Source organism: Crotalus tigris, unplaced genomic scaffold (assembly GCF_016545835.1).
Source record: "Crotalus tigris isolate CLP2741 ecotype Arizona unplaced genomic scaffold, ASM1654583v1 scf7180000023830.6690815, whole genome shotgun sequence".
Taxonomy (NCBI): Eukaryota; Metazoa; Chordata; class Lepidosauria; order Squamata; family Viperidae; genus Crotalus; species Crotalus tigris.
Window position 1 is genome coordinate 1382355 of NW_024100214.1, and position 144179 is coordinate 1526533.

Genomic DNA, 144179 nt, shown 5'->3' on the forward strand with positions numbered 1-144179 from the left:
GGGTTCTGTCTTAGCTGTTTTGGTAGGAGATGCAGCCAAGTGATTTAGTTTATTTAGTCCATCAAGGGTGTGTGTGTGTGTGCGTGTGTATGCATGTGTGGGGAAATGCATACATTAAAGCAACGCCTTTGTCAAACACAATGTAAACTGATCTGCAAGACAAGGAATCTGAAAAGATTCCTTCCATTTGGGAGCCTCAAAAAGAATTTTCAGCCAACCTTCCAAAGGAACCGCAGTTCATCTCAAGTCTGAATCATTTTTAGTCCTCGACTTACGACCACAATTGAGCCCAGAATTATATTGCCAGGGGACAAATTTCTTAAGTGAGTTTGGCCCCATTTTACGTTTTTTTTTTTCTGGCCATGTTTGTTACATGAATCACTGCTGTTGTTAAATTAGCAAGGTGGTTGTTAAACAAATCTGGCTTCCCTGTTGACTTTGCTTGTCAGAACATCGCAAAAGACGATCCCATGACCCCGGGACGCTGCAACCGTCATAGCATACGAAGGTACCAATTGTCAAGCATACGAAGGTAACACCACGGGGATGCGGCAACGGTTGTAAAGTGTGAAAAGGGGTCAAAAGTCTCTTTTTTTTCCCCAGTGCCGTTGTAACTTCGAACGGTCACTAAATGAACTGTTGCAAGTCGAGGACTACCTGTACTGTGCTACTGAAACTTCTCAGTTGGCCACGCGAGGAACAGGAAGCCTGGGCGAAGTTTCCCCAGAGCGCGGAGCGTGCGTGGAGCGGCGGACAATGCGCCCCTTGAGTCATCCGCCGGGTTTTCCTGGGCTACCTCCGCCACATCTGTCCTGCCCGGCGATGAGGCGGAGGGAACGCCTTTTTCCTCCCGTCGGCCTGTAGAGGCAGCCGCTTCCCCCGAGCCGAGGGCGGTGCCAAGTTAGAAGCCAACTGACTTTTTTCGGCACTCGAAGTCGTCCGAATCTCCCCGGTGTGCCTTCTCCTCCCTTTTATACGCCCATCTCCGTTTCCAAAAGGTGGCTGGGGAGGTTCCGGGAAAGGCGGAAGAAAGAACTTGGCGAGCGGGCATCCGAGCCAAAGAAGGGCAGGCTTCCCACGCCGGTAAGTTTTGCCCCCCCCCCTCCCGAAGATCGAGTATTCGGGTATTCGGTTCCGAAACGGGACGCGCCCGGAGTGAAATGGTCGGTAACCTTTGCTGTAGTGTAGGCGAAATCGGGTCTCTTCCAGGGTTGCAACGGCGGGGGATTAAAATGCAGCGCGGTTTGTCTCTTGCCATTGGGTTATGTGTGTGTGTGTGTGTGTGAGGGGGGGGGGATTTGTGCGCTATGCCAGGCTGGGGCTCTGTGCATTGGAAAGTTTTTCAAAGACAGGGTTTTTTTTTATATAACAAAACAAAACAGAAAAACACAATCATCTTGCTTGGGGCTCGCCTGCCATACAAGCGACAGCCCCAAGGATTTAGAGTAGTTTTATTTTATTTTTTTCCCTTGTAGCCTGTTGCTACATTTTAAGGAGGAACTTTAAAACACCAGAAACACCGCAGACATGAAAGCGCCCCTGCTGCTTTCAGCTCCTAGGAGAAATTATTTTAGCCGTTCTAAAGTAACTCGGAATTATCCACCGTTCCCGTTACAAACTGTAGCCCGTCTTATTCTGCTCTTTGAGTGAGAGGGTTGTTGATTTTTAAGATAGCGATCTCTGCTGATGTGTACAGGAAGCGTTGTGGTTGCTTTAAATAAAGGAGCCGAAGTACGAGATCCTGTTTTAGTCAAAGGTGAGGAGAGGTTTGTAATCCCTGTTTATGCTGTTTTGGAAGCCGTGCAAATCCTGGTTTACTGTGAATAAGGCATACAATATAGCTGCACCTGTTGGTTTCCTCTCGCAGAGGGTGATTAATATACCAAAAGCCATCCTGGTTTGTTGTATCTTTTATGAGCCAGGATCATAACTATTATGATGTGCATAGAGTTTGCAGATGCACTTTTGAACGCTGTTCTAGCACAGTGCCTGAATGAGTGAATGCATTGCCCACAAGAAAACTGAAAGAAGGCACAAGTGTTTGCCTTAAAGCTGCATATGGTGATTGACATATCTACGGTATATGCAAATATAAAAGTTACCATAATTTAATAGAAAATACAATATATTGGCATAACAGGGAAGAGAGTAGTTAAGTAACCAATGAGCAATTTCAATCTATTGATTTAGTCCTTTGGACTTTTTTTCAGCGGCTGTCGTTGAAAGTGTGTCCACCTTAGAAAAGAATAAGTCTTTCTCCTAAATAAACTAGCACAGCGTGACATAGCTACTGTACATCAGTTTATGTTTCAGTGCTTCAAAATGAAATCGATTATATTGTTGAAAGAAATCTTCATCAGGGTCCAGTCCAAGCTGGGACTAAACAAAATGGAGACTGCTTTAGAAAGAAGGTTGCAGTTTATTGAAGAGGAGAGCTAGACAGAAAGATGGCTCTGAGAAAGCTGACTACACGTTGCTGGGAGTGGTGGGTTTTTATACCTCCTTGAGCTTTTGTTTGGAGTTCTTCCTGTTTGAGGCTTTGTATTTCCTGTGTCATGTACTTTGACTTGAGTCTGAGTGTGCCCTTTTTGTATTGGTGGGTTAATATTATGTTTCCTGTCCTTAGAATTTGGGTGGGGGTATGTAGATTTTAGGGGACTTTGTCTTCCTAATTTCTTCAGTTTCTAGCTGGAAGGCTCAAACCTTTCTGAAAGGATTACTGAATTTACATTTCTAAACGGTGAATGCTCCAACACTGGAGGTTTTTAAGAAGAGACTGGACAGCCATTTGTCCGAAATGGTATAGGATTACCTGCCTGAGCAGGGGGTTGGACTTGATGACCTCCAAGGTCCCTTCCAACTTTATTATTATTATTATTATTATTATTATTATTATTATTATTATTATTATTATTATTATTATTATTATTATTAATCATCGCACAGTCAGCCAGATGTTCAGACTGGATTTGGCATTTTGTCTACCTATCGAGTCCTTACCCAGGACCTGGGATAGGCAAATGTGGATGTTTGATGGTATTACAGATATCGTCGCAGGATGGAAGCAGTTCCTAATAAGGCCGCCTTTTGCAATTGACTAATAGCGAATTTGTCAATGCCAATGGTGTTCAAGTGGTGCTCCAGTTGTTTTGGGATTGCACCCAAGGAGCCTATTACTATTGGTACTACCCTTGCTTGCTTTTGCCACAGTCTTTCTATTATTATTATTACTATTATTATTATTATTATTATTATTATTATTATTATTATTATTACTATTATTAAAAGCTGGTCTCTGCTGAGTTTTCTGCTTGGGAGAGAGAGGCTGGGGCTGGTTTCTGTCTTCTTTTAAGATTTTCTCCATTATTCCTTTGGGGAAATATATTCTGCCTTTTTAATATTCCCCCAAATATTTCTTTCTCTGGATTCTTCCCACATTATATTACTACTAACCTATTAACTGGTGAATTTCAGAAAAAAAACTATATTTGGGCACTTTCAGTTAATATAGAGGTTCCCACTCTAAGTTGCCATTTGTTTTAATAAAGTCTGTTCAACGAGCTGTAGCGGCAGGCTCAGCCACCAGCTATGATGACTGCCCTCAGTCAACTGCTTTCTGGCTTAGTTCAGAGGGGGAAACCCAAGGCTCCACTCATCTTGTATCTCCTCAGAGTTATTACAGTGTGTTAGTTTTAGTACTGTAGAAGGAGAAAATCTCTTAAAGACTTGACAAGATTAATCCTAAAACAATTAAACTAGGACAAAAAATGTCCTGGCTCTACCATTTTGAACTGAAAAGCAATCTAGAACCTTAAGGGGCATGACGGGGTGGGGGTGGGGAGCAAGGATGTCGGAAAAGTCAAAATGGCTGCTATGACTGTACAATACAACCTCATCTTTGATTAAATCTCCATATATTTAAGCAACTTGTGATCTGATACTCATCTCTAATAATTCTGGTGATTGCTCATGTATCCTGCTTTCGTTATCATCATTTCTACTTTCAAGTTGCCCAAATAGATTTTATAGCATCATAAAGGAAGTTAATGTTGTGATTTATATATCAAAATGTTTTAGATTGCAAACCATTATTGAGGTTGCTGGATCTGGCCATTGTGCACATACCTTTTAGTGACTTTGGTTTTTTTCTTACGAGAAGCTTGGAAGTCAGTTCTGCAGGGATAGTTGGGTGAATGAAACAGCGCAGTCACCCTTTTTTAAGCATGTGGTTCTGTATGTGAAAGACAAGCTAGCATTGTTTCAACAATTTCAACCGCTGCATTTTTTTCATCTTTGCCCCTCTTTGTGTGCATGAAGTTGGAATTAACTCCATTGAACAGACCACTAAATCCCGATTTTCTTGCAAATGAATTTGGGGCAGTAAATGGCTAGCCATATTTCATTTTAATGAAACTCTTCTATTGATTTTGCTGTGATTCAAGCTTGAATGGAGATTGTTCTGAATTTCAGGATATTGACCCGTCTTTAAAAAAATTCCACTACATGAGCCATTGACCACAAATGAGGTTATCAAAACTGTTCTCCACTTGAACCTTGAACTTTGAAATATCACAAAACCCCTTCCCCTTTATTTTTTTTGCTATTACGCAAATGTTTTGGGATCAGTTGGTGCTCTTGAAGAAAGACTTCAAGTAAAAGCCTAAATAAATTCCTGTGCAGTCTCGTGCCTGTCTACTCGTCTTTTTTGTCTCTTTTATATGTTTCTCTATTATTGTTTTTATATTATTCTTTGAGGAGAATCATTTTCAGTTCAAGATTGTCTTCTTTTGGGGTTAATACGAGTATCTGATGTATTGAAGTTACGGTCTCTCATGCATTCATCTGTCAAGATCAAAGCTTTGGATCGAAAGACAAAAAAAAAGTTAATCCAGAGTTTGCATGGGTCTGTGCTCAGCCCCTTCAAGCAGCCACATTTTATTCCCCTGGGTGTGTGCACCTGACATGTGATCCTGGGAAAAGCCATGCTTGGTCTGAAGTATCCTTAATAAGACCATGTGCTTCCGTGCAAGCTCCCAATTCCATCTTGCCCTTCAAAACTGAAACAGTGCATAGTCCTAGAAAATATCTCACGCTGGACTCAACATGATATTAATCTTTTATTTCATACTATGTCTCAGTGCTTCCTTGCTTCCAAATTTCTGTTTCTCCTGGAGAATTGCTCCCTTGAGCAGCTGTTGAGTGATACCATGTGACAGAGAGGAGGGATTCAACAATTAACTTTCCCAACTTTGAGTCACATGAGAGAGTTCTAGTTTATTAAGGCAAACTGCATTTAATAGAATGTGGCCTTCCCCTCAACTATTTCTTTTTGCAAAGTTTGGGATATGAATTCTGTGACCTTGTTGTTACCAGGGGGTGGAGGGTTACAGGTATTTTTTTTATAGCTTTTATATGGGGCTTTTTTCTTTGTTAGTCTCCTGGAGTCACCGAGAGTGAGATGGGTGGCCATATAAATTTTCTTAAATAAATATAGGATGGATTTTTCAAAGTTGCATTTTGCTTGTTCACGTTGATTCAGTTGCAACTCACAAGAAATTCAGTGCAATATATTTAGGGCTTCTATTGATTTTTTTATTTATTAGATATTTATTATTTTATTTATATCCTGCCTTATACAAATTACTCAAGGTGGTGAACATATTCAGCACATCTTCCTCTTATTTTCCCCATAACAACAACCCTGTAAGGTGGGTTGGACTCAGACAGAGTGACTGGTCCAAGATTACCCAGCTGGTAGTGAAACTGGACTGGAACTCATAATCTCTTTGGCCCAAAGTCACCCAGCTGGCTTTCATACCTAAACAGGATTAAAACTCATGGTCCCCTGGTTTCTAGCCTTGTGCCTTCACCACTGGATCAAACTGGTTCAGTTTCTTATTCCCAAATAAATGTGTTCAGTGCTCCAGATTACAAAGATTACAATTTGAGTCTAATCTGTACCACGAAATCTGTAGGTAGCCATTCTCTTTTCACCTCATCACCTCCATTTGAGCATAACACCTCGCAATACTGTGATAAGAATTGCCATTGCATAATGAGATGAGGATATTTAGCGCTATACAAATGTAGGATGGGATAGAAAAAAACAGATTGGAAGTCAGGAATGCTGCTACCTTCATATTTTTCACCCAAATATAGTGAGATTGATAACTCATAGCGCAGATAACAGATATTGGGAATTCAGAAATGATTCCAGAAAAACAAAGATCTTCTCATCTAAATCATCAGGTATGGTTAGACCAGGGGTCTTCAAACTTGGCCTCAACTCCCAGAATTCCTCAGCCAGGCATGCTGGCTGAGGAATTCTGGGAGTTGAAGTCCACAAGTCATAAAAGGGCCAAGTTTGAAGACCCCTGGGTTTGACCAATGACTTCTATTGCTTCATCTCACTTCTGCTGCACCTGGTCAGTGATGGCTCTTGGACCTATACTTCTTTTCAAGGCTATGGTCAGAGAAGAATGATCCATGTAGCCACATGAAACTGAGACATGTCAAGATATAGTAGAGAAGGACAAAAAAGGCAGGAACATATTGTACAGGCTAATGATCATCCAAGCCAGGTCTGTCTCTCTTCCTGGGCTAGTTGCCATAGCAAAGGATAAAAAGCAGCTGATAGGGATTAGGGATGGGAATAAAACCCTGTGATTGTGATCTCTGAAAAACTTGATTTGAACTTAAGTGGAAAATGCAACAGTTTTGAGAAAAATGTACCTAACTACACCACATCTTTTTATCTGTTTGTGCAGTGAACGTGAGTTCTTCTTAGCAACAGTTATGTTACTATGGCTGCTATTTAAGGATTGAACACAATTCTATTTAAATAGCAAAGATAAGGCATTACTGCTTATTAAAAGTTTATCATGTTTCATTATTATTTCCATGTTGTGTAAGCAAGAAATCATGGCTGTTAGGTAGTTTTATGAGACAAATACAATTTCCCTCCCAATATATTTATTATGGAATGTTGCATGATGGCAGTGTCTCCTTTTGCTTGTAAAATAGGCCTCTCACAACCTGTTCTGCCTTTTTGGAAAATAAAGTGTGTGTGTGTGTGTGTGTGTGTTATAAATAAAAATAGTACAACCACCTAGTTCTGTATTATACAGATGTGTGACTAAATGATTTAGACAGAGCAATCTCACAAGAGATAAACACAAATCAAATGCTATTTTAAAACAAAGGTTAATGTAAATATAAAATATTTTTTAAAAAAATAACTTTAGATGTTACAACATAAATTTTCAAAGATAACAATGGGTGGATTTCAGAGCAATTCAGATCACAGTGAAACAGCTGGTTAAAGAAACTGCAATGCTCCAGACAAACCACAGGATGGTGCTGGACTGCTACAAACAGAACAATTCCAGCTAGTATCTCAAACAAGAGGCTGCAGAAAAAGTTCCAGATTATATTACAATTTATAAGAGAGGTTTGCAGAATGGTTTGTGTTTTTTTCTTAATTTACCTTCTAAGCTCTGAAGTAAAAAAAAAGTTGAGATTACACAATGTTGTACCTGGTATAGAGAAATAAAAGATGCCTGCAGAAAAAAGAAATCTACAATTCCTGATGAGAAGGATTATCTATTTTGTCAAATCAGTAACTTTTCCCCTGCTATGTTTTTAAGGAGATAATGTTTGTTTGGATAAGATAATGCTGGGTTGGTCCAAATTTGGAAAAGTGGGCTTAGCTCTCCCCCCCCCCTCTTTTTTTCTGAGACAGTAACTTCAGTGACAGCTTTAGGAAAAGGGGCAAAAGTATTGAAAAAGTCTGGAATTCTGATGCCATCTGCCAGACTTCACATAATCTTGACATAAATGAGTTTAAAAGGATCCCCCCCCTTCCTCCAGTTCTTAATTATTCTATTTTTATAATTGTGAGTTAGAATTGAAAGACCTGACCTTTATTTGCTTCCAATAATCCTTCTCTCCCATAAGGTTGTCAAGGTCAAATTCAGGCCCTGTAATTCCCAGAAACTAGGAAATCTCCTGTTGATCAAATGATTGTCTCCCAGCTAAGCTGTTCCTTTGAAACTCATTTCTTCCCATTTAAGTGAATGGCAAAGGCATTTCAGGGAGCTGATTAAAAACCAGTGACAATGATAAAATGCAATAGCAAGTCATTGACAATAAAATATAGCTACGCTAGTGGTCAGTGCCTATATTATTTAGGAGGGTGTGAACTCACAAGGATATAATGGCAAATATAATGGAAGTGTGGCTATCTCAATCCAGCCAAGACTGAGTATAATATTCCTCTTTGTCAATGAAGCCACATGTACAGTAGTGGCCAAAATTGTGGAAACCTTTTGGGAAAAGTGTACAGTAGAAATGCCACCTTTGGTTAAGTTTCCACCAATTTTTCTTCTAATTTCTTTATAACTGTAGCCTTGTTCACTTAATACGGTAATACTATTTTACATTGCTTTCTGGGCAACCAGAAACTCTTTGCACCATTACTTTAATTTTATTATGTTTTACAAGCTCACTAAATGAAAGAACACAAAAAAACCCAACCAACTTGATAGCAATCACATAACACACTGACCAATGTCCTCCTCTCAGCTTCAATACAGGACATCAATCACTGAATCCTACTGTGGTCTGATTGGCTCATTGCCAAAACAAGATGACACCTGATTGGCTCTCTAAACACTCATGCTCATTGGCTACAATTGGATGAAGGAAAGCTACCTGATATCAACTTAAGCAAGTTGTGCTTCCTTTTTCTGGTTATTTGGCTGTAACTTTTCATAGAATACAGTACAGATAATTGAACAAACTTTGTTACATTACATTCTTGATTAAATTATCTTTCCACTGATATATAATTTTATGGTACTACTCCCAAAAAAAGTGGTGTTATTAGCCATCAAACCTCAAAAATACACTTTTCCCAAAAGGTTTCCACAATTTTGGCCACTACTGTACCTCTGATGCAAGCTTTGAATCCAAGGTGGGCTCCTAAACTGTTCAGAGGAAGGTCAGAAACAAAAGATGAGGCCATTTCTTTAATCCTTAAACCTGGAGCCCCCTCTTCATAAAATATCTGGTCTTTGTGAATCTGTTTCAGTTTATTGCTTTCACCCAATGTACATCATTGCCTTCAGGCATCCATGTGGCACTTGCACAACGTCTCCTGTTATGACATTAATTGTATGAAAGCAATTAATGTGCCAGTTTGAGGAACAGTCCCAACTTCAGCAAATATCTCTTCTTTGAATCTGTTAGTGCTTCTCAAGATAATGTCCACCTGTGGACCAATGAGAGCTTATTTTGAGAAGCAAGAAGTAGTTACAGGAAAGAGAGGCTTATCAAGAGATAAACAGTTCATTTCTTTTTACACTTTCCTGTTTCAAGGTTACTAATAGCTGCTGCTGTTTCACATGAATCTGTGTAATAATTTGATCCATACAAGTTACTTTCAAGTCTGCTTTGGTTCTCAGAGTGCTTAGAGTCATTTAGAAATGTCATGTTCATGGCAGATGGGCTCTTTTAATATAAATACTATTAATAAAATTAAATGGTAGGTAGGATTATGTTTTGTTTTAATTGCATTTTCCTTTTGATTGTAAATATATTCTGGTATATATTGATTTTACTTTATTTTGTGTAAGGTTAAGTGATTTTTATTTGTGCCTCCTGTGCCTTTGAGTCAGTAAGGCCTGGACAAGTCCCTGCAGTTTTTTTAGCAATATTTCAGAAGTGCTTTGCCATATCCTGCTTCCAAGGGCTGAAAAAAGAGAGATACTGGCCCCAAATCACTGGCTGGCTTTGTACCTAAGGCAGGACTAGAACTTGCAGTCTCCTGGTTTCTATAACGACGCCTTAACCACTGCACCAAACTGGCTCTTGCTATTTGATAAATGCTGTTTAGTATTGATTTTTTTATTATTATTGTAGTTAGGGATACATTATAAATAAACACTATGTTTGTTTGTCATGCTAGTTAATTTTACATTTCAGATACCAACAAAAAGGGGAGAGTCCACATTTTATATAAGAAAAAGGAACCCAACTTTTCCATGGTTAGAAGCAAGACCTGAAATTTGCAGAAGACGGGGGGGGGGCAGGTCTATGGAGATTCTCAGTCATCCAGGTCAGGGTTTTCCCAAAGGTGTTTTTTCAAGAGGCAACTGGACTTTCTTGTTTTTCTTTGAAGACCTTTCGCTTCTCATCCAAGAAGCTTCTTCAGCTTTGGCTGGATGGTGGGGAATGGAAGGATTTATACTCCTTGCAGACAGCTGGTCAACGACCTCGTGAAAAAAGCACCTTGGGACAAAATGGGGGCATGTTTTTGAAATGGATAGATTTTATAACTTTCCTTTTGTTTTTCTAGCTAACTGAGAAAGTCTTAGGGGAGGGGTTTGTGTGTGTGTGTGTGTGTGTGTGTGTGTGTGTGTGTGCAAAACAAGATACCTAGAAGAGGGAAGTAATATTGACTACTCTCTTGCCATATCTTGCTGAGCAATCTGGTTTTTAGAGATTGTCTCCGTGCAGGGCTCACTTATCGTTTCCCAGTCAGGCCAAGGAAAACTGCTTTAAAGCCACAGGCTGATGCAGAAACACAGAGGCAAGAGGAAAAGGGGCAATTCCTCTCTCTTTAAGAACTTCTTGAATGTCCTCAACTTACAACAGTTCATTTAGTGACTCTTCGAAGTTACAGTAGCAGAAATGTGACATGACCTTTTTTTCATACTTACGACCATTGCAGCAGCCCCAGGGTCACATGATCAAAATTCACTTGGCAATTGACTCATATTTATGACGGTTGCAGCGTCCTGGGGTCAGGAGGACAGCTTTTGCGACCCGCTGACAGGCAAAGTCAACGGGGAAGCTAGACTCATTTAACAATCATGTTACTAATTTAACAACTGCAGTGACTCATGTAACAGCTGTGGCAAGAAAGGTTATAAAATGGGGCAAAATTCACTTAACAATGTTCAACAATGTTGATATCAAGTCAAGCAGTGTTAGACATGGAAACACGGCCAAATGGCATTTAGTAAGATTAAGAGTGTGCATGCTGTAAATATTCTAAATCTTCTTCTGATTAGTAAATGAAATCAATATCTGTACCTGTTGAATCTTTAATAAAGGATTAAGGCGTCTCTGCTTCATCTGAACTACAACAATGAGAGATCTCAGTATATTTTAATATTTGGGCAGAAAGAAAGAAATGGAGAAATCATCTCTTAGAGGCTGAGGCCCAGCTGCTCAGAACATTAAATGACATCATGAGCAACTTGGATTCTGACCTTAAGCATATTGGGAACCAGTGCAGTTTTTGTAGTGGGCATTATCTAAGTTCCTGCTATAAGAAACTACTAGCCAATAATCTAGATGGGAAGTTCCAGAATTGTCAACTATAGCAACCAAATGGTTCTTCAGCTAGAATCGTTGTAGCTGGTGGAGTAAATCAAAGCTATCTCAAATTGCTTCCAGCCACTAAGACTAAATGAGTATCTAGTGACAAGGGTTGAATGGAGAACTCTCAGCCTATATACAGATTCCTTTAGTCTCATTTTGGATTTGTTTCATCAACTGCATACCAGTCTACCGATGCTCCAGTGAATTAGGACACAACCTCCATTAATTGGATCTCATGTGACTAACATCTTGGCAGTATTCTAGCATCTACATTGCTATGGTTGGCTTTTATGGTAAAAAGAAAAAGGGATTAGCATTATCAATGATGCTGAATTCAGGATAGAAGTCCCAGCTTTGTTTTATGGTTAGTGTTTAAGGCTTTGGACCAATAACAGAGAAACTCAGATGTCTACCTTCAGATACGGAAGTTCACTGGGCAACTTTGGGCCTTCTCAAACCAACCTATCTCAAAAAATTGTTGTGGGAATAAATAGGAAGAAACACCTTGTACAGCTGTTTGAAAATAATAATAATAATAATAGTGAGGCACTACCTTGACGTGGTTGTGGGGCTTGTGTACTCTGAGGAAGATGAGAGCTATGCCAGAGGTTCAACCATACTGGACAGGTCTCATCAGAGGAGTCAGACAAAGAGTGTCTCTCCCATAAAAAATATGGTGAGACGTAAATTTCAGAATGCCATACCGGCTCGGACGTCGCCCGGGTTAACAAGGTCCGCACTAGATATTGGAGTTCCTGGATATCTGGTGAAAAATGGGTTACAGGACTCAGGACTGTTGGCTGAGCAACCAGGGCCAGCAGCTGCAGAACTACTGGAAGAAAAGGTGTTTACCCGTCGCAGATACACAGTGATGGAAAACAAAGAAATAATGATCTGTTACTACAGATCAAGTCCAACAAGACGAGGATATCTAAAACGAATGCACCAGTTCTGGAAAGAACAACATCCAGAATCAGAAATAACAGAACAGAGACTAGCAGATCAACGCCGATTTATAACACGAAATAAAGTATTTACAGAAACAGAATTAGACGAACTGCAAAGGTTTACCCAGGGCAAAGAAATCAAAGCCTTACAAGAAGTAATTCAGAATGTAGAGGCAAACCAGGGGGAGTTGGCAGTGAAAGAATCCAGTAGAGATATACAACTGTTCTCATTTGGAAACCAGGCACCTCTTCCTCAGGAAGAACAAAACCCTCTAACTAAAGAAATAAAAGAATTGAAACAAAGAATAACTGAGCATCTAGAACAGCACAAAAACAACAGAATAAGGCTGCCTGCATTGAAGCTTGTTCCAAAGAAACAGCTAGCACAAGCATTAAAAGATGCAAATACTGCAATAGCAAGTATAAGCACCAATTCACTGCAAGAAACAAACCAATTAATGTACAGCACAGCTGCAGTTATAACAGAATACCTGGGATGTAAAATCAACAAAAAAGAAAAACAAACAAACAGTGCACCACAAAAATGGAAGGTTAGACTAGAAAATAAGATCAGCAAGTTAAGATCACATGCAAGCAAGCTAGAACAGATGAAAGAAAAGAAGCTGAAGAACAAGAAGACCAAAGAATACCTAATCAAGAAATACCACTTAGAAACAAGGAAGATCAAGGAAGCACTGGAAATAATAAAGCAACAAATAACAGCTATAGCCAGGAAAATCAGTAGATATGAAGCTCGAATTGCAAACTATAGGCAGAACCTCCAATTTCAATCCAATCAGAAACGTTTCTACCAATCCATCAATGGAGAAACTGCAAGGAATCAGTCAGTACCTGACAAGGAAGAAACAGTGCAGTTCTGGAAGCAGATATGGGATAACCCAAAGAAATACAACAAGGATGCGGCTTGGTTAAAAGAGGTGGATGCAAATAAAACAGAAGTTGAAATGAAAGAACTAGTAATAACAACAAAAATGGTAGAAAAAAGAGCAAAGAAAATCAAAAATTGGTCAGCACCAGGTGAAGATGAACTGCATGGGTTTTGGTTGAAACATCTAACTGTTATACACCCACTCATTGCCAAGCAGTTCAACAATATACTACAAGGAGGAGAAATTGAAAAGTGGCTAACAACTGGGAAAACCTACCTAATAATGAAAAATCCAGCAAAAGGGGCAACACCAGGTAACTACAGGCCAATTACCTGCTTACCAACAACTTTCAAATTACTAACTGGTGTGGTAGCTGATGCAGTACAACAGCATCTAGTTGAAAACAATCTCTTTCCACCTGAGCAGAAAGGAAACCGCCCCAATAGCAGAGGAACAAAAGATCAACTCCTAATAGACAAAATGATCTTGGAAAACTGCAAGAGAAGGAAGACCAACCTGAATGTGGCATGGATTGACTACAAAAAGGCATTTGACTCTCTGCCACATGATTGGATAATAAAGTGCCTAGAAATAACAGGAGTCAGTAGAAACATCAGAAAATTTGTGCAAAGATCGATGGCACAATGGAAGACACAGTTGCAGATCAATGGTGAGAGGCTGGGAGAGGTTAATATCAAGAGAGGAATATTTCAAGGAGATTCATTATCACCATTACTATTTGTTATTGCACTGTTTCCTCTGTCAACAATACTGAATAACTCAGGACATGGCTATCAAACATCAAAAACATCTGCCAGACTATCCCACCTCCTTTACATGGATGATCTGAAGCTGTATGGAAAAACATCATCTGAAATAGAATCGCTGCTCAACACTGTCCGTATATATAGCCAAGATATTGTAATGGAGTTTGGCTTGGACAAATGTGCCACACTTACTATCAAACAAGGAAAAATAATGAAAACTGAAGGAATCAAGATGCCCCACGAAAATAACATTAAGAGTCTGGATGAGGAAGAGTACTACAAATACTTGGGTATCCTTCAAGCTGACAACATCAAGCACACTGAAGTCAAGAAAAAGATTAGAGGTGAATACATCAAGAGAGTGAAGAAGATCTTAAAATCCAAACTCAATGGAGGAAATACCATAAAGGCAATCAACACCTGGGCAATCCCAGTCATTAGGTACACAGCTGGAATAGTGGACTGGACTCAAGCAGAACTAAAAGCAATGGATAGGCAGACCAGAAAAATAATGACAATGAATCATGCCCTTCATCCACGCAGTGACATTGATAGACTTTATCTACCAAGGCAAATAGGTGGGCGTGGAATGCTACAAGTACATCAGATGGTTGAAGAAGAAAAAATGGCTTTGGAAGAATATCTGAAGAACAATGATGAAGATGCACTGAAATTAGTATATCAGGAAGGCTTACTAACTACTGGAGAGACCAAACTGGCCTACAAGAAAGACCAAATGAAGAACAGAATAGAGGCATGGGAAGACAAAGCACTACATGGCCAATACATGAAAAAAATAGCTGGGAAAGCAGATAATAATAAAACCTGGCAATGGCTAAGAGCAGGAAAATTGAAGAAAGAGACCGAGGGACTAATTCTGGCTGCACAAGACCAAGCCTTAAGGACAAATGCATACAAAGTCAAAATTGAGAAGACAGCAACAGACAGTAAGTGCCGCCTATGCAAAGAAGCTGAAGAAACAGTGGACCACTTGGTAAGCTGTTGCAAGAAGATTGCACAGACTGATTACAAGCAGCGGCATGACAAAGTAGCAACAATGGTGCATTGGAAGATCTGCAAAAAATATCATTTGCCTGTAAGCAAAAACTGGTGGGATCATAAAATAGAGAAAGTCATAGAAAATGATAAAATTAAACTGCTCTGGGACTTCAGAATTCAAACAGACAAGCACCTGCAACATAACACCCCAGACTTAACAATTGTCGATAAGAAAGACAAAAAAGTCTGGATAGTGGACGTGGCAGTGCCTGGAGACAGCAGAATAGAAGAGAAAGAACTGGAGAAGATAACAAAATACAAAGACCTACAAATAGAAATAGAAAGACTGTGGCAAAAGCAAGCAAGGGTAGTACCAATAGTCATAGGCTCCTTGGGTGCAATCCCAAAACAACTGGAGCACCACTTGAACACCATTGGCATTGACAAATTTGCTATTAGTCAATTGCAAAAGGCGGCCTTATTAGGAACTGCTTCCATCCTGCGACGATACCTGTAATACCATCAAACATCCACATCTGCCTATCCCAGGTCCTGGGTAAGGACTCGATAGGTAGACAAAATGCCAAATCCAGTCTGAACATCTGGCTGACTGTGCGATGATTCATAATAATAATAATACAAATGTTGAATTCTGCCATGATTTATATATCAGATAACCTTTATTATTGACTGGAAGGGCATTGGTAATGTCCTGTAAATTCTATCTGCTGTTCTAGGGTCTTTTAATTGGGAAATGGAAGCTGTATGTTCTGGCATGGTCATCTACTTCAATCTTTATGTTTGCTTGAAGAAATAGAAAGTTATAGTTGTGTGCTATTGTATACCAATCCCACTCTAATTTCAATTCTTAAAAAATTAAAAGGAAGGAGATTAAAATTTGTATACAAGAAATGAATGAATGATAATGGCATTCTGATAACTGAAAGCCAACTAAGCTTTTGAACTGATCGTGTTCTACTTATTCTTTGTAACTTCTGTGATCAGCGAGTTTCTGGATTATAAGCAGATAACCCATATCTGCTTTTTGTATTTCTAAGGGCCATAATTGGCATAATCTGTTAACCACTTGCCCAATTAATTCAATAAATCTGAATTCACTTCGGATGAATTAAAGATGATCTGGTCAATGGTCTAAACGTGTTCTGTGGGAAAGACTTTTGTCAGAAAGATGAATTTTTAAAGATGGGGTTGTCAGGAGAGAGATGAGGGCCCCAGTGAGCCTTGGAACTGCAGTTCTTTCTATTGGCAGAGTGGAAATGTTTTATTTATTTATTAAATGTATATGCTGCTCATCTGATTCTGGATGGCACAGAATGTTGCTCCTGTTTTGGGACTCCTATTTCTTAAAAAGAAATGATGAATTAGCTATGAGGGGACCAGAAAATCTCTTTAGTATCCATTGTAAGTTGGGAATACGGATGCCAAACTGCCAGCATCTACATTAGTGCTTATATTTGTATAATAGGCGGACCTGAAGCAAACAGCAAGAAATAACATTGGAGGAAATGGGCTAATCAAGGAAGTTAAGGGAGGAAGAGAGATAAAAAGCTTCAGCAGTTGCCAGGAAAGGGTTTAAGGAAACAAATATTTTATTCCTTTAGAAAGCCTTGTTTAATGTCACTGTGTAAGCCATAGTCTTCCATTTGGGATGAAACATCAGTCTAGAACAAACATGTCAAACACAAGGGGGCCAGCCCGCAAAGTGGTTTCATGTGGCTCGCGAAGCCATCCTGGAAACAGTGAGGTAACGGCCCCCACTGCCTTGGCCCTGGTCCAGGCCAGCCGGGAGCCAATGTACAATTTTGTGGTGGCCATCTTGGCACTTGCCCCGGTGGACCATGCCTTGGCACTTGCCCTGGTCCCACCCCTTTCTGCCAGAGACCCACAGATCTGTCCTACTCCTGCCCATGCCCCCATAGGCACCCTTGACACGAATGATGTAGAATTGGCCACGCCCACTCAGTAGGCCACACGCACTCCATCCACACCCACCCAGTAGGCTGAACCCACTCTGGCCACACACCCCTGCCCCCCCCCAGGGCAACCACAATGCTCATGCGGCCCTCAGTGAAATTGAGTTGACACCCTGGTTTAGAAGTACTTTTCATAGAATCATTTTAAAAATATATAAACTAACATCTCAATGCAGAAAGCAAAACAAAAACACAGTCCTTTTTTTTAAAAAAAGAATGACATTTCTTGCTTGTGAGAAAAACGCCACTAAACATATAGAGAATGAGACATTTCTTGGTAGCTTAGAGCAGGGGGTCTCCAAACTTGAGAATTTGAAGCTGGCTGGGGAATTCTGGGAGTTGAAGTCCATCAATTTTAGTGTTGTCAAGTTTGGAGACCCCTGGCTTAGAGGAAGAACGGTCTGGAGAATAGAGGTATTTCATCAGGTATAGCTTATCACAAACTCCTCTTACGTAGAGTAGAGTTTACTAGCAGATACATGTGAAAAGAGGGCTGATTGTCAGTTGTGTAGTTACAGCTGCATCTTGGATTTTGATCCCCCCCTGCAGAAACTTTTGCTAGTCATTCTATTCAAATGGCAATAATTTAATAATGGGAACAAGCTATTTCTAAGAGTTCCCTATTGACAATTTAGTATTTATTTTCACTACAGTGTTACAAATGAGTTGAGATAACATAGCCATCCTAACTTTGAGGTCTCAAGGTATCAGGCTAGGGAAGGCTGAGACGATACAAGTAATCCCCAACTTATGATCACAGTTGGGACTAGAATTGCTGAGCAAAAGGGTGGTGAAGTGAGTCTTTTACCATAATTGTTAAGTGAATCACCTCAGTTGTTAAGTGAATCCAGCTTCTTCCCATTGACTTTTTTTGTCAAAAGCCAGCTGGGAAGGTCGCAAAATGGTGATCATTTGACCTCAGTATGCTGCAATGGTTGTTAATACATTCTGGATGCCAAGGGCCCAAATTGAGATCATGTGGACTGTGGGGAACGCTGTGATAGTTGTAAGTGTTGAGGACCAATCATAAATCACCTTTTTTTCAGTGCCATTGTAACTCGTAGCCCCTTGGCTATAGAAAGGCCCAGAAGAGAAAAGTGATTTAAATTAAGAACAAGACTGTGCATATTTCTCTTGTGACAGAAATGTTTGAATTATCCAGAATGTGAAAGTAAATATGATTGATTTTTTTTTTTTTTTTTTTTTTTTTTTTTTTTTGAGCACTGAATGTCCACGTACCCTGTCTTCATCCTGATAGAGCAGCCATGATCCAGGGTGCTCTGCAGGGCAGGGGACTTAATTTTCTCTGATTATTCTTTTAGTTTCATTTTTCATAGCTGTTTTAAAAACCCATAAATGTCATGCCATGGCATGAAGTGAAAACCGCTCAATGTCATGAATGAAGGAGGGTTTCAAAAGCGGATGGCAGATGCTTCTGGCAGTTATTCAATATTTTGTATCTTGCATGGGTAGCAAGATAAAATTATTTTGTTGAGGGATACTGAGTGCTCTTTGACCTTGGTTGTTTTCTTGCAGACATTTCATTGCCTAAACCAGGGTGGGCAACCCAAAACACTCAAAGAGCCACTTGGACCTGTTTCCCACCGAAAACAAAACACCGGGAGCCGCAAAACCCTTTTGATATCTAAAATGAAGATAACACTGCATATATCCTTTTTTACCTTTATTATAGTGTGTGTGTGTGTGTATACATACACACACAGGTAAAAAAGGATATATGCAGTGTTATCTTCATTTTAGATGTCAAAAGCGTCTTTCTGTCTCTCTCTCTCTCCCTTCCTCTCTATCTGCCCTTGGTCTGCCAGTCCTCCTCCCCCACTCTCTTTCTCTCTCTCTCTCTCTCTCTTTCTCTCTCTCTCTTTCTCTCCCCTCCCCTCTCCCTCTCTCATATCTGCTGCTCATCTGGCAAGCTGGCTTCAAGCTGTTCTCCAACAAGCTCAGGGGTAGGCAACCTCGGCTCTTTTATGACTCATGGACTTCAACTCCCAGCTTGGGCTAGCTAGCTCTCTCCTGCCCTTCCTGCTTCCTGCAGAGACACAGCAAAGGGAGGAGCTCTGCCCAATAAGCTTTTCAGCTCCTTGGAGAACACTCTGAGTGCACTCTCTTTCACACACACACACACACACACACAGAGAGAGAGAGAGAGAGAGAGAGAGAGAGAGAGAGAGAGAAGCAGGGAAGCGCAATTGCCTGTCTCTGTCTCTGTCTCTCTCTGCAAATGGCAGAGGAGGCTGGGAGCCACAGGGGAAGGCTCAAAGAGCCGCATGCAGCTCCGGAGCAGCAGGTTGCCGACCTGTGGCCTAAACTGTGTGCTATGATGATATTACCTAGTTTGGATAATGAAACATCCACAAGAAAACAACCGAGGTCAGAGAGCACCCAGGACAAATGTCTAAAAGAAAGCAACTAGAATCAGAGAGCACCCAGGGCTACTCATTGCAACCCTGAACTACAAATATCCTCTTTCAATTATTTTATTGTCTGTAAGTTACGGCCAAGTGTTCCTCACAGAAGCTTGAATCAAGAATTATTCATCTTGCTTCTGAGCAAGATGGAAAATGGAGAAACTCGAGGGAATAGACCAGGCCTTTTGTAGTCTGATTAAAACCTACTAGAAACTTGGCAATGAACAAGTACTTTGTTAAAAATGATTGCTAAATTGCAGTGAGAGGGAGGAGGAATTCAAGTCCAGTTTCCATTTGACCATTCAAAGTTACAATGGCACTGAAGAAAGTGACTTATGACCATTTTCACGCTGGCAGCATCCCCATGATCACGTGATCAAAATTCAAATCTTAGCAGCTGACTCATATTTAGGATGGTTGCAGTATGCCAGGGTCATGTGGTGACCTTTTGCCACCTTTTCATAAACCAGGTCAAAGGGGAAGCCAGATTCGCTTTACAACCGTGTTACTAACCTAAGAACTGCAGTGATTCACTTAACAACGGTGGCAAGGAAGAGGGAAGAGTCTTTTTGAATGTTGGAGAAGACTTCTGAAATAATTTGGTCAGCCAAGGAAACAAATCAATGGATCATCAAATAAATCACCACAGAGTTCCCACTCAAGGCACAAATGACCAGGCTCAAATTATCTTATTTTGGACACATTATGCAAAGACCTAGCTCTCTGGAGAAGACTGTAATGCTGGGAAAAGTGGGAAGAAAGAGAAGATGAGGAAAACCAGCAGCCAGGTGGATGGACTCAGTTACAGTGGTGATGGGAAGATTGGAAGACTTGAAAGACCAGATGAGAGAGATTGGAGTTGAAAACCATGGCATATAATTAATCAGTTTCTAAATGTTTAAACTAAGGAGAGATAGCTCAGAAGATTAGAATGATGATCTTAGAACTAGTTTGTATTGCTGGATATTCCTATATAAGCATCGTGAGAGATCACCTCAGTAGAATTTTAAAAAGTGATTTAAAAGTTTTTTATATCATTTTTTTTTTAAAAAAGAAAACTTTTGTTTAACATTTGATTCTGTATTTCAACCAAAACCATAGAGGAAAAAAAAAACACTAATATGTTTATCAACTCTGTGCAGTCACATTTGATTCCCAGAAGGTGTTTTTGAGTGGCCAGGGATTGGAACATGGCACATGATTGCAGCTCTTTAAAGCAGCCCCGTTTTCCCCAGCATCTCACCACAATTTTAAAAGGTGATCAGCAGGTGTTATGTTTGCACTCCCAGATATACCGAAGCATTTATTTTGAATTATGTCCAAACTGCTGCACTGCTATATAATTTATAAATATATTATGCTCACAGAGATGATTCCTAAATCAATTGAGATTATCACTTCCACTAACGTGAATATCCCTGATGAAACAAACATTACAGTTGCTACGTTGGCGTTTTGAGGTCTGAAATCCATGTTTTCAGTGTCCAGTTTAGGATACTGGAGAACAATAGAGATTTCTCATAGGCAACTCTCATAGGTTTGAATTTTGGATTCACAGAATTTTGACAGCTCAAGGGTGTGGTAAAAAATATAGAACTGCAGTGAATCTGATAGCTGATTTTATTCGTGGAAAGTAGCCAATATGGATGTCCAACTGAGTCTGCTTATGGAAGAGAGACTGAGCTTTCCTTTTTGGCACAAACAAGAAATAAGTGGGGAAGAAATGCTTGTTTGTCAATGCACAGAGTTTCTATTGTTCATATGGCAGATCCCATGCTTGCCCGCATTACCTCTGGGATGGGCCAAAAGGGAGCAAGAAAGCAGAACATATTCTTCAATGTTTCCTTTCTCTTTGAAGTCACAAGACAGGCAAACTAATAGACAGAATAGCAGCATGCTGGGAAAAGGTTGGGACAGGGTGGGTGAGGGACAGAAATATAGGGATCTGTCTGTTTCTCACAGAAATGCTATCTAAGTCTAGCCATATCTATGAAATGCAGAGGTGTCTGCATTTTGACTACCTTCTGCTAAATGTAATTATCGTTATTTACAGATAATCCTCAATATGTTGGAGCCTGCCCATTTCGGTTGCATGTCGTGACAGTTATAAAATAGGTTGGTCATGAGACTGACTGTTTTGCATCAGTTGTTAAGCAAACCAAGGGGTTCGCTGTGGGCGTGGCTTTGCTAAACACCAGAAGTGCTGGCAAAACCATTATAAAATATGGTCACATGATTGTGGGATGTTGGAAATGGCTGTGTTGTTGAGTGCCTGAAGTTTGGTCATGTGACTACAGAGGGATCCTGGCCATCGGGTCATAACTACCCCTTTTCGGATCAGTTGTAACATCAAACGGTTGCTAAATGAATTGTCATAAGTTGAGAACTAGCCCGATGCAAAGTTTGAAATTTGGAATGAATCTGCCCAATTCCCAGGGGACGATAGAGAAATTAATGTGAAAGGTATCAACTGAGATCTTCATTCCATACCTTGACTTCACCATAAGCAAGGAGTTTTACAAGGGGTCCCGTTGAATCTTCCAGTTTGTTTTCCAACTGCACCTTCTTTCTACTAAACAATTATGAAGGAAAGAAAGACGAAGTTACTGCAGAATGCTGTAAGATTAGCAAAGCTCAGGATTGCTAATTTCAAAAACATCTTTACACTTCTAACACAAATTAATTTTTGAGTGCAAAATATGTAACATAACATTTAAAATACCTTCGGCGGAATAAACTTGTCATTCTATTTATCAGGCAGCTGGCAAATGCTACTTCAAAGTAGAGCAAGTGTGAACAGAACTTTTTGTGTAATCACCAGTGTGATTATGATTTCATAAACTTGCTTTTATGGAACGTGTTGGAGAAAAAAAGGGAGTATTTCATTGTTTGTTACCTAATCTTCAAGCTAAATTTAATTCTTTATCTGCTTTTTTCTTTTTAGTAGAACCAGCAAAACAAACGAGGTTCCAGATGCAACAATAACAGAAATATTCAAAATGCATTTACTGAATTACCAGGTAGTCTTTGACTTATAACCATAATTGAGCCTGGAATTATGGTCATGAGTTATGCGGTCATTAAATAATCCGCCATGAGACCGTGCCTGATTTTACTACCTTGTTTTGTGGCATGCCACATGTTAAGTGAATGCCATGGTCATTAAGTAAATGCTATGGTCGTTAAATGAATCCATTTGATCAACTGGGTGCTTTATGCTGGCAACTAGAAAGCGACCACAAACCTGCTGAAAATTACAGTCTTTGGGCGATGGGATGTGGCAGACAGCGTAAATACAAACTGATTGCCAAATATCCAAAATGCAGTCATGTGTGTGTGTGGGCAGGCAACTGTCAGAACCAGATCATAAATACCTTTTGGGGGGTCTTTTGTAACTTTGAATGATTGCTAAGTGACCGGTCATTAAGTGAGGACTACCTGTATAATTCCAAAACAAACACTAAGCCGTGAAATAACAAAGAAACGATGGTTCCCACCAGCAGCAATTGGAAAGTGGTCAATAAGTCTTTATGACTTTGTAATTTCAGACTGAAAGAAGTTAGTCGATTAAAGCTAACAGGGCCTGAAGGCCAATGGTGTGAATTATTAGCTGAGACTCATCAGGCACGATGATGAAGTCTGACTCAGCTGCATGAAGAAGTAAGATAATAAAATCTCCAGTAATTGACTTGGAGGTTCAAAGCAAGTTAAATTTAATTTCTATCTTCATTCAGGGAGACTGCAGAGTTCTGGACACAGTTAGTCTAAGGTCAGTTTTAAAATGTGTCTAAGCGTGCTAGTAGGGAACTGGAGTTGCTCTTCCAATCCATCTGGAAATGTCAGGTTGAGAAAGTTGGTCTAGAAGCCCTTTAGATCCTATATGATATTCAGATGCAATTGCAGTGCCCATTCCATTATTGTCCATTGTCATCCAAGAAAAAGCTCAGTTCTGAAGATGCTTCTTGGATGAGAAGCGAAACGTCTTCAAAGAAAAACAAGAAAGTCCAGTTGCCTCCTGAAAAAGCATCTTTGGGATAACTATGACCTGGATGACTGAGAATCTTCATAGACATCCTGGTGTAATACTTTATGGCAGGGTGGTGTTTTTGTGGGTGTGTGTTTGTATGCTCCATTGACTTTAGTTGAGTGACTCCAAGTTCTGTTATTGTGGGAGAAGGAGGAAAAAAATCCTGGTTAACGCATTCTTGTTTAATGGAAAAAGAATAGGGGAAATGATAGTTTTCTGTAATAATTGGCAGCCTTCCGTCTTCTCTTCATAGAGTCATAAAATTGAAAGGGATGTCAGAGGGCAATTAGTTCAACAGCCTGTTCAGTGCAGGATCTGCTAGAACATCTGATAGAGATAACATCCAACCACTGTTTGAAGATTTCTTTTGATGGAGAAGTTTCCACTTCATATTGGTGGTCTGTTCTGCAAATTCCTCCTCCTGATGTCTAAATTGAATTTCCTTCTTGTAGTTTTAACCCATTGATTCTAATCATGCCTTCTAGGATGAGAGAGACTAAGTCCATTCCTTTTTCTATCTGACAACCCTTTGGATATTTGAAGATGGTTACCTTATCCTATTTTTAAAACTGGGAACTTCAGTTGAATAGATAACTTTCTCCATAGCTTAAACCGCCAGCAGTGGAATTGTTAGCATGTTTCTGCCTGATGTTTGTATCATGATCTTAAAAAGAGGATTCCTTGAATAAACTTTTCTTTTGATCAGTAGTTAGGCAGTGAGACTTTCTCCTAAAATCTGCATGTAGTGAGTACCTATTATTTCCCCAAGTATGTGTGTGTAAGTAGGATAGTTTTAGTGAGCAAGTGTTGGGATAGGAAATGACAACAAGAACTGGATCCAAAATGGTAGCCATTTCTTTTTCATAAGAGAAGAAGGAAAACTCGTTTGAATTTAGAATTAAAGTAGCTTTATACACAACCTTTTTCCCCTGGGGAAATTTACATGGTACTCTCTTGCTCATATCTGACCTAGAACCATCAGAAACCTTTGACATTTCACAGACGTATGTAACTGGGGTGGGGCAGGTATCAGAACTTCAAAAGCAGGTTGTAGGTCCCATTTTTAAAGTCCATCATTACTTCGAACAGTCACTAAGTGACGGTTGTAAATTGAGGACTACTTGTATTCTTAATTGACTTTAAGGGCTGAAGGTGGGTATGGATTAGTTTAATATTTCTTTTTTATTTTTGGAAGAAAATTGCTAAATATATAAAAGTAGGTTCTACTTTACATGGCTTAGAACTGAAGAAATAGCTTTCTTCACGATAAGTGCTTTTTCAGGAGGCAACTGGACTTTCTTGTTTTTCTTTGAAGACTTTTTGCTTCTCATCCAAGAAACTTCTTCAGCTCTGACTGACGAGTCAGAGCAGTCAGAGCTGGAGAAGCTTCTGGGATGAAAAGCAAAACGTCTTCAGAGAAAAACAAGAAAGTTCAGTTGCCTCTTGAAAAAGCATGATCTGGATGACTGAGAATCTCCATAGACATCTTTCTTCACCAAATACCTTGTGAAACTAGGATTCATTTGAAACAGACTCTAAAGCCAGCGTGGTTTGGGGGTTATGGTTATGGAGTCAGCCATGGAATCTCACTAGGTGACTTGGGCTGGTTAGTTAATCTAGTCAAATCCATCACACAGGGCGGTTGTGAGAATAAAATCAAAGGACGTTTTTGCAGAGCTCCTACCTTGAGCTCCTGCAGAAAAAAAACATACGTCTTAACAAATCAATCTAACAAATCAATCAATCAATCACATGCACTCTCGGCTGAAACTATCCCACAGAATTCTATTATGGATGAAATGAAAGATACTCCAGGTGGACCATTTTCAGCTCCCGAAGAAAAAGGAAAATAAAAATTTTCTAGTGTTATCTAGCCTAAACTGTAATGAAGATTTAGTATTAATATATTTTTATGATTTTCCTTGTCTCTGAAGCCTTATTTTCTATAGCAAAGATACCAGAACATCAAGCACAACAATAAAAACAAACTAAATCACAAGCTGAACAAGACTAAGAAATCCACAGCGGCAATAAAAACAGATGTCCCTTTGTGTATGAACACAAAATTCAGGGGCCCATTTAAAAAAAAAAGCCTGCTGCTAGGATGCAAAGAAGAGATTATATTCAGGAGGTAGAGCCTCCATCTATGGCTGAGGACTGATGGAGAAATTCGGTCAAAAATAGGGCAGAGAGCTTGTAAGTGGCTGGATTCAATACTGCATTCCTATGGGTCCTTAATGCTAAGTTCTGTTCTTTTTGTTCCTTCCTACTAATCTTCTTTTTCTCCTGATTTGCAGGTTCATCCAGGTCAGCATTATGACTGATGGGGACTATGACTATTTGATCAAACTCCTGGCCCTCGGGGATTCTGGGGTTGGAAAGACCACTTTGCTGTATAGATACACAGACAACAAGTTCAACCCAAAGTTCATCACAACAGTAGGCATCGACTTTCGAGAAAAGCGTGTGGTGAGTTTCTTCTTTGTGTGTGTGTGTGTGTGTGTGTGTGTGTGTGTGAGTGAGTGAGAGAGAGAGAGAGAGAGAGAGAGAGAGAGAGAGAAGCCTTCCTGAAGCTTCCACTCTCTCAAAAGAAATATTTTCAACATCTCAGTGAGACAATATCCATTTCCTTGTGTGGTTTTTGCCCTGTATTTTGTAGCCTTAACCTGAATTGTATGACATCTGACCAGTCCTTTCATTTAGTCCAAAACGGCATTTGTATATTGTTTCATCTCTTCCCAGTTTATATATTATCCTCTGTAATATATATTACAGAGCCTAACGATTAGGATGTGACAATGAGCAGATTCCCATTTGACCGGAGCTGTTTTGATGACCTTTTTTTCGCAGCGGTTATTAAACGAACCCAGTTGTCTTTAAGTGAACCTATTGTTCAGTATGGAGCATTTTTTTTTGCCAGAAACCAGAAGTTTCTGGCAAATTCATTGTAAATCATGATCATGTGACTGCGGGGCACTGCAAATGGCCATAATTGCAAGTTGTTTGCTGAGCATCCTAAATGTGGTTATGTGACCATGATGGGGGACCTGGGCAGTGTCAGAACTTCGAGACTGGATGATAAGATTCTTTTGGGGGAAAACATAAAAGATTTATGTTTCCTCCCAAAATATTCTTTTGAACGTAAGTCGAAGTCTACCTGTAATCAGTCTTTCTTATTAAGCTTTGATTTCTCCAGTACAGGAGATGGATAATCCATGGATGGGTTTTCTCTGTCTGCCTGCTCTTGAGACCAAGTAGCCAAAGCTTGACACGCCCCCACTTCCTGTGGAGTCCATTCTTAACTTGGTCTCTGCTCGGAGAAGACTCGTTTTGGCGTGGCTCTCAGCTTATCAGGTTAGACAAGAAATCCATTGATTGATTATCCCTTGATAATTGGCTTCCCCTTCCCAAAAAAAATTTTCCACCTATAGGAATTTAACCACAAAATTTTCTGGGGATCAGTCCTGATCTCAAACCTAAAATTAAAAAGGGGATTGGTGGGGAGGGAAATTTCCCCACAGATATCAGCCAGCCCCAGGGCTCTGGGGGGTGAAAAGGGGGGGAAGAAGGCATCAGCAGAGACTACTTGCTGAACCTTTTCCCCAACCACTAATTTTTCCTTGGGATCATCCCTGATCTTATATTAAAATTGGAAAAGGGGGTGTGGGGGGGGGAAACTCCCCACGGATCCCAGTCAGCCCCAGGGCTCTGGAGGTGAAAAAGGGGGGGGGGGAACAAAGGCATCAGCAGAGACCACTTGCTGAGCTTTTCTCCCCAACCTTCCAAGGGATTTTTTCCTCAAATTGGGGGAAAAAATAACAATCTCCAGGTCCGGATTCAAACTTGAATTCGGATCATCGGAGATTCCCTAGCAGCCCAGGGCAACCGCGGGCGCCATTTTAGTTGCCGTTTTCAGACAACAAAGGCAATCCCTGGCTGGGATTACCTTAAAACGTCACAGCGCGCCAAATTTAAATCCCCGGGCACAAGCAGCTTCTGGGAGGCTGCGGAGCTTATCTTCAGAGGGAAACGAAGCACAGGAAGGGAGTAAGCCCCAACCAAGAAACGGAGGCTAGAGAACCCTCCTGGGATCTGCAAAGCCCTTTTTCAGGGAGAAACGAGCTGTGGCTGCCATCTCTTGCAGAGAAAGGCAAACTGAGCTTAAGGAAGCTCTACATCATATCTGGAATCACTGATAGAGGCGGAATAGGAGCACACAACCAGCGCTCCACCCCTGATACACACATATAATAATAGGACAAAATATAATAATAATAAAAATAGATACATAAATTTTAAAAATAATAATAATAATAATAATAAAAAAAAATTTTTTTTTAAAGCTAAAAATTAAGCGACTGCAGGGCCAACAGGCCTAAAGACAGAACACACAATATTATCATCATCACCATTATTGTTGTTGTTGTTATTATTATTATTATTTTACTATTATTGTTGTTCCTATTATTAGTATAATAGTAATAGTATTAATAAGAATAAATTCCGCTCTAGGTGACCGCCATTTGATACCTGCTGTGTATTAAGTCAGGCCTACAGACCCTTTTGAGGTCGCCACTGATATTTTTTGCCTCCCTTTTCCTTTTTCTACTGGTGCACGTTGCCTGGTCACCTAAGGCCTCCGGGCGGAACCCAAAGAGTGGTTCCAAACGTGCCTTCGGTACCTCCCTCAGCTACCGTGACCTTAGCCCAGAGAGAATATTTTTGTTGTGGTCGGGTGATCAGGGGAACAGTCCTGGTACTTGTTCCAATTTCGCTCCCGCCAATACTTGCCTGCCTGAGCGTCTTCTCAGTTTTTCTGGGACTGCTCAAGCGGAATGGAGGGACCCTCGTTGCCTCAATCCATGAGCACGACCCCTCCACCTCCCAATTATGGCTACAACACACCTTTTGACCAGAAGGCGGCAGGCAAGTGCAAAGCGAAGACAAAACACTCGCTCAAGAGGTCCTCCAAGTTGGCGGAAAAGCAAGCCAGCCGTAGGCACCAGGCCCTGGAGAAGGAGTTCTCCAGAGCGCAGAGGCAGGCCCAATTGGAATTGGTTCAAATAGCGGCCACCGAGATGGAATTACCATTGGGTCCATCCACATCAACCCAGAGCGCGTGGTCCATTCCAGGAACACCGCAACCACTGGACCCGCCATCTACATCAGCCCAACAAACAACCACGGCGGCAGGCACAACCACTGAGTCCAACTCTCCACCTGCGGTCACCACACCCAAAGGTAATGACATAGGGGACATCTGGGCAGATGGACGGCTAGAGGCCCTATTAACCAAAGTGGTGGACCGAGCCCTAGCACAGCGCTCCGCCCACCACGACCAGGGGCCCTCCATCTCAGCCATGCCACACTCGGAACTCCCCTCAGAGTCCTCAGGCATTCAGGAACCCGTCTCCCCGGCCCAGTCCTCCATGAGTGGTTATTCTTCACCACAAGAGGAGGATCAACCTGGGATCTCTATGTCAGAGGATGAGGAACTTCCCCCTGAGCCCCCCTCAGGGGGATTATTTAATCCCAACCGCTTCCTCACGATACTACGCAAGGCCACAGCCATTGCGGACATGGGGACGGATCAGTTTTCTCAGCCGCAAGCGACACCGGCCACCACATCCAGACCCGTATTCGTAGAAAAGGTGACAACGCAACACCATATACCTTGCCCCGCCATTTTCCTGAAAGGGATCAAGAAGCCATGGGACTCTCCCGCTTCCTTCCCATCAGTGAGTGGTACGGACAAAAAATTATACAGCACTGCCACAGACCTCAATGAGGCCTTAGAAATTCCTAAAGTAGATGAAGCCTGGACCCCCTTGGTCTCCCAGACAGCCATGGCTGGGGACCTAGTGGAGGCCCTTAAGGCAGATGACAAAAAGTGGGAACAAGCCTTTCGCAAAACCCACCAGACAGCGGCATGGGCCATCAAAGCAGCCACCTCGGCCTCCTTTTTTGTCCGGGCCACCCTCATCTGGTTGCAACAACTACAAACCATAGTTCCTATGGAGGACATACGAACACACCAGGACCTGGCTAAGATGGTAGCAGCCACGGAATACGCTGCAGACGCAACGTTCCAATCGGCCATTTTTTCATCCAGATCCATAGCATCCAACATAATTGCCAGGAGAATGCTATGGCTAAAACACTGGCAAGCTGACACCAAGGCTAAGTGGCGGCTAGCGACCGCCCCTTACTCAAGCAACGGTCTGTTTGGGGAGGCCTTGGACCCCTATCTTGTAGAGAACAAAGACAAGCGGAAGGTCATGGCACACTTGAACAAAAGGTCAGACAAACGTACCACACCTTACTTTCGTAGGCAGTCCTTTCGTCAACCGACAACCACGCCTATCAGTCAGGCACCCAAGCCATTCACTCCCAGGCAGAACAAACCGTACGGCCGCCCCTACGACAGACCGGGGTTCCAGCCCAGACAACAAAACCAGTCGAGACGACCCTTTCGTGGAACGGGTCGTCCGTACCGGAAGACAAAATGACTCCTACATAGACCTACCCATTGGAGGAAGACTAGCTCACTTCTTCCACCAGTGGGAGCAGACCTCCACGGACAACTGGGTACTACAAACCATCCAGTCCGGGCTGTCCCTGGAGTTCCTGGTCACACCCCCAGACCGACTCATCAACTGCTCGGTCTCCAGGAACCCCACCAAACGCAAACTCATGCAGGAGGCCATCCAACACCTGTTGGACATTCAAGCAATAGAACCGGTCCCAGCGGAATACAGAGGCAGAGGATTTTACTCCATCCTCTTTGTGGTTCCAAAGACTTCAGGAGGATGGAGGGCAATCCTGGACCTAAAAAACCTCAACCGCTACATCACATACAAAAAATTCAAGATGCAATCCCTTCAGTCCATCCTGGGAAGCATCAGAGAAGGAGACTTCCTGGCATCGATAGACCTCACGGAAGCCTACCTTCACATCCCCATCCACCCAAACCACCGCCGGTTCCTACGTTTCTGTTACGGGGGAAAACACTTCCAATACAGAGCTCTCCCCTTCGGTCTATCTTCGGCACCCAGGGTATTTACCAAGATACTAGCAGCGGTAGCCGCCAAACTGAGAAAAATCCCAATACGCGTCCAATGTTACCTAGACGACATACTAATCCAAGCAACATCCCTACAGATAGCTCAGGCGGACGTAAGGACCGTCATTCGCGTCCTCCAATTACACGGATTCTCAGTAAACTTTCAGAAGAGCCAGACAGTTCCCTCGTCCAGGCTGCTGCATCTGGGGGCCATGATAGACACAACCAACTGTATGGTCTATCTCTCCCAAGACCGGGTGGCCGGCATCAGGGAACTGGCTCGCTGGGTTCACAGGCAACGTTCAGTTCCGATACTAACACTTTCCCAATTATTGGGCAAGATGGTATCGGCCATAGCCATTGTACCCTGGGCCAGGCTCCACCTACGGGAACTACAGTGGTTTCTGCTCCCGTACCAACGGCAGAACACCAGCGCATCCAACCACCTAGTCAGGGTCACGGCACAAATCCGCAGGGCGCTACGCTGGTGGTGCTCTCGGGCCGTGACCAAGGGGTCACCCTTCAAGGAACCAGTCAGAGTTACCATCACTACAGACGCCAGTCTGTATGGTTGGGGAGCCCATCTGGACTCCCGGTTTGTACAGGGACGTTGGTCCGCCACGGATCTGAGAAACAACATCAACTGGCTAGAACTCAGGGCTATCCACCTAGCCTTGCAACAATTCAAAGACAGAATCAGAGGCCACCACGTTCTAGTCCTAACAGACAACGTAGCAGCCAAGGCGCACATCAATCGGCAGGGGGGGACCAGATCAAAAACCCTCATGACAGAGTCACGACTCCTATTCAGCTGGGTAGAGCCCAATCTGAAGTCACTAAAAGCGGAACACATATCGGGGGTCAACAACCAGCAAGCGGACTTCCTAAGCCGCACCACAGTGGACCCTTCGGAGTGGGGGCTACACCCGAACTTGTTCCTAGACATCTCCCGCAAGTTCGGGTACCCGATCCTCGATCTGTTCGCATCATCAGACAATGCCCAGCTCCCCAGATTTTACTCTCGTTACTTCAACCCGCGAGCAGAGGGGACGGACGCTCTGAGAACTCAGTGGCCTCAGGGTCTGCTTTATGCCTTTCCCCCACTACCACTCATACCGGCGGTCATCCGAAAGCTGATTCAGGAGCGGGCAGAAGTGATCCTAGTAGCACCATATTGGCCACAGAGACCGTGGTTCGCCGACCTGATGAACCTGTCTCAGTCGCCCCCATGGAACATTCCCCCTCATCAAGTGTCCCTACACCAGGGAACCATCAGTCACCCGGAACCCCAATGGTTACAACTGACCGCCTGGCACTTGAGCGCCAGATAATGGCACAGGAACTATTCTCTCCCGGGGCCATTACCATAATTCAAGCTTCACGCCGTCCGGCAACAAACCGCATTTATGATTCCACTTGGAAAAATTTTTGCCTTTGGTGCAGGGAACGGCAGTTTGACTTACACAAACTCTACATCCCTCAGATAGTAGATTACCTCTTGGAGGGACTAGACAGAGGCCTCGCCCCCGCGACCATCCGCAGGCAAGTGGCGGCCTTGTCCACCCTCCTCACCTGCACGGATTCGGTTCCCTTAGCTCACCACCCCAGGATCCGCGCCTTTATCAAGGGCGCCTATAACACCAGACCTCCAGTAATTCACAGGTACCCGTCCTGGGAATTACCGCGAGTCCTTCACGCACTCACTCGGTCACCATTTGAACCATTGGCGACCGTTTCCTTGCGACACCTGTCGCTAAAGGTGGCGTTCCTGATTGCCATCACATCGGCCAGACGAATTTCGGAACTGGCCGCACTGTCAGTCAGAAACGACCTATGCATTTTCCACAAGGACAGGGTGGTCCTTAGGTTAGATCCTGCCTTCATACCGAAGGTGAATTCACTCTTTCACAGGACACAGGAAGTAATTCTCCCAAACTTCTGTCCAAATCCAACACATGACCGGGAGCGGCAGTGGCATACATTGGACGTCCGCAGAGCCTTGCGGCGTTATATAAAGCGTACAGAACCCTTCCGCAAATCGGAGGCCCTATTTGTGTCCTTCCAAGCGGGCACCTTGGGGCGGAAAGTTTCCGCGGGCACCATTGGAAGGTGGATCCGAAGCTGTATCGCAGAAGCTTACAATGTATCATCCCTGCCGCCCCCAAGTCATCTCACAGCCCATTCCACCCGAAGCGCTGCAACTTCGGCGGCATGGGCTACCCAGGCGTCAATCGAGGAAGTTTGCAGGGCCGCGACATGGTCCTCGCCTTCCCCGTTTATACGACACTACAAGATAGACCGCTTTGCATCGGCGGATGCCTCCTTTGGTAGGAGGGTCCTCCAGCAAGTTGTCTCAGAGATCAATCTACCGGCCTTATCTGTTTCCCACCCCTTGGGACAGTGAGGCTTTGGTACGTCCCATCCATGGATTATCCATCTCCTGTACTGGAGAAGGGGCGTTGGTCTTACCTGAACGCCTTTTCTCAGTACGGAGATGGATAATCCACACCCACCCCAAGGCCAGCAGGCCGCTAGTAGGGAGCTGAGAGCCAATACCTCGTCAATCATCAGCCAATTCGCCCTCGTTAAGAATGGACTCCACAGGAAGTGGGGGCGTGTCAAGCTTTGGCTACTTGGTCTCAAGAGCAGGCAGACAGAGAAAACCCATCCATGGATTATCCATCTCCGTACTGAGAAAAGGCGTTCAGGTAAGACCAACGCCCCTTCTGTACTTTCCAAGGCTGTTTACACTGCAGTCTGTGAAGCAGTCTGAAAACCTCACAGATAGTTTAAGGTTCTTTTTTCTTTCTTTTTTTCCAGATTTGCCATATTATCATAGATATTAATGTTTCTAACATTAGTATTATTTATATTTCTGATTTGCTCAGAAGCTTAGCAGCAGGGATTTTAAAATCATAGGAGCTCATATTGTCATATGGCATAGGCATTTTTGTGTTACCTGCGGTTTGCTTAGTTCTTAAGGGATGTGCAGATCAAAGCTGAACAGTATTTGTAGGATTTCCAGAACCTTTAGATTGGTACATGAACATTTGTAGAAACTAGATGAAAACAGCGAGGATTTTTTTTTTTTTTGAGGGGGTGTTATAGTTAAAATCTTGTGTGTGAGAGAGAGAATCTATATGTGTGTGTGTGTTTGTGCGCACACATGTGTGGGTGGGTATCCAAATGATCTTTTCCTCCTTCATTCATTCAGTCTAGCTCATGTCACAGCCATATGGTATCCCATGCTGGTTACAATTACTGTTGGTGGGATTTAGAATCGTCATAGACACACACATGAGAAATTGCTATTCCTGGAAGCCTCCATGTGTTGTGTTTGCCACTATTCAGCTGCTGTATTTTAACTCATTTAATTCAAAGCGCTTTTCGCAGTGCATAAAGGAAACAACCTTATACTGGTTTTCTCTTAGAAAAGATCCACTGACAGGGTGCTGCGAGATTGCAATATAAATATTTGTTTTGACACAAAAAATGAGTTAACATTTTCAAAGGGATTTTTTTTTTTTAAAAAAAAAGGATCCCAAATGCAATTTTGCCTACTTGTTTGCTTAATGTTATTACAGGACACAGACCGGGATAAGTCCCTTTGTGTGTACACACACACATGCACACACACACATATACACACACATACACAACTGTTAAGCTTATTCTACTTTGCTGTCAATAGTGCATGGATTCTACAGGTTGCAAATGAAACTTTGCAACAGCAAGAGTGAATTTGAGACCTTGAGCTACCAAAAAAAGTTGTCCATAGAAAGAATGAAGATTTGTTTCTAAAACAAATTGCCCCCATGCAGATATTATTATATTTGTTTCTTTTTTCATTTATACTTTAATAATAGATTGTAATTATGGCATGTAATCAGGACAAATGTTTTCAGAGATATATAATGCTTAATTTCTTGTGATCTGGGGATGAGAAAATATGTTAGTAATGCACAATTTGTAAGCTTTGTGGGAACATCACATTTCTTGGGTTTTGTGGATGCAGTGTTTCTTTCCTAAATATCAGCTACATATTCTGACACCCAAAGCAAACATCTGTGTTGAGGATCCCTTTCTCTGAAATGTTCATCTGCCTCCTACTTGAGAAGCCAACTTCTCAACCCGTTGCATGCTAAATTCAGAAGTTAAAGAGCTTGTGATTTGTGCCCCAGATATTAACCTCAAAATATAACCTTTTGAATCCTTCTGGTATATTAATTTCTGGTTTTGGTAGGATGGAAACTGTGTGTCTTTCTAACCATCTCAGAGATTGTTACTCAGGATCTAGTTTCCCATGGAGAAGAATACATGTATTGCTATCTAGTGGCCAGCCAGGACCCAGTAGATTCTTTAGGATTCAAACCATGGCAAAATGCCAAAAAGATTTTATTAAGTATTAAGATAAGTTAATAGAGAAAGATACACCAATCCACATCCCTTCAGCTTGCCACAAGCACCACGAATAGCAGTAGATAGCCTACTTGGAGTCAGCAAATATGCAGCACCATCCTAAGATGTTTGGTCTAGACCAATGTTCAAACTATCCTGAGGCTATAACCATCTCTTTATGCCAGGCAGGAACAGAGAGTATAAACAATAACACTTGGTAATATATCTCATCAAGGACTTGATCATACCATTAGACATTGGAACCTCAGTCAAGGATTTGTTTAGGGAAGACTGGGTCCCTATTAGATGGCAACTGGGCATGGTTGATGACATATTTGATTAATAACCTAGGAATCTAGATAAGTGAGCCTTTGCTAAAAGTGTGTTTATAGGTTTTATGTTTTGAATCCTTAGCAGGTGTACACCTCTCCTTTAGATTAGGGAGCTGGTGTTGTCCTCTTTATCTTAATTGTTGAAGTAGGATTACAGATAATAGACAAGGGTGATTAGCAATAGAATGAGGCAACCTCTGCAAGGCTTGCTAAGGAATTTCTTCTAAGCACAGGTGTGTAGGAAGGTGCACTACAAAGCTTGCTAAATTACACAGAGATTGCTACAGCTGGCTAAGTAACCCTTTCTACACAAGTACTTCACACACACACACACACACACACACACACACCTTTCTTACAAATCTTTGGTGGTGCCAAAACAATAGAACAGCAATATGTCTCAACAAAAGTGTGTGCTGTGTTAATGACTTAATAGTTTGCCAGGCTGTAAGGGTTGTAGGCAAAAATATACTGCTTTTAAAGTAATGTGAACTATGTATATTTTGCCCAACCACAAATGCTTCAGTGGCCAACATCATTTTTAATACTTTTGATGCTATTTTTCAGGTGCTGTTTAGTCTTTGCACGTTTTAAAATCTCTGCCCATTTAATTGGAATGACAGGGGAAATGAGAAATGTGTACTGTACTTCAGAAAGCTAGATCCTCTAGGTCAGGAGTGTCAAACTGCCGGCCCATGGGCCAGATGCGTCACACGGAAGCCATGCCCACGCCAGCTCCGGCAAGGTGAAAAAAGTCACGATACGTCGCGACACGTCATGTGGTGCGGCAAGTTTGACACCCCTGCTCTAGGTGAAATGTTGAAGGCCATTTTTCCCCCAAGTTTCCTCTTACCCGCTCTCGTGCTAAGCTCTTTGGCCATGAACACACCTCTCTCCTTCACTTGCGCAGGGCCATCTGCTGCTCCAGTCTTCAGTTTCATGGAAAATCTCAAGTGGAACATAATTGCTTATTGCCTTGGACCAAGACATATGTTTCTTCTTGGGTTGTTCAGGGATGGCTGAGTCACCTCTTTAATTCAGATCTTTTCTATACCAAAGCAACATGCTAAATCTTCTATGTATGTACAGGAGAGCAAACATGCAGCAGCTGTGCTGTTTAGAAAGATATTACCTAAGAAAAACATACAAACAAAGAAATTAGTTTATTGTGTCAGTCTTAATTGGGTAGTCCAAAGTCCAGACACTTTGTAGCTTAGGCTGTGTGATAGTGACTAACTTTTTGGAGACTCCGAAGCAGTCTTCACACTTATTTGTAAAAATAATAAAGGTGGGATACAGATAAATAAATAAAATCCGATATTAAGAATTCCAGTCTGCTGAATTCCAATTTACTGCTTATACATCCATCTTTCAGCCTCCAAGGGATTATTTCCATGTTATTCTTCCACTCAACAACTCTGTAAGGAAAGTTGAAAGAGAATGAATGTTGAAATGCCTCCAGAAAGTTATATAGACAAATGAAGAGCCACCAGTTCCAGTCTAACGTTGTAAACATAAAGTTTAAAGTGTCCTAATTGATTTCATCTTCCGGTGGCTTCAGAGATAGTTTTTGGCAAACATTTCTAGGCAATACTGCAGAAGTGGCTTGTCATTGCCTTCTCTTGGGAAGTTTTTTTGATTTCTCAAGTCTAGCCTACAACCTTTGTGTTCATGGAAATCTCTTACCCATGTACTATTTTAGCCTGACCACGCTTAGCTTCTGAGCCCATATGCACTCATCTAGATCAGGATGTCCAACCTTGGCAACTTTAAGACTTGTGGACTTCAACTCCCAGAATTCCCAAGCTAGGCATTTCTCATGCTGGCTGGAGAATTCTGGGAGTTGGAGGTCCACCAGTCTTAAAGTTGCCGAGGTTGGACATCCCTGATATTCAGATTGATACTTCCCATGTCAGTATTGTAATTCTTACTGTGTGCATTCCTTCAATAAATGCTGGGCTGGCTGCCAAAATCAACTGTGGAATAAAATCTATAAAAGGATCATATGATGTTTATCACCTTTTCCTGACCGGCATTTTCAGTTTGCAAATCACGATTTCACTTTTAATTAACATTTATAAATAAATAATTCTCCCTGCATTAAAATAAACAGTGAAGCTTTATTTGGTATGTTTCAGGTGTACAACAGCCAGGGGTCAAGTGGTTCTTCTGGAAAAGCCTTTAAGGTCCATCTGCAGCTATGGGACACAGCTGGGCAAGAGAGGTAATATGCAAGAACTTAAAAGTCCAATGCAGAAATAATTGGAAGGGGAAATGAACAACATTTTTCTATTAGATTCTGTCATTTGAACTCAGGCAGGTTTTCAAGACAGAGATTTTTTGTGTGTGTGTTATCATTTTTGACATCATATTATTGTTTACAAGGAAGCTTAAGAGCCTATTCTTAATTTGGATGATTTGGCATTTTGAATAAAAAGTGATTTGAAGCATTTTGGAATGTTGCATTTCAGGGGAACAATTGCTAAAAGTCACAAGACACTGAGGGTAGTGTCTGAAGTTTTCACACACACACACACACAAACACATACATACAATCAAGTTCTCTGCTTGAAGGTGTGTGAGCCCTACTCCCAGAATTTCTTTGTCCCTGGGTGGGATAAAATCTCCTGTGGCTGTTCCTACCCATCTTTTTGGTATTCAAAGGGAAATTTATAAGACAAATCCCCATTGGAATGGAACAGATCATAAGAGAAAATAAAATCATCCCCAGGGCTGCCTTGTAACCTGAAGGAAGATTTGTGCTTGAACAGTCGTTCTGGATAAGGGTTGATGATCCCTGTAAACTGAATATTAAAGCTTTGCCTTGTCATTTATCTGTTTGCTTGCAGCACTTTTTAAAAGTTCAGCAGTGAAATGTTTACCTAATACCCATTGCTTTCTTTTTTCGTTACAGCTCAAATTGTATATTGATCCTTTCACTCCTTTTCTCCTGACAGATTCAGAAGTCTCACCACAGCATTTTTCAGAGATGCCATGGGCTTCTTGCTAATGTTTGATCTCACCAGTCAACAGAGCTTCTTAAATGTCAGAAACTGGATGAGTAAGTGGAAAAAGCATCTGCCTCCCTTAGCCTTAAGCTCTTTTAGCTTCAGCGGCATTGAATCTGCCACCTTTAATGCAACAGCAGCCCCCCTAGAGAGTGGAATTATGTCAGCTACTCCTGATACGATTAAACACTCGGCCACTAAAGACACGCAGGTACCTTAGAAGCCAGGTGCGCTCCTCTCTGAAGATGACTTCTAGAGGTGCCTGGGTCGTTCTTTGCCTTGGCCACTGGCTGCAAGACACCTTTTATTGAAGCTTTAGGAAACAGGTGTACTTTCACTGTGACCTGACAAAGTTGTTTTTCCACTCCAGCCCTGCCCCCTCCTTGAAGCCTACAGCATCACCACCATGTCATGTTTCTGCAAAACGCTGAACCCTGCCCAAGCTAGTTTAAATATTACTAAAAGGATGTATATGACTTGCTTGAAATTTGTGGGGGTAACGGGTAGTCCTCGACTTAACAACCGTAACTGAGCCCAGAATTATAGTCATGAGTTGTTGTAGTTATTATTGAGTCACTATGTGACGGCACCCAATTTTACAGCCTTTTTTGTGGCAAAATGGCAGTCATTAGGTGAACGCCATGGTCACTGAAGCAAACCTGTTCTAGTCAATGGGTGGGTTTTTTTTTTTTTTGCTGGAAACTGAAAGTAAATGCCAGAAACTAGCAAAACCCACCCAGAATTGTGGTCATGTGACTGCAAGATGCTGCAAACGTCTGTAAATGCAAGTTGGTTGCCAAATGCCCAAAATGTGATCATGTGACTGGGGGGGCACCACTAACCGAACTCCAGAACCAGGACATAAGTAGCTCAGGGGAAATCCATCATAGCTTCAAACGGTCACTAAGCAACACCAGTTGTTAATCGAGGACTACCTGCTTTATTCCCATTGCAGCTGTGATGCGGAGAAGAAAAACAGTGCTCGTTGGCATTTTCAGATTTATTATCTCAATGTTAATTTGATTTATTGGATGGCACAATGTATTCTGGGCAATAAGATAACAACCATCCTATTTCTATCAGACTTTTTTTTTTAATGTAAAAATAGGTAGTGAGTTTGCCCATATTTCATCTATCAGCCTTGAGCAACACAACTGGAAGAAACCAGGCTAGGAAAGGCTGAGAGAATCTATGATTTCTGCTCCTCTGTTTCAAGGGAACATTTCTATACTCCTTACCAAGTTTCTACGTTTTCTTTCTTTAGGTCAGTTGCAAGCAAATGCTTATTGCGAGAACCCTGACATAGTATTAATTGGAAATAAAGCTGACCTATCAGATCAGAGGGAGGTCAATGAAAGACAAGCAAAAGAACTTGCAGACAAATACGGGTAAGGCAAACAAACTTGCTGTCCTCTCAGCTAACTCAGGTGGCATTGGTGTACTCCTCTGAGTGATGCCAAAGGACACAATGAAATAGCCAAGACATTTAGTTTCCAAGGAAGAAAACCAAGTGTAATGTTTATTCCCCCCCCCTTGACATCAGTGATTCTTAAAGTAATCTCTGAATGGATAAGTACTAATGCTAATAAGAATTTCTTTTTGTCAGAGGGGGAAGAGGGATGGGTTCAGCAGACTTAATGGCCTTTCAGAAAGTGACTCAATATTCTTATTGTTGAAGTGAAGTCATTTTGCTTTGGAGAACTAAATGTAAGCTCTCCTTTGAAGAAAAACCTGTAGGGTTATTGCTATAACTGCTCTCTCTTGAAATATCTTACAACACTTCTGATGTTTTCCTGTCGTAGCATTCCATACTTTGAAACAAGTGCAGCGACTGGCCAAAATGTGGACAAAGCTGTGGAGACACTCTTGGACTTAATAATGAAACGAATGGAACAGTGTGTTGACAAGTCTCAGCTCTCTGACACAGCCAATGGTGGAAGTTCAGGAAAACTGGTGTCATCCAAATCTGAAGAGAAGAAATGTGCTTGTTGACTTGGCCATTCAGGTTGAAGGAAAGGAATGAGAAGTCAGAAAGTAAGAGAATGACCAAATGCTAAATTCAACCTGGAACTCCACGGACCAAATGAGACTGCAAGCCTGATTTTGTTTTTCAATGCTGAGAAATCATGCTTCTGCATTCAAACAGGTGTTAACCATCTTCATAGAAAATCCAGAGGCTCTTTTCTCCTTCATACAATAGGGGAGTAAATAGAGAAAATATCTGCTTTGGGGAGAGGATAATTGAAATGTTAGGAGACACCTTTACAATAAAACAAAGGGTTGTCTTTGTTGGCCTGGGCCATCATTTTTCATCTCTTTGCCTTCTATTATGATGGACATTGTATGTTTGCTAAACAGATGATGAAAAAACACCCCAAAGAATATATTGTGTGGCTCACTGTAAGCATCTTTATGTTTTTGAATACCAAAAAGTTAATTGTTGTTTCATTCAGTTGGCTATTCTCATAAGGCAAGATCTGATTAAAACTGCAATGTAGTCATTAGGTGGCATTGGAGGTTGGTGGACTGTAGAAAGAAGATGTCCATAAAACATAGCACAGTGTTGGAAAAGGTAAAAACCACGAGGTTTGCTCAAAGTTGAAAAGTGCTATCTGCCTTGAAATACTTGGCCAAGTATTTCATTGATGACTCAGAGTGATATTCCAATGGAATCCCCTTTCATTACAAGATAGTATGTATTTATTGAGTTCCATATGGATGCAGTTAACATTTCTTATTTGTTCTAATGTTCTAATTAACACATATTGTATATACACACAAGATTATTTGTGCTTTTACTTTACGAGCAGAGCACCTCCTAAACATGAAGCTATGTTCAGCGTTGATCTGGAATATTAGCTGTCCAAAGCAAGGTCTTGATTCAATATATAATGCCTTTCTTTTATTTCCACCACTTAAAATGAGAAAAGCAGGAACAGGAACAAAGAAGAGGAAATTCCAGTACTAATCTTGTTACAGTAGACGTACCGTTAAGTCAGTGTTTCTCAACCTTGACAATTTTAAGGCATGTGGACTTCAACTCCCAGAATTCCACAGCCAGCAATGCTGGCTGGGGAATTCTGGGAGTTGACGTCCACATGCCTTAAAATTGTCAAGGTTGAGAAACACTGCGTTAAGGATGTGTACACTTTAGAGCCAAGCACGATAGGATGATGGTATGATGATGATGATGATGATGATGATGATGAGCCAAATGCATGTATTTACAACAAAAACAGACATTGTCTTTCTACTCTGCACCATCTCTCTGTGATGCCATTCTGGTTTAAAAGGTCTGTTTTTGCAACTCAGCCGCTCCAAAATTGTCTGCGATTCCCTGCCACCATTTTCTAAGCTAGAGAGTATATTTCACCAGGTTCTTCAGGTTACCAACCCAAAGCAAAAGAGTTGTTTCTAATATTTATCACAAGGCTCTTCATCAGTCTCTCAGTAATTAAACATATATTTCAGTTTGCAAAATGTGAACACATTTCTCAGAAAGAATATATTCTTGGTGATATCTTGATTTTTATTTTTATTCCAATACGGTAATACCTTCAGTACACTTTTAGATGTTTACTGCTTTTTGTAAGTCTGCAGAACTCATTTTCAGAAATGGGAAATTACAAAATCCCAAAGGTGTCTTCACTTTTTGCTAGTGTTAATTGCTCAGCACTTATATTGGGAAATACTAATTTTTTTTTTTTTCCTATGAAATCTGGAGTGTATTTACTTGGTTTCAGAATGCTATGCTGGAAATCAAGGGCTGGGGAATACACTTAAGCAGTGTTTCCCAACCTTGGCAACTGTAAGACCGGTGAACTTCAACTTCCAGAATTCCTTAACAAGTATTTAAATTAACAATTGTTAAATACTGACTGGGGAATTTTGGGAGTTGAAGTGCACCCATGTTAAAGTTACCAAGGTTGAGAATCACTGCACTTAACTAAGTGTAAAAGAATAAGAGATTCTTTGTGCATTAAAGTATATCTCCTTTTCTATATGGCCTTGCACTGTGAGGAATATTTCATCTCTTTTTCCTGCATTTCTGCCATTTTATAACTTTTAGCTTTCCAATGGAAGAAGAGACTGGACCTATATATCCTTAATACTCCCAGCTGTTATTACCTACTCAGTGCTGTCTGTTGCATAGCAGTAAACAGAATTATCTGGTGCAAAATTTGGGCATATGGTTGATCTACTGAGGAATCCCAGCTGACTTAGTGAAAGTTGCCATTCAGAACTTTTCTTACATTTAGTTTGACAGTTTTGGATCTTCTGGTATTATAAATCCGATCTAGAGGGACCAATATATTACAGTTGTATTCCAATCTCTCATACTACCATACGTATATTTTGTTGCTTACTAACTGGAGTAGCAACTTAAAAACTTGAAGCCACTCCTAAGGCACAATTATTCTTGGGCATCAATTTGTTTCAATCATGCTGGGTTATCTACTAGCATTCCTATTAGTTCTGCCCATGCCTCTTGTCTCAGCATAAATACCCACGAGTGAATGTTTTATGCATGCATGTTAAACTTTGATATTGTATACACAAAATATTCCCCAGCATTAAGTAAGGCAAAATAGCTGTTGGTTTTGTAGCTTTCATTATGCACACCTAAACTCCTGCATGCCTAAAATGTAGATGTTTATAGGGAACATTTATCAGCACAGTGTTTAATCCACAAGAACACTTGCTTTGATTTCCCAGATTGGCATTATATCATCTTATTAATAGCCTTTGAAACTGGCTTGATGCAACTAAAAACTTGCCAAGATGGCAATACTGGAATCCATCTTGCATTTTCAATATAAACTCAAAATAAATTCCATATCACATCAATAATTCTTTCATTATCTTTTCTTTTATGGCCCTATTTCATCAAGGAGATCAGGATATGTATGACTGATATCAAATATATTGATGTAGGTTATGTTGCCATTATAGTTCATAATTAGCATCTCGCCAAAATAATCCTACATATAATTGAATATTTGATTAAAGTTCACCTGCAGTTCATTGATGAATAATTGTAATGGCAATATGTTGTGCTAATTTTCCCAGGCTTCCTTTTGATCCTTTTGAGACATGGTATGAAATTCCCTTTTCTGACTTGGTTTCATGAATATTTGAATCAAAATATTGGATGTGTTTGTATGATTGATAGACCCATGGTTTTTCATTTCGTATATATACCCCTTTATCCAAAAGTATTCAGCTGTAATGAGCCAAGTTCTCAAGTGCTTCTGTTGTGCTTCTGACCATCTACAGAGATAGTCCAAGCACACTAAGCCAACCCATGTTTTCATAAACCATATATAATTGTTGAGGGAAAGAAACTAGAGAACTGCTAGTTCCATGTAACCATTTTTGCCTGCTTTTATTGACAACCATTGGCATTAGATTACAGCAGCAAAAACTGCACACCAGCTTGATTTCTGTGAAAGGATCTTTGTTTGCTTAGTTAAAGCCTCTGAAGAGCAAAGCTGTTGCCTGATGAAATGCACATGATGTCCCTAATAATTACTGTCTATGGGATAAATCAATATATTTTAAGAGAAGATTGTTGTCCCTGTCACTGAAAATATGTTCCTATACTTGCCCAGCAGCCTTTTAACAAAGTCTTTTACCAAGATTTACAGTGTTCAAACTAGTCATTTTGCGGCTGTTTTGTTATGAAAATCTACCTTCCCCAATACAATACGTGTTCTGTAGTCTGGTATTACATGAAGTGACCACTGAAACTATTCGGCCTTGTTGGTTTCTTTCTCCAGTCAAACTGAGGCAAAGTTGGATAGTGTCCCTCATGGTCAACTTTCTAGATATGCTGTTGAAGCTCAATGTTAGTAATCGGGAGGAGTTTGAATACCATTGATTAACTTGGCTCTCCTCCGACAATATCCTCAAGGCTTGTAAGGAATTCTGTCACGTTTTCCTTTCCCTAAAAAAAATGCATGATAGCAGCTCTTCTAAAGGCCAACTGCATCATAATCTGAGTCACGTGGTTATGGCTTGCTACAAAGGGGATTAATTGGGGAGGGGGAGAAAAGTTATCACAAACTTACAATCATACGATATTCTCAGAAGGGGTGAAGTCCTGCAGTCTGGTTAAATATTTAGTTGTACTTATCAATAATCCCCCTCAACTCATACCATTTAGCATAAATTCATTATGGGATATTTCTTAAGAAACATGGACCCATCTTCTTCTTACACTTAAAAAGGTCTTGCTTGCAGCTCTTCTAAACTTGATTCCACCTCAACTTTTAAATCAAGAGGTTTCTTGAATCTTAAATCTTTTCCAACTGCCATTGCTCTACCCCCACGGTGGGATTTTCAGTGTACATATCTGTATAATTCAAGGTACTTTATGTGTTTCTCACGAATATATTTATTGAAATTATTCTTTTCAGATTTTGATTCAACACTAAGAGCCTCCTGACTGATCAGTTGCTTTTTTCCCCCTTTGCTTTGTTTTGCTTTTAGTGTGTCCTTAAGTTAGATAACTCTGAGCATGTTTTCTGTTGGTCTTTGAGATGGTTCTGTAGAAATTAAAGATTTACATTCTTTGAGCTAAGTGTTTGAATTATCTCTCTCTGGATGGACTGCACTGCCAGCATAGCAACTCAGTCATTAACCGTGTTGTATTACTACTATTATGCTGTTGCTTTTCAATGATATATAAATATGTATTTATATGTGTGAGTGTGTGAGTGAGTACGCACATATACATACATACATACTATCAGACCGTAGCCATTGGTGGCTGGGTTTATACAATATGGCTAAGGAATGTAATTCTGTAGTTTCGTTTCTGCACTGTTCTTTTGAAATTAAAAACTATTCATTTTTAAAGCAGTTGTGGATTGTGATCTTGAACAGCAAACATGATCTAATGTGTCTGAGAATGGTGAAAGTGTGCAGATGTCACACTAAGTCATAATGTTTCTTACTTCATTCTGGCTTTGCACATGTGAATTCACATGCTATAGTTACAACTATGTAGGAACTCAACTGATATTTTCAGAAATGGCTTAAGAAACAATGGCTTCAGTGTAGGAACTCATCTAGACAGAAAAAGGATGAAATTGGAATACATTATTCATCATAGTCCCAGTAATTTTTTTTTAAAAAAATAACCTCATGTCCTCCAGATGTTAAGAATACAATTCCTTGAATTACCAGCCATTATGAACCAAAGGTTGCGGATCATTTGAAAGAGATTATACCCAACCTCTGCAGGATCTGGGCTTTAGTTCACCCTTAAGTTGTTTATTTGTACATTTTTATCTGCTTTTTTTGTCGTATAAGATTGCTGGAACTTTTTGGAAATAATAATACAATCTAGTCCCTATTTCAAGATAAATAGTCAAAAAACATGATTATTTTATGCGTTTGTATCAACAGTATTGCTTTCATTGCATTGGCTTGAATTATTTCATTCTGCTATTTTGGCTTCTTGATTAAACTGGACAATGTCTCAATCAGGGGTGTCCAATCTTGGTAACTTTAAAATCTCCCAGACTCCCATGCTATCTGGGGAAATCTGTGTGTTAAATCCACAAAGTTGCCAAGATTGGACACCTCTGGTCTAGATGAATCTATTTTTCAATCTTTTATCAGCTATACAAAGAGGATGGCTGCAGGTCCTAACAAATGCATCTGGGGAAAAGTTAAGGAAGATTGATAGAACAGGTCCCAACTCACTTCATCCAAAGTGAGAATAAGGTTTGTATTTCTCTTTACTTTGCTAGGTATTTCCTTTATACCCATCTGAAAAGATAAAATATGGAATTTAAAATCCTACTCCTCATTTAAGGGTAGACTTTTATAATGGTCTAAAGTTGGTTTTGAAGGAGGACCTTGCAGAACAAAAATGGGCAATGTATATCTCCAAGAGCTCCTGAATGAAAGACAGGATATTGGATTTACACATAAATACACACATACATACCTACATTTATAAATTTTCTCAACTTACAGAGTTGTAGGAAAGAATGGAAGGCAGGAACAACATGCCTGCTACCTTGAGCTCCTGCATGAAAAGCGGGCTATAAACATATAAATAAATACATGTAGTGCTCAAGTTACAATCGTAATTAAGCCTAGCACAAAACATTGCAAATTGTGATGGTCGTAAAGTGGGTCAGCAATTTTATGACAATTTTTGTGGTGGTTAAGCAAACACAGCAGTCATAAAACAAATGTGGCGGTCATTAAGCGAACCCACTTTCTGGGAAAACCATCATAAACTGCGATCACAAGTTATAAATAGCTTTTTGTAGGGCCATTATAACTTCAAATGATCAATAAGTGACTGGTCATAAGTCAAGGGCTATCTGTGAATACCGCCCGTAATTCCAGTACAGTGTATGCTTTTTACTTTCCAAATGCAGCTTTAGTAAGAGTCAAGCCACTGGCGTTATCTAATGTTACAATTTGCCCTAATACTGGGAACAGCTCAGCAGCTACCATGCTGGCACTACTAAATAAATCATGTGGAAAGATGTAAGAGAATGTCCTTTAAGTTTTCATAATGATAAAGATGTCCAACTTCAAATGATCAACATTTATTTAACACTTGGAACATGTGCATCCTCTTTCTAGTATTTTTGGTTTCTTAAAGCATTGGGGGATATTTGAAAGCTGCATAATTTGGATAAGTTAGATTTCAGATTGGAAGATTACGAAAGTGGAAATCACAAAAACTGAAGCATCAGATTTTCTACATCATGAGAGCATTGTCCATTTGTAAGAGATACAATGTCTGAATAGGATACAGTAAAGCAGATTATTATTTTTTTTTGCAACCAGAAATATAGTACTCAGAAATTTTACAAATGTGTTTCAATCTTTTCCTAGCACTTTCTATTAATGCTTGGAATAGAACGAATAATATTCTGTTGGGTTAAATGGAAGAGAAAAGGGAATAGATTGAGGCTGTGCTCTTGGGAGAAATGGAAGCATCAGCCTGCAAAGCAGAAAAGGACATCACAAGTATTTCTCAATGAAGTATCTGTATTTATGAAAACGTAATGCTCCATCAAGCCACTTTTGACTCCTAGTGACCTCATAGATTAAATATGACATATTTGCTGTTAAAAACTTGAAACCACTAGCTATTTTGGGATGAATTTCAACCTTTGGGATAACATTAAAGCCATTGTTTCCATTTGCTAGCTAAGATGTTCATTGTGATCTGGTCCCTTTAATACTGTGTCACTGGCCAGGCCCACCCATAATCCCAGCCCTGAAATATAATTGGAAAAATATTTTCTGATTGCCCAAGTGTAGGGATCAGGAAAGTGGAAAATAACCCGAAAATAGGCACACATTTAAAGCAGAAAAACTAATGTAGCTGCACCCTGAAGGGAATAGCGGGTGCTCTGTGGTGAGCCCTGCCTTGGAAAACATGTTTTTGAGAAAGTGAAGAGGAAACGTTAGACTGAAGCAGAAAAGAAATGTTCATTGCATTCCTGAATCATTTCCAGGAATCCAGATAATCAAATCATGGTTGCTCTCATTATGCTGACAAGGTCGCCTTCAGCTAAATTCGTAGTTTTATCCACAATATTCACTGGCTTACCTTATAGTCTTGTGGCTTAAATAATAATAATAATAAAGTTGGAAGGGACCTTGGAGGTCATCTAGTCCAACGCCCTGTTCAGGCAGGAAACCCTATACCATTTCGGACAAATGGCTGTCCAGTTTCTTCTTAAAAACTTCCAGTGTTGGCACATTCACCGCTTCTGGAGGCAGATTGTTCCACTGGTTAATTGTTCTAACTGTCAGGAAGTTTCTCCTTAGTTCTAGATTGATTCTCTCTTTGGTTAGTTTCCATCCGTTGCTTCTTGTCCTGCCTTCAGGGCTTTGGAAAATAGCTTGACTCCCTCTTCTTTGTGGCAGCCCGAGATATTGGAACACTGCTATCATATTCCCCCCTCGTCCCTCTCTTCATTAAACTAGACATACCCAATTCCAGTAACTGTTCCTTATATGTTTTAGCCTCCAATCCCCTAATCATCTCTGTTGCTCTTCTCTGTACTCTTTCTAGAGTCTCAACATCTTTTTTACACCGTGGTGACCAAAACTGGATGCAGTATTCCAAGTGTGGCCTTACTAAGGCATTGTAAAGTGGTATTAATACTTCATGTGATCTTGATTCCATCCCTCTGTTAATGCAGCCTAGCACTATGTTATCTTTTTTGGCAGCTGCAGCACACTGCTGGCTCATATTTAAATGATTATCCACTAGGACTCTGAGATCCCTCTCACAGTTACTACTATTGAGCAAGGTACCCCCAATACTATACCTGTACATTTGGTTTTTCTTGCCTAAATGTAGAACCTTACTTTTTTCACCACTGATGATTGAACATTATGTCAGTTATTTATTTTGCTACAGTGCAAAAATGATCCAGCCAGATTTAAGCATAAATCTTGCTGTAGACCAAGAAACAACCAGCCTTACTTTTCATTATCATACTGGCCACTAGAGAGACCGTCCTTGAGGTTTTTAGATGCCCTTCTTATCCTGATAACTACACTACAGATCTTTCTTGATTTCATGGCTTTTATATTGTCCATTTCCTCATTACATTTTGACAGTCTTGGCAAGCTGCTCTTGACATATAATCTAAGGATGCTATAATCGTTATAGATAAATAAATAATTTATTCATTTAATGATGGGGAAATTTGTTCTTGCTCTGACATAAAACAGGGCTTAGCCAAATGCACAATCTGTTTTTATAGCGGTATCACTGAAATATATATTCCTACATTCTTGCCTCAGGCATACTGCTAGATGAACCTGCCTAGAAAAGGCTCTATGCAGAACATTTACATTTTACTGATTCTAAATCATGACATAATGATGGCTTCAGGACTCTGTGCTTAGCTGCACTTCCCAGAGGTATTTTGCTTCCTTCAGAAACACCATTCCTAAAATTATCATTTTTCACAACAACATTATAATTAGTTTGCCAGATTCAAAATCATAGAGGGGGTTAGAAATAGTGTAAAGCAGAGGTCCCCAAACTTTTGGGCACCAGGGACTAGTTCCGTGGAGAAAGGTTTTTCCACAGACCGGAGGGTGCATGGTTTTGTGTGCTGCCTGAATCTCGTGGATAGGGCTTTGCTTGGTTATGCAGACCGGTTGCTGGCATGCCGCGGCCCGGTACTGGTCCACAGACCGGGGGTTGGGGACCCCTGCTGTAAAGAGATATCTCTGTTCAAGGTTTTGCTAAGGCTCACCTTACTTCTAATTGTCCATGACATATAATACTAAGAGCTGCAATTTGGTGTGATGAGAGATTTTTCTATTAGATTGATGCAATCTCCACATAAGTGTTTGTTCATCTTTCTCTCTCTTGCCAGGTATCCAAAATTAGGAAGAGAGAATTCTCATGAAACTAATATTAGTCAGTTGTAGTTCAGCCGTACCACATATTTGAGCTCTTCACTGTATCTTTGATCCAGCTGCCTTAGTCCTCCAGTATATTTGCCAATGTAGATTCAGATGCGTTATAGAACTTGCAGGAGGAAATTTGTCCTTATGGATTAATGAGTTCTGAAGCCAATGCATTTCCATCACTAGTATGAACAACTACAATGCTTCTAATGTGCTTGTACATGACTAAAAATGGAATCTGTCTCTCCATATGTCCCAGCTTCCTGGATGTCTGCTGTCACATCTGAATTTACTTCTTCCCTTAAAAGACTATCTTAAGATTCCATACATTAATTCAAAAGATAAAATTTGTTAGGTGATACCAAAGTTCCTTGTGCAGATAAATCCAATGGAAATGCATAGAAAAGTTATTCTGGAAAGAAATAACAATCCTTGTAATGGATCTGAGGAAGATTTAGACATCACAGGAATAGGTTACTTGCGTCGTCTGGATATCACAATGTACGGCATGTTTTCATCAATCCTAGAACAAGATGGAGAAACATTTAATTCATTAAGTACCATTTTGAAAAATCCAGTTTAGCTTGTGGAAATTAATCCTGCATTGATATTATTCAAAGAATCTGGAGGAAGGAATTATTCAGAGATCTTAAGAACTGTGTTAGATTAACAGTTGTCAAATTCAGTTGACAAATGGTCCACAGCATTTAGGATACTTGTTTTATAAATATTAACCAGGAGCCAAAAGTGACAAGATCTGTCTCTTGATTTAAGAGGTTGCAATAATTTGAATAAAGGTTGCAATAATTTGAAAATTATTTTTTTAAAGTGAAAACTGAACTAGCCTACGTGGCAAAAATTTCTTAGAAATTCTAACATGTTCTATTACTCCATATTTATATTTTTGTTAATTTTTTTTCAGCTCAGCAATAAAGTAGACCTGAAGATTAACTTGCAATAAACTGAACTCAAATTTTCAGAGTAATGTCAACTTAGCTCTAGGTATTTGGATAATGTTTTGAAACCGCATATTATTTTTAAAGTAAGTTAATAAGTAGATATTAATGGCAATAATCAGAAGAAAATGAATCAAAGTTAAAAATTATGCTCTTATTTTGTCAACTGAAAAAGAGCCATGTTTAACAAATCATTCAACAGTTAAATGTTAAAACTTTATGAGAAAGTTTTTGGTGTGCTGTAAACCCATGAGCAAAATTGTAGTCCAAAAATGGTTCCTATATGAGATTAAATTTTATATACATTTTGTTTTTCAAATAGAAATTTTAGACTTCGTTAATAAGTAGATATTAATGGCAATAATCAGAAGAAAATGAATCAAAGTTAAAAACTATGCTCTTATTTTGTCAACTGAAAAAGAGCCATGTTTAACAAATCATTCAACAGTTAAATGTTAAAACTTTATGAGAAAGTTTTTGGTGTGCTGTAAACCCATGAGCAAAATTGTAGTCCAAAAATGGTTCCTATATGAGATTAAATTTTGTATACATTTTGTTTTTCAAATAGAAATTTTAGACTTCTAAGTACTTTTCCACAAGTTCATTAATTTTACAGAAAGAATTGTGCACACTTTTCGGTTAAAGGTAGCTATTAATGTACTACATACACACAGATTTTGATAATATTTAATCAAAAGATGGCAGATTGAAAAGGGAATTCAACCTCTAGAAATTGTTTTCAAGTTATTTTGAATCAGGAAATTAAAGTAGCAAACATTTTGGAAAACTCAAACCACAAGGGGCATTTTTCAGTATCATTAGCAAAGACTATGATTTCACTGAATGCCTGATTAGCTAAAGACTGCCGAATTTGATATATCAGAATTCCCTGTAATTTGGTTCTGTGGACTAATTATTTTAATGATAGTAGTGACCAAGTGTTGGAAAGATTTTCCCCAGGATAAACTCATTTCTGTAACTATAATGTATTTTCTGTATGCTTGTAGCCCCACCGTCTGGAGAATCTTTGCATGTTGCAGAAATTTAGTCTTCTGGTTCACAGAGCAAAAATGTTGCCAGATATCTCACAGGAAAAACATTGAGCTATATATCCTGTCAACAATTCTATTGTCCACTGTCTAGTCCAGCTCATGCAATTTTTCATACACAACATGTAGCACAAGTTCAGCTGGTACATTGGCTGCTGAAACCCAACAAACCTAACCAGGTCAGATCAGGTAGCTTCATTCCTGTGCCATGCTAAGCTTGGATAGTTTTAACCTCAGTTAGAATTTACATGCTTTTATATGTTGTGGGAATCTAATTGGGTTGATTAGCTTATCATCCAATTTACTGTATGAACCAGAAGATGAGTTACATCAGTAACCAAGTTTAAGATCATAGACAAAAATGGTTGTTGCATTCCACAAGCTATTATAATTAAGATATTGAGGCCTTTGAACTATGGTGCTGGAGAAGACTCCTGCGAGTCCCTTGGACTGCAAGGCGTTCAAACCGGTCAGTCTTAGAAGAGATCAACCCCGACTGCTCTTTAGAAGGCCAGATCCTGAAGTTGAAACTCAAATACTTTGGCCACCAAATGAGAAGGAAGGACTCACTGAAGAAGAGCCTAATGCTGGGAAAGATTGAGGGCAATGGAAGAAGAGGACGTCAGAGAATGAGGTGGCTGGATGGAGTCACTGAAGCAGTAGGTGTGAGCTTAAATGGACTCCAGGAGATTGTAGAGGACAGGAAGACTTGGAGGAACATTGTCCATTGGGGTCGCGATGGGTCGGACACGACTTCACAACTAACAACAACAACAAGTTAAGACTTTATCCTTTCCCAATCTAAATCCCTTCAAATGGGGTTACAATCTCCAGAATCCCCAATCAGATAGGAATTTTGGGAGTTGCAGTCCTGATACAACTGAATTGGACCATATGGAAACAGATTTCTGCAGTTTCCCACTGTTTAAGTGGTGGCCACCAAATTGAAGCATTTCCAGGGGAAAAGTTCTCAGTCATCCTCATTATATCGCATCCCTTTAAAAACATAGACATTTCCAGGCATTTTTGGCAGGGTGGGAGAAAAGAAAGAAGTCTTCAATCACTCAAATCAAATAATTTTAGCATTTTTAAAGATGTAATTGTTAAACCACCATAAAAACAAGGAAAAGACATACCTTGTGCAAACAGCCTTGGAGATTTTTCGTTTTGATTGGTTCTTGTAGAATTCCACTTGATACCTCAGTTCATTGTTCTAGAAATGTAGAGTATATAAGTATATACATCATATAAAACTCAAATATTGACACAGATAGATGCTTAGCTTTTTTGGCCTGTGTGTCCTATAAGAGACAACAAATTGCAACTAAATAAAAAGATGGAATAAATAGAAGTGCCTCTTAAATGCCATCACAGCACACACACAATTGGGGTAGAGATAGCAATGCCTAAAATTGATCTTGCAAACTCCTAATACTGAGGACACTGCAAAAGCAAATGATTGAATCTGATTTAGATCTTACAACATTCTTATATTCTATTGGAGCAGTACAATATTAAGGCTTGCCATAATATTTAGGAAAGTTTATCAAAAATACTGTGTCCTGAAATTGATGCATCCAGGTTTTTTTGGGGGGGGAAGGGGAGGAGTGAGTCAACATAATGGGTAGAATAGATCTGAGTTTTCAAATAACAATAATACAAACAATACAAACAGAAGTGAAGTGACTGTGGTAAAAGAAAGCAGTATCAATAGTATCAATTGTAATAGGTGCCTTGGGTGCAATTCCAAAATATCTAGAGCACCACTTGATAAAATCACCATCAGCATTGACAAAATCACCATCAGTCAATTGCAAAAGGCAGCTTTACTTGGAACAATATCTATGGAAATTCTCAATCATCAGGTCATGGTTGTCTCAAAGGTCCTTTTCCAAAAGGCAACTGGGTTTTATTGGGGTTTTTTTTCCCTTGAAAATGTTTCACTTCTCATCCAAGAAGCTTCTTCAGTACCAAACTAAAGAAATTTCTTGGATGAGAAGTGAAACATTTTCAAGGAGAAAAACCAAAATGTTCAGTTGCCTTTTGGAAAAGCACCTTTAGGACTTAGAACATCTTACATCCTGCAACAACACATTTAACACCATCAAAGAACAACATCTGCCTAGCCCAGGTCCTTGGGAAGGACTTGTTAGATAAATTAAAAATGCCGAATCCAGTCTAAACATCTGGCTAATAGTGTGCCAAACCATAATAGTAAGAATAATTACTTTACCTTTTCTTGAAGTACTGCTATCTGGTCTTTTAAGTTTTCTATTCTTTCATCCTGATATTTCAGTTCATTATTCAGCCCCTCGGTCTAAAACAATGTGGAGAAATTATTTAGTAACAAAATTTCCTAGATGCAATTTCAATGCCTTGAAAATCCATGAGATTATTTCACAGCGGAAGGCCCTCTGAGTAACATTTCACATTGCCGGGATTATTAAAAAATATTTCTATCCCTTTTACTCTGTTGCATTTGTTTACATTTTGTTCTTATTGTGATATAAGAAGAAGAGCCTGTTCTCAAGTTAACACATCTGAAGATTTTTGAAGCCGGGAAAAGTTCATGTCCTTCTACCAATCAGATTTAAATATTTTACCAATGTCTGCAGAATGATGTACTATAGAATCATATCGTTTACAATCAAAGGTATTTTCCGATTTATATAGAATTATAGGCAGTCCTCAGCATACAACCTTATGGAGCCTGCCCATTACAGTTGTGATAGTAGTAAAACAGGTCCGTCTTGTGGCAGATCTGATTTTACAATGTTTTTTGTGGTGGTCATTAAATAAAACAATGGGTTCGCTTATGGCACCATTTTGCCAAAAACCAAAAGTGCTGTCATGTAACTAAGGAATGCTGGGTCTCATCTTGAGTCATGTTTGAACTTTGAACATACATGTATTAGATATTTACTTGCACTGCATTATTTATTCAACATTACTACATTATTGCTTTTATCATTAATATCTGTATGCTGCCGGCAGTGAGGCAACAAATAAACTGAATAAATAAGCATTTGCTATGTAATTGCTTTTAAATCTTATTTTTTCAAGACTAAATAAATAATAAAACAATAACTGATGTTTATGTTCCACCTTTTCTCCTCAGCTCAAGGTTTTTTATATAAATCCCTTCATATTTTTTTCCTCACAGAAAGAAGCTGTGTGAGAGAAAAATTGGTCCAAAGTCACCTGAGGATCAAAAGCTTGACCACTACAAGACATTATTCTTCTAAAAAAACCACACAGTTACACTCAAATTGGCATATATTATAATCTTTGCTAACAATTTTCACTTAGTTACTCCTTCGGATGGTTTGTGTATGTGTGTATGTGTGTGTGTATGTGTGTGTGTGTGTGTGTGTTTGAGAAAAATAAATAAACTATACAGATGTGTAGTAATTAATTTTAGTATAGTATTATTATCCATATCTCCAGAGATATAAAAAATAAAACTTTTTTACTTTAGTTTTAACATTCATAGTGTACTGCCTATTATGATTAGAGAAATAACTCTTCTCTTTGCTTCATGAGCTTTCCTGATTTTTGTCTTCAAAAATGCCCCATTTTGTCTGTTTTATACTTTTCTGTTTTTTGTTCAGTGATTAATTGGATAACTGCTTCTTTCAAACATTTATCTTAATGTTATCTCAATATGCATCTCAAGTATTTGAGACAACTATACAGTTAATGATTGTGTTAATTAATGAGAGCACAACAGCAGAACCTATTTAAAAATTAGATTACATTAATCCTATATATAAGATATATAGAATATTTATAATATACACACACTCTCTCTCACATATACACATATTATATTTCAAAATAATTTTTAAATATAAATGCACAAGACTGCAGTTCATGAACAGATCATGTTCAAATCAAAATAATAACAAAAGTCTGATTGAAGGGTTTTACTTGACTGCTGCCCAAATAAATGAAAGAATTAACGGCAAATTATGCCATGAAAATGAAGAAATGTATAACGGTTATAAACACCTCCCTTTTCAGTTCCCATTTTTTTGAGGGGGGGGGGTTCTTCTGTAAACCTGCCAATCCCCCATGTTTCTCAGTCCTTCCTTCCCACACATACATGAAGATGATTTCACTACATGGTGATCTGAACTCAGAGCTTTGCTCCTAGTATATTGAAATAAATTATTCAAACCTGGTGAATCAGATTGTGCAAATGTTGGTGCTGGGAATGGATCATACTGTCCAGGTGAGTAATCTGCTCTTGAAGAGCACACATCTCTGACTGAACTTTTACACAGCTGGAACAAATGAGAAAGAGAAATCAGCTAATGCATGCACTGGAAAAGCATAAAAGGAAGGAAAATGAAGAGTAATTGGGATAAAGCCATTGAGAAAATTTTCATAAACTTTCTTATTAACACTTTCTTATTGACCAAATGGGCAAAAATGTTCATATTAGTAGGAACTGATCAAGATCTCTTGTTCCAATGGAATTTAGATTTTGGGGTTTTGTTAACCTTTTTCTTTTCAATTTTATGAACGTGTCCTTAGAAGGTTGAAATGCTACTTAGCAATGACAAAATCAGCAAACCAAATTTGGATGATCTGATTGCAAATGGCACTCATCATGAAGACCATGGAATTATACGTTCTTCTGAAGATCTTCTCTAAGACTTCTGTTAAAAATCAATGAATAAACCATTACATGTCTTCATAACTGATTGTCAGTCCTAAAGGTGCTTTTTCAGGAGGCAACTGGACTTTCTTGTTTTTCTTTGAAAATGTTTTTCAAAGAAAAATAAGAAAGTCCAGTTGCCTCCTGAAAAAGCACCTTTGGGACAACCATGACCTGGATGACTGACAATCTCCATAGACATTTAGCTATGCGCTTTGGGATGAACACCCTTTGAATAGTGTGAGAGTATGAACGGATTTCCAGAAAACATTGCAGACTACAGGAACAGGGCAGAAAACATCCTGCAGCCAGAAGACTCCACACACATTTGCATTACTCTGGTGATGCTGACGACACAGATAAACTTCCAAAAGGCCTCAATGATTCTCTAAATGCAAATGATCAGCTGTCTGCAAGGAATATAAATCCTTCCATTCCTCACCATCCAGTTAGAGCTGAAGAAGCTTCTTGGATAAGAAGCGAAATGTCTTCAAAGAAAAACAAGAAAGTCCAATTGCCTCCTGAAAACGCACCTTTTGGATAACTATGACCTGGATGACTGAGAATCTCCATAGACAACTGGCCATTGGCCAGCCAGATTTCTTTCTTCTTCCTTTATTTCAACAATCACATCAGTCTTTTCTAGATAAGCATAGCTTCACCCCTGCTGCTCCATTTAAGTTCTTAATTGGCAATCAGTTAATATGATTGCATTATGTGCAATTATTATGTGAAGTCTCTTTTGTGCTTCTTTTGTTCTTCAAAATCCTGAACTTCTACTTCAGGGGTGTCAAACTGCCAGCCTGCGGGCCGGACACATCATGTGGAAGCCACGCCTATCCCATTGCCAGCAATGGCAAAACTCTTCCGATACATTGCGCGACATCACGTGATGTTGCGAGTTTGACATGTCTGCTCTACTTTATCTTCTAGTACCGTGTACTCTTAATAGCCTCACTTTGCAAATCAGCTCTTTTTTTAATTGGCAATTTGCTCCTCAATTTTGGTATAAAATGTGACATAATATGGATTTTGTAAACAGTATCCAGCCACCAAGCATAGATGCCATGATGAATCTACCATTACATATCTGATATTTATGCAGAAAAGTATGTGATATGGGATCCAACTACTGTAAGGGGATTCACCTGCTCTTTTGTAAAAGATGCATTGTATACAGACTACACAGTCTATGGCCTGAGATGAGATAGGAGGCATTTGAAATGAAGATGGATAAGAACTATAGATCTGCTCCTGCCATCTGTCATGTGTCATGTGCAGATTTTCCAGAGTTTCTGCCATAGGAGCAGAGTATATTTGATGCAGTCTACCCCACCTTTATTAACTGATACTATCAAACAGTATTTCCTAATTAAAATCAGATCCGGTGAGAACATGCCATTATACAGATTAATTTTTCTTTATAAATTGCAGCTCTTGTATAATTTACAGAGTGGTCTAACTTCAACTAATACAAAGATTCTCCTCTGCTTTTAAACACTCTGGGCAAGTATTTATAGACCCCTATTGATTTAGGGTTTGGGCTTTTTTTAAAAAAGTTTTGTGAAGTTCACTAACCTTCTAGTACTCTCAACATTTGACATCATCTGATGCAACTTCTTTTTTAAAAGCTCTTTCTTTTCACCCAGTCTTTTCTTTTCCTGAAAGGGAGCAAAGGAACAAGGATTGTGCCTGGTGTACATTTTTGTTTAACAATCATCATCATCATCATTTAAAGTTCATCCATTCCTCAGAATTCACCTTCAGGGATGACCACAAAACCTGGCAAACTGCAGATATGCAAAACTTCATAGCTGGAAAAAGAGAGATGAAATCATCTTGCCCTAAACATCTGCTGAGGACAGGAATCCATATTAAAATGGGGTTGACCAGAATCTACTTGAATGCTTTTAATTTAGGGCAGTTCACCCTTCCCTTAGTCTACTATGATTACAATCAAAATATAGCAGGAAGGGACCTTGGAGGGCTGTTCAAGCAGCAGACCCTATACAATTTCAGACAAGTGGTTGTCCAGTCTCTTCTTAAAAACCTCCAGTGATGAAGCACCCACAGTTTCTGAAGGCAAGCTGTTTTACTGGTTAATTGTTCTCACTGTTAGGAAGTTTCTCCTTAATTCCAGGTTGCTTCTCTCCTTTGATTAGTTTCCATCCGTTGTTTCTTGTCTTGCCTTCTGGTGTTTCGGAAAATAACTTGACCCCCTTCTTCTTTGTGGCAGCCCCTCAAATACTGGAACACTGCTATCATGTCACCCATAGTTTTTCTTTTCTCTTTGTTGTTAACTGCGAAGTTGTGTCTGACCCATCGCGACCCCATGGACAACGTTCCTCCAGGTCTTCCTGTCCTCTACCATCTTCTGGAGTCCATTTAAGTTCTCACCTACTGCTTCAGTGACTCCATCCAACCATCTCATTCTCTGTCGTCCCCTTCTTCTATTGCCCTCAATCTTTCCCAGCATTAGGCTCTTCTCCAGTGAATCCTTCCTTCTCATTAGGTGGCCAAAGTACTTGAGTTTCAACTTCAGGATCTGGCCTTCTAAAGAGCAGTCGGGGTTGATCTCTTCTAGGACTGACCGGTTTGAACGCCTTGCAGTCCAAGGGACTCGCAGGAGTCTTCTCCAGCACCATAGTTCAAAGGCCTCAATTCTTTTGCGCTCAGCCTTTCTTATGGTCCAACTTTCACAGCCATACATTGCAACTGGGAAAACCATGGCCTGGACTATACGCACTTTTGTTGGCAGGGTGATGTCTCTGCTTTTTCTTTTCTCTAGATTAGCCATATCAGTTCCTACAACTTTTCTCTAGATTTTTTCTTTTCTCTAGATTAGCCATATCAGTTCCTACAACTGTTCTTCGTATGTTTTAGTCTCCAAGCTTTTAATCGTCTTAGTTGCTCTTCTCTGCACTTTTTCCAAAGTGAACTGTTATTCTTAGGGACAATTTTCTTAACCTTCATGTTTCCTTCTGCAGCTTAAAATCATTTTAAAAATGAGTTCAATCAGTAACCAGCTGAAAAAATATTCTTGTAATCTTCTATATTCAAAGCTAAACATATCCATTTCCTCAGTCTCTCCTATGCCAGTTTTTGCCAGTTTTCTGTTCCTCCTTTCTCGTTCTTCTCTGAACCTTTTTCAGTTTGTTTGAATCTTTCTTAAAATATGATGCCTTCATTTCTCTTATTCTGTGTGGGGCATGATTCATGTAACGTGTCCAATTAGGATTGGACCTCTTGAAGTGGTATAGGATAGTCTGTGGTTGAACATGGCATTAGGAAAATGTCAACATCTTAGCAGGTTAAGTGAGCCAGGCTGTCACATTAAGCCAACCTGTTGCTTATTTGGTTTCAGCACATCCTGCAAACAGCACAACTATGTTTTGTAAAATGTTGGTTAAATGTTATTTCAAATTCCGGACTACCTTAAACAAAAAAGGAATCTTTACAAACAAATTAATGTTTTAGTATCTTGCCAGAGAGGGCAGTCCCATCTAGTAAAAGATGCCACCTAACCAGAAACTTGTCATGACTGAGAATGCTACAACTATAATTTTGATGAGTTTAGCTGTTTCAGGATCAGAGGTGAACATCTTATCATTTTATCATTTCCCATTTCCAAAGCTTCTCAGTCTAAGTCCTTTGCTGAGATTCCATTAACAGAATCTGATTCTTTTGTCTTCCAACTTAATTACAGAAGCATATGGTGACTTGGGTTTTAGGTAATACATTTACTGCAGTAACTCTGTTTGCTTCACAAGTGTCAATGCTTATTAGAGAATCCACTGAGAAAGTTTTGCAAAAGGCCTTGCTGGAGTGTTTCAATAACAGCAAAGAATAAATATTGTAGGAGTTCAAATGGTTGTCACAAATTGGCTTTCTTCTATTTCCCAGGGAAATAATACTTCACCTCAACAGTTTTCTGTTAACACCTACATTAAAAAATGGTTTCTTGCCTCCAGATCCCACACACTGTCACAAACTTTAATGTCAAATAGAGAGTGTCATGCAAAAATCTACTTATTAGTAAGGAATATGTAAATTTTTGTCATTTCTACTTCTGGCTTGAAAAGAAAAAAAGCTTCACCAGTTGAAAAGGGTTAGATTAATCATCAGTTTCATACAAAAAGCAATCACAATATTTGACCTAACATGCGCAGTACAACCAACAATAATAGGTACTTACAGGTAGTCCTTGACTTACAACCACAATTAAGTACAAAATTTCCACTGCTAAGCAAGAGAGTTTTTAAGCGAGATTTGCCCTGTTTTACAACTTTTCTTGCCACAGTTGTTAAATGAATCACTGCAGCTGTTAAGTTAGCAACACGACTTCCCTTTTGATTTTGCTTGTCAGAAGGTCGCACAAGGGGATCACCTGACCCAGGGACACTGCAACCGTCACAAATATGAGCCAATTGCCAAGCGTTTGAATGTTGATTACATGACTATGGGGATGTTGCAATAGTCGTAAGTGCAAAAAATGGTCATAAGTCACTTTTTTCAGTGTCGTTGTGACTTTGAACGTTCACTAAATGAACCATAGTAAATTGAGGAATGCCTGTGTTTCTTCATTTTAAAAAAGGCCACTAAAATTCTTAGGAAGCTGTCAGGTCCCCAAAACCTCTGTGTTTTCCCTTGCATATATATTCTACTTTTGGGGCCTGCCATTCTGCTGGGGGAAGGGGAAGCTTGGGATAACTTTTGCTTTCTACTTTCCCTCTCCTGCCTCTATCCTTGAGAAAGGAATGCATCTCCCTTATCATACAGAGAAACCAAAGCTGGAGAAGAACACTGGAAGTTTTTAAGAAGAGACTGGACAGTCATTTGTCCGAAATGGTATAGGGTTTCCTGCCTGAGCAGGGGGTTGGACTAGATGACCTCCAAGGTCCCTTCCAACATTATTATATTATGGATCATCGCACAGTCAGCCAGATGTTCAGACTGGATTTGGCATTTTGTCTACCTATCGAGTCCTTACCCAGGACCTGGGATAGGCAGATGTGGATATTTGATGGTATTACAGTATTATTATTATTATTATTATTATTATTATTATTATTATTATTATTATTATTATTAAGACCTTGAGATGTGCGCCAACTGTGCCAGTCACCCGCCCATCATACCATCCATGGATTGGCTGAATTTCAAATGGACATTATGATTTGGTGGGAGGAGAAATATTGCTTGCTTAACTATACCGTTTGCACAGGATTTTCCCCAGATCTCGCCTTGACTTCCCTACTATCACTGACCCTTAATAAAAGTATCCTTTAGAGACAATGCCTGTTTCAAGAGTTCTGCTTTCTTGGGTGGTTAGCTGAAGTGGGTCCTTACAGGAGCTTTGGCAGTCATTTGTAGATGGCAGAACAGTTGCCATGAATGTACATGACCTGACCACTTTCTACAGGGGGATGATTGAGAGCATCCAGTCATTCAGTATCACAGTCTGGTTTGGAAGCATCATTGCTTCAGACAGGAAGGCGGAGCAGAGAATGGTGAGAATGGCCAATGGATCATTGGCAGCTCCCTCCCTCCCATCCAGGACATAACACAGAAGCGTTGCTTGAGCAGGGTCTATAAGATTATCTGGGACACTACACATCCTCTTCATGACCTGTTTTCCTTGTTACCGGAGGGAGCTCCGTTGGTATCCGTAGCAGAACATCCAGATTCAGCCATAGTTTCATTCCATACAGCATTAACCTTGTGAACTCTCAAGCTTCCTCCTTCCGTTATATATTCAAGATGGACAGTATTTAATATTTATTTGCTATGTATATGTAGGGGTGTGGATCTATATATATGTTGTACATAGTATGTTTAGGTGTGTGTCATGTATGTGTTTCACTTTGAGAGCGGGCAATTAAATTTCATTTTTGATGTGTGTCGTTGTGCCCACAGTAAAAAAATGACAATAAAGGTTATCTTATCTTATTTCAGTCTCACCTCTTCCATCCTTTGTACTCGTTTTTCCAGTTCTTCAATCTGGCCATATTTCTCATTCAGCTGCACACTCAGCTGGCCGAGGCTGTCAGTGCTTTGCTTTAAGATCTGCTCCTGTTCAAGTTTGCGGGTCTGCAATTAGAAAGCAAAAGCCGGGCTCTGAAGACTGTAGAAACAGATTATACCATGCTATTAGCTCAAGGCAAGGGACACAAACTGGTTTTTGTTTGGAATCAGTAGCACCTGCACTCTGAATACAGCCATAGGCTAGTTCTATTTTCGGAAAACCCTACAATGGCCTGTTCCCCATAGTTCCCCTGATATCATAGAGTTGTTTGGAGTTCTCAGTTTCTCTTTGGTGATTCCTACTTGGAGTCCCACAACTGCTAAAAACTAAGGGTGGAACTGACTACTATTCTGAGGTAAGAAATACACAAAACTGCAGTGTTAACACTAAACTTGATTTAAAAAAATGTCTATCCTCTATGATGGCCTATCATCTTCTTAAAAACCACTTTAACTATGGCACTCACACAGTCCACAACTGGAAGACAGCAAAATTGTAGAGTTGAGCTTTTGATGGTGATGGTAACAATAATGTCACCCTTAGCACAGGGAGCAAAACTCAGGAAAATTACTATGGGATTTTTTTTATGTAAGATATTCTTCCTGAGGTAGTCCTCAGATATTAAACATTCAGAAAGGCTATCTCTGAACTGAAATGTAAAGTCCATTTTTACACTTCTAGACATTTCTGCTATTTTGGCAGCTGTTTGTTCTCCAAGCTTGCTGTTTAGCTCCCAGATGCTTTGTTACCAAATCTAGGTAATGTTTCCAGCAGGATTTAGGGTGAAGTGTCTTGTTCGATTTCTTCTCTGCTTATATAGATCCTTATATAGGTGGTGTTGCGGTCAGTTGATCATGTTGTTTACAAGGCATGAAATTAAACTGGTGAGGAGGTAAATTTCGCACACTGCAAACAGTCATGTGACCAGCTGACCACAACACCACCCAGGACTTATATAAGCAGAGAAGAAACTGAACAAGACACTTTACCCTAAACGCCACTGAAGATGTTACCTAGTTTGGTAATGAGATGTCTGGGAGTTGAACAGCAAGCTCGGAGAACAAGCCACTGCCAAAATCAACAACCTGAACTATGAATATTGTCTACAATTTCTGCTCATTCCCACTTCAGAATCAACTATATCAAATCGTCTTTTAAAAATAAAAATGATGAAAAGCAAGGGCTTAATCTAGTTTTGAAACACTCCCCACTCACTGCTTCCAAGGACTGTATATTATGGACCTGGGATCTGTATTATTATGGTTGATCGCACAGTCAGCCAGACGTTTAGACTGGATTTGGTATTTTTATCCATTTCTCAAGTCTTTCCCAAGGACCTGAGATAGACAGATTTTGTGTATTGTGTGTTGTTCATTGTGTTCCCAGTAAAGCTGCTTTTGTAATTGACTTGAGTTTGTCATTGCCAATGGTGTTCAAGTAGTTACTCCAGATGTTTTGGGATTGCACGGAAGGCACCTATTGGTATTATTTTTGCTTTCTTTTGCCACAGTAATTCTACTTCTATTTGCAGGTCTTTGTATTTTGTGATTTTCTCCAGTTCTTTCTCTGTTCTGCTGTCTCTAGGAACTACCATGTCCACCATTAACAATTTTTAAGTATTCTTATTCTTATTATATCATGGAAGGAGAGACGTGAGATTTTTGCCTCAATGTACAACATTTTAAAAAATACAGCCAAATATTGTGCACAATGGGTTAGGATTAGGGAATCTAATTGCAACATGGAATCTAATTTTTTTAGTTCTCCAAATAATTCATCTTTTGACAAGTAGTCCATGCTAATTTCATAAAGCGACACTGTGTTTCAAAAACTCTGGTCACTGGTATGTGTTATTTTTGTATTAAAATTGACTCACTAGTCAGAAAATATTGCATTAAATGAAGAGGCTCACATTTCCAAGCAGGTTACAGTATTTTAGTAATTTACATGATCTTCCAGGGAGAGGTGGCTGTGTTGAGTAAAACTGTGCCTGAAGTTTGCAACTTTGAAAAAAGTCTAGCCATGGAATTTAGTGGCAAAGAACTTACCTAAACCTAGGTACTTTGAATATTAAAGGTCCTTTGAGCTTGGTTGCTTTCTTGCAGACATTTCATTATCCAAACGTTATCATCATTAGTGCTGATGATGTTACCTAGTTTGAGTAATGAAACATCTGCAAGGAAACAACAACAGAAAGCATCAAGGATCCCTCATTTCAGCCCTGAACTACAAATATTCTCCTTTATTGGTACTTTGAATATTACTATATGAAGAATTTCCTCATTTTCCACAATTGTGGAAAAGAACAAATGTTTAAGGTTTGTTTTAAATGATAGCCTCCAACATTATTGATTCCACTTCTATGAGATTTGTTTGTGACTTTCACCTCTCAGTCAGGAGCTCAAAACAATATTCACAACATTAGCTTCTATTTTTCCCTGCAGCAATGACCTTGTTCCATGAGACCAAATATGAGATTGCTTGTCATGTGATGAAGAGAATTACTGGAAGAAGAGCTTTGTATGCTGTAGCCCAGAGCACAGGAAGAGAAGGTGGATAACAACTTTGCTAGGATGAATGGACCAGTTTATTTCTTATTCAGATATAGTTTCTCACATTTTAAAATCAAAATATGTTCAATTCATATTAAAATATGAGGGCAATTTGGAAATAAATCTCTGTTTGGTTATCAATGACAGACACTCACAGACACAGAACTTTTATTATACACATTAGAAAACTACAACTCTTGGGTGCATCTAGAGGGGTGCGGGTGAGCATTTTCATGAACCAACACCACACCGGAAGTGGTGCCATAGAAAATCCCACCAAATGTGAAGATGCCAAAGGAGCACTGCTAGTGAAGTTCGTGGAGCATAGTTCGACCATCAATTAAGAAGTCTAGTGTGAAATGTTACAAAAACTCAGACGAGCCATCCATAGCAAGTGTCGGGGCATGCTGACTTTCAGTGTGGTGTTGGTTCATGATAATGCTTGCCCGCACACCGCTAGACGCATCCAAGAACTTTTGAAGCAGTTCCATTGGGATGTTTTTGATCACTCCTCCCTATAGCCCAGATTTGGCGCTGAGCAACTACTATTAAGGAATTTCAAACCTTGTAAGACATTATGACAAGTGCCTCAATATGAATGGTGGTTATGTCGAAAAGTAATGTAATGTTGCAGTTTTCTAATGTGTATAATAAAAGTTCTGTATCGGCGAGTGTCTCTTATTGATAACCAAACGGAGGTTTATTTCCGAATTGCCCTCGTATATATATATATATATAGTTTCTCTGTCCCAATGTATGAATTGCTGTGTCTTTAAAACAATTAATACTTTCAGAGGAGCTCAGATCAATATGTGGACTAGTCTGCTTGTTTTGAAGTTTGGATCAAACAGTGTTGTAGAATATCCCTAAGCTTGTCTCTAATCCTCAATCATCTTTTTAAAATATCTCAAAGATTTTCTGGAGAACTATGCTTTGCGTAATACTCCAGGCAACTGCCTAGCTTAGTACTTGCAGTTTTCTTGGCATGATTTCAGAAGTGGTTTGTCCTTGTCTTCTTCCTACAACTCAGATACCCTCGTTCCTATGGCAGATGGCCTCATTCCAAGGCAGAACTAGAACTTACAATATCCTAGTTTCTACCCTGTTACCTTAAGCACAGCCCCAAACTGGGTCTCTTACATTTCATACCTTTATTGTATTTATGACTCCTTCTTGTCTTTTCTTCAGATCTTCAGAGTGCTTCGCATAATTCTCCTGGAGCTTTTGGGAGCCATGCTTCACACACTCAGCACCTGCTGCCCTTAAAGCTTCAAGCTGGAAAGGACACAATGGAAACAGACAGATTGTTTAAATCATTTGAGGAGAGACAACTGTTTTTCTTTTTCAAAAAAAGAATCACATGCCATATAACAGCATCACATGCCATGTAAATAAGTTCTCAGTATGAACTGTTACATCGTAATTTGAAAGATTATGATTAGACATATTGAGAAGAGAGGCAAGACCTATCTTAATCCAGCATTTAATAATGATAGCTTTATTATGGTCCAAAACCAGTACAAAATGTATAGTGCTTGTTAGTTACTTATATTGTTAGTCATTGCATTTATTCTCCTGCAAATTAAGTTTTAACGTGTTTTATGTTTAATGGTTTTCATTTTAATTTTCTATTTATAACTATGTATTGCATTTTGTTTTTAACTGTGTAAGCCACCCAGAATCATGTATGAAAATTCAATAAATAAAATAGGTTGAAACAATGCAAGTGATTTTCAGAAATACAAGCTGTAACAGTTTAATACATGGTAAGCTTCTTTTTTATATAGTAATTATATTAAATATAATTACATCAATAAAAACTAATACAAACTTAAAATAGAATTAAAAAAGAGTAAATGTGTGGAAAAGACAAAAAGGGAAAATTAGAAAAAAGACATTAAGAAAATAAAATAAGGAAAGTAAGCAAAGAAAAAAAATAAGAACTGACCACGCCTTCATCATGAGTATAAACAATTTAGTAACTTATCACCTCTTTAAAAAACACAGTCTTTTTTCCAACATCCCATCTCTTATCTATAAACAAATCCATAAAGCCTCATCATTTCAGCCTGTCAGCAGAAATTCATTAAGAGTTGCAGAGATATACTGTATGGATCTTAACCTTGATAAAAACCAACAACTTTATATTCCTTTCTTTTACTTCTAATAATCTTAATCTTTAACCCTTTTAAATAATGTCATAGATTTTGATTTATTTTCATTTCTTGTTTGTCCTTTCTCACAAAGTTCTTCAAAACTTTAACAAGCCTCTTTTGTAAATCCAATGTAGGAAAATTATGCAGGTCACTCTCTTGGTTTGTTGTTTGTGTATCCCTTTTAATTATTAAGGTATCAGCCAGTTTCATTTGTATGTCCAGTGTTACAGTCTTGTAAAAATCCACTATCAACTCAGTCATGGATCATGTCAGTAGAACTTGCTCCTCTTCCATAACATAACTTTTAGATACAGCCTCTCTACAGAGGCAGAAACTTTTAAAATTCTGGGTCCTGTGTTCAAAAATATCCTTTAATAAATGTAATGTTAAAATATTTTGCTTCACTCTGTAATTGAAAGTCAAGTAAGCGTTCTCCTTTAATTGTAATTTTTGATTCTTTGTAGTTCCCCTTAGTTTTAAAAATCTTTATTTAAAAGAAACAAAGCAAAAACATTTTTCATCAGGAAGTGTTCTTTATCATTAATTCAAAAATCTTATTTCATATTCATCTGAACTCTTAGGCCACTTGTAACTTTCTAAAATCAAAATTTTAATCACTCTTTTGTTGTCAATTCCCAAAAATTGTGGTCTTTTAAATTTGTAGTTAAAACCTCTTGAAGGAAGTTCACTTCATGCTGTAAAACTCCAAAGGTTAATCCAAAGGTCCCTAATAGCTGAAAAGCTGTTAATACCAATCTCCAAAATTGATTAAAATAAAACAAAGTAAGTGAACTCAGTGTCCTTTCAAGGGTGCCAACTGTGGATTGACCAAGATGGCAATTCCCTTGTCTCTCATAGCTCTAAGCCTCCCAGAGATTGTTATCTTGCAGTTTCCTGATGCAGAATAACTGCCTGGAGCACGTGTGGGCAATCTCAAGTCCTTTCCTTGTCTGGAGAGCAATTACTGAAGAGCCTGTCTACTCACCAGTTCGTCATTCCTCCATGATCATTGGTTCTACTTTTCGGTATATTTTTATTAACAGATCTAGATAAGATGCAGCCTTATGGCTAAGGCACAAAATGTAGCAATTAAAAAGGGTGGTGGTGGTTTCAAGACATCAATCATTTAAAAAAACTTCTAGATACCATTGATCAAGGTGGTCAGGGAGTATTTTCATTTGTGTGTTTGTTGTGTTGTACATGTGTATCTTCAAGTCATTCTTGGTTCCTGGCTACTACTTGGACAAATCCCTGCAGTTTTTTGGGCAAGGTTTTCCATTGTTTGCTTCCTACAGCTAAGAAAGGACTTCATCAAACTGGCAGAGCAGTTCTCAATAAACTCTATGTAAAAAAAAAAAAAAAAGTTCTAGGGTTTCCGGTTCACCAAAGTTCAAGCACATTGCTTAAGCGCTACAGGGATTTCCTTTTTATCTGCCATCCATAATTACAGAAGGGAAAGCAATAAAATGTGTTCTAGAAAAATACCCATTAGTAGTGGATATAGACTAATTTAAATAATGTGCAGGTTGTGGTTCCTTTAATTCATTAAGAAGATGACACCATAACTTGGAGGTTCTTTCTAAGTTAAGCTCAATATTTTCTAGCCTTTGTTTAATAAGCTCCATGACATTGTTATAACCCATAAGCAAATCAGGGGACATGCCAAGGGAGGTTTGCTAGTTATTGCTATATATTATCTAGATTTAAATTTATAAGAGGTGTAGAAGCTCTTTGGGAAACAGACTCTGAGATGGTAAAATATGGTTTGTTACTAAGCTTTCATTTTGATGGTAATCAATCCAGCCTCAGTCTAAGCATAGCACTGGAAATACTTCTAGATCTCAGAAAGTATTATTGTATTCTCTCATATAGTTGAAATTTTATACCAGGTTTCCATCCAGCATTTTGTTTCTCATAGTGGCCAACCAAATATCTTTAAATGCTTAGAAACAGAATGCACTTCTCTCCTAATTTTCTCCCTGCATCTGGTATTTGCAAGTAAGTTATCCCCTCCATGGAGGTAACACTGAAAAGTCAGACTAACACACTTTAATAGACTTATCCTCCATTTAATCCACTATTAAAGCCACCAATTCTCCTTGATTTATGAGCACAATTGAGCCCAAAATTTCTGTTGCTAAGCAATACAGGTGTTAAGTGAGTTTTGTCTTGTGACTTTTATTGCCACAGTCATTAAGTGAATCACTGCAGTTGTTAAGTTAGTAACATGGTTGTTAAGTGACTCTGGCTTCCCCATTGACTTTGCTTGGCAGAAGATCACAAAAGGGGATCACATGACCCGACGATCCTGCAAATATCATAAATATGAGCCAGTTGCCAAATGTCTGAATTTTCATTGGGGATGCTACAATACTTGTAAATGTGAAAAACGGTCATAAGCTACTTTTTTCAGTGCCATTGTTAGTGGCCATCACCGTATTGGATAGTAATAGATTCTGCGTGAAAAAGGTTTTTTTTTTTAAGATTTTTTGTTTTCAAAAGTGAACGTACAAATATAAGAAAAGTGAAACACTTTCATACGGAAAGTGTTCAATCCTTCTGATCATTCAGTTGTCCTCTTTTCCACTTTTTAATGACTCTCTTATATTGTTTCTCAATTATGGTATCCAGAATTATGCATTTTACTCCAGCTGTAAACATACCACAAAGTTCTATAAAGGCATTACCAATCCTGGTATTTTTATTTTCAATTCTTCGCCTAATGATTCAAGCAGGGGGGGTTGCTGACATCTTCATTGTGCTACCTACTGTAACCCAAATTCTTTCTCCTTGTTAGTTACAGAATCCTAAATTAATATGAATCTCAGATAAGAAGGTTTTACCCCAGCGAGCATTGCTTTACACTTACTTACATTTAATAGCATTTGCTATTTGGTTGATCAGTTACTCAGTTTTAAAAGATTTCTCTGGGCTCATCATTTTTAAAAATCATTTGGTATCACTTCACCAGCTCGCTATTAGTTCTGTCTACTACTAAAACTCTTGTGTTTGATTGTTGGTAAGCTTCAGTTGGACAAAATATTGCATCATAGGGCAACCAAGTTTTAAACCAACATGCCTCAAATTTGCCAACTTACAGAATGTGTCCAAAATTTGGGAGCCATGACTCCCATGAATTGTAATTTGGCAAAATTGTGGTTGCCATACTGTGCAGTTAGCTGCAATCGTAGAATCATCATTTCCAACACTCCCTGCCACTTTCCTACAAGGTAAGTCAATGGGGAGAAGGAAGTCAGAGGTTGATGTCAGCCCTCCCAGATAAACCAAACCAGAAACTCAACTAGATGGACTAATTCTGCTTTATTGTAAGGCTACATTAACAGAATTCTATAAATCTGTAAGTACAAACTTCCCACTCTTCACTTTTAACTGCCACCTGCATTAGGGCAGAATGGGACAACTCGCCACAGCCAACTCGCCACAGGACAAATTGCCAGACGACAATTCAACAAATACAAAAGTTAAATTAATTTCAATGGAACCGTGGCCAATTACAATAAAGAAAGTCAATCCAGAAATACAAGGATTACAATAATTTCAACCAAAACATGGCCACCAATAATAACACTAACTGATGAAACGATTAATACACCATTAAATTGTCCCACGGTGAGTTGTCCCATGGCGAGTTGTTCTATAGTGAGTTGACCATGTCAAGGTTGAATTGCTAAGATGCCTGCTAACTTCTATCACTACTCAACTTGCCATAGAAATAGGGGGAGGGGTAGGAAGCATGAGAAGAAAACGGGAGTCTAAGAAGCCATGCACGGACCATAAGAGCCAAGGTCACTTATGCAGGTGTCTGACGGAGAAGTGGACCGTTCTCATAACAAACCAAAGAAGTAAGATTGGGCAATGTGAACACTTGGCGAGTGGGGGTTATGGGAAGCTATTGTTAACTAGGCAGATTTTCACATGGGAGAAACAGAGCTGGTTTTGCTTCTTCAGTTCCGAGATGTGTATTCAATAAAGTTATCTTTTATGGCACTTCAAAGTCTTGAAGATTCCTTAATTTTGACATCATGGTAAGTTGGCTATGGTGAGTTGGCCATGGTGAGTTGGCCATTATGAGTTGTCCTAGACCCCCATTAGGGTGTGTTCTTCCTTAGTTTCTTTCTCTGAGTGTTAAGCCACTGCGGGTTCCTACCTCTCTTGTCTGATTGTCTCTTAGGCAGAATCTCTTCCTCTCGTTGCCCAAGGTCATCCATACATTCCATTACATCCATTCTTTCTCTCCAGCTATTTTCCTGGAGGATCAAATTACAAACAGGCCAGTTCTTCAAATGTATGTTTATTTAGAACATTAACTGACAAGGGAGGATTAGTTCACTCTGGGCATGATATGCTCTGTTTGGAATCAAATTTAATCTTTTGGTGTTTAATAAACTGGATTAATTGACCCATTTTTTGGTAAGCATGTTGAAGGAAAAGGATCAGTGGCTCTTCTTTAAAATACAAAGAATATTTCTTAGAGGGAGCAATTTTCAGTCTTGTAATATTTTCCCCTGCTCCTTCAGTTACGGAATTTGACTGAATTTTGTAACATTTTTATAATGATTTTTCTATATGCCGTTTTAAAAATTGTTTTAATTTGTTCCACTCTTTGGTTGCTTTATATTGTTTTTGTTTTTTTTGTAAACCACCCAGTATCTTATATAAATAAAAATGTAAATGTTCATTTGTTCAAAATCTTAAATCTCTGAAAGTTCTTCACCGATTGCTTTGAAATTTTGACACAACGTTGCATTCAAATATGCGCGTGTTTTTATATACCTATATTATATAGATTTCACACCTGTGACAGGTAAAAACATGTTTTTTGTGAAAAACAGCACCATCTGTTGGACATAAAAGCAACACACGCTACAATTTCAGACAATCTCTATATCTGCACAGACAATGGAACAACAAAAAATATTGTACACCCACAAGCATTGTGAAATTAAACATATTACAAACGTGCGCTTTCTCTTTTCTTTCTTTTCCATTTAACCAGACTGAGCCACAGCAATGCATGGCCGGAAACAGCTAGTTTAATAAATAAAATAATAAAAATAGTTTATCACTTCAATCTTTTGTATGTTTTGGATTAGCTTCAAAACCAATAAAGAATTGAATAACTTTCAAAACTAATCTTAAATACAAATTTATCTCCTGTATTAAAGACACAACAGTACTTTTTTGAAATTCCAAAAATTAAAGCACACCTTGAACTTTAGCCTTTCATTTTCTTTGTTCACCCATAATAATTCTTCTTCAACTTTTTTTATTCTATTTAAGGTCTCTTTGTTGTTAGAAGAGAGCGTCTCTTCATCAGGGACCAATTCAGATTCTGTAAAATGTAGCTAAAATGAAGAAAAAAAATAAAGGTGAATCAACTCTTCTTGCTTCTGCAATTTTTCTCTTTGTCCTTTTTTTTTACTCTGCCTGCCTTTAACTAAATTGGTTTCTACAATTTGCTGCAAGTGACAGATACAGTTTGTTATTCATTCAAACTCTTTGAAATCTTAATAAAACTGCACAATGCTGAAATTTAATGAGTATATTCTCTTGTGTGCATGGTTACCAAAACTTGATGTAAAAATGTAGCAAAATTCCATGCATGCTATATTTTTTTATTAATGGAAGAATGGTTAATCCATAATACATATACCCATGCCACACTGAAAACAACATGAGGTCTTTCAGAGCCTTTATTTCCCTCATTTGATTTCCCAGGGTGGAAAAGCAAACAGGAATATTTTTCTAAGCAACCCTAATTTTGAAATATAATTTGACACTAGAATACTCCAGCAATTCCAAAGTTTCCCTTTGATTATGTGTTGAAAGCTCTATCATCCATGATTAAGACCCTTTTATATTACTTCTTTATAGTAGTAAAACATTCCTTTTTTCCTACCTAAGTTGTCCTGAATACTATTCAATAGCAAAATAGGAGGCAGAAGCATTATGCATGCGACCTTGAACAAACTGTACAATAAAACTGCAGTATAAATCTAATAAATAAACTACGATGTGTCAGATTTATTATGCTTCCCCTTAAAGAGTATATTTATGCTGATTAGTCATTGAGAGATTGGGGAAGAGTGACGACAGCAAATGATGAATGTATAGGTGCAGGTTGGGAGTTGGGAAGGATATCATATGCAGGTAGTTCTCAATTTACAATCATAATTATGCCCAAAATTTCAGTTGCTAAGTGAGACAGCTGCTAAGTGAGCTTTTCCCCATTTTACAACCTTTCTTGCCACAGTTGTTAAGTGAATCACTGCAGCTGTTAAATTAGTAACCCAGTTGTTAAGTGAACCTGGCTTCCCCATTGACTTTGCTTGCTAGTTGCAAAAGATGATCAGATGATCCCAGGACATTGTAATTGTCATAACTATGAGTCAGTTGCCAAGTGTCTGAATTTTGATTATTTGGATGCTGCAATGGTTGTGTGAAAAATGGTCAAAGGTCATTTTTTTTCAGTGCCATTGTAACTTCAAAGGGTCACTCAATGAACTCTTGTAAATCAAGGACTACCTGTGTGTCATGTTGCCACCATGCAAAAAATGCAAATTACATAATTTGTATAGAGATGTCACTGTGGCTTATTCTGAATGTCTATGGATGAAAGGGATGCATGATTTTTCACCTAGTGTCTGGATAGACTGGAAAGAATCAAAGCTCTGCCCTTATTTCATCCACAAGGCCTCTTTACCACTCCCAAGTTGTATATAACAACTTCCTAGGTTCATATGCGCAGATGACTTAGTTCAAGAAATTTAGAGGTCTAGTGCAGGGGTAGGCAACCTTGGCTTTTTTATGACTCGTGGACTTCAACTCCCAGAATTCCTAAGCCAGCCATGCTGAGGGGAAAAGGAGAGGTTTCCAAGCTGAACCATGCTGCCTCAGGAATTATGGGAGTTGAAGTCCAAGAGTCATAAAAGGGCCAAGGTTGCCTACCCCTGGTCTAGTGGAACACTAGTTTGAAATCCCATCCCACATGAAGCTTTAGCTTTAATATTACATCTGGATTCCTGCACACTGAGATAGTGGAAAATGAAACACCCTGCATTAGAGAAAATAAATCTTTGCCCCCCTAAAATAATCTGAAAACAGAACAATACTATTCATCGTGTGGTAAAACTCTTAGAAGAATAACCACAGCAGTTTGATCTTTCTTTTGTTATCATTTTCTTGGTCTTTTGTTTGCTAATTTTAAAGTCAGTTAATCCCCAAATCCTTTAATTTTTCCATTAGTATTTCTATTCCTTTCTTGCCTTATATCTCCATTCAAAACTTTCAAAGCTAAAACAAATAACAGTGGTGACAAGGAACATCCTAGTCTACTCCCCTTCTTTATTGCTTAAGATTTTGTTGATTCCCCATTCACAATTATCTTTGCCTTTTCTGAAGCATAAATCATTGCCATATACTTTTGATAAGCAAATGACCCATTTGATAAAATTCTCACCAAAGTCACAATTCACAAGACTGTTGTTATAGGTAAAATAGGAAGAGGAAAGAGTATGAGATATGTTCCCTGCTTTGAATTATTTACAGGAATATAGGATATAAGATAAAAATAAATTTCATATCTTCCAAAATTTTAAACAAGAAAGTCCCATTCAAATTATTAAAGGCTTTTTCTGCATCATGAAAATTCAGTGCTGCTTAACTTTCACTGTTACTCCAACTATTCCAAAAGGTCCAATATACTTCTAATATTATCCAGCAACTGCCCTTTAGGTTAAAAATACATAGTGATCTTCATAAACAAAGTCCTGTAAAACTATCTTCATTTTCTCAGCTGAAATCATTGTAAATAGCTTATAACCATTATTCAGTAATGATATCGGGTGATAATTTGTCGGTGAGGTCAAATCCAGAATTAACGTATTATGTATTGGCCTCTACCCAATGTCAGGTGTCTTGCCAAACAGAGTTCATCATATATTGCAATGGTTGTAGCAATTCACCTTCAAAATGTTGGTAATAAAAAAAATGGTGATCCATTTGGTCTAGACATTTTCTCTGCAGTAGCCTGATATTGCCCCTGACTAACAGGAAGCTGACTTACCCAGTGAGTAGACTGTTCTGCCCATAATCCTGCCACCACATTCAACCCATTGGCTAATATGTCTTTCTCAATGGTGAAATGATGGAAGTAGCTGCCTTTTTGCCATCATTTCCTGAGATTCTACCCATTACTCACTTCTGCCAGTTGCTCTGCTTTTAGGGCCTCCATTTTTCTTATGCTCAATGCAACTGCATGTTCTGTGACATCTTTAGACTAGACCTGAGTGAGTGATAGTCAGATGTCACTGGAAAATAAACAGCATGGATTTTAAGGCCAAATATTCCACCTGTACTTTCATCCATGAACTGAACCCAGGGGAATTTAAACTTCTAGCAAAAAAATACTTTTTTTCACCTCTCAACCCATGCAGTAAAATATCATGTTCTATTTGCTCAGCTCCCCTGGGTTTTACTTTTGAAAGCATTAGCAGAACAGACCTGATAAATAACAGCCCCAATTCCCTTAGGGCAATCTTCTCTGCCTACAAGATTAATTAGTACTTGGAAGAATGCATCAGGCTGCAAACTCATTCTGCCAAGGTTTGCAGACCAGGGGCATGAGGCATGTAAAAAGCCAAAAATGCCTTCACATGCTTTATGAACACTGAACTCGTAAGAACCTGTAACTTTTGCTTAATGAGCACCAGAGTCATAGGACAAATTGTGAATATGGCTATTTTTTTTTAGTGTGACAAAATGTGCAGCACATGAGTTATGGAGTACCATAGTCCCCTTAGCAGCTTTTTTTTAAAATGTACAGGGGCAGGTTGAGTTTGGTAAAATTGGAGAGAATCAAGAAATGGGCATTACTCAGTAAATCTCATTCACTTCTCCATGCAGAAGGGCAAGTAGCCACAGTAATGCATTATCAAGAGTCAGTTTGATGCAGTGGATAACACACTGGGCTAGAAAACCAGAGATCCTACATTCTAGTTCTGCCTTAGACATGAAACCAGGTAAGTGGACCTTGGACCAGTCCTTCTGTTTCAGCTGTAAGAAGAAAGAAACAGAAAGGCATTTTTGCAAATCTTGCAAAGAAAACTACAGGAACTAGTCCAGACAACGTCCAGGAGTTAATGCTGAAAGTATTGTTGTTGTTCTTATTTACATATAATCCACCAGATGGTTCTGACTAGATTTGGTACTTTTGATCACTGGATCATTCCCAAGTGTCTATGGAGTTTCTTAATCATCCAGGTCATGGTTGTCCAAAAGGTGCTGTCTCCAAAAGGCAACTGGACTTTCTTGGGTTTTTTTTTTTTTTTGCTTTTGAAAACGTTTTGCTTCTCATCCAAGAAGCTTCTTCAGTACTTTGGAAAAAGCATCTTTGGGACGATCCTTCCTAATTATCTAGAACACTATTGAAATATTCTGCCATTCCAAGTATGTGAATTTTGAAACTGATGTGTGGAGATTCTGTCCATTCTATCATATGGCAAGTAGTTTTTTAGATCCTTGGAATGGTATCAAGCACTCAAACCATTACTGAAAGACTTTATGACCATTCATTCAGCAACTATTCAAAATTATGATGGTGCTGAACAAAGGAACTTACACCTATACCCAAAGTTGTGGTTGTTGCTATACTCCTGCGGTGACCTAAACAAAATTTAGGTGCTTGGCAATCTGCTTACCTTTATATCCAACCATAGAGATGCTTCAGCTGCCCTACTTGTCTATGTTCCCCCCCCCATCTTGTCCCTCTGGGGCTCTTGGTTCTATTTCCCAAAGGGCTGGGTCCCCATAAGTGTTGGGCCTGCTTCCTGCCCCATCATGCCTCAGTCTTCCGAAGATCAACTTTCCCAAGGAGAAATACAGATGCACCTTGCAGCCTTCCTATAGAAAAGCCATCCTAGAGTAGACACCATTTTGGGAGCAGCCAAAATTCTTGAAATTCAAACATTGGAAATGCTCCCAAAAGGGTGCCCGCTTCCAGGATGGCACCTTTGTATAGGAAGGCCACATGGCAGCTCAGCTGTTTCTCTTTCCCAAAGAGGAACTGATTTGGGGGTTCTTGGGGGAAAAGGTTGAGGGTAACCAATACTTTTGCAGCATTTGTACCTATGCAATAGTGGTGAATTTCTGTAGCTCAGGTGTAGGATAAGGATAGGATGAAGCTTCATTTTCTGAGCTTGTGGATCAAACGTTTTGTTACCAGGCTAGGTAACAGCTTCAGCAGAGTTTAAACCCTAAACTCCACTGAAGACGTTACTTAGCTTGGTAATGAAACGTTCAGAAATCAACCCACACACAATGAACCTTCACCCTCATTTGTATCTATCCTTGGTCATTTCAAAGGAAAGAAAAACAGGACAAATTTAAAGGATAGTATAGATTTGGTAACTGTTGCAGGGCACTGAGTACCGGTTAAAAGTGGATTGGTCTGATGAATATAACTTGGCTACTGAGTGGCTAGTACAAGTCGGAAGGTCATCCATGCTATTGTGCAGAACAGATCTACCTTATTGGTCTGGAAAATAAAGAAAATCTTTCATACCTTTGAATCCAGCATGCCATTTGCAATGCTATGGTTGCATTCCTTTTTGTATAACAGAGGCTGAACTTTTGCTAGCGTGGAACGAATCTGCAGGAAAAAAGCAAGCTGAGATGCTTATGGTTTGATGTCTGATGTAAAGGTAGCACCAAGAAGCTGTTTTAATGTTTATGAATAACATTAATACCAGTCAGGGCTTAAGATTTTTTAGTTGTTTTTCATATTTATTTTTTTTGTAAGCTCATGTGCATTTATTTTAAATAACGATAAACAGTGGTGACATCAATATATTAATGTTTTGTAGTGATTTTGTAGTTTTGTAGTAACTTGGTCATTTCTCAGTATGATAGCAATAGCACTTAGATGTATATACCGCTTCACAGTGCTTTACAGCCCTCTCTAAGTTGTTTACAGGGTCAGCCTATTGCCCCCAACAATCTGGGTCCTCATTTTACTGACCTCGGAAGGATGGAAGGCTGAGTCAACCGTGAGCTGGTCAGGATTGAACTGTTGAACTGCTGCAGCCAGCAGTCAGCGGAAGTAGCCTGCAGTGCTGCATTCACCCACAGCTCTTATAATATTTTTCTATACCAGGTAGTCCTTGACTTACGACCGTAGTGGAATCTGACCAACAGGTTTGTAAGTTGTGACAGTTATAAACTGAGTCACCCTATGACTGACCCAATTTCAATATTTTTTTTGAGTCAGTTGTTAAACGAACACCATGGCCATTAAGTGCTATGGGCCTTTTTTTGCCGAACACTGAAAATAAATGCTAGTTTTAGGCAAAACTGTCATTAAAATGTGATCACATGACCATGGGATGCTGCAAAAGGCCTGCTGAGCGCCTGCAATGTGATCACATGATTGCAAGAGGAGGCTGGCTGTCAGAACTTCAGAACCACGTCATCAGTATCTCCAAGGAGGTCCTTCATAAGTTCAAATGGTCGCTAAGTGATCGGTCCTAAGTGGAGGACTACCTGTATTCAATTATTCAGTAATCATTGAAAAAATGAAATAATGTATTTTAAATGTTATGACAATGATAAAGTCTCTGTTTACTGATAAGTCATTTTCTATACATTGTGCTCTCTTCCCTCTTCTTTTTCCCTTTCTGTGGCCATTCATTTTATTCGTTAAAATGTTTTAAAAACTTAAAATTAAGCAAACAGAACAAGGAGGTCTCAATCTTTTGCTCACAGCAGGAATTTAAACTCCATGACAAATCACTGTTTGAAGACATTCAGCAATGACCTCTTCTAGAAAACAGTCCCACTGTCAAATTATCCACTGTTTTTTTCTAATATTCAACAACCAGGATCTGCCTTCCTGTAATTTCAAATAATTATTTTGTATCCTGCATTCTAAGACAGTGAAGGAGAAGATTATATTTTCCACCGCTCAGTTTTTAATTCTCAAGGCTAAACATACCCAACATATTTCTTCCTGGTAGCACTTGATTTCCAGACTTCTAATATTCTTGATCTATACACAGTATGCAAGTCAGTATTTGTATGTGTGTGGGGGATACACACACACACACACACACACACACACAATTAAAAGGATCTTAATAACTGAGCTAACTTTCCTTTGAGATCTTGGTCAATCATTTCCAGTCATTTTGGCGAACTGCATAGACCAGTGGATCTGCTTTGTTATGTGTTCATACAAAAATCCATACCTTTTTAATGTATTCTGTTTCTTCAATAATCTCAGACAAGGTAGAGCCACAAAAGAGGAAATGTTCTGCCATCTCTGGGTTCTCTCTCAGATGATGTGTCACCACTAAGGGGGTAGACATTATCCAAGTTTGGGGATAATCTGTACCAAAAGACTACAGATGAATACAAAAAAAATCTACGCATGGCAAAGGCTCAGACTCCAGTCAGTAGACTAAATAAGTAAAACACGATGAAACATGAAACATAACAGGACAAGGACAGACTGCTTCAAAGTGTGGTAAAAAAGAAAACAGGTACTGTAGCTCTTGACTTACGACCACAATTGATCCCATTTCTGTTGAGGCATTTATTAAGTAAGTTTTGCCCTGTTTTATGACCTTTCTGCCCACAGTTGTTATGTGAATCACTGCAATTGTTAAATTACTAACATGATTGTTTAAAAAAATCTGGCTTCCCCGTTGACTTTGCTCATCACAAAAGATGATCACATGACCCCGGGACACTGCAACCATCATAAATACACGCCAGTTGCCAAGCATCCAAATGTTGATCCCGTGACTATGGAGATGCTGTAACGATGTGAAAAACAGCCATAAGTCACTTTTTTCAGTGCTGCTGTAACTTAGAATGGTCATTAAATAAATTGTTGTAAGTCAAGAACTATTTGTACACCCTGAATTAGTAAAGAAATGTACTTTCCCAGTTGAACTCCCAATGTCTTGAGTTGATTTATCCTATAAAATGTTTAGGAAAAGAATGAAGAATACGTGACCTTCCAGATGTCTCCGAGCTATTCTAATATTCCCGCCATATTGCTGACTGTGGAATTGGGAGTTGGCATACAAGGGCATGTATCATCTGTCCATCACTGGCTTAGACCCATGATAGACCTAACATAATAACCTCTTCCTTTTTTCTTTCCATTGTGTTTCAAAGGTGAATAAAAACATCCTCTTTAGTTTATTAACTTTGTTGGCCAGTCCTACTATTAGGCTGAGTGAAATAATCAGCTGAAGAAGCCAAATGTGAGAAGAAGGGAAGTATTAATGGACCATTTGCTTCTGTTAAAGGAGAGAGTTGGCCAAAATGCATGGTCTGTCTGAAGCATTCTCTCAGATTGAGGAGCCAATCCAGTCAGCTACTATATGCTGACCAGAGAAAGATCCCAGGTTTTTGTCAGTGACCAGAGAAAGGCCCAAGAAGAACTTTGCACCAATCATTTGGTCTATATTTTACATTAGAATAGGAAACACACATTGTCAAGTGGACTGAAATATAAGCCATCTTTAGATTCATGATACCTTTGTTGTAAAATCCATTTGAAGTAAACTCAGCAGGAACCTCACTAGCTATTATACAAACTAAGAGGGAACAGAGAGCAATTTATTTGGCCAACGCATCAGAAAACAACACAGATGTGAAATCTGATTGTGTCACAAAAACTCACTGAGCCTTCTGCTTCCAGCATTTAAATGCACATTTTAAAGACAGTGTTAGATATGGTCAGATGACTAAATCAATAGAATTTTTATTCTGTTCTAAACACAACATTATTAAACATTTAAAATACAAAGATGTCATTTGTAAATGGAACTAACATCAGCAATGTTTTCTGATACCCAGATTGCATAGTCCTAGTAAATATTTCCTTATAATTGTTTTTAAATACTTCAATGCAAATTGCTATTATTTAATGTAGTAGCCCAGCTATTTGAGATCATTTAATCTAGGGACACTCAGGGGTTTTTTTTGGGAATACCAATAAACTCTGTCATGTGTGGGCTAAATCCCTTCCTCACCTGGCTTGTGCTGTTGGGGTGGGCATGAGGTTGCAGGCTGGATTGTGAATATAGTATATCATTGTGGGAGGAAAAATGTCTTTGAAAAGGACTAAAGTGGTCAGCTGGACGTAGATGTATTGAATGATAAGACCTAGTGTCTAATATTCCCATTTTAGGGACAGCTGTTGAGAAAGAGGCAGGATGAAAACTGCAGAAGGCTATGGAAGAAATAGATAATCTAGATTTCTTTCGGTCAAGGTTCAGGCCAAAGTATGGGACAGGAACCACAATGGTTGCTCTCACTGGTGATATATATCAGAGCTTATGGAGGAGTGGGAGGCAAGTAGTCTTGTTAGATCTTTTGGTGGTCATTGCCATCCATTATATGCTTCTGACCTGTCTACAAGGGCCATGATTCTGTAGTTTCACTCTGATAGTTGCCAACTTTACTAGTGTAAGGAGGGAGGAGATATCAAGCTTTCCAATATGCGGTGCCACAGGGATTGACTTTCTTACCAATTTTATTTAACAAGTGTATATAAAGTTATTGGGAGAGATCTTTTAACAGTTTGGGGGTTTGGATCCTCAGTATGCAGAATACTCACTATATATCTCTATTGCAGACTAAGAGTTGTGTCTTGACTCACGTTCAGGAGGCATGAAAGATGGGTGACCTTGGACAAGGCTCTGGATGGGGAGAAAGAAGTTGAGATTTAACCCTGACAAGGTGAAGTAGCTCCTGATTCAGAACCTAATCCAACACAGGCTCAAGTTGAACTTCTGTTTCCCATAATGAACGTGAGTTACAATCTAAGGGTTCTACTGGGCTCTTAGCTTCAATCAATCAATCAGAATAGAGCTGGAAGGGACCTTGGAGGTCTTCTAGTCCAATCCCCTGCTCAAGTCCAACACCCATATAATAATAATAATAATAATAATAATAATAATAATAATAATAATAACTGGAGCACCACTTGAACACCATTGGCATTGACAAATTTGCTATTAGTCAATTGCAAAAGGCGGCCTTATTAGGAACTGCTTCCATCCTGCGACGATACCTGTAATACCATCAAACATCCACATCTGCCTATCCCAGGTCCTGGGTAAGGACTCGATAGGTAGACAAAATGCCAAATCCAGTCTGAACATCTGGCTGACTGTGCGATGAATGATAATAATAATAATAATAATCCCCCAGTGAGGCACTACCTTGACGTGTTGTGGGGCTTGTGTACTCTGAGGAAGATGAGAGCTATGCCAGAGGTTCAACCATACTGGACAGGTCTCATCAGAGGAGTCAGACAAAGAGTGTCTCTCCCATAAAAAATATGGTGAGACGTAAATTTCAGAATGCCATACCGGCTCGGACGTCGCCCGGGTTAACAAGGTCCGCGCTAGATATTGGAGTTCCTGGATATCTGGTGAAAAATGGGTTACAGGACTCAGGACTGTTGGCTGAGCAACCAGGGCCAGCAGCTGCAGAACTACTGGAAGAAAAGGTGTTTACCCGTCGCAGATACACAGTGATGGAAAACAAAGAAATAATGATCTGTTACTACAGATCAAGTCCAACAAGACGAGGATATCTAAAACGAATGCACCAATTCTGGAAAGAACAACATCCAGAATCAGAAATAACAGAACAGAGACTAGCAGATCAACGCCGATTTATAACACGAAATAAAGTATTCACAGAAACAGAATTGGACGAACTGCAAAGGTTTACCCAGGGCAAAGAAATCAAAGCCTTACCAGAAGTAATTCAGAATGTAGAGGCAAACCAGGGGGAGTTGGCAGTGAAGGAATCCAGCAGAGATATACAACTGTTCTCATTTGGAAACCAGGCACCTCTTCCTCAGGAAGAACAAAACCCTCTAACTAAAGAAATAAAAGAATTGAAACAAAGAATAACTGAGCATCTAGAACAGCACAAAAACAACAGAATAAGGCTGCCTGCATTGAAGCTTGTTCCAAAGAAACAGCTAGCACAAGCATTAAAAGATGCAAATACTGCAATAGCAAGTATAAGCACCAATTCACTGCAAGAAACAAACCAACTAATGTACAGCACAGCTGCAGTTATAACAGAATACCTGGGATGCAAAATCAACAAAAAAGAAAAACAAACAAACAGTGCACCAGAAAAATGGAAGGTTAGACTAGAAAATAAGATCAGCAAGTTAAGATCACATGCAAGCAAGCTAGAACAGATGAAAGAAAAGAAGCTGAAGAACAAGAAGACCAAAGAATACCTAATCAAGAAATACCACTTAGAAACAAGGAAGATCAAGGAAGCACTGGAAATAATAAAGCAACAAATAACAGCTATAGCCAGGAAAATCAGTAGATATGAAGCTCGAATTGCAAACTATAGGCAGAACCTCCAATTTCAATCCAATCAGAAACGTTTCTACCAATCCATCAATGGAGAAACTGCAAGGAATCAGTCAGTACCTGACAAGGAAGAAACAGTGCAATTCTGGAAGCAGATATGGGATAACCCAAAGAAATACAACAAGGATGCGGCTTGGTTAAAAGAGGTGGATGCAAATAAAACAGAAGTTGAAATGAAAGAACTAGTAATAACAACAAAAATGGTAGAAAAAAGAGCAAAGAAAATCAAAAATTGGTCAGCACCAGGTGAAGATGAACTGCATGGGTTTTGGTTGAAACATCTAACTGTTATACACCCACTCATTGCCAAACAGTTCAACAATATACTACAAGGAGGAGAAATTGAAAAGTGGCTAACAACTGGGAAAACCTACCTAATAATGAAAAATCCAGCAAAAGGGGCAACACCAGGTAACTACAGGCCAATTACCTGCTTGCCAACAACATTCAAATTACTAACTGGTGTGGTAGCTGATGCAGTACAACAGCATCTAGTTGAAAACAATCTCTTTCCACCTGAGCAGAAAGGAAACCGCCCCAATAGCAGAGGAACAAAAGATCAACTCCTAATAGACAAAATGATCTTGGAAAACTGCAAGAGAAGGAAGACCAACCTGAATGTGGCATGGATTGACTACAAAAAGGCATTTGACTCTCTGCCACATGATTGGATAATCAAGTGCCTAGAAATAACAGGAGTCAGTAGAAACATCAGAAAATTTGTGCAAAGATCGATGGCACAATGGAAGACACAGTTGCAGATCAATGGTGAGAAAGCTGGGAGAGGTTAATATCAAGAGAGGAATATTTCAAGGAGATTCATTATCACCATTACTATTTGTTATTGCACTGTTTCCTCTGTCAACAATACTGAATAACTCAGGACATGGCTATCAAACATCAAAAACATCTGCCAGACTATCCCACCTCCTTTACATGGATGATCTGAAGCTGTATGGAAAAACATCATCTGAAATAGAATCGCTGCTCAACACTGTCCGTATATATAGCCAAGATATTGTAATGGAGTTTGGCTTGGACAAATGTGCCACACTTACTATCAAACAAGGAAAAATAGTGAAAACTGAAGGAATCAAGATGCCCCACGAAAATAACATTAAGAGTCTGGATGAGGAAGAGTACTACAAATACTTGGGTATCCTTCAAGCTGACAACATCAAGCACACTGAAGTCAAGAAAAAGATTAGAGGTGAATACATCAAGAGAGTGAAGAAGATCTTAAAATCCAAACTCAATGGAGGAAATACCATAAAGGCAATCAACACCTGGGCAATCCCAGTCATTAGGTACACAGCTGGAATAGTGGACTGGACTCAAGCAGAACTAAAAGCAATGGATAGGCAGACCAGAAAAATAATGACAATGAATCATGCCCTTCATCCACGCAGTGACATTGATAGACTTTATCTACCAAGGCAAATAGGTGGGCGTGGAATGCTACAAGTACATCAGATGGTTGAAGAAGAAAAAATGACTTTGGAAGAATATCTGAAGAACAATGATGAAGATGCACTGAAATTAGTATATCAGGAAGGCTTACTAACTACTGGAGAGACCAAACTGGCCTACAAGAAAGACCAAATGAAGAACAGAATAGAGGCATGGGAAGACAAAGCACTACATGGCCAATACATTAAAAAAATAGCTGGGAAAGCAGATAATAATAAAACCTGGCAATGGCTAAGAGCAGGAAAATTGAAGAAAGAGACCGAGGGACTAATTCTGGCTGCACAAGACCAAGCCTTAAGGACAAATGCATACAAAGTCAAAATTGAGAAGACAGCAACAGACAGTAAGTGCCGCCTATGCAAAGAAGCTGAAGAAACAGTGGACCACTTGGTAAGCTGTTGCAAGAAGATTGCACAGACTGATTACAAGCAGCGGCCTGACAAAGTAGCAACAATGGTGCATTGGAAGATCTGCAAAAAATATCATTTGCCTGTAAGCAAAAACTGGTGTGGATCATAAAATAGAGAAAGTCATAGAAAATGATAAAATTAAACTGCTCTGGGACTTCAGAATTCAAACAGACAAGCACCTGCAACATAACACCACAGACTTAACAATTGTCGATAGAAAGACAAAAAAGTCTGGATAGTGGATGTGGCAGTGCCTGGAGACAGCAGAATAGATGAGAAAGAACTGGAGAAGATAACAAAATACAAAGACCTACAAATAGAAATAAAAAGACTGTGGCAAAAGCAAGCAAGGGTAGTACCAATAGTAATAGGCTCCTTGGGTGCAATCCAAAAACAACTGGAGCACCACTTGAACACCATTGTGAATTTTGACAAATTTGCTATAGTCAATTGCAAAAGGCGGCTTAATTCGTGCCTGCTTCCATCCTGCGACGATTTACCTGTAATACCAAAAAATCAAAAAACCAAAATCCACAACTGCCTATCCCCCCCCAATGGTCCTGGGTAAGGACTCAGTAGTAGACAAAATGGCCAACTCCATTCTGACATCTGGCTGACTGTGCGATGAATGATAATAATAATAAGTTGGAATGGGACGCTTGGAGGTCTCTAGTCCAACCCCCTGCTCAGGCAGAAAACCTACACAGACCATTTTTGGACAAATGGCTGTCCCGTCTCTTCTTAAAAACTTTCCATGTTGGAGCATTTACTGCTTCTGGAGCATGTTGTTCCACGATTAATTGTTCTCACTGTCAGGAAGTTTCTCCTTAGTTCTAGGTTGCTTCTTTCCTTGATTAGTTTCCACCCGTTGCTTCTTGTCCTGCCTTCAGGTGCTTTGGAAAATAGTTTGATTCCCTCTTCTTTATGGCAGCCCCTGAGATATTGGAATACTGCTATCATGTCCCCCCTTGTCCTTCTCTTCGTTAAACTAGACATACCCAATTCTAGCAACCGTTCCTTATATGTTTTAGCCTCCAGTCCCCTAATCATCTTTGTTGCTCTTCTCTGTACTCTTTCTAGAGTCTCAACACTTTTTTTACATCGTGGTGACCAAAACTGGATGCAGTATTCCAAGTGTGGCCTTACCAAGGCAGTGTAGAGTGGCATTTGTACTTCATGTGATCTTGATTCTATCCCTCTGTTAATGCAGCCTAGCACTGTGTTGGCTTTTTTGGCAGCTGCAGCACGCTGCTGGCTCATATTTAGGTGATTGTCTACTAGGACTCCGAGGTCCCTCTCACAGTTACTACTATTGAGCATGGTGCCACCTATGCTGTACTTGTGCATTTAGTTTTTCTTGCCTAAATGTAGAACCTTACTTTTTTCACCATTGAATTTTATTTTGTTAGTTAGTGCCCAGTGTTCAAGTCTGTCCAGATCCTTCTTATCTTAAGCCTGTCTTCTGGAGTGTTGGCTATTCCTGCCAGCTTGGTGTCGTCTGCAAATTTGATGAGTTCCCCATCTATCCCTTCGTCCAAATCATTGATGAAGGTGTTAAATCGTTGATGAAGATGTTCACTTGTCTGAAGATTTCAGACAAGTGACTGTCCAGTCTCTTCCAAAAAACCTCCAGTAATGAAGCACCCACAACTTCTGATGGAAAACTGTTCCGCAACCCATTTGAGACTTGTGTTAGAACAGTAAGTACTGAAAACAGTCACCCAAACCTGACTTTGTATGTATGGAATACTGTAATTTAAAATATTTACAGCTTTACATCGGGCAGCCCTGGAAGATCACTCAGAAGCTTGAGGATGAAAAATAGTATGACTCACATACTAATGAGAATAATCCAGTACTGCCCTATAATGCTAGTACTATGGCAACTGAAATCTCTGCTGTAGCTTTTCTATACAATGTCTTACACCAGAAATAAAATCTACACTCTCACTCTTGACAAAGTAGATCACAACCTACTCCTTGGTAAGCTAAAATAATGTGGGATAGACAGCATCACCATCAGATGGATTTGTAACTGGCTGATGAATCACACTCAATGTGTAGTACTCTATGGAACTTATATCAACATAGAAGGAAATAAGCAGTGGGGTGTCCCAAGGTTCCATTTTAGGCCCAGTACTCTTCCACATCTGCATAAATGATTTAGATGAGAGAAAAAGAGGAGAACTCATCAAGTTTGCAGACACTAAACTGGCAGGAATAACTAGATGATAGGCTCAAAATCCAAATGGCTCTCAACAGATTGAACACTGCGCCTATCTAACAAAATGAAATCAAAAGAAAAGTCAAATGTACAGGTACAGAGTAGGAGAAACCTTGCTCAATAGCAGTAAGTGTGAGAGGGATCTTGGAGTCCTAGTGGACAATCATTTAAATATGAGCCAGCAATCTGTGGCAGCAGCCAAAAAAGACAATAGAATCTTAGGTTGCATTAACAGAGGAATAGAATCAAGATCATATGAAGTATTAGTACTGGTTTATTACATTTTAGTAAGACCACACTTAGAATACTGCATCCAGTTTTGGTCACCATATTATAAAAGAAATGCAGAGACTTTGGAAAGAGTGCAGAAAAGAGCAACAAATATGATTAGGCGGATGGAGGTTAAAACATATGAAGAATGGTTGCAGGAACTGGGTTTGTCTAGTCTAGTAAAAAGAAGGACCAGGGATGACATGATAATATTCCCATATTTGAGGGGCTACCACAAAAAGAGGGGATTAACCTATTTTCCAAAGCACTAGAAGGCAAGACAAGAAACAGTGGATGGAAACTAATCAAGGAGAAAAGCAGTCTAAAACTAAGGACAAATTTCCTAACAGTAAAAACAATTAACCAGTGGAATGGCTTTCCTTCAGACGTTGTGGGTGCTCAATCACTGGAGGCTTTTAAGAAGAGATTAGACAGCCACTTATCTGGAAAGGTATGGAATCTCCTGCTTGAGCAGGGAGTTGGACTATAAGACCTCCAAGGTCCCTTCCAACTCTTTTATCCTGATATTCATGAATTTGTTAAATACTCATCTTTTTTTTTTAAAAAAAAAGCATTTGCTTTGCATTGTGGCAAGATGGGTGGGAAACAAATTTCATAAATAAATTTAATAATAATAATAATAATAATAATAATAATAATAATAATACATGGATGATCTGAAACTGTATGGAAAAACATCATCTGAAATAGAATCGCTGCTCAACACTGTCCGTATATATAGCCAAGATATTGTTATGGAGTTTGGCTTGGACAAATGTGCCACACTTACTATCAAACAAGGAAAAGTAGTGAAAACTGAAGGAATCAAGATGCCCCACAAAAATAACATTAAGAGTCTGGATGAGGAAGATTACTACCAATACTTGGGTATCCTTCAAGCTGACAACATCAAGCACACTGAAGTCAAGAAAAAGATTAGAGGTGAATACATCAAGAGAGTGAAGAAGATCTTAAAGTCCAAACTCAATGGAGGAAATACATAAAGGCAATCAACACCTGGGCAATCCCAGTCATTAGGTACACAGCTGGAATAGTGGACTGGACTCAAGCAGAACTAAAAGCAATGGATAGGCAGACCAGAAAAATAATGACAATGAATCATGCCCTTCATCCACGCAGTGACATTGACAGACTTTATCTACCAAGGCAAATAGGTGGGCATGGAATGCTACAAGTACATCAGATGGTTGAAGAAGAAAAAATGGCTTTGGAAGAATATCTGAAGAACAATGATGAAGATGCACTGAAATTAGTATATCAGGAAGGCTTACTAACTACTGGAGAGACCAAACTGGCCTACAAGAAAGACCAAATGAAGAACAGAATAGAGGCATGGGAAGACAAAGCACTACATGGCCAATACATTAAAAAAATAGCTGGGAAAGCAGATAATCGGCAATGCCTAAGAGCAGGAAAATTGAAGAAAGAGACCAAGGGACTAATTCTGGCTGCACAAGAGCAAGCCTTAAGGACAAATGCATATAAAGTGAAAATTGAGAAGACAGCAACAGACAGTAAGTGCTGCCTATGCAAAGAAGCTGAAGAAACAGTGGACCACCTGGTAAGCTGTTACAAGAAGATTGCACAGACTGACTACAAGCAGCGGCATGACAAAGTAGCAACAATGGTGCATTGGAAGATCTGCAAAAAATATCATTTGCCTGTAAGCAAAAACTGGTGGGATCATAAAATAGAGGAAGTCATAGAAAATGATAAAATTAAAGTGCTCTGGGACTTCAGAATTCAAACAGACAAGCACCTGCAACATAACACCCCAGACTTAACAATTGTCGATAAGAAAGACAAAAAAGTCTGGATAGTGGACGTGGCAGTGCCTGGAGACAGAAGAATAGACAAGAAAGAACTGGAGAAGATAACAAAATACAAAGATCTACAAATAGAAATAGAAAGACTGTGGCAAAAGCAAGCAAGGGTAGTACCAATAGTAATAGGCTTTCTGGGTGCAATCCCAAAACAACTGGAGCACCATTTGAACACCATTGGCATTGACAAATTCGCTATTAGTCAATTGCAAAAAAAAAGGGGGGGGGGGGCGGGCCTTACTGGGAACTGTTCCATCCGCGATGAATCTGTAATACCATCAAACATCACATCTAGCCTATCCCAGGTCTGGGTAAGAATTCTCAATAGGGGAGACCAAAATGCAAATCAGTCGAACATTCTGGCTGACGTGCAATGAATATACTAATAATAATAATAATAAGAATAAATAATAATAATAATAATAAAATAATAATAATGACAAATCCAGCAAAAGGGGCAACACCAGGTAACTACAGGCCAATTACCTGCTTACCAACAACTTTCAAATTACTAACTGGTGTAGTAGCTGATGCAGTGCAACAGCATCTAGTTGAAAACAATCTCTTTCCACCTGAGCAGAAAGGAAACCGCCCCAACAGCAGAGGAACAAAAGATCAACTCCTAATAGACAAAATGAGCTTGGAAAACTGCAAGAGAAGGAAGACCAACCTGAATGTGGCATGGATTGACTACAAAAAGGCATTTGACTCTTTGCCACATGATTGGATAATAACGTGCCTAGAAATAACAGGAGTCAGTAGAAACATCAGAAAATTTGTGCAAAGATCGATGGCACAATGGAAGACACAGTGCAGATCAATGGTGAGAAGCTGGGAGAGGTTAATATCAAGAGAGGAATATTTCAAGGAGATTCATATCACCATTACTATTTGTTATTGCACTGTTTCCTCTGTCAACAATACTGAATAACTCAGGACATGGCTATCAAACATCAAAAACATCTGCCAGACTATCCCACCTCCTTTACATGGATGATCTGAAGCTGTATGGAAAAACATCATCTGAAATAGAATCGCTGCTCAACACTGTCCGTATATATAGCCAAGATATTGTAATGGAGTTTGGCTTGGACAAATGTGCCACACTTACTATCAAACAAGGAAAAATAATGAAAACTGAAGGAATCAAGATGCCCCACGAAAATAACATTAAGAGTCTGGATGAGGAAGAGTACTACAAATACTTGGGTATCCTTCAAGCTGACAACATCAAGCACACTGAAGTCAAGAAAAGATTAGAGGTGAATACATCAAGAGAGTGAAGAAGATCTTAAAATCCAAACTCAATGGAGGACATACCATAAAGGCAATCAACACCTGGGCAATCCCAGTCATTAGGTACACAGCTGGAATAGTGGACTGGACTCAAGCAGAACTAAAAGCAATGGATAGGCAGACCAGAAAAATAATGACAATGAATCATGCCCTTCATCCACGCAGTGACATTGATAGACTTTATCTACCAAGGCAAATAGGTGGGCGTGGAATGCTACAAGTACATCAGATGGTTGAAGAAGAAAAAATGGCTTTGGAAGAATATCTGAAGAACAATGATGAAGATGCACTGAAATTAGTATATCAGGAAGGCTTACTAACTACTGGAGAGACCAAACTGGCCTTCAAGAAAGACCAAATGAAGAGACTTCCGGTGGATCTGCGTTGGGCGATGGCGGCTACTTTCTAGCCGTCCTCCTGGGTAAGTGTAATGAACCGCTATGAACAGCAGACATCAGCTGTTCAGCGGTTCAAAATCCCCCTCCCGGGCAAAGGGGGGGGGCAGAGGGTAGTCTGAATAGTGGTAGAGCCTCTTATGTACCCCCAATTTTCTTTTTTTGGGGGTGATAGAGTGCTCCCACGGAGTTCAGACTGTCTCCGCTTCCCAGCTGCTTTTGTCCTTGGGACAAAACAAGCCCTCGCAGCCACCTCCGCGTTTAAAATGATCTAGTGAGTTTTTTTTAAGAAGCGGACAGAGTTGTTTAGAGGATTTATTTTTTTTGCTTTCCTTGACTTTATAGGTATTTTAAATTTAAAGGTTTGAGCTTCCGGTGGGAGGCGACGGCGATGGCGGCTAGCTTTTAGCCGTCCAGCTGGGGAAGTGTCAGAGCCGCGGAGCGCAGCGCGCATCAGCTGGCCCGCGGCTCGGAAATCCCTTCCCGGGCAAAGGGAAGGGACAGAGAACGCAAGAGTAGAGGTAGAACCCCTGAACCCCCTCTGGATTTATTTCTAGAGGGGGTGAAAGGAGTGTTCCCTCGGAGCTCTTGCTGATCTCCGCCTCCCAGCTGTTTTTGCTTCCTAGGAAGCAAAAGAAACCGCCGCTTCTATCTCCGTGTTTACAGCATTTTGGTGAGTAATTTTTAAACGGACGGAGCAGTTTAAAGGATTTTTTGTTATATTTTAGGTGTTTATTTTTTTATCTTTTGATTTTTACTATTTTTCCTCCTTTTTTTGTTATACTAGTGAAAGGATTTAAGATGGCGTTTTGAAACTGTCGGAGTTTTTTTTCCTTTCTCTTTTGTTTTACTTTCCCTTTCTAAGGATTGTTTTTTGCTTCTGCTTTTGCTTTTGGTTTAGAATTTTTTCTTTTGAACTGTTTGCTCTTTTACTACTTATTCTTTGGATTTACTCTGGACTTTTAATGACTATAGTTTGTCTCTTTTAAAAAAAATTTTTTTTTTTTCCTTTCCTCCTCCCTTTTTGGCTGGAGGGGAAAGGGAAGTGACAATTGTGCTTTTTAAAATGGCTTCAAAGAGGCAGCAGCCTTCCTCAGCACCTAAGGTTATTTCTTCTCCTATAACTTCCACTGCACAGCTACAACAACAATCTAAACATGTACCACCGGCTCAGCCACCACCCTCCCCTCCTCTACCTGGACTTTCAGTACAAGAGGTTAGAGGCATAATGGGAGAGATTGTAGTTCAAATGAGAGAGGAAATGAATCAATTTGTTTCACAGATTAAATCAGAAATTAAATCTGATCTCAAAGAAGAGATAACGGGGATAAAGTCTAAATTGCAAGAAAATAATAATGAACTACGACAAGATATATTGGCAGCTGTTTCAGGTTTGGCTACTGTGGTGGTTAAGCTCGACGCAAGGCTTGAGGAAGTGGAAGACAAAGTTGACTCTTTGGATGACAAAATTCAAGACGTGGAAAGGAAGGTGGACTCCTCACAAGAAGATATTTTGATGTTTCAGTACAGACAGATGGAGTATGCCCTGAGGATTAGAGGCCTCAAGGAAGATATCAATCAAGATTTGGTGGAGGTGGTCCTTACTGATCTGGCGCTGGCCTTGGATATGGATAAAGGAGAATTACAGAGAGAAGTGGAAAAAATTTATAGACTCAACTCCTGGATTGCTAAGCAGAAGAATTTGCCTAGAGATGTGGTGATTTACTTTATAAAGAAGTCCCTGCGGAATGAGATTATACAAGCCTTTTACAACAAAAGATTTCAGATTGCTGCCCAAGATGTTATCATTCTAAAGGAAATCCCATCCAAAATTTTAAGAAGTAGAAAAGACTTTGCTTTTTTAACCAATGAGCTTAAAGCTAGATCGATGCCATTTAGATGGGAAATTCCGATGGGTATTGTTTTGAGCCATGCTGGGACACGCTACAGATTGAACACAGTTGATAAAGCTAGAGATTTTTATACTTCGGTCCTGGGTGCAGGCTCAACTTCATCTGGTCGGAAATCTTTGAGTGGTAAGGAAGCTGAGCAGCAATCTGAGGCATTAGATTTGGTTTCCGCAGGGATGATAGAAGCGGCAAAGCAACGCCAGACGGAGGCTAAAGAGCAGAGGATGACTCGTGCAGCCTATAAGCGTAAAGAGAAGGAGCAACGTAAAAAAGAGCCCAAAGAGAGTTCTCCTGGAAGTGCTTCACCGCCGGTGGGAGGAGCAAGACCCAAGAGTTATGCAACACTCGCAGCTCTGTCAGATTTTGATGGTGTCTTCTCCAGGCTGCGTGCCAAGGGAGATGGCAAAGTTTTTGACCTGGAATGTTAATGGATTGAATTCTCCTCAGAAACGGAAAAAAATCTTTTATTATTTGAAGCAACATACCAATGATGTTATTTGTCTACAGGAAACTCATATTTTACTTAAAGACCAGAAATATTTAGTTAATGCTCGTTTGGGATCTCATTTTATATCTCCTGCTCCTGGGAAGAAAGGGGGAGTTGTTATATATGTTAAACAAAACCTACCAGCTTGTCTGGTAGAATTAGATCCCCAGGGGAGATATGTGATGATTGAACTTGGTATATATGGTAAGAAAGTACTTATAGTTGGACTTTACGCTCCAAATCAACAACAGGAACAATTTTATAAACAGTTACATCAAAAAATAACTTTGCTTGATTATAGATCAGTGGTATTAATGGGTGATTGGAATGGTGTCTTAGATACACTAAGGGATAAGAAAGGTTCCTCTCCTTTTCTTAAACAAGCAAGGCTACCTAAAGCCTTTTTTGACATGAAAGAAGACTGGGAATTAAGGGATTATTGGCGGGAACGTAATCAAGAGGAGAGAGACTTTACTTTTTTTTCTGATAGACACCAATCTTTTTCAAGAATTGACTTTTTCTTGATTACCACGGACTTGTATAATAAAGTAAAGAATGTAAAGATTTTTCCTAGATCACTGACGGATCATAGTCCAGTTTGGATGGAGCTGATTCAAGAGAAAGAGGAAAGAAGATCCTGGAGAGTTAATGAAAATTTGTTTAGACAAGAAAAGAATGTTCAAAAACTAAAGGAGTGTTTAAAGGACTATTTTGCTTTGAATATGTATAAGGGGACTTCAATGTCAATGGTATGGGATGCAGGTAAAGCATTTATGCGCGGTGTTTTGATAAAAATGAATAATTTTTATAAGCGAAATCAGATTCAGAAACGTAGAGAACTTGAAGATGAAATTAAATTAAAAGAAAGGGCTTTGATTTTAAATCCTTCTGATGAGAGTATTAAAGAATCTGTAAAGTTATTAAGGTCACAATTTAATATGTTGATAGCAGACCAAGCTGCAACCAACTTATTATTTATGAAACAAAATACATTTTGTAATGCCAATAAGCCTGGGAGATGGTTGGCTTATCAATTAAGAAAGAAACAGAGACAAAGAATAATAGAGAAAATAAACTATAAGGGTAAATTAGTTTCTCAGAAGGAATTGATTAAAAAATCTTTTTTGGATTATTATCAAAACCTATATAAATCTACTAATATACAAATGCTAGATATAAATAAATATTTAGCTGAGGCAAGTTTTCCTAAACTGACTGAGGATCAGAAATATGAAATTAATGGTTTAATTACTAAGGAGGAAATTACCTCAGCAATTCAACAATTGAAATTAGGGAAAGCACCGGGTACGGATGGGTTAACAGCTGTTTATTACAAAGTTCTAATAGAGGAGATGATCCAACCATTACATGATCTTTTTAATGGTATTTTACAGGGTTTAGAGATTCCTCCTTCATGGCGTAGTGCTTTTATATCATTGATTCCAAAGGAGGATCAAGATCTTACCCTACCAAAAAATTACAGGCCTATATCTCTTTTAAATGTGGATTATAAGATATTTGTAAAAATTTTGGTAAATAGGCTTATGAGGGTGGTGCATCATCTTGTGCATAAAGATCAATCAGGATTTATAACAGGAAGGTATATGAAAAATAATGTCAGACAAATTATTAATTTACTAGAATATTTAGACAAGAACAACCAAGTTCCTGCAGGGCTCATATTTTTAGATGCTGAAAAAGCATTTGATCGGACTTCCGGTGGTTGAAGCGGTGGAGATGGCGGCTACTTTGTAGCCGTCCTCCTGAGAAGGTGTCAGATCCGCGGAGCACAGCGTTTACCAGCTGGCCCGCGGCTCGCAATCCCCTTCCCGGGCGAAGGGAAGGGGTAGAGATTGCATGAATAGAGGTAGAACCTCTTAACTCTCCCTGGATTTTTATTTTTAGGGGGAGAAAGAGGTTCCCTCGGAGTTCATTGCTTCTCCGCCTCTCAGCTGTCTTTGTTTCTTTAGAAACAAAGCGAGACGCCGCTACCATCTCCGAATATAAAGAAACCGTGAGTAATCTTAAACCGGACAGAACTGTTTAAAGGATTTTATTTATAGTTTAGTTTTATTTTATTTTTTTTTTCTAGTTTATTTAGTTTATTTAGTTTGTGCTGATTTTTTTTTATTTTTTCGAGCTTTCTTTTTTTTTTGGGCGGAAAAGTGAGAGTGAAAGCAAAATGGCGTTTTGAAACTTTTTTTTTCTTTAGAAGACGGTTCGGCTGAATTGTTGTTTAATATTGCTTTTTTTTTACTTTATTCTATTTTATTTTATTTTTAATTTTTTCTTGGACTACTTATTTTTATTGGTACTTTTAAGAAGAAAGGAAGATAAATTAAAATGGCTTCAAAACGACAACCAGCTACTGCAGCCTCTAAAGTAACTTCTTCTCCTGCTACTTCTACTGTGCAGCAACAACTTAAAATAATACCTTCAGTGCAGCAACCTAAATCTACTCCACCTTCACCTCCCCCATCTGGCACATCAGCACAAGACATTAAAGAAATAATGGTAAGTGCTGTTTCACAGTTTAGGGAGGAAATGAAACAACTTTTGGATCAGAATAAATCTGAAACTAAGGAGGAAATGAAGAAAGAGATGAAGGAGCTTTTAGAACAGAATAATGCTATTTTGAGGGATGATATACTTTTAGCTTTATCTGGAATGGCCTCAGTGGTCGTGAAGCTGGACTCCAGAGTAGAGGAAATTGAAGAAACAGTTGAACTTCTGGATTATAAATTTCAAGATATGGAGAAAAAAGTGGAGGCTTCACAAGATGATATTCTTATGTTCCAGTACAGACAGATGGAATATGCTCTGAGAATAAGGGGTCTGAAAGAAGATAAAACTCAAGATTTGATGGAAATGGTGATTAATGACTTGGCTGTTATTTTGAATATTGATAAAGAAGAGTTACGTGGGGATGTGGAAAGAATTTATAGAGTCAACTCCTGGGTTGCAAAACAGAGGGATCTGCCTAGAGATGTGGTGATATATTTTGCTAAGAAGTCTTTGCGAAATCAGATTCTACAAACTTTTTATAATAAAAGATTTCAGATTGCTGCTCAAGATATTATTATTTTAAAGGAAATTCCACCTAAAATTTTAAGAACCAGAAAAGATTTTGCTTTTTTAGTAAATGAACTTAAAGCAAGACAAATGCCATTTAGATGGGAGATTCCGATGGGCATTGTTTTGAGCCATGCGGGGACACGTTATAGACTCAATACAGTTGCTAAAGCTAAGGAATTCTATAAAACGGTCCTGGGAGCAGGCTCTCCTTTGCCCATGATGCAGAAAGTTTTGAGTGATAAAGAGGTGGAACAGAAATCTGAAGCTACAGGGATGATGACTGCTGGACAGGTGGCATGGATGTCTCAATCAGAGATTAAAGAACAGAGAATGACCCGTGCAGCACATAAACGTAAAGAAAAAGAACAACAGAAAAAAGAAAAGGAAAAAGAAATTGGAGAATTTACTCAGCAAATTGTTTCAGTGCCGGTGGGAGGAGCAAGATCCAAAAGCTTTTGCAAAAATCTTAGCTAACAGGCTTATGGGGATCTTGCAGCAGCTTATACACAGGGATCAATCGGGTTTCATAACTGGAAGGTACATGAAGAATAATGTTAGACAAATTATTAACTTACTAGAGTATTTAGAAAAGAATAACCAAGTCCCTGCAGGTCTGATATTTTTGGATGCTGAAAAAGCCTTTGACCAAGTGAATTGGCAGTTTATGTTGTGTTTAATTAAGGAGATGAACTTTGGACAAAATATATTACAAGTATTATCCAACATATATCAAAAACAGACTGCTCAAATTATTGTAAATGGGGGTTTGTCAGAGGCTTTTGTAATAGAAAAGGGAACAAGACAGGGATGCCCGTTATCCCCGTTATTGTTTGTTTTAACATTGGAAATTTTGTTGATTAAAATTCGGGAGTCTCAAGAAATAAAAGGAATAGAAATTAATAAAAAAGAATATAAACTAAGAGCCTTTGCAGATGACTTGGTTGTTACTTTGTCTCAACCTGTTTCCTCGGTGGTGAAATTATTACAATTGATTCAACAATATGGATGTGTTTCTGGTTTTAAAATTAATAATAATAAGACTAAAATATTAGCTAAAAATATGACTAATGGTGATAAACAGGCTTTAGTTAACTTAACAGATTTTGAAATTGTTGATAAGGTAAAATATTTGGGGGTTACACTATCTGTTTCTAATGTAAAATTGTACAAAAATAACTATGAAAAGCTGTGGATGGAGGTACAGAAGGATTTAAAAAATTGGAATAATTTACAGTTATCCCTTTTGGGTAGAATTGCAGTTATTAAAATGAATGTCCTGCCAAAGTTTATTTTTCTATTTCAAATGCTACCTGTTTTAAAGAACGAACGTAACTTAGATGAATGGCAAAAAGGTATTAATAAATTTGTTTGGGCAGGGAAGAAACCAAGGGTGAAACTTAAAATAATGCAAGATTTTCGTGAGAGAGGTGGACTCAAGGTGCCAAATATGAAATTGTATTATGATGCTGTAGTACTGACTTTGATTAGCGACTGGGTGAATTTAACAAATATAGAAATACTTCATTTGGAAGGCTGGGACCTACTTTTTGGATGGCATGCCTATTTAATATTTAATAAAAAAGTGGATTGGGTTTTTAAGTCTCATATTATAAGAATCTCTTTGTTAAGAGTGTGGAGAAAGTATTATAAAAGTGACTTCAAAATACCATTATGGGCTATACCTCGGCATGCCATAGAAGGTATAAGGAAAGGGGTAAATATGGATAAGGTCTCTTATGCACAGTTACTAAGATGGGATGGCCAAGACTGTCAGTTAAAATCTTTGGAAGAATTAACACATGAAAATTTAACTTATTCATGGTTCCAATATAGACAAATAGTGGATAGATGGAAGATGGATGGTAAAATGGGCTGGCTTAGAGAAGATGGAATTTTTTTAAAAGAAGTAAGAGACCAAAGGCCAACCCATATTAAGAGAGTTTATGGGGTTTTAGTGGAATTAGATTCAGAACCTGAATTAGTTAAAGATTGTATGATTAAATGGGCACAGAATATTGGTGAAACGATTTCAATGGATATTTGGGAACTTATTTGGATAAGAAATGTTAAATTCACACAAGCGCAAAATTTAAGAGAGAATTTTTATAAGATGTTTTATAGATGGCACCTTGACCCAAAGAAAATGTCCATTATGTACCCTAATCTACAGCCGAAATGTTGGAGATGTGGATACTTGGATGCTACCTATTATCATATTTGGTGGACCTGTAAGCATATAAAAGCTTTTTGGATTAAGATATGGTGGAATATTCAAAGAATTTTTAAAAGGAGGGTAAAATTTACGCCGCAATTATTTTTATTAGGTATTGTTATTGACTGTGATGCTAAAGAGGTTACATTGATGTTAAATTTGATTACAGCCGCTAGGCTATTAATAGGACAATATTGGAAGAAGGAATCTTTGCCTACTTTACAAGAATGGTTTTACAAAGTTTCGTATTTGGCAGAAATGGCAAAGATTTCGGCTTTCTTAAAGGAGCAATCTCAAGAAAAATTTTTTGCGGTATGGGAAAAATGGATAAATTTCATACAATATAATTTGGATATGGAAAAATATTATTTAGCTTTCTCATAATTTGTAATGAATGCTATTTCTTTCTTTCTTTCTTCTTTTTCCTTTTTATATATATATAATTTTTATGTATTATTATTCATATATATTTTTCGTCTATTTTCTTCCTTTTTCTTTCTCTCTCTCTTTTCTTTTTTTCATTTTTTTATTTTTTTTTTTTTTTTCTTCTTAGTATATATTACTTATTTTAAAGTTTATGTTATGTATATTATTATTATATATATTATTATTGTGATTTTTAATCATTATTATTAACTATTTTATAAATTGTAAATGTTATTTTTAAAAAATTTGTTAAATAATCCTATATCCAGTTCTGGGAAGTCGGGGGGGGGTGGGGTGGTTGGGGAGGGGGGGGGTGGATTTTTATTTGTAAAACTTTTGAAAAATTTTAATAAAAAAAAAAAAAAGAAAAAGCATTTGATCAATTGAATTGGCATTTTATGTTAAGAGTAATGGAAGAAATGAATTTTGGTGAAAAGATATTACAAGCCCTTACGGTAATATATCAAAAACAAACGGCACAACTTATTGTTAATGGAGGTTTGTCGGAGGTTTTTACAATAGAGAAAGGTACTAGACAGGGGTGTCCTTTATCGCCATTGTTGTTTGTTTTAACATTGGAAATATTATTGATCAAAATTCGAGAGTCTCAGGAAATTAAAGGAATATATGTTAATAAAAAAGAATATAAGTTGAGAGCTTTTGCGGATGACTTGGTTGTTACTTTGTCGCAACCTGATTATTCTGTAGTAAACTTATTACAGTTGATTCATCATTATGGTTTGGTCTCGGGTTTTAAGATTAACGTAAATAAGACTAAAATTTTACCTAAAAATATGTCGAGTCAGGAAAAGCAGATTTTGGTCAACTTGACGGGTTTTGAGATTGTTAATAAGGTAAAATATTTGGGGGTGATGCTGTCTGTTTCTAATGCAAAATTATTTAAAAATAATTATGAAAGGTTGTGGGTCAGGGTACAGAAGGACTTGAAGAATTGGGAAAAGTTGCAATTATCCCTCATGGGAAGAATTGCAGTGATAAAAATGAATATTCTACCCAAGTTTCTTTTTTTGTTTCAAATGTTACCAATTTTGAAAAATGAGATTAATTTAAATGAGTGGCAGAAGGGTCTCAACAAATTTATTTGGGCAGGGAAAAAACCAAGGGTTAAGTTTAAAATTATGCAAGACTTCCGTGAGAGGGGTGGACTTAAGGTACCAAATTTGAAATTATATTATGATGCGGTGGTTTTAACATTAATTAGTGATTGGGTAAATTTGACAAATTCTGAGATACTTTACTTAGAGGGATGGGATTTACTTTATGGGTGGCATGCCTATTTAATATTTAATAAAAAAATAGATTGGGCTTTTAAATCTCATATTTTAAGAATTTCTTTACTTAGGATTTGGAGAAAATATTATAAAAGTGATTTTAAAGTACCATTATGGGCTATACCTTGGCATGCGATAGAAGGAATAAAAAGAGGGGTTAAAATGGATATGGTGTCTTATAGACAGTTACTTAAATGGGATGGACAAAACTGGCAATTAAAATCACGGGAAGAGTTAGCACAAGAAAATTTTACTTATTCTTGGTTCCAATATAGGCAACTATTAGATAGATGGAAGATGGATTGTAAGGTGGGTTTTCTTAGAGAAGATGAAAATCTTATTAAGCAACTGAAGGATCAAAGACAAACCCACATTAAGAGAATTTATGGGGTTTTAGTTGAATTGGACTCAGAAACGGAACTAATTAAAGATTGTATGATTAGATGGGCGCAGAATTTTGGTGAGCCAGTTTCATTGGACACCTGGGAAACTATTTGGGTGAGAAATGTCAAATTTACTCAAGCACAGAACTTAAGGGAGAATTTTTATAAAATGTTTTATAGATGGCACCTTGATCCACAAAAAATGTCTTATATGTATCCTGACGTGCAACCCAAATGTTGGAGATGTGGTTATAAGGAGGCTTCCTATTATCATATTTGGTGGTCATGCAGAGAGATAAAAGCATTTTGGATTAAAATATGGTGGAATATCCAGAGAATTTTTAGAAGGAGGGTAAAATTTACTCCGCAATTATTTTTGTTAGGTATTGTTACAGATTGTGATACAAAGGAGGTTGTATTGATGTTAAACTTGATCACAGCCGCTAGGCTGTTAGTAGGACAATACTGGAAGAAGGAATCTTTGCCTACATTGCAGGAATGGTTTCTTAAAGTAGCTTATCTGGCAGAAATGGCAAAGATTTCGGCTTTCTTAAAGCAACAAACGCAAGAGAAGTTTTTTGCTGTTTGGGATAAATGGATAAAATTTATACAATTTAGATTGGGTATACAAAAATATTATATAGTTTTTTCATAAGTTTTATTTTCATATATATTATAGATAATTTTTTATATATATAAATATAAAGTTTTTAATTTAATTTTTATTTTTATTTTTTAAGCCTATATTCTGCTCTGGGAAGCTCAGGGGGGGGGGAAGGGAGGGTTTTTTTTTTTTTTTTTTTTTGGGGGGGGAGGGCTGGGGGATGGGGTTTTTTTTTTATTATTTAATATATGTATTGTTTAGTTTTATTTTTCTGTATATGTTGTCCTTTTGTTTTGTATTATTTTTCCTTTTTTGTAAAATTTATAAAACTTTCAATAAAAAAAAAAAAAAAAAAAAAAATTTAAAGGTTTATTCTTTTGTTATAGTCTTTCTTTTTATTTTTTGCTTTTTGCTGAAAGGGAAAGTAAAATGGCGATCGGCAGACTTTCTAGCGTTTTTTTTTCGGAAAGTTAGAATGGCGATCGGCTTTTTTACCTTCTCTCTTTTTTCTTTCTTCTTTTTAAGGAATTTTTGTTGTTTAATTTTCTAAACATTATTGTTCTGGTCTGATTTTTTGTTTTTGCTTTTTGTATTTTTAAAAGGCAGGCATTTTGGTTCCCCCCCCCTTCTTTTTTTCACTTTAACGATTGGAGTGTATATTCTAATTTCTTTTATTGATTTATTTTTCGCCTTCTTTGATTTTATTTTAAATCCAAAGGTTTATTGTTTTGTTTATAGTCCTTTTTTTCTACTATTTGCTTTTCTGTTGAAAGAGAAAGCAAATGGCGATCGGGAGATCTTCTAGCGTTTTTTTTGGAAGCTAGAGTGGCGATCGGCTTTTTTTTTACTTTCTCCTTTTTTTTCTTTTTAATGATGGATTTTAGAAGTATTATTATTGTTTTGGTTTGATTTGTTGCTTTGTCTTTTGTATTTTTTGTTTTGCTTTTTGTAAAGGGCAGGCATTATTTTTAAAAGGCAGGCATTTTGGTTTCCCCCCCCCCTTTTTTTTTTCCTACTTTAATGATTGGAGTGTATACTTTAACTTTTTGTTTTGGTTTGATTTGTGGTTTTGTCTCTTGTATTTTTAAAGGGCAGGCATTCTGGTTTTTTCCTTCCCCTTTTTCTTTTTTTTTTTTTCATTTTGTATATCTTAATTTTTTTTATTTTTTTTTCTTCTTTTTTAACTCCCTTTTTTTTATTCTTTTATTTTTCTTATTATTTTAAAGATTTTTCTTTGAGGGAGTTATGATTTTCTTTTGAAGGAATTTTTGTAATTTTTAAGAAGGAGTAAAGTTTTTTTTTAAGATGGCTCCAAAGCGTCCAGTGAATTTCACAGTTCCTAAATCTTCTGTGGCTCAGCCAACAACTGTGAAGGATATGCAACAAATGATGGAAAATTTTACAATTCAAATTAGGGCAGAAATGAAAAAGATTTTGGAAGAAAATAATAAGATTTTGAGGCAAGACATAGTTTTGGCTCTAAAAGGAGTTGCTTCTGTTCTTGAAAAGTTGAATTCCCATGTGGAAGAAGTAGCTGAAAAAGTGGAATTAATGGAGGGGAAAATTGAAAGTATGGAAAAAGAAATGGAAAATGAGATTCTTATGCTTCAATATGGTCAAATGGAATACGCCTTAAGAATTAGGGGCTTGGAAGAGTCCTTGCAAGAAGATCTGAAAGAGATGGTTGCAAAGGACTTTGCCGTAATTTTGAATAAAGAAAAAGAAGGAATACTTAGTGAAATTGAAAAACTATTTAGAGTTAATTCTGCGGTGGCAGTACAAAAGAATTTGCCAAGAGATGTGGTAATTTACTTTGGGAAGAAATCTTTACGCAATGAAATTATACAAGCTTTTTATAAGAAGAGATTTCAAATTGCTTCACAAGATGTTATAATTTTAAAGGAGATCCCATCTAAAATTTTAAGAAGAAGAAAGGAGTTTGCCTTTTTAGCAAATGAACTTAAAATGAGACGAATTTTGTTTAGATGGGATGTTCCGATTGGAATGGTGGTGAATTACCTGGGAATATGTTATAGACTTAATACTGTTTCTCAAGCAAAAGATTTTTATACTTCAGTATTGGGGGTATGTTCATCTCCATCTATTAAGTTCAAGACTTTGGAAGAAATGGATGTAGAATTACAGTTTGAAGACTCTAAAATTGGGCAACCCCTGTTTAAGAGATCTCAACATGTTCAGATTGAGGAGCAGGAGACAACCTGTGTAGCACAAAACTGTAAAGAAAAGCAGCAACTGAAGAAGAGTAATGAAATTTCACACCTAGTGATTGCTGATTCTGTGGGAGAAGCAAGACCCATAAATCCTTTGGAGCAATCTTCAAGGATGGAAGGGTCACTTGAGATGAAAAAGGGGAAATTTCAGCCTGAGGGGCGTCAACAAGTTGAGAAGAAGGGGCAGAGGAAAATCTGTGCAACATATAATTGTAAAGAAAAAGACCAACAGAATAAGGAGCTTAAGGAATCCCCACATGTACTGGCTTCTGAGTCATTGGGAGACTCAGAAAATTTGGAGCAGCTTTTGAGGACAGATCCTAAAGCATTTGTTTTAAGTTTTATAACGAAAATGGACAATCGAGGCTGACGATAATAATATCAGTATGATAATGAATGGAGAATGAAAATGGACAATTGAGATTGATAAGGACTGGGTTTTTTGTGGTTGCAACTTGTTATTGATGAAGATTTGAATATCTATTGTGTTTATGGTGGATGGAATTTGTTATAGTGTTTCTTGTGGGTGGAATTTGTTATAAACTGTCTACTTTGGATGGAATCTGATAAGATTTAAATGAGTATAAAGGTGTCTTGTTTCCTTTTTTCCTTTTTTAAGTTTTAAGTAATGTATAAATTTGTGTTTTGGGGGAGTTTATGAAAATGATAATAATATTTATGATATTAGAAGGATTGGAGTATATTACAATGTATTTAGTGTTTGGGTGGGGTTTTTAATGTTTAAAGTTTTAAGTAATGTTCAGATTTGTGTTTTTGATTGATTATAATTTGTTTGTTCTAATGTTTCAAGTTCTGATTGTTTAAATTTGTGTTTTGGAGGGACTATAACTTGTTTAACTAAATGTATTTAGATTTGTTTATGATTTATGCTAGACTTTATATTGTAGTTATAGATGTTTAAAGAAAGTAGTGTTTAAAATTGGTCTTGGAAGAAATTTATGTAGAAGGATGGATAATATTATAAGTAAGATTAGAAGATTAGAAGATTTTTAGAGTATATTATAATGTGTCTATTATTATTTTCTAGAAATAATTCATTTAATTTAAGGTATTTAGGATTGTTTAGGATTTATAGGTGTTTTAAGTTTTATATGTGTTTTAAGTTTTTTTTCTTTTTTTTCTTTTGAAATATTTTGGATAAGCCTGTAATCAACTCTGGGAGGTTCAGGGGAGGGTTAGGGAGGTTTGGGGCTGGGGGAGGGTATGGGTGGGTGGGCGGGTTTGGGGAGGGGATTTATTTTGTAAAATGTTAAAAATTTTCAATTAAAAAAAAAAAAAAAAAAAAAGAAAGACCAAATGAAGAACAGAATAGAGGCATGGGAAGACAAAGCACTACATGGCCAATACATGAAAAAAAATAGCTGGGAAAGCAGATAATAATAAAACCTGGCAATGGCTAAGAGCAGGAAAATTGAAGAAAGAGACCGAGGGACTAATTCTGGCTGCACAAGACCAAGCCTTAAGGACAAATGCATACAAAGTCAAAATTGAGAAGACAGCAACAGACAGTAAGTGCCGCCTATGCAAAGAAGCTGAAGAAACAGTGGACCACTTGGTAAGCTGTTGCAAGAAGATTGCACAGACTGATTACAAGCAGCGGCATGACAAAGTAGCAACAATGGTGCATTGGAAGATCTGCAAAAAATATCATTTGCCTGTAAGCAAAAACTGGTGGGATCATAAAATAGAGAAAGTCATAGAAAATGATAAAATTAAACTGCTCTGGGACTTCAGAATTCAAACAGACAAGCACCTGCAACATAACACCCCAGACTTAACAATTGTCGATAAGAAAGACAAAAAAGTCTGGATAGTGGACGTGGCAGTGCCTGGAGATAGCAGAATAGAAGAGAAAGAACTGGAGAAGATAACAAAATACAAAGACCTACAAATAGAAATAGAAAGACTGTGGCAAAAGCAAGCAAGGGTAGTACCAATAGTCATAGGCTCCTTGGGTGCAATCCCAAAACAACTGGAGCACCACTTGAACACCATTGGCATTGACAAATTCGCTATTAGTCAATTGCAAAAGGCGGCCTTACTAGGAACTGCTTCCATCCTGCGACGATATCTGTAATACCATCAAACATCCACATCTGCCTATCCCAGGTCCTGGGTAAGGACTCGATAGGTAAACAAAATGCCAAATCCAGTCTGAACATCTGGCTGACTGTGCGATGATCGATAATAATAATAATAATAATAATGTTGGAAGGGACTTTGGAGATCATCAAGTCCAGCCCCTGCTCAGGCAGGTAACCCTATACCATTTCGGACAAATGGCTGTCCAGTTTCTTCTTAAAAACTTCCAGTGTTGGAGCATTCACCGCTTCTGGAGGCAGGTTGTTTCACTGGTTAATTGTTCTAACTCTCAGGAAGTTTCTCCTTAGTTCTAGGTTGCTTCTCTCTTTGGTTAGTTTCCATCCATTGCTTCTTGTCCTGCCTTCAGGCGCTTTGGAAAATAGCTTGACTCCCTCTTCTTTGTGGCAGCCCCTGAAATATTGGAACACTGCTACCATGTTCCCCCCTCGTCCTTCTCTTCATTAAACTAGACATACCCAATTCCAGCAACCGTTCCTTACATGTTTATTTTAATAAATAAAGAAGAATTATTGAAGTGTTATTAGAACTAGTTATTTAATTGATAATGAAATAGTATTGTTATTATATTGCTATTTTTATTAGTGGACGCTTAATGAATGCCAGAGGTTCTCAACTTTGGTGGTGAATGTACACATCTGGATTGAAAAGTGCATGTTAAACTGCTTGTCATGCTGAGTGGTGAGTACAGCTTTAGCAAACACGACTAATTACTTTTTTTTCACTAAAAACAAACAGGGAAGTTGTGCCACATCCTCCTTTCTAAAAAGACATTTACTTTTCAGGATTACTTCTTCCCCTCTGGCCAGGCCAGGATCACTCTGAAACAAAATGCTCTAGCCATTAATTTACCTGCTAACAATGGCCTGGATATATGTGAAGCCTAAACACAAATACAGTTTCTTTGAAAGAAGTGGTTTGTTTCTTAACATACTACCTTTCCTTTTGTGCGGTACTGTAATTAAAAGAATAAAAACAAAACCAAATAATTTAGGAAGAGTTGTCCCATCAACATCATACTGGAATGCAGTTTATACCATAATTAAGGTGACCAACCGTCCTTCTTTAGGGAAGACAGTCCTCCTTTTGTGAGTTCTGTCCTCCCTCAAAAAGTGTCCTCCTACATGTCCTCCTTTTCGATATTTGAAGACTAATCTGCAGGGCTTTTTTTTTCTCATAGAACGCTCAGATCGGCGTTCCAGCACCTTTTTTTGATGGTTTTTTTTTTTCAACTTTTGCATGAGCTGTGCTACTTCCCCTATTGGCTTTTGAAAGCCAATAGAAATTGCTGCTGAGCGCGCCAAAACACCCAGCTGGCAAACTTTGCACATGTAAGTTGTCTGCAGCGAAGGCGAATTGGCAGGAACTTTGCACCCCTACCTGCTACCCAACTACACCATCTCCTAGTTAGTCCCGAAGATACCTGGAGGAGACTGGAGCAGCAACGCCATGGTAAATTTCTCTTGATCTTTAGCCCTGCTAGGGCAATAATGGCTGTGGGTGAAGAGGCAGGGGCGACGGGGCTGCTGCGGGCGGGGGTGTGAGGGGTGGCCGGGGCCAGCTTCCCCCTGTGCTATGGGAGCCATCGGGCCCACTCTACACAGCGGGGCAGCAGTGCTGGCGGGGCGGCTGTAGGCGGGGGCACGGCATGTAAGCATAATTACAATATAAAATGTTATTGTTACAAATGTTTTTATTATGCATTTATCATATTATAGTGTATTCTGTATTATTGTTGCAATGAATAAAATGTTTCTTTTATTTACGATATTTTTTTCTTCAATTTATTTGTGTCCTCCTTTTCATTGTAAAAAAGTTGGTCACCTTACCATAACGGATTTTTTTTCTGAAGTAGAATAGATTTAAAATAAAAATATGGATCATCTGGAGAACTCAGTGTCTTTCTGCCCATTTTAGTGAACAAAAAAGAAAAGGTAAAAAAAATGACAAGTCTGTTAATTCCTGTGGCTGAGGAGAGGAGAGGGGAGGGGAGGGGGGAGAGAGGAGGAGAGGAGGGTTCCAATTAAATTGAAGGAAGACTTAACTGGACAACAGGAAGAGTTTTCTAATGTCAATATGTCTACAATAACGGAGGAGTCTGTTTTAGGAAGTGGTGGGTTTCTCCAAATGGAGGAATTTAAACTATGGCTGGCCATCTGTGGGGCTCCTGAGGAGGTAGAACAGACAATCTGCAAGGAAAGCCTACAACTACATTTACCATTTCTCTTATGTGGGCCATATGATCTGTATCTAGAAGACTGAATTTCAGTGACAAGCCAGTACAGGTAGTCCTCCACTTACAGCCATTCATTTAGGGACCATTTGAAGTTACAATGGCACTGAAAAAAGTGATTTATGTCCATTTTTCACATTTACGACCATTGCAGCAGCCCCATGGTCACGTGATCAAAATTCAGGCACTTGACAACTGGCACATATTTATCATGGTTGCAGTGTCCTGGGGAGGTCATGTGATCCCCTTTTGCAACCATCTGACTAGCAAAGTCAATAGGGAAGCCAGTTTCACTTAACAACTGTGTAACTAACATAACAACTGTAGTGATTGGCTTACCAACTATGGCAACAAAGGTCATGAAATGGGCGAAACTCACTTAAAAACTATCCTGCTTAGCAAAAAAAAAAAAAAAAATTCTGGGGTTGACTGTGGTCATAAGTTGAAGACTATCTGTAGTCAGTGGCAAGATTTCCATGTGGCTAAAATAGAATAATATTCTCTTCCACAAAACTGGATCATTATACAAGTCTCCTAGCATAATGTTAACAGGCATATTGTCAAGAGTTAGCAAATATCCACTCCACCCATGAATGGAACACTTGTTTGGCAATTTTATTAGCTTTGCATGAACTGTGATGGAAAATATTTGACTATGTCGTTTGAATGTCTAAGGGCAAGTTTGAAATACATACACACACAAACATATATATATATATATATATGTGTGTGTGTGTGTGTGCGTTGTATATATATGTGTGTGTGTATGTATGTATATACACACACACACAGTAATATATAGTGTATATATACTGTATATATGTGTGCATATTATATATATAGTACATATACATTGCACACACACATATGTATATGTATATGTATCAGAGCTTGTATCAGAGAATGCTTGAACAATTTCAAGCAAGGCTACCTGTTCAAAACTCTATTAGGTGAAACCTACCTGTAATAAAGTGGTTCAAGAAGCATTAGGCTGCCAAAAGAAACTATGTCAAAGGAAACTATGTCTGGAATGTGGTAGATCATATTATTCGTGCCTGCTCTGCTATTAGCTGAAAAGACGGTGCCTCAAATGGCAAATTCTTCATGAACCTTCTCCTTCAACTTTTAAAACAATTGTGAAATCCTCAGCTGCTATAAAATGGCCCAGATTTACCATACGGTGACCCTGTATGCTATTTTGTTTGATTATAGATTTGACAGTATATGGTTGGATCACAAATGCCTTCAAAAAGGTAGGAAGATGTCCACCCTTAAAAATTATATGGTAATTTATCCTGAGTGCGTTCAGCCTTAGAGTGACACAGTGATGCCTCGTGATGATGTAAATCAGTACTTTGATATAATTTCTGTTATCTAAATTACCCTGAGAGGGGTTGTATTTTAAAATTAGAAATTGCTCCAGAGATAAGAGAAAAGACAGAAATTTTTCAAGGACCACCAGAGAAGGCAAATGCTCAAACTAATATATCTGCTTCAAACAGAATATTTTTCTAATGTATTTATATTTATATACATTAATTTTATAAATAACTCAAGGCAGCAAACCTATCCAGAATACCTTCCTCCTTCGATTTTCCCCACAACACTGTTGAGAGAGAGTGATTGGCCCAAAGATTCCCAGTTGCTTTTCATGGCTAAAGCGGGACTTGAACTCACTGTCTCTTGTCTTCTAGCCTGGTGCCTTAACCACTAAACCAAACTGGTTCTATCCCTGAACTCAGGTTTACAAAGGAAATGCATGACTGAAGAAAATATAGACTTGGTGCTTCCAGATCTATTGTTCAGTCCTAAAAACAATTCTCATATTTTCTGCTCCACCTAAGGCTTTTGCATCCATCTCAGCAGAGTTGGATATGCCAATTCTCCTTGTGCATCTATGCCATTAAGTCTTTAGTAGCTGTGTGTCATCTTTCACAAGAGGCTATTAAGCGCTGAATTCAGCCTGTCTTTTACATGTTTACCAACATTTATCCTATGGCAACTGGCTTAGCCTCACCCGGAGGATGCCCACAGTGTGTGGTTAAAAACATCAAGATTGCAGCTGCGACAGTGCCATTAAAGCTCCACCCTTGTTAAAAATGTGTATGGACAATAAATTGCACCATTGTGTTCCCCCCACCTGGCCTTTTCTTGCCACACCTTGTGGACAGCCCTGTATTCCAGCTGTTTATGCATCGCTTATATCCTGAAGATTATGAGCAAGCCTGAACAGGGCCTTAGCATCCTGGAATAATCCTAGACATAGTTGAAGGATAAGTGAATTTAACTGTTGATTTGGGATTTAATTACAGGTAAACCTCAACTTCTAATCAGATGCTCAGGGATCATTTGAAGTTGCAGCAGATCTTCCACAGCTACTTATGATCTGGTTTCAAAGTTGTGACTGCTGCGATTGCATTTTGGGTGCTTGGCAACCAGGCCCACTTTTACGGGTGTTTGCAGGATCCTGCTCTCATGTGACCACAATTTATGACATTTTTTTTTTTTTTTTGCTGGAAGTCAGCATTTACTTCCAGGTTCCAAAAAAAGACACACAGTAAAAGGCAACCACTGGGTCCAAAGATCCACTTAACGACTGCTGCATTCACTTAATGTCTCTGACATTTGCTTAACAACCAAGGTATTTAGTTAACATCTGCTGCTGCAAAAAAAAAAAAAAGATAATAAAATTGGACGTGGTCACATGGAAATTCGGTCACTTGGAAACTGGCTAATATTTAGGATGGTTGCAGTGTCTTGGGATCATGTGATCCCTGTGGACCTTCTGACAAGCAAAGTCAATGGAGAAGCCAGGTTCACTTAACACAGAGGTGCTAAACTCAATTTCATTGAGGGCCGCATCAGCATTGTGGTTGCCCTCAGAGGGCCAGGTGGATGTGGCCAGGGTGGGTGGGCTTTGATGGAGTGGGTGTGGCCTAATGGGTGGGTATGGCCAGCTCTACATCATTCGTATCAAGGGTGCCTGTGGGGGCCTGGGCAGGAGTGGGATATATGAAGGTCTCTGGCAGAAGGGGATGGGACCAGAGCAAGTGCCAAGGCATGGTCCACTGGAGGAGCCTCACTGTTCCTTTCAGGCCATGGGGGGGGCTTATGGAGCTAAGACTGAATTCATTTCAGCATAGATGGCCACCACAAAATTGTACATCTGGGCCAGGGCCAAGAGCCAGGGGGCCATTCCCTCACTGTTTCCAGGATGGCTTCGCAGGCCACATGAAACCACTTTGTGGGCCGCATCCGGCCCCCGGGCCTTGTGTTTGACATGTCTGACTTAACAGCTGTGTTACTAACTTAAGAACTGCAATGATTCAGTTGTTCTGTGGCAAGAAAGAGGGACTTGGGGCCAGTCCCTCTTTCTCGGCCCTATAAAGGAGGGGCAAAGGCAAACCATTGCCAAAATCTTCAGGATCTTGCCTGAGCACCTGGCTGGAAATCAGCGCTGACTTGAAGGCACAAGCCCTCTTCATACAGGTGGAGAGTGGCAGCCAAGCCCCAATTTAAAGTGGCACCATATTTATTACAGCCATTGAAAGTCCCATGTGAAGGTCCATGGAGCTCCCCAATTGTTTCCACTGCTGTCTCTTGTTCCCAATGTCTTAAAAACATAGAATGGTGATCTCCAATACAGACAGTCCTTGACTTATAACAATTTGTTTAGTGACCAAAGTTACAGCGGCACTGAAAAAAATGACTTATGAACATTTTCCACACTTATGACCATTGTGGCATCCTTGGGATCTCAAGATCAAAATTCGGACCTTTGGCAACTGGCTCATATTTATGACAGCTGCAATGTCTTGGGGCCAGGTAATCACCTTTTGTGATCTTCTGACTAGCAAAGGTAAGGGAGAAGCCAGATTCACTTAACAACTGTGGCAAGAAAGGTCATAAAATGGGGCAAAACTCACTTAACCACTGTCTTGCTTAGCAGTGGAAATGTGGGGCTCAATTGTGGTCATAAGTCGAGGACTACCTGTATTAGTGTTTTCATATCAAACCCAGTTATATTTCCTATGTTGCCTTTTTAAGTTTTGTAAACCACCCAAGCATAGTGCAACGTTGTGTTGCAGGTCCTATTTGTGCAACAAACACAAATACTGGCTAGCCATTATACAATGGGTGCAACTATTTCAAAAGAATGGAATAGGGCAGATGCTAGGGTGCTTGCAAAAAGAACCAAAAAAAGCTTTCAAAGCAGCTGTACTAATCTTGAAAAAGATTTGCTTTCTTAAAGGATTCAAAAAGAGGTTTTTCACACAGACCCCTTGATCTTTGGAAGGATTTGCACAGCCTTAATTCTTAAATACCTTGGAAATCTTCAGACTGAAAGAACAAGGAAGGAGAGAAATAATTCAGAGAGAATGAGGGTGAAATCTGTCTCCTTTTTGAAGATAACCCCAGTGTTTTGATGGTCTGCATCCACACATTTATTATTGAAGAATGTTTCTTAAAATTGTCATCCAAGGACTCCTAGGGAGTCATTCAAATCCCTCTCAGAGTTCTGTAAATTAGTATAGATATTTGCAAACATTTAAAACAATGCCACTCTTCACATCATTTTTTTTCTTGTTAAAAGATATAGGGTTTTTCGTGCAAAAATATTTTATGTTAATATTGAATGGGATTACTATTATTATTTTTATATCATTCAAAAAACAGTGTACAAATGTGTCCATTTTAATTTTTCATATGATAAATCTTATCAGTATAAACTATGCAAAGCTCCTTCGTTATTTTTAAAAACAAGAAAAGATTTTTTTTTTTTTAAGAAACACTGTATTAGGGCATTGCCACACACTATTTCCTCAAGCATGAGAAATTTCAGGAGCAATTATACAAAAAGTGCATTAAATCAGATCAAAGGAAAACATGCAACTAGAATGAAGGCACCTTGTGAGAATTTTGTGAGAATTCAGTCTACAGCTAAGCAGCAACCAGGAGGGAAAGTAAGAGAAGAAATGCAGAGTATCATAAAACCTACAATGAACTAGTTAAAAGGAATGTCCCAGGAAATACATTCTCCTTGCCCTACTACAGTAGTAGTGTCTACTTTGGTCTTTGGACTTTGGTCCCAGGGAGAGGTTCTCAGAATCCAGATATATATTTAAAGCAGTGCCTTGAGGAAGCCAAATGCTGGCAGAGTCCCATCCAGCTACATTTTTATGAGTTCGTATTGTTGCTTTGAAGGACCTGCTATCTAGCAATATGGAGAACTGAGCATTTGATGAGTGCTGTTGGGGTTACATGGATGTGTCCAGTAGCGGTGTGGAAATGTTCTTCATTTATGTTTTCTCAGCTGGGCCATCATTTTGCACATAGTTCTGGTTAATATATTTCAGGACACCAGTGTAACAAAAACAAGGCTCTAAGGCTAGTTATGGTGGAAGGAATGAGAAGAAAAGGATGACCAACAGCAAGAGGATGAGAACAATTAATCAGTGGAACAGCTTGCCTCCAGAAGCAGTAAATGCTCCAACACTGGAAGTTTTTAAGAAGAGACTGGACAGCCATTTGTCTGAAATGGTTTAGGGTTTCCTGCCCGAGCAGGGGGTTGGACTAGATGACCTCCAAGGTCCCTTCCAACTTTACTACTATTACTATTACTATTACCAACAGCAAGTTACAATGGCAAGATTGCACCTTGGAAGACCTGAAAGAAGACCTATCATGTTAGGGATAGATCGACACGGAGAAAATCTACCCACGTAATCACTAAGAATCAATAATGATTTGATGGCACAAAATCAATAAAAAAAGACTGATAAGCTTTTATTTTATGGTTTTCCCTAGTAGTAATGAATGGCTGGGATAGTTGGACCATAAGGACAGGTGAGCGGAGAACAATTTTGAATTCTTTTGAATTGTGGTGTTAGAGAAGACTCTTGAAAGTCCCTCAGACTGCAAAACGAACAGGTCTATCAATCCTAAAGGAAATCAACCCTGACTCTTCTTTGGAAGGACGGATACTGAAGCTGAACCTCAAATATTTTGGCCACCAAATGAGAAGAGAGGACTCATTGGAAAAAACCCTTATGCTGGGAAAGATGGAAGGCAAAAGGAGAAGGGGACAGCAGAGGATGAGATAGTTAGATTGTGACATCAATGCAATGAACAAGATTTTGAGCAAACTCCAGGAGAGAGTGGCAGACCGAGGGAGGGGGAAGGAGGGGGGCTGGCATGCTGTGGTCCATGGGGTTGTGAGGAATTGGACATGACCTAGTGACTAAACAACAAAAAAGCTTCTATTCCCCTCTCACTCATACTAATCAGCAAGGAATCCTTAAAATCAACTCCTCCCCCCACCCGTTGGAGATATCAAGGCTGAACCTGACTTTTCGCACCCAAAGTCCTTGGGCTCTTTCTGAGCCACCAGTGTTCCCATGTGCCTCCTTTCCTTGAGATGTTTTCTCAATGTGAGAGTTCAACAGCCAACCTCCAAAAGATGAGAAAAGCACATAGCCATTTGCTAACAAACTTGATTGCGCAAAAAATATAAAGAACAGCATCAGCAGAAGCTCACAATCTTTCAGACAGCAAACAGACTATATGTACATAAAAAGCCAAGTTTGGGATCAGAGAAAGGCAGCACGGATAAGAGAGTAATAGGCTCCATTTGGAAATTACGGCTGAAGCTTCATAGAGCAGAGCTTTTCAACCTTTTCACCCGTTGTACCACTTTTAGGATAGGGCAACATCCCAGTACCACCAGCAAGGTGTGAAAAACTTGATGACCAAAAAAAAAGTGATAAAGTACTGGTAGTCCTCGACTTACAACAGTTCGCTTAGTGACTGTTTGAAGTTACAATGGCACTGAAAAAAGTGCCCCCCAAGCTACAGCTGAGCAAGACACCTGCCTGCCCACCCAGAGGCGCTCTTCCTCCTGTCCGAGGTTTTCATTGTTGTGAGCATTTCTGTTGAGGATTGGCAGCAGGGGTGGGGTGGGGGGGTTTGGTTTTTATTCCCCGTCTATTGGGTGGTTGCAGCAGGTTTTGATTACTTTACATGACCCTGGGACACTGTGACCATCATAAATATGAATCAGTTGCCAAGCATCTGAATGTAAATCACAAGACCCTGGAGATATTGCAACATTTCAGCTGATTGGTGCTTCTTCAGGGCTCAGCAGAAGCACTAGGATCAGCGCTGAGCTCCAGCTGGAGCCTGGCACTGATCCTGGTGCTTCCGCTGAGCCCTGACAGCCCTGCTGCTCCAGCCATCTTCACTCAGGCTTGTGCGGTGCTGCCACTGGTTCAGCTCATTCCCCTCCCCCACTACCACTTTTCTAGGATAGTGGCGTACCACCTGCCATTGCCAATGTACCACAGGTGTCCCACTGGTTGAAAAGCCCTGTCATAGAGGATACCAGATGGAAAAACCACACAGCATTCTTTTTCTACGCCACAAAAGGAAGATCAAGTTAGCATTCTTCTCTGCAGAGTGGATGAATAATATAGATTTGTATCAAGATGGTGACATATTGCTGAGCCAAGATGGGAGGAGACTGAACCTAGATATGGCAGTATGCCTTCAATACACCTGTGTCTGTAGGGCTACTGAGATGTACAGGATCTTGTAAATTTCTTGATATAGCATGGTTCTTTGAAAAAAAACAGCTGTCATATTACTGTGTTTGAATTATATATTTGGGTCCAGGTTTAACTCCAGGAAGTTTCAGTGTTGGGAAGCAATCTTAGGACATCAACAAAATATATTTATTTAGTCCTACCTCCAAAGTGCTGGAGGCAGTTTATATGCAATAATTAACACCGTTTAGGAAATTATCCTGAGCGAAGGCTGGGTTCCCTTAATCCTAAACTCATCATCTAACCTAGTCTTTCTTGGCCTGATGTTCTTCAGATCTCTTTAGAGTACATCTCTCAAAAGTTAAAATGGGCTTGGCCCAATCCTGGAAATTTGGAGTTTTAGTCTCTTAGAAGGCATCAAGTTGTAATGGCTGTTTCTTCCCAACTTTCAGGATAGGAAAAAGAAGACTTTTTCTTGAGTTAGCCAAAGATCTACCTCATCCAAGTTCAGCTGTTAGGATACCTATATCTTATGACAGTGGTGGCAAACCTATGGCACGGGTGCCAGAGGTGGCACTCAGAGCCCTCTCTGTGGGCACATGAGACGTCGCCCCAGTCCTAGGCCTTCAGCTGGGTTTTATAAAACCTATTCGCTTTAGGCCTCCACCGCTGTGTGCAAAAAAAAAAAAAAAAAAGGGTTCAATCAGTCAATTTCAACTTCTCGTGGGAAAAAAAAAGATCTTGCAAACTTGGAATTGATTGAACTTTTTAGTCCCACCCAGTCTTCTGTCACCACTGCAGCCACGCCCACCCAATGGGCCACACCCACCCAATGGGCCACACCCACCCGGCACTCAATGATGCATAAGTGGGTTTTGGGTTGCAGTTTGGGCACTTGGTCTCTAAAAGGTTCGCCATCACTGTCTTATGAAATCATTTGCGAACTGTTCAGTGCGGTGCTTTTTTTGTAAAAAAAAAAAAAAAAAAAGGTGCCAGAACTCACACATGCCATACAACCCGCCTTGCCTACCCTACAAGGTTCCATCCAAAAAAGGTGCTGGAACTCTGTTCTGGGCATTCTGTGACAAAAAAAAGCCCTGGTTCAGTGGGTCTGGTATCCAAAGTTAGTCAGGTTACAAGGCTGCAATCTAAGAGGATGGATGAACCAGGATGAAAACAGAGATCACTTCTCCACAAGTCCTTTGGGATAGTTCAAACTCATTGTCAAAATGTTAAGTGAGTCCAGGAACTGAGATGGTCCATTGTTGTAGCTTTACTATGACATATACAAAATCTCTGCTCTTTAGAAGGCCAGATCCTGAAGTTGAAACTCAAATACTTTGGCCACATAATGAGAAGGAAGGACTCACTGGAGAAGGGCCTAATGCTGGGAAAGATTGAGGGCAATAGAAGAAGGGGACGACAGAGAATGAGATGGCTGGATGGAGTCACTGAAGCAGTAGGTGTGAACTTAAATGGACTCCAGAAGATGGTAGAGGACAGGAAGACCTGGAGGAACATTGTCCATGGGGTCGCGATGGGTCGGACACAACTTCGCAGTTAACAACAACAACAACAACATACAAAATCTTAGCAACTGAACCTTTTTTTCCTCAAAGAATTATAGTTTGGTTAGTTCCTACACAGTCCCATCCCCCCCCCATAAATAGGAGTTACCCATTCACCCTCTAACGTTATTCTTTTATCCCACCAGAGGGTGGAAGTACAAGTAGTCCTCAATTTATAACTGGATTTGAAGTTCCAACAGTTCCCCCCCCCAATCAAATGACCCCATTTTGGGGACTTGGGGGGCTTGGCAGCCATTTTGCAGCCATTTGCAGTGCTTGCAGTCACGAAGTTACAGGGAAAAAAAATGCCCCATAGTGAAGAACGAGTTTGCTTAATGACTGCAGTGGTTCACTTAACCAACACAACACAACAGTAGTAGGGTCATATGGTGACCCTACTACTGTGAACCATTGTCACAAGTTATGGCTGAAATTGTGGGCTCAGTTATAGGTATTCTCAACTTACAACCACAACTGAGCCCAACATTTCCATTGCTAAGCAAGACAGTGGTTAAGTGACTTTTGCCCCATTTTATGACCTTTCTTGCCACATTGTTAAGTGAATCTGGCTTCCCATTGCTAGTCAGAAGGTCACAAAAGGTGGTTACATGACCCCGGGACACTGCAACTGTCATAAATATGAGCCAGTTGCCAAATGTCCGAATTTTGATCTTGAGATCCCAAGGATGTTGCAATGGTCATAAGTGTGAAAAAGGGTCATAAGTCATTTTTTTTCAGTGCCGTTGTAACTTTGGTGACTAAACAAATAGTTGTAAGTCTGTATTCCATTCTGTGCTTTTAAGACATTGGGAATAAGAAACAGCAATGGAAACAATTGGGGAACTCCATGGCCTTTCACATGGGACTTTCAAAAGCCGTAACATGGTGCCACCTTAAATTGGGGCTTGGCTGCCACTTAAGTATATACCAGTACAAAGAGTGCTTGTGCCTTCAAGTCAGCGCTGATTTCCGGCCAGGTGCTCAGGCAAGATCCTGAAGATTTCAGCAATGATTTTTGCCTTGGCCGAGAAAGAGGGACTGGCCCCAAGTCACCCTTTCCTCTGTCATATATATCTCAATGAAGAAGAAGCAGCTGGCCTAGCTCTGGAAACTTGACGGGATAAACTTAGTTAGCTCTTGGATGGGAGACCACCAGTAAATTTCACAGCTGTAGGCTATTGGGGGGAGTCAAAAAGACATGCTGGAACTCCTTCCCTGTTGAGAACAAAGCAGCATGGTCTGTGTAGTCCCTAAGAGTGGAGCTAGAGCAAACCTTTACACCCATAAATAAATAACACACTCACACACCCACAACGCTAGTCTATAGCTGCCATGGAGCGCAGAGTATATTTCTTTCCAAATTAAGCACAGAAGGAAAATACAGATTTCCCAGAAATTTTAGTTGCCTTGCCGGTACTCTTCCCTTCCTCAGAAGAGTTCAATAGCGCCCCATATTCTCCCTTGACTCCCGGACTTGCTTCTCGTCTCCTTTCCCACAACCAGGAGCCGCGCGCCGCCTTCCCCGGCGAATCCCCGCAAAGGAGGCGAGCTTCGGAGGCAAAGCTGTTGCTGGACTTTGCTTGGAGAGTTTCCCCCTCCCCCCATTCCATTCAGCCCGGAAAAATTTTGCCTTCTTTCTGAGCCCAGCCTACCTTACCGGGTTGTTGTGGCTTGGGTGGAGGAGAAGAAAAGCGCGTCAGAATAGAAAGCAATCAGCGGGGAAACGCACCATCCATAGCTTGAGACTAGCCGGGAGACGCTGCCTTGCAAAGGGGGAAGACGCGGACGCGAGTGGATCACGATCCACCTGCTTTCTACCCCATCCGAGCTCGGCCTGGCGTCCTGCCGCTTCTGGCTCTTACCTGGGCGGTCTGTTTGCCGACGGTACTCCCCGCGACCTCGGCCGCTCCTTCTCCTACTTCTTCTCCCGGCCGCGGAGTTCCTGCCGGATCTTTCCAATCACTTCGGAGCTGGGTAGCTCCACCCCGGCGCCCGCCCTCCGCGCTCGGCTGAACATCTTCACCCGAGCTCCGCAGCGGCTGGCGTTTCTTGAACCGCTGAGCGGGAGGAACTGGCCAAGCGCTTAATTCACACGTGCAACGAGATACGCGTGTTCGGAGATTCGGACTCTGGAACAGGGATCGCGAGCGGCTCGTTGTGAATTTGTAAAAGAAACATAGTTGCCCGCTTCATTCCTCCCTTCCCTCTATCTTCCAATTCAACAGGGAGGGTCATTTAAAGGTCTTGCATGTGTGCCCCTGGTGCTGAAATAAGTCAGTTTTCTGAGTTTCCGTGATACATCGGTTGGATTAACACAATATGTAGGGTCTCCTGCTTGGGCGGGAGAGGGTGGGGTTGAACTAGATAACCTACAAGATCCCTTCTAATCTATTATTCTATTAATATACTAAATCCAGTTTAGCAAAATGCAGTTGCACAATATACTATGAAAAGGGTTCTTTTCCCACAGTAACCCAACCCCATCTTAGTGGGGTGGAGCAAATTGTGAAGCTCCAGCAGGTGAGCCATAAACTCACCACATGGCTTGGCTTTGCAGGGTATTCTAGCTTAAAATGCTAGTGGCTTGCTTGAACTTCAGCATGTGTTATAATACAGCCCTCCCTTCCTTGTCCTCTCTGTTATCTATCCTTCCCTCCCTCCCTCCCTCCCATCATCCAAGTGTTAAACCTTCATGTTATAGGAATAGAATAGAATAGAATAGAATAGAATAGAATAGAATAGAATAGAATAGAATAGAATAGAATAGAATAGAATAGAATAGAATAGAATAGAATAGAATAGAATAGAGAGGGGATGGAATGGGATGGGATGGGAGGGGAGGGGATGGGATAGAATAGAATAGAATAGAATAGAATAGAATAGAATAGAATAGAATAGAATAGAATAGAATAGAATAGAGCTGGAGGTCTTCTAGTCCAGCCCCCTCCTCAAGCAGGGGTATGTGTATTATTCTCAAAAGTGTGAAATGCACATTAGAAACTCTACACCCTGGGAGGTCAGAATCCAGCTCTTCCTTTTCAGCATTGCTCTGATTTCCAGGGGAAGGGATGGAGAAGAAGAAAGAACAGAAGTCCTCGACTTATGACTGTAATGGATATAATGACTTAGGACATTATGGTCATAAATTGTGACATTTGCAAAGTGGACTAGCAACACGATCCATCTCTTTTTACAACCTTTTTTGCTGTGGTTGTTAAGCAAACCAATTGTTCACTATGGGCTGATTTTGCCAAAAATCAGAAGTAAATGCTGATTTCTATGAAAAAGTCATAAAACATAGTTGTGGGACTGTGGGTCACTGCAAATGACCGTAAATGTGGGCCAGCTGCCAAGTGCCCAAAATGCAGTTACATGACCTGGTGACAGCCATCAGAACTTTGGAAACAAGTCATAAATATTCCTGGGGCAATCTGTCATAACTTCAAACGGTCACTAAGTGACAGGTCATAAGTCAAGGAACAGGAACAAACCAGATTTGTTTATTGATTTCTCCTAAGAAGGAGCCACACTGCCCCATCAGTGCAGATAAAATCAGAAAAATGCCTTCAGAAGGGAAACATTAGCACAAAAAGTTGCTTTATTCCAGTCGTCTTTCTAAATAAAAGTGCAATGCATTATTTATTTATGTATAGTCCAATCAACTTTGGGAAGCTCACAGCATAAAAATAAAACAGCAAATAAAACAAAATATTAAATCCTGTTAACAACAAATATATTATAATGCACCCAACCAGGGATTACCCAACCAGTCTTATCCAAAGCCTTGGAGAAGAGTCCATTTTTAAGCTTTTCAGAATGGGATCAGCCCAGTTTTTGTGAATAATGACATTTCACAGGGCTGGTGCCACCACAGAGAAGGCACCCTTCCAGAGTCCTGATAGATGGCATGACTTAATTGACGGAAGCTGGAGCTAGAGCAGAGCCAAAACTAGTAAAAACAAATTGCACTCCTGCAAATTAAGTTTTAATCAGCTTTTTAATGGATTTCATTTTAGTTGTTTATCTGGAACTATGGTGTTCTGTTTTTAAGTGTGTGAGCCCCCCAGAGTCATGTATCTGAAATGGGCAGCACTATAAACAGAATGGATGAATGCATAATATTAAATTTATTGCTTTGCAAAAGGCATGCTTTTATATGGGAAGTATTCAGTGATGGGATTCAAATATGTGAACAACCGGTTCTCTGTGTGGATGCCACTTCCGGAAATCCATTCTGGGCCTGGGCAACAAAAAATTAGCTACTGGTTCTGCTGAACTGGTGCAAACTGGCTGAATCCCACCACTGGAAGTATTTTTGTCTGTGGCATCCTGTATCTGAACCATCTAAAAATTGTAAGTAATCCTCAGATTGCTTTGAGTAATAGCAATTATCGGAGGAGCAGAATTTTAACCCTTGCTACTAATTACAGTAGTTTCATTAGGCCCTGAAGCCTTCCAACCAATGGAATTTGTGCAAGTAAATTTGTTCAAAAAGAAAAACAGTTGATTGGTTCAGCCACTGTCATATTCACAGTCCATTCCATTTCCAAGTGCACTTACTACTGGCAGGTGTTTTCATGCTTGTCATATCTCTTTTAAAAATCTTTAAAATAAACTATGTAAATTCCTTTGTTGAAAACTGTACTTAATACGTTTGTGGAATGCTCCTTCCAGGCATTAATCGAACAAACTGTTTTGTTATGTTCTAAAATACCTTTATTATTTTAAGCAGAAAGAGCTTTGATTCCAAAAATGCAAATAATTGGCACATGAAACTTAATAAAAAATAAATAAATCAATGTTCTTTAAAAAGCCATTTCTGTTTGGGCCACTCCTTATGTGTCTTGGGGAAGTAAAAACAGATTTAAATCTCCTTCTTTGATTTGTAAATACAGGAAAGGCAGGGCTTGGTGTCAAAGTCTATTGCCACTGGTATATGAGCCTGGAAGGCTGCAGATTGAAGAAAAGAGATCCCTCACTCCACTTGCCATTGCAATTTTGTTCCAAGAACAAGTTTATATGTGCAAAAGCTCATCTTAGTTCCCAGAAAATACACACAGGTAGTTCTCAACTTGCATCCATACAGGTAATGTTTGACTCATGACCATGTTTGAGAGCAAAATTTCTGTTGCTAAACAGGACAGTTGTTAAGTGAGTTTGTTCCATTTTACAACCTTTCTTGCCATAGTTGTTAAGCGAATCACTGCAGTTGTTAAGTTAGTAACCCGGTTGTTAAGTGAATCTGGCTTCCCCCATTGACTTTGCCTGTCAGAAGGTGGCAAAAGGAGATCACATGACCCCGGGGCACTGCAACTGTCATAAATATGAGTCAGCTGCCAAGTGTATGGCTTTTGATCACATGACCAGAGGGGTGCTACAATGATCATTTATGTGCCATTGTAATTTCAAATGGTCACTAAATGAATGGTTGTTAAGTTGGGAACTGCCTGTAACTGGGACCTGAGTTTATGTTGCTAAGCAAGACAGTTGTTCGTGTGTGGCACCCAATTTGACAACTGTTTTGCCATGGATATTATGCAATTCACTGCATTTGTTAAGTGAATCATGTAGTCATTAAGTGAATCCAGCTTCCCCTGTTGGCTTTGCTTGGCACAAGTCAGCTGGGAGGGTTGCCAATCGCATGACCCCAGGATGCTGCATCCATTGTAAATGCATGCCGAATTTTAATCACATAACTGTGAGAATGCTGTAATGGTTTTTAAGGAAGTACATAGATCACTTTTTTCAAGACCATTGAACTTTAAACTGTCACTAAAGAAATAGTTGCAAGTCAAGGACTATCTGTTAGAGAGATCGGTTTATTCTACCTCAAGCACATTCCAAGAATGAGGTGTAGGCTAACAGTAGAAGCTGTTACTTCTAATGGTTATACCCTCTCATTGGGTGTAACATCTAGAACAGTGTGTCTCCACCTTGGTGACCTTAAGATGTGTGGACTTCAGCTCCTAGGATGGCTGCCTGAGGAATCCTAAGAGTTGAAATCCACACATCTGTAGCTGGCTGACAAACCGTACTCAATGAGTAGTCCTCAATGGCACTACATCCACATGGAGAGAAGTAAGCAGTGGGGTACCACAAGGTTCCATCTTAGACCCAGTACTCTTCAATATCTTCATAAATGACTTAGATGAGAGAACTGAAGGGGAACTCATCAAATTTGCAGATGACACCAAAGTGGCAGGAGTAGCCAACACCCCAGAAGACAAACTCAGGATCCAAAAAGATCTAGACAAACTTGAACAATGGGCTCTATCCAACAAAGTGACTTTCAGTGTGGAGAAAAGCAAAGTTTTACATTTAGGAAGGAAAAATCAAAGGTACAAGTACAGATTGGGCGAGACCTGGCTTAAAAACAGTAACTGTGAGAGGGACCTTGGAGCCCTAGTGGCTATGAGCCAGCAGTATGTAGCAGCAACCAAAAAAGCTAATACAATCCTGGGTTGTATAAACAGAAGCATAGAATGAAGATTACATGAAGTATTAGTACCACTTTATAAAGCCCTAATAAAATCACACCTGGAATACTGCAACCAACTTTGGTCACCATATCACAAAAAAGATGTTGAGAGTTTGGAAAAAATTCAGAGAAGAGCAACAAAGATGATCAAAGGCCTGAAGACTAAAACAGACGAAGAACGGCTATGGGACTTGGGTTTCGCTAGAAGAAGAAATAGGGGAGACATGATAGCAGTATTCCAGTATCTGAGGGGCTACTACAAGGAAGTGGGGTTCACATTGTTCACCAAAGCACCAGAGGGAAGGACGAGAAACAATGGTTGAAAACTGATCAAAGAGAGAAGCAACCTAGAGAATCAAGGAGAAACTTCCTGACAGAACAATCAACCAGTGGAATAGCTTGCCTCCAGAAATCGTGGGTGCTCCATCACTGGAGATTTTTAAGAAGAGACTAGAGTCTAGACAATCACCTTTCTGAGATGGTATAGGTTTTCCTGCTTGAGCAGGGGGCTGGACTAGAAGACCTTCAAGGTCCCTTCCAGTTCTATTCTATTCTATTCTATTCTATTCTATTCTATTCTATTCTATTCCCAGCTCTAGAGCCAAAAGAACACAGTAGATGGGCAGGAACACAAAAATTAAAAAGATTGCATAGCTTCTGATGGCATGACTGGCAAAGCTCAGAAGTTGACTTGAGTCAAATTGTGTGTCAAATGAAAGCAAAAACTCCAGGGCTTTTTAATGTTTCAAATTCTCTTCCTACTCTAAATATAGTGATTAATTATATTTATAATCAGAAGTTGTATTGCATTTTCTTCAAATCTTTCTGTATGATGGTTCTAATCTCATGAGCATACTTCTAATCACACAATTTTCCTCATGGTGCCTAATTTTCTTTTTTTCAAGTAGCTAAATAGGCTGATATTCGAGATATAACTGTGTAGAAGAGACAGCATGGATGATAATATTGTCAAACAGGGTTTAGATCAGCGGTTCTCAACCTGTGGGTCGGGACCCCATTTCGGGTCGAACGACCATTTCACGGGGGTCGCCAAACAATGCAGTCCACCATTTTTTCCCCCTTTTCCTTAGCTGTGCTACTCCCTTTTATTCTATTGGCTTTTGAAAGCCAATAGAATAGACTCTCTTGAATAGAGTCTAATTCTATTGGCTTTCAAAAGCCACTAGGAATTGTCCAGGCTGTCTCTGCCCTGCTGAGCCCACCAAAAGTCCCATTCTGCAAACGGTGCTGCACCAGTTGAGTAGTCCTCGACTTACGACCAGTTGGGGGTCGCGGAATTAAAAAGGTTGAGAACCACTGGGTTTAGATAATTATTTTGTTAGACATTTTATATTCGTAGTTATGCACATCCAAACATATATTACACACTCTCTTAATTATATATATTATGCACACAAATTTAAATGAGTATGTGTGTATGTATGTGCATATGTGTGTGTGTGTATGTATGTTTGTGTGTGTATCTTAAGTTTATTTTCATAAGAAAATTATTATAAAATTATTGTAAAAATTATATAGGGATTATATTATATGTATATATACACATATATACACATACAATATATATTTTTTATATGTGTGTGTATACACACATACAGTATAATCGCTATATAATTTTTTATAATAATTTTCTTATAAAATAAAAAAATAATTTCAAGGATTTCAGGAATCAGAAAGCTAAGAAAATAAACTAGAAGGTTCTTAACTAACTATGGCCTTTTTATGTAAATAAGTAAAAGGAAATTGTTTTTCAGAAAATAAAGAAAAGGCTGTGTCTAGTCCTATTTTAACAACAATTAGAGGAGAAGTGGAATTTGTGATACACCTAAAAAACTGGCACAGTTGCAGTCACACTGTCATTAGACCCTATCCTGCAGAATAGTTACGCATCCTCAGGATTTCAGTCTCTTGATTCTATGCTCTTTTGCTCAGGTTTTCCTCAATGATCTGTGCCTGTTGACATTGGGATGGGCCTTCCTTTCCTTTCAGTGTTTGGCTCAAATATTTTTGGCTCTGATTTTCTGATGTGCCCAAAGCTGGGGGGTTTTTTTGTATGGACCATGTTGTTTGAACCACATAAGCACCATCACAGACTGTTGAAACGAATTTCTTTGCAGAGCAATTGAGCTTCTATTCCTAGGAAATTTGGCTTAGGATATTCCTATGTTCTTTATATAGATGCATATTTAAGACATGAGATACTGTGTCTTAGAGTGATGTAATTGATGGAAAACTGTAATTTCCTAAGTAGGCTACTGCCTCATTAATTAGATAAGATATTATCTGGAATACCTACTTTGTTTGACTCATATTTCCTCCTGTTCTTACACATCCATAAGGCAGCTTCAATATCTGTTTGGATCAGGTAATTATATCTTAGATGTGGAGTCTTTGGTGCTCTCTGAACTTGGATGTTTGCTTGCAGTTGTGTCATTGCCCAAGTAGGTAACACCATCAATGTTCTTCATCAGTTTTCCTCTATTGCAGTGTTTCTCAACCTTGACAATTTTAAGGCATGTGGACTTCAACTACCAGAATTCCATAGCCAGCAATGCTATGGCTGTGGAATTCTGGGAGTTGAAGTCCACATGCCTTAAAATTGTCAAGGTTGAGAAACACTGCTCTATTGAAATTATATCTGAGATGCATGTTGGTAAGATATTGGAGGTGGGAATGTGTAAGTTTCAGGATAATATCCACTTTCTTAATTTTGTTTTTTGTTGAATTTAGAATACCTTCAAATGTGGCCAAATTAAAGATGAAAAAAAAAGGCCATGGATATCAGAAGGAAAGAAATGATACCATTTGCCAAAAATAAAAATAAAAAAATAAATAAAAATGCCATCATAGCATGGTTTGCCAGGATTGTATGGAATGTGCTGGAGTCTATCATCTGCCACGCAACAGCTGACACAGAAAAAATACTTTGAAGCAAAAATATGATCAGCCCCCCAAAAATATGTGTAGAAAAATTTGTATCTTTAATATGTATATTAGGAAAGCTGAGCACAAATGACAAATAATTGCAAGTAACAACTATATGGATTCTTAAATTTTAATTAATTAATTAATTTGCCACCTATCTCAATCAATGACTCTGGGCAACTTAACATTTTAATAATATTACAATTAAAATACTAAAAACATTTTAAAACAAAAAAAAATAAACATCCAAATTAAATATACATAGCAGCAAAGATACTTGTGGCCAGTTAGCAATGCAGCCAGAAAAATCTATCTAAACATCTGAGAGGCAGAAAAAGATTTGGACTGATTGGTAGATCCCTGGAATAAAGTATTCCCAGCGTGACTACTGATTAGCTGATGTATCCTAATTGCCAGCCCTGATGTTTTTCTCATGATAAGCTAACTCAATGGTGAGCAGCATATGACTCTCCATATGCTGCTGAGTTAGATCTCAGCATCCTTCTCTACTCATGTGATGCCTGGAGTAGTGGAAAATTAAAGTTCTGTAGCATCTTGACTGCCGAGGATTTAGGCTACCCCAATACTTACTACTGGTTAAATACACATTGCTGATCCACCAGCTCCCAAACCATCATGGAACTAATCTATCATCCTGTTGTTTTAGTATTCCTCTGGTAAATCCCATAGATGATTTCTGACATCTGGCAATGCATATAAACTGCAAACTAGAGGTAATTATTCAGTCTTGAGAGGTTAGACTAAGACAATGGTTTTGAAAAATGCTCAGCATTAAATGACTTGTTCAGGGAATGAAAATATTAGCAATAGCACTTAGACTTATATACCACTTCACAGAGCATTCCAGCACTCTCTAAGTGGTTTACAGAGTCAGCATATTGTCCCCAACAATCTGGGTCCTCATTTTACCTACCTCGGAAGGATGGAAGGTTGAGTCAACCTTGAGACCATGAGGATTGAACTTCTGGCAATGAGCTGAACTAGCCTGCAATACTGCATTCTAACCACTGTGCCATCACAGCTCCTTTTTTATTTTATTTTTAATTTATTATTTTATTATTTTTCTTTTATTTCATTATTTTTCTTTTCTTTTTATTTTTTATGTTATTATTTTCATTATTTTTATTTTATTGTTGATTGTTGAGCAACAATGATCTCTCTTACCTTTTATCAGTACAGTGCATTCAATCTACAGTAGTTTTCTCCAAGTGGATCCTTTTCCTAAATTCTCAGAATTATGGAATTTGTGGTATACGTATATGAGAAGCACTGCATTGAGAAAAGATATAGAAAGCTATTGTGCCCTCTCCTTAAGGCCCTCCAGAAATAGCTGTCACTACCAATTATATCTGAACAATCATTTGTATGGGGGAAAAAACTGTCTTCCCTTCCTAATTATAATTATCAATCCTAGTCTGCTTGAATATGGTTATTTGAATTAATTCTTGTTTGGGTATACCTATATGTAAAATATGTGCATTGAAATTAGAAAAGTCAAACAAGATGTGCTGGACTGTGTCTAGGAATGGGGAGTTGATATGATGGACTATTGCAAGAATCTCCAAACCTGGCAACTTTAAGACTTACGGACTTCAGCTTCCAGAATTCTGGGAGTTGAAGTTCACAAGTCTTAAAGTTGCCAGATTTGGAGACCCATGGACTATACAATGAAGCAGCAATTTCCCAGGAAGAAAGGAGGACATTTCAAGGGGAGGGGGAGAGTAAAGAGACAGAGTTGGATCAGAGACAGAGGAAGAAATTTAGGACAGTCACTCTTTAGAATCTCCCAGGATATATCTGTTAGGGTTAGAGTAGTAGATAGACTTTTTAAATTGATAGTTTATTTGTTGATTTGTCTTACAACCATATCAAGAATATAAAACAAAAATAAAATACAGGATTTAATTCCAGGGTGAAATAGCTTTCCAGATTTCACACACATCTCAGGATCAAACCCCAAATCTTGATCATCCCAAAGTACACATCTGCAAAGGAAGAACATATATTAAAACCAGCACATACACAAACCAAGAAAAAATCTCTTTGTTCTTGGGAATGAAATGAATCTCTTTTCTCACTGTATGTCTGGATTTCCTTTTTTTAAATTTGTTGTGCCACCCCCGATTTCTGGAACTCCAAATTATTCTTCTAACAGGTTTCAATGGAAATAAAAATTGAATAATGAAAATGCGTCCTAAGGTCTGTGAAGAAATAAATAAAAGGAACGTGGATCCCTCCTTAGGACTCTTCAGCGTATTTTTGATTGCACTGGTATTCATCAGTAAGAGCCTCCTTTTTCCTACTAAACTCCTTCCTTAAGCTCACAGGAAAAAAAATAAGAGTTTTAAATGAACTTCAGAGCCAGACAAGAATGTCATTACTGCTTACTGCAATTATTTAGCCCTGAACGGATGGTGTTTCTTTGACAGACATTAATTATTCATATTACGTTCACATGATAAGAAGGAACATTCTGTGACAAGCTTTGTACCTGACCAAGTTATCAAATGCAAATTAGTCAAATGAATCAGACCTCTATTAAGTTAAAAAAAAACTACTGAGAAAATGATAATAATTTGTCCAAGAAGGTCCCCAGTCAGATACAGTAGTAAAATGCTTGTAGTGTGAGACATATGACTGATTCCTAAGTTCTTAATCATATCAACAGGAAGGATGTTTCAAATTAGATATTACTTACTGGCTTTGTACAAATCATTGTCTCTGAAATGCATCTCCCTTTTTCTTATTGGGAGCAGACATGAGAGATTGGACACTTTGACCTGGAACAATGTTCCGGACATTAGATTGGTCCTTACTTCGTGCCCTTTCATAAGGCTCTGAAGACATAGCTTTGTCACCAGGCCTGAGATTCTGCCTGAATGCTATATACTCTGTTCAAATAGCTGTATTGAATGTTATTGAATGTTTTATAACTCAGCTCCTGATTGTATTTTATGGTTTTTAATATGGTTTTTAAGATGAATTTATAGGGCTTTGTTTTTACATCTTTTCATGTTGTATTTTGTTTACTGTTTTGGCTGTGTTTTAACTGCTATGAGCCATGCAGAGTCATAAATTTGACATGGGCATCTATACAAATTGAACTAATCAATAAATCAATAATAAACAGAAGGAGATCCTGACAAGGGAGCTTTTTCCTGTAGCCATTGTTTAATCCTGGCAGATAATTGCTGTCCTAGGTCCCTCTGTTATAAGCTAGAAATGATGGATATGCTTATGAATGTTGGGATTTTTATTTGTCCAAGTTCCAAACTTTTTGCTCACTGCTTTAGAAAAGGTAGTCCCTAGCACATCATTCAAAACTCAAGAATGTTTCTCAGCCCATAAAATGTTGGACCCCTCTGTTTTAAGGATAAAGACCACCAGGTGAGGAAAAATGTCCTTTGAGTTTAGATGGAATGTAGAAGCTGTTGAAATGGGAGAATGAAAAGACTAATTTTATACTTCCCCAGAGGAAAAGAATAGGACCAAGGAAAGGATTTCAAGATAGACATCAGAAGGAACTTCCTAACTGTAGATGAAGAAGCCATTAGCCAGTAGAAGAGGTAGTAGTAGTAGTAGTAGTAGTAGTAGTAGTAGTAGTAGTAGTAGTAGTAATAATAATAATAATAATAATAATAATAATAAAGTTGGAAGGGACCTTGGAGATCATCAAGTCCAACCCCCTGCTCAGGCAGGTAACCCTATACCATTTTGGACAAATGGCTGTCCAGTTTCTTCTTCAAAACTTCCAGTGTTGGAGCATTCACCGCTTCTGGAGGCAGGTTGTTCCACTGGTTAATTGTTCTAACTGTCAGGAAGTTTCTCCTTAGTTCTAGGTTGCTTCTCTCTTTGGTTAGTTTCCAGTTTGGTTAGTTTTCCTTCCCTGAATATCTTCAAACAGTGGCTAGAGGATCACTTATCATACATGTGTTGCTATACCGAGCACTAGGTGTTAGACTAATAGCTTCTAATGTCTTTTCCACTTAAATATTTTTATGATTCTATGATCTGGTTATCAAAAAAATCCCTTTGCCAAACCAAGTATTCCTCAATAGGTTTTCTTGTTTTTCCTATCATTAATTCTACTTTTAGACTGATTTTTAAAAATGTATTGGTCTTCATCGACCTCTGATGTATTAATTATTTGCTTTGATTGTAATTATATTAGTTAATTGTTTGACTTTTTTTGGAAACTGCCTAGAGTGCTATATTGTGGAAAGGAGCCATATGCCAGTAATAATAAATTATAATCATCGTGTTGATGGTGATACTCTTGGATAAAGCTTGAGTTGATCCTAAGCTATCAACATTTGCTGAACATTTTTCAGAAGGAAATACATTATAATAATAAATTTTATTAGTGCACAAATTTAAGTTCATTCAAAATCTATAAATTGTAGCTTCCTGAGTTACCAATCACTCTATTTTATCTTACAAGGTTAGTAAAAACAAATATGTTTTTAAAAATATCCACAGGAGAGTAACACAAACTAGTTTCAAATTTTGTATGTTTTATTGCCTTAGATCAGGAATCTTCAACTCAAATTGTTACAAATGGTGCAACTCTAAAGCCTTTTTATACAATTATACAAAAGGCTTCAATGAATCAAACATGAAGAAAATTAAGAGTATCACAATATACCATTAAACATAGATTTATTATATTTTTAAAAGTTACTGCAACATGGAGCCATTTCAGTTTGGCTTACTTGTACCTGATAGTATTTTCATTACTCACAACACCAATATTTAGTCTTATTATTGTACTGATATGTTTTCAAGATCAGCATTCACAAAATACTGTTGCAGGCTGTCGAAAGTGGTGAGCCGCTCTGAAATCCAGCTAAATCCTTTAAAGGGATCAATGAACAGATCATAAACTAGCTGAGCTGTTAAATATAGAATATTAATTTCACCTTCTTCCATTGTCTCCAAAACTAGAGAATCAGTGCATTTTCAACTATTCAAATTAAACAAAGCCAGAGTCTAATGTAGGAAAGGCCACTCTCTAAACTTGAAAGTCAATGTTTATAATTAGCTGATGATATATCATGATGAATAAAGAAACAGAGGGGTGGTAAATAGTAGCACTCAGACTTTCAGATGACACCTGTTCTTCCTCAGAGGAGGACAATTCCATCTGTTCGGTAGATCTGCCTTGTTTAAGGAAGCCCTAGCCTTGTAAACAGCTTGTCAGAGGCTGTGGGGAAACGTGACAAGGGCATGTGATTGATGAACATATCACTGACTAACTAGTTCAGCTTATCATTGCTGCGATAAGGATACCCCTCTGAGTTTGATGTGACAGTACTGGAGACGTATGTAGGAACCATGGAATGACAAGTGAGATGCCGAAGCAACTGGTAGAATGTGTCTGCTCATATGGACACAGTTTAAGCCAGATTTCTCCAACATCCCTGCTATGACAAAAGATACTCCATGGGGCTGCCCTTGAAGGCCACCCAAAGCTGAATTGTGGTGGTGCTGGCAGGGGTGGGCCTGTCTTTGTATGCCCGTGTAACACTTGCTTTGTCAGCTGTACAGGTTGCCAGTTTGCTTCGGGGTATAAATCAAAATGCTGGTGGTTTGTTATAAAGCTCTACTTGACATAGAGGCTGGTTACTTGAGGGATCACCTATTCCCTATATTATCTGCCTGACTGCTTCATTCTAGCAGGGTTGTTGTGCTCTGGGTTCCTTTGATTAAACAAACATTGATTAAACATGAAGTGTTGATACCACTTTATAATGCCTTGGTAAGGCCACACTTGGAACACTGCATCCAGTTTTGGTCACCACGATGTAAAAAAGATGTTGAGACTCTAGAAAGAGTGCAGAGAAGAGCAACAAGGATGATCAGGGGACTGGAGACTAAAACATATAAGGAACAGTTGCTGGAATTGGGTATGTCTAGTTTAATGAAGAGAAGGACGAGGGGAGACATGATAGCAGTGTTCCAATATCTCAGGGGCTGCCACAAAGAAGAGGGAGTCAGGCTATTCTCCAAAGCACCTGAAGGCAGGACAAGAAGCAACGGATGGAAACTAACCAAGGAGAGAAGCAACCTAGAACTAGGAAGAAATTTCCTGACAGTTAGAACAATTAACCAGTGGAACTACTTGCCTCCAGAAGTTGTGAATGCTCCAACACTGGAAGTTTTTAAGAAGAGAATGGACAACCATTTGTCTGAAATAGTAAAGGATTTTCTGCCTGAGCTGAGGGCTGGACTTGAAGACCTCTAAGGTCTCTTCCAACTCTATTATTCTATTCTATTCTATTCTATTCTATTCTATTCTATTCTGTTCTGTTCTGTTCTATTCAAACATTGTGATCCAGGAACTACCTATTCTCTGAAACAGCTCTGTGGAATGAGGTGCTCTTTGACATCCAAATGCCCCCCACCCTGCTGGTTTTCCAAAGGGTCCTGAAGACCAACATTACTACCATTGCAGTATTCCCATGGTCATGTGATCAAAATTCAGGTGCTTGGCAACCAGTATGTATTTACATCGGTTGCCCTGTCCTGGGGTCATGTGGTCACCTTTTGCGACCTTCTGACAAGCAAAGTCAATGGGGAAGCCAGATTCACTTAATAACTGTTTTACTAACTTAACACTTGCAAGTGATTCACTTAATGACTGTGGCCATAAAGGTCATAAAATAGGGCCAATTTCAATTAACAATTCTCTTACTTAGCAACAGAAATGTTGGTTTCAATTGTGATTGTAAGTCAAGAATTACAAGTGCTAAAAAACTATAAACATGCAATTGTTATTTGCCTTATGTCTCCAGATAAATAGAAATGCCATATAGTGCTGGAGTCCCTTTTCATGATGCTTTCTGAGATAAGAGTTTGTTGAACTTCTCCAGTCCAAGTCCCAACCTTCTCTGCTTATGGGACTCCCTCGAAGCTTGCATTTGTTAGATGTCTTATATTAAAATGTACTATAGATAGATCCAGATGAAGTAAAGGACAAGTTTTATGAAGATCTTGATGCTCTACTTTCATCTGTGAAGCGCACCGATAGGCTGATTTTACTTGGCGATTTCAACACGAGAGTGGGGTCCGATTACTCTATCTGGGATGACGTTATTGGTAAAAATGGAATTGGCACGTGTAATAGCAATGGCCTGTTGCTATTGAAGACATGTGCTGCTCATGATCTGGTCATTACTAATACCATCTTTCGCCTACCTACTCGTAAAAAGACGTCCTGGATGCATCCACGCTCCAGGCACTGGCATCTCATTGATTATGTCATTGTGTGGAGGAAAGACATGCAAGATGTAAGAGTAACTAAGGCTATGCCAAGTGCTGACTGCTGGACTGACCATAGACTCATCATTTCCAAGTTAAATATTCACATCAAGCCAAAGACCCGTCCACAGGGAAACAGAGTTGTGATGGAAAAGGTCAATGTCAGTACACTGGAAAACCCCGACGTAGTAGCTTCATTAGTAAAAGATCTTGACAATCAATTCCTGGAGCTGCAAATACAGGAAAATGCTGAGAAGGACTGGGAATGTTTCTGGGACATCTTGCACTCTTCTGCACTTAAAGTTCTTGGACCCTCATATAGCAAGCAGCAGGACTAGTTGGTGAAAACGATGAAGAGATTAAGGCCTTGCTTGCCAAAAAACACCATCTCTACCACGCTCATCAGAACGACCCGTCGTCAACTGCAAAGAAAAATGCTTTTATAAACACTAGCAGGATTGTACAGAGCAAGCTCTGCAAGATGCAGGACTCTTGGCTGAGTGCCAAAGCAGATGAAATCCAGAAGTTTGCTGATAGAACCGATGCCAAACGATTCTATGAAGCCCTTAGATCCCTGTATGGACCTCAGTCCTTAGGAAGCTCTCCTTTACTGGATTCGAGTGGTGCAACTCTTATCACTGAGAAGACCCTGATTTTACAGTGTTGGGCTGAGCATTTCCACTCTGTGCTGAACCGCCCATCCACCATCAATAATGAGGCGATTGACAGGATACCCCAGGTAGATATCAACTATAGCCTGGATGCCCTACCATCAGAGGCTGAAACTTCACAGGCCATCAGTCAATGTTCCAGTGGTAAGGTGCCAGGATCTGATGCAATCCCAGCGGAAGTCTATAATGCTGGCAGTGCTGTGCTTGTTGAAAAACTTACCCAGTTGTTTCGATCTTTCTGGAAACAAGGTTCCATTCCTCAGGAACTGAAAGACGCATCCATCGTGCACCTCTAGAAGAGGAAAGGAAATCGACAAGTCTGCGATGATTATAGAGGAATATCACTTCTCTCCGTTGCAGGCAAGATCTTTGCACGAGTGTTGCTAAATCGCCTGATTGGAACAGGGTATACTACCTGAGACACAGTATGGTTTCCACAAAGAGCGTGGCACAGTGGACATGATATTTGCAACTCGACAGCTCCAGGAGAAATGTCAGGAACAGAATCGTGAACTATACACCACCTTCGTGGATCTCACCAAGGCTTTTGACACAGTTAGTCGTGAAGGACTATGGCTCATTATGTCGAAGTTTGGGTGCCCTGACAGGTTTATTCTGATGGTACGACAGTTCCATGATGGCATGGCGGCTCGTGTTCTGAGTAACAGTGGAGCCTCAGAGGCCTTCCCTGTTACTAATGGCATTAAGCAAGGCTGCGTGCTGGCACCAATCCTGTTCAGCCTGATATTCTCAGCCATGCTGTCAGACGCCTTTCAGAACAGCTCAGTGGGAGTTAATCTGAGGTGGGAAACTGTTCAACCTGCAAAGACTTCAGGCTGTCAACAAGGTAAAGGAGACTGTGCTACGAGATCTCCTCTTTGCTGATCCTTAATGCAGGATCGGAGCAGGAAATGCAAGCCAGCATGGACAAATTCGCAGCCACTTGTGACAACTTTGACCTCCTCATCAATACGAAGAAAACTGAAGTGATGTACCAGCCAGCTCCAAAAGCCCAATATCAAGAGCCTACCATCACAGTAAAGGGACAAAAACTGCAATCAGTGGACCAATTTACGTATCTTGGTAGTACCCTCTCCCGTGCAGTGACAATTGACATCGAGGTCAACAGTAGAATTGCCAAGGCAAGTTCTGCATTTGGCAGACTGCGGACTAACGTGTGGGACTGCCGTGGAATAAGTCTTGCTACCAACCTTAAAGTTTACCAGGCAGTAGTGCTAACTACCCTATTGTATGGTAGTGAGACCTGGACAGTGTACAGGAGGCATGTTAGGCAACTGAACTACTTCCACATGACTTGCCTTCGTAGAATTCTGAGGATCCAGTGGCAGGATAAGATACCAGACACAGATGTCCTCTCCAGAGCAGGCCTATCATCAGTTTACACTCTGTTGATGAAAGCCCAGATGCGCTGGGCAGGCCATGTGGTAAGGATGCCAGATCATCGCATCCCTAAACAGCTCTTCTATGGTGAGCTGTCTCAAGGAAAGCAATCACATGGGGGACAAAAGAAGCGATACAAAGACACATTGAAAGCCTCTCTTAAGTCCCTGGATATTAGCACCATCTCTTGGGAACTTCTGGCGCATGATCAACCGACATGGCACATCTTGGTGTACCAGGGTTGCCAGACATATGAACACAGAAGGACAATCTTGGCACAAGAAAAGTGAGCACTCCACAAAGCCAGAGCTGCAAATGCTGAAGTAACAGTGTCTACATTTCTTTGTTCAATATGTGGCAGAACATTCTGGGCTAACATCGGTCTTATTAGCCACCTACGGACACATCGTTGATGGCCCATAACCCACAAGATGTCAAGGTCTTCATCGAAATCGATGGATGAACAACAGATAGAATAAACCCAAATTATTTGTTCATGTGTGGAAAAGTCACCACTGATTTCACACTTCACCCTAAGTTATAATGTGGTTTGCTTGCTTGGGTCTTAACATAATATATGGACTCGGCCATTCTGGCTTATAAAATGTGGTACCTTGATTAGCATAATGTGTGAAGGCAAACATTTGTGCTTTATTAAACCACATAAATCAGATACCAGTGTGCGGAATAGCTGTCATAACACCATGATCATGGAGAACTTGTAAGTATTAACTTTCATCATCAACCTCCACCAAGACCCATAAAGGTCGTTCAATTGTTGCAGTGCTACCCATCCAATTATTTCAACAAGGTTTCTATTGATTCCATTTACTGGAGCAGTGTAATAGTAGTTTTCTTTGATGGATGAACTCAAATTGAACATGAATTACTTCCCTCTAGACCTCTAGCAGGCAAACTGCCAGAATGTCACACATTGGCTCTAGCATGGAGAAATACCAGCGTCATTCGCCTGCTTGAATATTGCCACAATCTCATGATGAAATGGCCTTCAACCCTTGAACTGGATTTCATCCCTGAGGAAGACCTTGCCTTCAGTGTTTTAAGAGAGATAAAATTAGATAGTGGCTGTATCGCTCAGAACCAATATTAAGGAAAAAATTCCTTTTGTTAACCAGGATTTCTGAAAATTATAATCCCAACATCTTTTCAGGACAACTAATTGGGGAAAGCATCTAAGGAGAACCCAAAGGTTCAAGAGGCAAGTGGGCTTCCTTGTTTTTCTTTGAAGACATTTTGCTTCTTTTCCAAGAAGCTTTTTCAGTTCTGACTGGATGGTGGGGAATGGAAGGATTTATATGTTGAGGCCACTTGGAGATTTATCTATGTCCTCAGGGTCACCTGAGTGGTGCAAATGGGTGTGGAGCCTTCTTGGAACTGCTGAAAGGACTGTGCTGGGGAGATGTGCTTCCTGCAGACATCCTGGATGAGCCTGTACTACAACCCTCATAAAATAGGAGTCAGTTGCCAAGTGTCTTAATTTTGATCACAGGATGATGGGGATGCTGCAATGGTTCTAAGTATGAAAAACTGTCATAAGTTACTTTTTCAATGCTGTTGTAACTTTGAACGGTCACTAAATAAACTGTTGTAAATCAAGAACTACCTCTATTATATGTGAGCATCCCAGGTAACCTTCAGTGGGTTTTAATGAAGTTCCTTTTAGACTAGCTTACCTTCCAGTTTTCCTGGTTTCTACCTGCTCAATATGAAAGCAATTTTCATTTTCCAACTTTCCCAATGAAAGCAGCTGTCCCCCAGCTGTTGCCTAAAGAGAACAAAAGATCAAAACACCTTTCCACCAGCTATCAACATCCAGATAAACATAGATTAACTCCAAGATTAACATCAGACTAACCATCAAGAAGTAAACAATACCTCAATCAAGGAATTGCCAAACAAGGTAACAGAGAGAATCTAGAAGACCACTCCCACCAACACTGGCAAGGCACTAGAATATAAACTGAGAGCAAACGTCATGCCTCATGATAGCACTGATGATGTTACCTAGTTTAGGTAAAGAAAACGTCTGCAAGAAAACAACCAAGCTCAGAGAGCATCAAAGACCCCTCATTTCAACAAATATTCTCCTTTATCGTTGCCTAAATATCATGAGATGGTCAACACCCGCCCCCTCCCCCCTTAGCCCTTAGACCACCAACAGGAAACATTGATCTGAGCTGAGTTTGGAGTGCCAGAGCAAAATTGGGAGTGTGTGGAGGAATAATATGATCACAGTGCTTCTTGAACATGTGTAGCAACTTCTGCTAAAATCTAGCAAGGAAGGTTTCTTGCAGATATGTGCCCAATTGGCAGACCTGGTGAAAAATCTGGTCCTTTGCACAAACCACATTTAGTGACAAGAATATTGCTAGTAGTACTATATCATGTAATCCCCCCCCCTTTTACTTAGGAATTTAGAATAAGTCAGAGATTTAGTCTAACCAAAAGCAACAGCAGGAGGCCAACTGAGAAACAGGTACAAAGAGATCTTATGCCTTCCCAAAATTTATCTCTCATGATTTGCCCTAGCAGTCAAACTGCTGATGGGCACAAAGAGATGCTACCATGTCCGCTGTGGCATATTGGCTGTGGTGGGATTCAAATATGTGAACAACCGGTTCTCTGAGTGGATGTCACTTCTGGAAGTCCATTATGGGCCTGGGCAACAAAAAATTAGCTACCAATTCTGCCAAAGTAGTGCGAACCCGCTGAATCCCACCACCGCATATTGGTGAGCAAGTACAAAAGAGAAGAGAGGACGAAATAATTGGAGATAAGTCTCTTTTAATCATCTGGATGAAACAGCAGAATAGAAATACAGGTCTGAAACAGATAAACTCAGAGCGTTTCATTCTCTTTTAGTCTGGATATTTAATACTTTTGTGGTACTGGCTGGAACATTGGATTTTTGTAATGCTTGGGAGATCATTTCATGTCCAGCATCACAATAAGGATTAGAGTTCAATAAAACCTCATCCCCTTTTTTTGTTAGAGATTGCTGGTGAAACTCTTCAGCTTAGCCCATAATGTGACCGTGCACTGCCACCTAATGTTGATTTCCTCAAAGTACAGGAAAAATCTCAACTAAACAGGGAGGGAAAACCACTGTTATTAGTAGCAGCAGAGATGATTCATCCCTGTAATCTGAAAAGCTCTGGCTCCCAAATTCCTAAGACTTATGATGGGTTTCTTCCATTTTAAAAAGTTAGCTGAAAAAGAATAGGCAACACTTAAGAATAATAAAAGAGCCAGTTTGCAGGGGTAGGCAACCTTGGCTCTTTTATGACTCGTGAACTTCAACTCCCAGAATTCCTGAGCCAGCCATGCTGAGGGGAAAGAGAGAGGTTTCCAAGCTGAGCTATGCTGGCTCTGGAATTCTGGGAGTTGAAGTCCACGAGTCATAAAAGAGCCAAGGTTGCCTATCCCTGGTCTGGGGGTTAAGATGCTGGCCTAGAAACCAGGGGTCTGTGAGTTCTAGTCTCATTTTAAGCCTGTCACTCTCTCTCAACTCATCTTACCTCACAGGGTTGTTGTTGGGGAAATAGGAGGATGTTTGCTACCTTTAGTTATTTACAGCGTAACAATAATAAAGATGCAATAAAAATCTGAATAAGAAACATTCAGCAGGACAATGGTTTTACAGACTGAATCTATCCATCTTGGATACAGAGATAAAATCTTCAGAAATGAAATTAATAGACACCAAAGCAGGGCTTTCACTGAAGGCCAAGATTTTGCCCTCTCAATGACTGGTCTCAAGGTTTGACTCTGTTTTCTTAAAACTTTAAGATAGGCAGAGTGAAACTGATCACCTGACAGTTTAAAAGAGATTAAAGTGTTCATTAGCAAGGTATACAGTCTAGTCTTTCCCAATGTTAACACCTTCTGGATGCATTTCAACTGGTGAGGTGAGCTAGGCAAGTTGATATAGGTTATTTCTTCTTTTGTATGCCTTACATCAGTGATCCCCAACCTGTGGGCTGTGGCCCGATAGTGAGCCATGGCCTGCAGGCCACCAGGCCACAGGACAGGCTGGCCAGTGTGTGATGTTTGCATGCATACCCCTCACTTGTGCTACCACCATAGCATGGGGCACAAAAACAGGATGCTGCACCACAGGGAGCAAAAGCGGGCGGCCGCTGCACCTCAGGGCACAAAAACAGGACGCCGCTGCGCCTCAGGGCATGAAAATGGGACACTGACGCCATGCCTCAGGTGCAAAAATGGGCCACCGTCATGCTGCAGGGTGTGAAAATGGATGCCATCACATTGCTGAGTGTGAAAATGGGCTACCGCCATGCTGCAGGGCATGAAAATGGGCACTATCACACTGCGGGGAGCAAAAATGGGCCACCCCAATGCTGCAAGGTGCAAAAATAGACACCGCCACACCATGGGGTCTGGAAATGAACCACCGCCATGACACGGGGTGCAAAAATGGGGCGCCGTCGTGCCACAGGGCACAAAAACGGGCTGCTGCCGTGCTGAAAGGCACAAAAATGGTTGCCGCCATGTCAAGGGGTGCAGAAACAAGGCATTGCGCCATGCAAGAATGGAGCAGAGCTAGTGAGTATCCACGGATGCTAGCCCCACCCCATTTGCAGCGCACATGTGCTTGCGGCCCCATTCACATGCGTGGACACACACACGTAAAATGCTTTCCCCTCCCTTTTCCTCCGGTCCGCCAACCGACAAAGATTGGTGACCTCTGCCTTACATTGAAAACCAGCATACTGTTAGAAGAAAAATCAGGTCCAGTTCCAACCTGGCAATAAAATGGAGGCTGCTTAAGAAAGAAGGTTCCTGTTTATTGATGAGCAGAACCAGCAGTAGCATGTGGTTCTGGGACAGCTGACCAACTAGAGTTGAGAGTGGGTGAATCTTTATGGGAGTCTGAGACTTTGAAGTGGAAATGTTTCTGGGTTGTGCAGTGAAGTGGGCATTTGTGTCTTTTGCTAGTCTAAAGATGGTGCCTTAATCCTATTATGTCCTAAAGGTCATGTCCTCTCCTTAGAATTTGGGTCGGGGAATGTAAATTCTTAATCCAATTATCTGTGGGGACAGAAGGCATTTTGTTTATGAATTGATTGACCCAGTCTTTCTTAATAGTACAAAATATCCATCTCTAAAGACTGAGCCTTCTGCTTGAGGCTGTTAAGAAAGACTGGAGCTGCTGTGTGTCTTTAAGATTTTTCTCCATTTCTCGTTTGGGGACATATAATATTCTGCCTCTTTTAATATTCCTCTAAATATTTCATTCTCTGGGGGAGAGGGGTGTGTTCTTACCACAATACCAACTGGACTATATGCTTTACATCCAGAGCAGAGGTGGGGAACCATGGCCCCTTTATGAGTTGTGGACATCAACTCCCAGAATTCCTGAGCCATGTCTAGAGAATGTCTCTAAGCAAAGCAATTTCAAACATTTTTATTTAAATAGGCAGAAAGGTATTTTTTTTTACTGGATCCCTGAAAAAATCACTCCCAGATACATTCAAATCTAGTTTTCAATATTTCTCAGCTATGTTTGCGTGATGACATTGGATCCACGTCTTCAGCAAGTTGTTATTTTTAAGTCCAAAGAAATTTTGGGGGTACATTGACATCTGCAGAAACTGTACAAAGTTTGCATGTAAGAAGTAATTTTATTTGTAACTGCCTCTAATATATTATTTCTCCTACCTAAAATTCCCTGACATGAGTTTTATTTAATCTCTAACGTTCTAACCAATTTTTAAAACAATTTTCCAAATACACAAATTTAATTTTACGTACCACTTTCAAACATACTATTATTTTTACAAACAGTTTGAGCAAAAAAGAATGGACATCAACTGACTATTTGCTACAGGTATTCCTCCTCTTAAGATAACAATTGGGACCAGAATTTCCATTATAAAGCAAGGCAGCTGTGAGTCGTACATAATTTTATGAACTTTTTGCCACAATAGTTAAATGAATCACACAGTCATTAAGCAGACTTGGCTTCTCCCATTGACTTTGCTTGTCGAAAGTCACCTGGGAAAATTGCAATTATTTATTTATTTATTTATGAGACTTATATACCGCTTTAAGTGCAAGCAATCTCTAAGCGGTGTACACCAGTAAGCAATGTATATATATATTTACATTGCCCCCAACAATCTGGGTCCTCATTTTACCTACCCCGGAAGGATGGAAGGCCGAGTCAACCTTGAGCCGGTGAGATTTGAACCGCTGACCTGCTGAACACAGTCAGCTAAAGTGGCCTGCAGTACTGCACTCTAACTGCTGCGCCACTTCGGCTCCTCATTAGATTTTTATCCTTCCTTTATTACTTTATAAGTAACTCAGAGCAGCAAACCTATATAATACAGTATACCTTTCTCATCATATTTTCCCCACTACAACAACTCTGTGAGGTGAATTGGACTGAGAAAGAGTGACTGGCCCAAAGTCACCCAGCTGGTTTTCATGCCTAAGGTGGGACCACAACCCACAATCTCCTGGTTTCTAGCCTGGAGCTTTAACCACTAGACCAAACTGGCTCTCACTAGACCATAATTAACAAAACTAGTAGACCAAAATAGCAGTCACATGACCCCACCATGCTACAACCATCATAAATGGCTGCCAAGCCCACAAATTTTGATTACACGACTATGAGGATGCTGCAATGGGCTTAGGTGTGAGGATGAGTTATACGTCACTTTTTTCAAGGACTTTATTTAACAAAGAATACTGCATCCAGTTTTGGTCACCATGATGTAAAAAAGATGTTGAGACTCTAGAAAGAGTCCAGAGAAGAGCAAAAAAAGATGATCAGGGGACTGGAGGCTAAAACATATAAGGAATGGTTGCTGGAATTGGGTATGTCTAGTTTAACGAAGAGTAGGACGAGGGGGGACATGATAGCAGTGTTCCAATATTTCAGGGGCTGCCACAAAGAAAAGGGAATCAAACTATTTTCCAAAGCACCTGAAGGCAGAACAAGAAGGAACGGATGGAAATTAACCAAAGAGAGAAGCAACCAAGAATTAAGGAGAAATTTCCTGACAGTGAGAACAATTAATCAGTGGAACAACCTGCCTCCAGAAGCTGTGAATGCTCCAACACTGGAAGTTTTTAAGAAGAGATTGGACAACAATTTGTCTGAAATGGTATAGGGTTTCCTGCCTGAGCTGGGGGTTGGACTAGAAGACCTCCAAGGTACCTTCCAACTCTATTATATTCTGTTATGTTCTATAGAAATTGACAGAATTCTTTCTCCTTCTTCTATCCCTGGTCAGGGCAGGTAATCATGGTTTAGAAGGACCTGATATAAAACTGATGTCACATTCTGATCCCTCTGCATAATTGACTTGTCTTTTATTGATTGATTCAGGTGTTCATGCTTTAATTGCTGAAATTATATTTATATCATGATGCTGAAAACCATAGTATTTAGTCTAAAGACTCACATCTACAACAGCTTTTGCTCCATTTTACGGTGGAAGCCGTGATTAATTGTATTAAATGATGTGGCTGAGTTTTGTTCTTTCTTGGAAAAAAGTATTCTAGACTTTTTTTTTTTAAATTTCCAAATCAGCAAGTTTCATACAATCACCTTCTGTTACTAGGAAGCTTTTGGTTCAGGGAAAACATCTTCAATTTATGACCACATCTGAGCCCAAAATTTATGCTGCTAAGTGAGAAATTTGTTAAGTGAGTTTTGCACCCTTTTATGATTTTTTCCCACCGCATTTATTAAGTGAATCACTGCGGTTCTTAAATTAGTAACTCGGTTGTTAGGTGAATCTGGTTTCCCCATTGACTTTGCTTGTCAGAAGCTCACAAAGGGTGATCACATGACCCCAGGACAGTGCAACAGTCATAAATGTGAGTCAGTTGTCAAGCATCTGAATGTAAAT

The 144179-nt window shown here is 39.3% G+C and overlaps 2 protein-coding genes across 9 annotated transcripts; one reads left to right on the plus strand and one right to left on the minus strand.

Annotated features, from left to right (window-relative positions):
- Positions 1-815: 815 nt before the first annotated feature.
- RAB27B (RAB27B, member RAS oncogene family) lies at positions 816-45103 on the plus strand. 2 transcript variants are annotated; one of them, XR_005554046.1, is made up of 7 exons: positions 816-1083; positions 25736-25907; positions 37370-37455; positions 38189-38292; positions 39504-39627; positions 40042-41228; positions 41357-45103. XR_005554046.1 is itself a non-coding variant. In XM_039321939.1 (6 exons), exons 2-6 carry the CDS (start codon positions 25755-25757, stop codon positions 40229-40231), a joined length of 657 nt encoding a protein of 218 aa, XP_039177873.1. In that variant the 5' UTR covers positions 816-1083; positions 25736-25754; the 3' UTR covers positions 40232-45103. The 2 variants fall into 2 exon arrangements, 1 of the variants encoding a protein (XP_039177873.1); XM_039321939.1 differs by having other exon boundaries at positions 40042-45103.
- Positions 45104-48487: 3384 nt separating this feature from the next.
- Positions 48488-119664, minus strand: CCDC68 (coiled-coil domain containing 68). 7 transcript variants are annotated; one of them, XM_039322057.1, is made up of 12 exons: positions 119355-119664; positions 81709-81790; positions 79322-79474; positions 77641-77727; positions 72287-72424; positions 66052-66177; positions 62287-62415; positions 57904-57986; positions 55843-55948; positions 53896-53979; positions 52799-52875; positions 48488-50180 (listed from the first exon to the last, which is right to left on the minus strand). In XM_039322057.1, the coding sequence occupies exons 3-12, from the start codon at positions 79439-79441 to the stop codon at positions 50132-50134; spliced, it is 999 nt and encodes a 332-aa protein (XP_039177991.1). In that variant the 5' UTR covers positions 79442-79474; positions 81709-81790; positions 119355-119664; the 3' UTR covers positions 48488-50131. The 7 variants fall into 7 exon arrangements, with proteins under 7 accessions (XP_039177991.1, XP_039177988.1, XP_039177989.1 ...); XM_039322054.1 differs by having other exon boundaries at positions 79322-79461; positions 119355-119663; XM_039322055.1 differs by lacking the exon at positions 119355-119664 and adding an exon at positions 119150-119344 and having other exon boundaries at positions 79322-79461.
- Between the last annotated feature and the right edge of the window lie 24515 nt (positions 119665-144179).

What these genes read in the sequence shown, in the direction of transcription:
- RAB27B (XM_039321939.1), top strand. Translation starts at nt 25,755, where the DNA reads ATGACTGATGGGGACTATGACTATTTGATCAAACTCCTGGCCCTCGGG. An exon ending in ACTTTCGAGAAAAGCGTGTG is followed by an intron (nt 25,908 to 37,369) that starts GTGAGTTTCTTC and finishes GGTATGTTTCAG; the next exon opens with GTGTACAACAGCCAGGGGTC. An exon ending in GACACAGCTGGGCAAGAGAG is followed by an intron (nt 37,456 to 38,188) that starts GTAATATGCAAG and finishes TTCTCCTGACAG; the next exon opens with ATTCAGAAGTCTCACCACAG.
- CCDC68 (XM_039322058.1), bottom strand. Translation starts at nt 79,441, where the DNA reads ATGTCTACCCCCTTAGTGGTGACACATCATCTGAGAGAGAACCCAGAG. An exon ending in GAGTACAAAGGATGGAAGAG is followed by an intron (nt 57,987 to 62,286) that starts GTGAGACTGAAA and finishes GCTCCCTTTCAG; the next exon opens with GAAAAGAAAAGACTGGGTGA. An exon ending in TGCACAATCTGATTCACCAG is followed by an intron (nt 53,980 to 55,842) that starts GTTTGAATAATT and finishes ACATTGTTTTAG; the next exon opens with ACCGAGGGGCTGAATAATGA.